General features: G+C 46.8%; 4 protein-coding genes across 4 annotated transcripts; 2 read left to right on the top strand and 2 right to left on the bottom strand.

The window, feature by feature from the left end:
• The first annotated feature begins 23871 nt into the window (after positions 1-23871).
• LOC130486804 (interleukin-1 beta-like) lies at positions 23872-28205 on the top strand. The gene is made up of 6 exons (XM_056860102.1): positions 23872-23980; positions 24820-24868; positions 25479-25692; positions 25993-26163; positions 26329-26465; positions 27987-28205. Exons 1-6 carry the CDS (start codon positions 23934-23936, stop codon positions 28203-28205), a joined length of 837 nt encoding a protein of 278 aa, XP_056716080.1. The 5' UTR covers positions 23872-23933.
• Positions 28206-34150: 5945 nt separating this feature from the next.
• Positions 34151-49033, top strand: CKAP2L (cytoskeleton associated protein 2 like). Its single transcript, XM_056860582.1, has 9 exons — positions 34151-34193; positions 38610-38676; positions 39416-39473; positions 39661-40814; positions 43184-43391; positions 44491-44646; positions 45740-45803; positions 47724-47850; positions 48804-49033. Exons 1-9 carry the CDS (start codon positions 34151-34153, stop codon positions 49027-49029), a joined length of 2103 nt encoding a protein of 700 aa, XP_056716560.1. The 3' UTR covers positions 49030-49033.
• Positions 49034-50767: 1734 nt separating this feature from the next.
• Positions 50768-82163, bottom strand: LOC130487167 (cytosolic purine 5'-nucleotidase-like). Its single transcript, XM_056860583.1, has 18 exons — positions 82033-82163; positions 75847-75920; positions 71549-71666; positions 70534-70629; positions 64842-64933; positions 63362-63419; positions 63050-63143; positions 60949-61002; positions 59841-59924; positions 59221-59262; positions 58580-58687; positions 56841-56907; positions 56475-56645; positions 55649-55700; positions 54557-54617; positions 53066-53242; positions 52353-52454; positions 50768-50830 (listed from the first exon to the last, which is right to left on the bottom strand). The coding sequence occupies exons 1-18, from the start codon at positions 82146-82148 to the stop codon at positions 50777-50779; spliced, it is 1620 nt and encodes a 539-aa protein (XP_056716561.1). The 5' UTR covers positions 82149-82163; the 3' UTR covers positions 50768-50776.
• Positions 82164-114850: 32687 nt separating this feature from the next.
• On the bottom strand, positions 114851-126208 carry SLC20A1 (solute carrier family 20 member 1). The gene is made up of 11 exons (XM_056860290.1): positions 126168-126208; positions 124020-124627; positions 123752-123892; positions 123519-123604; positions 121542-121638; positions 119939-120058; positions 118736-119002; positions 118063-118609; positions 117624-117809; positions 116463-116547; positions 114851-115411 (listed from the first exon to the last, which is right to left on the bottom strand). Exons 2-11 carry the CDS (start codon positions 124372-124374, stop codon positions 115250-115252), a joined length of 2046 nt encoding a protein of 681 aa, XP_056716268.1. The 5' UTR covers positions 124375-124627; positions 126168-126208; the 3' UTR covers positions 114851-115249.
• Positions 126209-142848: the final 16640 nt, after the last annotated feature.

Raw genomic sequence — 142848 nt, 5'->3', positions numbered from 1 at the left:
CCTAAAGAGAAATACACACTTCTAAGCCCATTAACTTCAATGATCTTAGAAGGAAGTATTTCTTCACACAACACATAGTTAAATTGTGGAACTCCCTGCCCCAGGATGTGGTGATGGCTGCCAAATTGGAAGGCTTTAAGAGGGGAGTGGGCGTGTTCATGGAGGAGAGGGCTATTCATGGCTACTAGTAAAAATGGATACTAGTCATGATGCATACCTATTGTCTCCAGGATCAAAGGAGCATGCCTACTATATTAGGTGCTGTGGAACAGAGGCAGGACAATACTGCTGCAGTTGTCTTGTTTGTGGGCTTCCTAGAGGCACCTGGTTGGCCACTGTGTAAACAGACTGCTGGACTTGATGGGCCTTGGTCTGATCCAGCATAGCTTTACTTATGTTCTAAGGATGTAATTCTGTTTGTACCCTACATACAAAGCATCAAGGAGCTCTCCAGGCTACCCTGCATCTTGGCACACCTTAGGGTTGCCAACCTCCAGGTGGTGGCTGGAGATCACCTGCTATTAAAACTGATCTCCAGGTGACAGAAGTTCCCCTGGGAAAAATGGCCACATGGCACTGAAGTCTCTTCCCTCCTCAAACCCCGTCCTCCTCAGGCTCCACCCCCAAAATCTCCAGGTATTTCCCAACCCGGAGTTGGCAACCCTAGAGCACCTGCTAGATGTGGGATTCATTGTATGCATCGGAGGGGGTCTTCTGGAGTCCGCCACAGTCGCATACTTTGTTCTTCAACACATTATTCTCATTTTTGTAGGAACCCTGTCCTTGTCAATTATAGCAGCTACAAACAATGGAAGGACTGGTCCCACATTAGTGTAGCTCCTGCCAAGGAAATTATTTTCAGGATGGTCATCAGAGTCGAGATTAAAACGGAAGCTTCCAAGGAAGTCGCCATGCCAAGTTTGGGCTATGAACTCTCTGCATGGAAGCCAGCAATAAAGGATGGGGAAATGTCTGTTGTTTGATAGGTTGGCATGTCTTTAGTGTGAGGATGCCATTTGGATTCATCATTAAAAGCAGCAACATGTCCTTCTATTGCCTTGAAAGCAGTGCAGAGATGAGGGGGGAGGGGGAGCTGTGACCTTGCTTCCCATGCCAGAGATAAGGTGAAATAAGACCTTTGGCAACAGTGTTTGTTCAGTACAGGAGTTGCGTAGTTGTAACTCCTATGTTGACACAGGGTCTTTCCTCTTCTGTTGCAGGAACACATTTCCCCATCCTCCAGCTGCGTTTTTGGGAAGCTGAGGGTGATCGTGAGGTCTGTGTGGAATATGTATCTGTTTAGAAGTGCCTGTGACCTCTGGAGAGCCGCTGCAGGTCTGAGAGTACTGACTTTGATGGACCACGGGTCTGATTCAGTAGAAGACAGCTTCATGCGTTTACCTCACAGTCGAGAAAGGATATCATTCTGCCCACCCTCCTCTCCATGCCCGCCTGCACCTCTTCATACTAATTTCAGGGCCAAAGGAGATGATTTCAGAGGGTAGCACTGCTGGTCTTCAGTAGAAGAGCTGCTGGATTTGAGTCCAGTAGCACCTTAGAGACCAGCAAGATTTTCAGGGTATAAGCTTTCGAGAGTCAAAGGTCCCTTTGACTACTCTCTTGAAGGGAACTTTGAATCTCGAAAGCTTATACCCCCAAAATTTTTGTTAATTTCTCAGTTGCTACTGGGTTTGAATCTAGGGCCAAAGGAATACCCATGTGTGTCCCACTTATACACGACCCACTTCTTTTCACCAATAGGAACTTAAGCTGAACATGCAAGGTGTTACACCAGCACCTGAGAGGGCGTAACAAAGACTCTTCTAGCCTCTCTCTGGGCTCTTTGCCTGGGCTCTAGGGTTGCCAGCTCCAGGTTGGGAAATACCTAGAGATTTTGGGGGGTGGAGCCTGAGGAGGGTGGGACTTGGAGAGGGGAGGGACTTCAATGCCATAGAGTCCAATTGCCAAAGCGGCCATTTCCTTATCTCTGTCGCTTGGAGATCAGTTGTAATAGCAGGAGATCTCCAGCCACCACTTGGAGGTTGGCATCCCTACTGGGCTCAGCAGCAGCAGCAAAACACTTGCAAAGGCCTTGAATACACTTGCCTTATGCTGAGTGAGATGACTGGTCTATCAAGGTCTGACTGGCAGCTGCTCTCCAGGGTCTCAGACAGAGGTCTTTTACGCCGTCCATTAACTAATCCTTTTAATTGGAGATGCTGGACATTGAATGTGGGACTTGCTTCATGTCAAACAAGCAGATGCTCTACCACTGAGCTACGGCCCTTCCCCAACCAAATAAGCAACTGAACTGGCATATTTCCACAGTGACCAAGGAACTTCAGAGCTGAACAGGGATTTGAAACTGTCTCCCACCGTAGTCCAAGATGCTAACCACTATACTCCATTGGTGTTTCCAATCGCTGAAATACAAAGGAAAGGTTCATTTAGCCAGGTGCTGGCAATAAAGCCTAGGAAGGAGTAAGGACAGGCCTGTTTTTATGAAGACGTATCAGCATTGTTGAATCCTTCTGGAAGCCCACCCTGACAAATGCGAATAAGCAGGTACTAACATTTGAGAGTGTGCAGTCACTTGGAACGAGAAACCGTCTGACAGCCTGGGAAACAGAACTAGCGGGATTTGGCAAGTGCTAAGCAGTTGGCTGCATACAAGACTCTTGGGATTGCACTGAATTTCCAAATTTTCTTCCTTTGTAAATAACATTATTTTGCATGTATGTCCCAGGGCATCCTCCAAGGTCACACAGTACAGCAACAGCACCCAAGCTGAGCAGATCTGTGTCTATTCATTGCCTGGACAGGAGACTGCCTGGTAACTCTCCCCGCTCCACGCATACCCCAAGAACATTGCCTTGGATTCTGTGATGGAAGACAGGCGGAATATAAATGAAGTAAGTAAATAAGAGATGAGCTTTGTGGTATTCTGATACATTTTCCCCCCTCTCTGTGCTGACTGCTCAAGTTTATCTACCTAATTGCAGAGATGTCTCTGCTGAGATTTTCTTTGTTGCTGGCGTATCAGGAAACAAAAGGGGTTCAATAACATAAGATACTAGGAGTTCCATGAATGAGGTTCCTATAGGACTGCCAATACCAGTTTGGGAAATACGTGGAGAGGACAGTGCCCAAGGAGGCTGGACTTTGGAGAGGGGAGGGAGTTCAGCAGGATGGTGATCACTATGGGAGCCATAGCATCTGCCTTCTGAACCTGCATTTCCTCCAGGTGGGTAGCCATGTTAGTCTGTTGTTTTGTGTGTGTGTGTGCTGTCAAGTCGCAGCTGACATATGGCGACCCCATAGGTTTTTCAAGGCAGGAGACCTGAAATGGTCCCAGAGATCCCCTGTCTGCCCTGTTGGGGGCTACACAGGTATCAATGGGGCACACATGGGTTTCCCAAAGGGAGCAAGTAGCACTTTCCAGGGCCATTTCAGATTGGAAAAATGGAATCAGAGGGGGGGATAAGCACCCTCTCCCTGCATGTGAAGAATTGACAGCTCCAGTTTGGGAATTACCTGGAGATTTTTGGGGCGGAGCCTGAGGAGGGTGGGGTTTGGGGAAGGGAGGGACATCAATGCCCTAGAGTCCAATTGACAAAGCAGTCATTTTCTCTAGGTGAACTGATCTCTGTCGGCTGGAGATCAGTTGCAATAGCAGGAGATCTCCAGCTAGTACCTGGAAGTTGGCAACTCTATGCATGTTATGGTCCCAATCTGAATCAGGCCCCACATGCCAAGGAATTGAGTTCCCAGTATAGAGCCTTCAAGAATACATGTGACTGTTAGGTCTAATGGCCAGCCCAGTCATGCCCCAACAAATTTGTATCATACAGTTAGGTCCTCAACCTTCTTCTCCTGTATCTTGTTGTGTGGTGCTCTAGGTTAACTTTGTGGGATATTATCGGATTTATACAAATTGGGAGAAATTAAGAATTTTTGTTGTGTGTGTAACTGCAACATTTGCTTTTGAACCCAACAGTCATCCCAAAAATTTGTTTATCCTCCATGCAAGCTCAGTGTCTGTGGACAATGCTGCCTATAAAAAAATGGCTTCCAGTCCTTATGGTCATTTCTGGCACCATTTGTGTACAATGGCAAAATGCTCAGTTTTAGAATGTATCCTCAAATGAGGCAAGTCCCTCTAATGTTACAGCTCATTCCATTTCTTGGGCATGCAGACTAAATTGGTGCGGCTTGTGGGTCACTGGAAAGGACAACAGTGTGAGGAAAAGTTGAAGGCATCAGGAAAAGAAGAAGACCCAACATCCTATGGATTGACTCAATAAAGGCAACCACGGCCTCAGTTTGCAATACCTGTGCAAGGCTGTTAACAATAGGATGTTTTGATGGTGGTGGTGGTGAAGGAGAAGGGGACGGAGAAGAAGAGCTGGTTTTTATACCCTGCTTTTCTCTACCATAAGGAGTCTCAAAGCGGCTTACAACCACCTTCCCTTCCACCTACACACACAACAGGCACCTTGTGAGGCGGGTGGGACTAAGAGAGTACTGAAAGAACTGTGACTAGCCCAAGGTCACCCAGCAGGTAGAGGAACGCAAATATGTGGAGGAATGCAAATCAAACCTGGTTCTCCAGATTAGAGTCCGTCACTCTTGACCACTACACCATGCTGGTTTCCTGAAGTTGGAAAAGACTTGAAGGCACTTAACACACACACACCCCTTGCGGTTGCCATGTGCTTTTCAAATGACTGGTTGTTTTTTCTGGGTTGTTGTTGTTTTTGGTCCTGCTGCATTTGCACTGAAGTTGCCCATTCCAAAACGACTGCTGTAGCTCCTTTTAGTCTTTGGCAGAGTAGAGGTCACCCTTCCCGAGTGTTTCCTCTGATACTTATCAACTCTGATTGCCTTTTGTGGAGCTGAGTTGTCCCATCAGCGGCATTCTCTCAGATAGCCCCTCATCTGGAATGCCAAGTGCCAGTCTCTTCCTCTATCAGCAAACTCACAGGGCAAAAACACATGGTCGCTTTAGCTTCCTTTATTCCCTGTTTCAGCCAGGATTCAGCCAGGATCGAAAGCATTCGTTTCGCCGAACGTGCGTTCAATCCTGGCTGAATCTTGGCTGAAACAGGGAATAAAGGAAGCTAAAGCGACCATGCATTTTCGCCCACAGTGTTCATTCAGTTCATGAGCAGACCTTTCCTCAAATGACAGTTGGTCAGGTGTCGTTGCTAAAAAGCAGGTCCTCTCATAAATCTCATTCCTTTGGGGAATGAAATTGGCATCAAATTTGGCCTTTTGCAACATTTCGAAATGTTGGTAGCGTCTTGGGCCATAGCACAAAGGAATATCCTTCACAGGCAATGTTTCTTATTTCTTGTGGAGCGCATTGGCCAGCCTAAAGCTAGCAAATCTTCCTCTGCATTCAGGCCATCTAGCAAGATTATTGGAGCTGAAGGCTTTGGGATCAGAAAGAGTTGCCATTTAGGAAATTTCATTCAGGAGTAGGGTCGCCAACCTCCAGGTAGTAGCTGGAGATGTCCTGCTATTACAACTGATCCCCGGCCAATAGAGATCAGTTCACCTGGAGAAAATGGCCCCTTTGGCAATTGGACTCTATGGCATTGAAGTCCCTCCCCTCCCCAAACCCTACCCTCCTCAGGCTTTGCCCCAAAAACCTCCCACTGGTGGCAAAGGGGGACCTGGCAACCCTATTCTTCAGGAACAGCCTTAAAGATCGACTTCTCCATCCTGCTCAGTACCATCGACAGGAAAGAGGAAAAAGCGGGGGGGGGGGAGGGAAAGGAAAAAGCAAAGGTGAGGGAATGGGATGGCCACCCCTGCAAGTTTCTTGTGTTTCCTCACTCCCCACTAGTATAATTTGTCTGATTATTCGTTATAGGATGCCTTCACATTCTTTAGTTATGTTCCTGGGCGATGTGGACAAACCTGTACAAACTGAGCAACAAGAACCAATTTCACAGCAGCTAAGATTTCAATCACGAGCAAGTGGCAAGATCACAAATCCCTAGCATTGAAGCGTTATATTGCCAAAATAAAAAGGCTAGCAGAATAGCAGAAATAAAAGGCTAGTTGGTTAGGCACAGCAGGAAGAGACATTTTAAAAAACATGAGCCCCTCTTATTAGTTTTATGAAAATCTGAATATTATTCGGTATAAATCTTTTGTAGTAGAGTAAGTTATCTCTTATGTATTAGATACTTTGTAATAAAGTATTTATGTAAACAAAATGAAAATAAGGCTAAACTTCTGACAAATAGACCAGTGAAAGAGCCTAAATACTGTTGAAATGCTTCATGAATGGATCTCATGAGTAATTTTTATTGATAAGTTGAAGATCTGGGGTCCTGATTCAAATCTTACAGTAAAGTTAGTCCCCCTATGCAAGCACCAGGTCATTGCTGAAACCTGGCAACCCTAGCCACGGGTCTCATTACACAGGTAAAAAATGAATACCCCTTTCCTCCACCTATTTCCCAGCCTTAAATACTTTCCCCCTATTTGCCTAATTGGGGAATCATACAGACAAGCTGGATGTTTCTCCCTGACAGTCGAATGGCAGTTTGAGAAACATCTCCGATTAGAAGAGGCAGGAAAAATTGTTACCTCCCCTGCCATGTCCTGCAGCGGGTGCCCCCCCACCACATCCTAAATCTACTCTTCTACAGCAGCTGTTTGCTGATAAAAAACCACTCAGGAGGCCCATTCACAAATCTCACCACATCTCTTTTAGTCTGGCCCTTAGAGGACACCAGCCAAAACGGCAGAATTTTTTTTTTTAATTGTCTTTAAGTAAAAATAAAATCAAGGAGCGCTCCAGACACAGCCTTAGATGCATTTAGAAATAGAGCTACCTAGAGGCTAAATTTTAGGATACAATTTCCCACACATTTGCCTTTTACACTTTGGAAATGTGCAGCACTTGTCAGTCCTAAGCCCATCCACCTTTGCGACTGCCCTGCTCACCAAGTCACTGATATCATACAAGTGGAGATCACAGCACCCCTGAGTCCAGGGATGAGCAAGGACTTGAACCCTACACCCAGGAACCCATGAAGCTGCTTTTTGCCGAGACAGATCATTGATCTTTCAAGGTCAGTAATATATAATCTGACTGGCAGCCACTCTCTAGGGTCTCACATGGAGGTCTTTCACATCACCTACTACCTGATTCCTTTATTTAACTAGAGATGCCCAGGACTGCAACTAGGATTTTCTGCATGCAAAAAGAAGTTTTGCCACTGAGCCATGCTGTGCGGGTCCTCCTTTTCTTTCCCTGTATCTAAAGAATGACAAAAAACCCAGATAGCGTCCATAACAAAGCATGTTGTAATGGTAGGAAGGGGGAAATGGTGCCTTCCTGGGAAACTCCCTTAAACCAAGGGTTCCCTGGAAAATACCCTGGAAACTAGCTGCCACCCCTCAGGACCTCCTGAGAACGTCTAGACTGACCCATTGAGTAGGTAGTCTTCCAGCACAGTACTAGAGCAATAACAAAATAACTTATAACCAACCTAATAGCATCTGTAAAGAAGAAGAAGAGTTGGTTTTTATACCCTGATTTTCTCTACTGAGACTCAAACTGGCTTACGATCACCTTCTCTTCCTCTGCCCGCAACGGACATCTTGTGAGGTAAGTGGGGATGAGAGAGTTCGGAGAGAACTATGACTGGCCCAAGGTCACCCTGCAAGCTTCATGTGGAGGAGTGGGGAAACAAACCTGGTTCACCAGATTAGAGTCTGCCACTCTTAACCATTACACCATGCTGGCTCTCTAGCACATGGGGAAGAAATTAAGAGAAATATCCCAGAGTCATAGATGGTACTAAGTGAAGCTCACAAAGTGGCTTGTGGCTGCTGAGCTGTGGCTCAGGTCAACTTTGGGCATAACTCAAATGTGTGTTGAGCATATTTGGGGAAATGTGAGGGCGATCTGGCTGCAGCATCTGTCACCCCATTGATTGCCAGGGTTGATTCAGCTGATAGGGTTGCCAACCTCCAGGTGGTAGCTGGAATCTGCTACTATTACAACTGATCTCCAGCTGATAGAGATCAGTTCACCTGGAGAAAATGGCCGCCTTGGCAATTGGACTCTATGGAATTGAAGTCCCTCCCCTCGCCAAACCCCGCCCTCCTCAGGCTCTGCCCCAAAAATCTCCTGCCGGTTGCAAAGAGGGACCTGGCAACCCTATCGGCTGATCTGGCTGGCTAGGCAGGTGTCCCCTACCTCCATGTGCATCCCTCCATGTGCGCTCAGTGGAAGAGGACGACCATCCCATATTTGGGGCCAGAGATTGGGGAGTTCAGTCTGGCTTCAGAAGTGGGGGTGGTAGGAGACCTATTGGCCCAGACTTTGTTTTGCATGGCCAAGATGGAAAAGGCACTTCTCATTGCAGGTATGCAATAAGTTTCAGTCATTAGAATGGGAAGGGCGCTTTCACACATGCTGAATCATGTACTTTCAAACCACTTTCAAAACATTTTAATGACCGTTTGCAAGTGGATTTTGCCATTTCAGACAGTAAAATCCAGCTTCGAAGTGCGTTGAAAGTGGATTGAAACGGCATGTGTGAAAATGCCCGAAATAAAAGGCTTAGAACATCCTCCCCCCCTTATGTTGTTTATATACATGGTGAAAGAAGATAGCTACACAATTTGCAGGAGGTAATGCACCTACCCTTCCACGCTGCCCCCAGAAGACTGATTTGTTTTCTGAAGATGAAGGTGTGTCTGTTATCGAGAGAGAGAGAGAGAGCACTTTCTCAGAAGAGCCACTTTGAAATGCTCATTTCGTGTTTATAGTCTCCTGTATTAGGGCAGCTTTCTTTCTTTATTACCTTTTTATCCTCTTCTTCCTCATTATCGTTCAAGCAAGAGTGTGCCCTGAGGGGAAAGCAAGGAAGAAACTCAAGCCAGGGAGATGTTATAATTTACTCCTAAGACAACCAACCAACAGCCTGGGGCGCTTTCTACTATTTCAAGTTGGGTCTTTTTGCATTTTAAAGTTGTAAACAGCCTTGGATGCCTTGACAGAAAAGCGATATATAAGTGCATTAAATAAATAAATGTTTTGTCCTCACAATAACCCTGCTTAGGCAGAGAGAGTGACTGGCCCGGAGTCCCTTGTGAGTTTAATGGCTGAAGGGGAAGCGGCACTTGGGTTTTCACAGCCCTTGTCTACCTCTTGAATCACTCTACCATGAAGGATTGGGGGTGAAATTGACTAAGATGGTGTTGTAATAGAAATGTACCAGCTGAGGGCATACGCAGAACTTAGGGTTGCCAACCTCCAGGTACTAGTGGCGATCTCGTGCTATTACAGCTGATCTCCAGCCGATAGAGATCAGTTCCCCTGGAGAAAATGGCCGCTTTGGCCATTGGACTCTATGGCACTGAAGTCCCTCCCCTCCCCAAACCCCGCCCTCCTCAGGCTCCTCCCCAAAACCCTCCCACCAGTGGTGAAGAGGGTCCTGGCAACCCTAACAAAACTGTAAGGGAGGGGAAACAGTTTGGAAATCCAATGCCACCCCTCGACCTCCCCCCTCCAGGTTTCTCTTAACCCTCAGGGGCTTGAACAGGGCCCTCCTTTTCTCTTTTAAGTGAGACTCTTCAGGTCAAAGCTGGGAATTTTTGTGAATGAGCTGCCAAGTTCATCCCCCCACCCTTTAAAAATGGAAGCATAAAAATGGAAGCCCTGATTTGGGTCAAGAATACTGCATTGGTGGAGGGTTTTTTGTAATGCCTATAATCTTCATTAGTATTGGAAATATATGCTTTTATATTCAGTCTGCATATTCACACTTATAAAGATGCTAAGCCCGGGGTATAAGGGTTAGCATCTAGCACAATACCATATTCTGCACACACATATATATAATGGCAATACCCCACGCATAAGGGGTCAAGTATTATTCTTTGGTTCCTATTCACTCCTGCGTGAGCACTGAGTTAGCATAAACTAGCAGCCATTATGAATCAGGTGCTAGTGAGATCATCCTTTCAGGCCTGGTACTGCCAGCCACCTTAACAGGGCCTAAAGCTTTGATTTAAGACACCAAGAATGTTAAGTTTCATTTCTTCGTTCCAGATCATGCAGCCACCTAAATCCCCGCCTCAACCCACACTGATAGGCCTATGCTAATCCAAAGGTGTCCATCATTGGGTCTTTGTGCATCCATGCACTATATTACATATATTGTAACACTCCTGACCAGAGGTTATAAATGTTGTGGCAATCCTTTGTTCTGGTGTGCGAGCTGTCCTGCGCATTTGGGAAGCTCCCACCCAATATGTATTATTAAGCTTAATAAACAAACTGCTTTGAATTATCAACCTCTTCCTGTGTTATGGTTATTGGGACTTAATACTATAACGCAGGCTCTTCAGTTTTAAGCCCATCCCATCATTTACTTATTTATTTACTTCATTTCTCCCCAATTACCCCACTTTTCTCCCTAATGGGGACTTAAAGCAGCTTGCATAATTCTCCCCTCCTCCATTTTAGCCTCACAACGAGGGTTGCCAGCTCCTGATTGGGAAATACCTGGAGATTTGGGGGTGGAATCTGAGGAGGGCAGGGTTTGAGAAGGGGAGGGACTTCAATAGGGTATAAGGCCATAGAGTCCACCTTACAAAGCGGCCATTTTTCCCAGGTGAACGGATCTCTTATCGCCTGGTTGTAATAGCAGGAGATCTCCAGCTACCAACTGGAAGTGGGCAGCCCTACTCCCAACAACCCTGTGGTGTAAGATAAGCTGAGAGTATATGACTGACCCAAACTTTCATGATAGAGATTCAAACTTGGGTCTCCCAGACCCTATTCTGACTCTCTAACCACTATACCACATGCCATTTTTGCAGACCTGAAATGGCCCTGTGAGATTGCTATGGGGGCAGACATACAGGTCCTGACTATTTACCCCAAGAGATCAAGCAGCAGTTCTGGGAGGACTTTTTGGGTCTGGAAGCACAGTGCTGAGGAAGGCCTAAACCCGCCCGCCCCCTCTCTCTTTTTGCCATGGCACTGATCTGAATTTGGAACCGGCGCACATAAGAACATAAGAAAGGCCCTGCTGGATCAGACCAAGGCCCATCAAGTCCAGCAGTCTGTTCACACAGTGGCCAACCAGGGGCCTCTAGGAAGCCCCCAAACATGACGACTGCAGCAGCACCATCCTGCCACTGTTCCACCGCACCCAAAATAATAGGCATGCTCCTCTGATACTAGAGAGAATAGGTATGCCGCATGACCAGTATCCATTCTAACTAACAGCCATGAATACCCCTCTCCTCCATAAATATGTCCACTCCCCTCTTAAAGCCCTCCAAGCTGGCAGCCATCACCACATCCTGGGGCAGGGAGTTCCACAATTTAACTATGCGTTGTGTGAAAAAATACTTCCTTTTATCTGTTTTGAATCTCTCACCCTCCAGCTTTAGCAGATGACCCCGTGCTCTAGTATTATGGGAGAGGGAGAAAAACTTCTCCCTGTCCACTCTGTCCAAACCATGCATAATTTTATAGACCTCTATCATGTCTCCCCTCAGACGCCTTCTTTCCAAGCTAAACAGCCCTAAGCGTCTTAACTGCTCCCCATAGGAGAGTACCTGCTTTTTAAAAGAAAAAAAAGTTCTAGGGAGCTCATTCACAAGTACTCTTGGTATTCGTTCCTCAGCTGCATGTGCCATCTGCCTACTATGAGACACAGTGATTTTCATAATTAATAGTTAGCAAGAAATGATTGTATGAGATGGAAAATAAATGCAGAGATTTTATTTTCTTGCAAATTCCACCCATTAATATTTTTGTTAAGCAGCTTTCACGGGTTTGTAATTCTTAACTGTCTTTTGCAAAAAGTGTTCCCCTGTCATAACAAACTGACAAGTTTTCACAATAGGAAAAACATTGCTTCAAAGGGACAGCTTGAAAAATAAGCTTTATGTATTTTGTGAAATATGTGAGGGTCCTTCTTTGACATAGGCAATCAGATCAAGGAAATAATAATGAAAAGATGTTATTATTTTAACAGAACAGTTGAATGGTAGTGAATATTCTAATATAGATATGTTGGTTTTACATTTACCAGACACATTAGTTATAATTACAGTTAGAAACACAGTGACCACGAGTGAAACAGCCATGCATGAAAGACCTTAGATGTTGCTGGCCTTGCTTGCACCTGTATCATGCCACAACTTCAGCCTAAACATCTGTGAAGTTGCCTTATAACATGTCCAATAGTTATCCCATGAAGTTTATTGTGGTCTACTTTGACTGATAGTAGCCCTTCAGACAAAGGGATTTCCCAACAGCTGATAACTAGAGATGCCAGAGACTTAGGGTTGCCAGGTCCCTCTTCACTATCAGTGGGATATTTTTGAGGTGGCTCCTGAGGAGGGTGGGGTTTGGCAGGGCAGGGACTTACATGCCATAGTATTCAATTGCCAAAGCAGCCATTTTCTCCAGGTGAACTGAGCTCTATCGGCTGGAGATCAGTTGTAATAGCAGGAGATCTTCTGCTATTACCTGGAGGCTGGCAACCCTGCAGAGGCTGCAGCTGGGACTTTTTGCATGTGAAGCATTTACTCTGTCGCTGAGCTATAACCCCTCCCCTAAGATGCACTTTTTTCTCTGTGTTTCCCCTATTCTGGGAGGAAAAGAGGAAGTCGGGCCCTGTTGTGATTCCCTTATGACTAAATCCCACCACTGAGAAATCACCAAATGGAGAAATTGCAGAAAGTCTTCAAAATGCTGACATAAATTCATCAGGAAGTGCCCCGACCATTGTTGGATCACTGGGCATCGATGACCAAATCTTGGAGAGGAACCAGAAAACAACATGTTTTTTAGCGGTGGGGATCACAGTGGGCAGCAAGTTAGCTTGATATTGTTGTGATTTGCTTGGGCTATAACTGCTGGTCTTGTTCCACAACATCATACAGCGGGCTAACTTTGGTTTACCAAGTACCTGGAAGGTGGCAACCCTACTGATTTGGGATGGTTTGGGGGATGCAATGGCAGTGCAGCGCTGTCTGGGCTGGAGAGGGAAAGTGCTGCCCAGGATTCCCCAGGCTGTAGCCCGTTTAAACATCGCACTCGTTCAGCTGGATTAATTACTTTGAGTTCTCTGCCGGCTCTCTCCCCAAGTGCTGCTGAATAAATGGTTCATTATAAACTTTTGCAGCGATGGGTGCATTTGCTTTTCCTTGCTTTAGCAAATTGTGGCAATAAAATTGAAAAATTACCAGCAGTTATTGGGGTCTGCTATAAAAATGTTTTGGAAAGTACCTGAGCCACTCCCAGTAGCTGACTGTCCTTCAGTGTTACTACTCTGAAGATGCCTGCCACAGTTGCTGGCGAAACGTCAGGAAAGAAAATTCCAAGACCACGGTTACACAGCCCGGATAACCTACAAGAACCAAAGAATTACTTATTCATGAGGGTAGGGAGAGCAATCTCCAGAAGTAATTAATTAGATTAAAAAGAAAGGAGCAGGAGGAAAACAGGATTTTTGTGAAGGTTAATTACATCTGAGAAGAATTATATTAGGCTTCGACCATATGAAGCTGCCTTATATTGAATCCAACCATTGGTCAACCTAGGTCAGTAAGGTCTCTTTGGACTGGTAGCTCCTTTCAAAGGCTGAGAATCTTTCACATCGCCTTTTACCTGATCCTTTCACCTGGAGGTGCCAGGGATTGAACTTGGGGCCTTCTGCTTGCACAGCAGATGCCCTACCACAGCCCCTTTGCTGCTTGCTAGGGTTGCCAGGTCCCTCTTCATCACTGGCGGGAGGTTTTGGGGGCAGAGCCTGAGGAGGGCGGGGTTTGGAGAGGGGAGGGACTTCAATGCCATAGAGTCCAATTGCCAAAGTGGCCATTTTCTCCAGGTGATCTCTATCAGCTGGAGATCAGTTGAAATAGCAGAAGATCTCCAGCTAGTACCTGGAGTTTGGCAACCCTATTGCTTCCCTTTGGGCAGGCGGAGTCATATTGTTTAAGGAGACTACAGAACTACATTAAACATCTTCTGAAGCCCCAGTTGTGGTTCTGCTTCCAGCCATGTGAGGACAAGTAATTATTTTACAGCACCAAACAAGTGTGAATGGAACAGAAGTCTCTAGATGGATACCTGGCAGCTAATACTGCTAGCAAATAAAGGCACATTCCATAGTCATCTCCTCATTCACACACCTGTTATGCAGAATACCGCATTCCTACTCAAGCTCACAGCATGACCTTGGGCCAATCACGCCCTCTAGGGTTGCCAGGTCCCTCTTCACCACCAGCAGGAGATTTTTGGGGCGGAGCCTGAGGAGGGCAGGATTTGGGGAAAGGAGGGACTTCAGCACCATAGAGTCCAATTGCCAAAGCAGCCATTTTCTCCAGGCGAACTGATCTCTATCGGCTGGAGATCAGTTGTAATAGCAGGAGGAATTGCGTCAACAGAGGCAGGTTCAGAACCAGCAGACCGATAGGGTCTATGCATCTTTGCAATTTACCCACCTCACAAGTGAAATTAAAAAAATAGTTAACCGCCATTGGCACATTCTCCAGTGTGCCTGGATGTCAGCAAATTCCACTGTTTGGATTAAGAAGGACACAGTCTTTGCGCAACCATTTGGTAAGAACATACCATCTTCCCGACAAAAAACAGGTTAAAGTTCGCGGCCATTTTTAATGTGGCGCATGTGCAATGTGTGAATTCAGCTTGCCGGTTAAGGAAATTAGTTCTACAGCCTCCAAATTTAAATTTCAAATAAAACATTTCAGTAATTGTCTTTCTCAAAACGTGATTTATGCGATCTCATGTCCATGTTCTCTTTTATACATTGGTTCCACTTCTAGACAATTAAAATTACGCATAGCAGAACACAGAACGCGCATACGCGCACGCGTAATGGAGGCTCCTTTAACGGCGCACTTTTTGGAGAAGGGATACTAGAATGATTTGTTATTTTTTGTTTTATGGAAATACTTACCTAAACCTTACTGCAATGAAGACATTAACGTAATTCTACATAGACAAGAAATGAAAATGATATTTTTATTCAAAGCCCTGGCCCCTGCCAGCTTAAACAATGAATTCGATTTGGGATGTTTTCTTTAGATTTCTCTTCAGATTTTTCTTTTAACCTATCCCCTTACAATCAGGTCAGATTCCCTCTTTAATGCACTTATCTGTTCACAGTGAGTGCCTCATGCATAAGAACATAGATGTAATTTTGGCAATTTACAACCTCTTCTGAGGGAAGGAGAACCTGTCGGGTCTTTTTTATGAACACAAGGGTAAGCTTTATTTCTCTGCCCATATGCTTTCTACTAGTATTTTTGGCTGTTTATTGAGCAGGCTGTTTATTAATTATACTTTAATATTATTTCGGAGGCATTTTTGCCCAGAGATATACTTACATTGGAAATGAATTCTTGCAATCTTGTTACACGGCAGTGGTAAGAACAATTCTAACTGACCTTTTTTACAATATGTATTAAATTTTTGTGGACTACATGTATGTTTATATATTTTTACAGAGGCTAATATGCCATATTGTACAGAAGAAAAACTGAAGAAGCTTTGTTTATGCGAAACGACCACCAAACTAGAGGTGTCGTCTTGTTTGTTGCTGTTGAAGAATTATTCACTTTTGATTTTTGATGTTTAAGTGGTGAATCAACCTACAAATTTTGTGTTGGTTAGATTTTCAGGAATTTCAGGAATTTACCTGTTCAACTGTGACTAAACAGAACATTAGATTCTCTTGGACTTCTCTATGGAGTATTATTATTTTTGATTTTGTTAACTTTGAATTTTATGGCAGTACATTGCATATATAAATGAGCTCACGTGCTGTTATTTTGATCTAAAGTACCTGGAGGTTGGCAACACTAATTCTCTCTCTCTCTTTCTCTCTCTCTCTCACACACACACATACTCACACTTTCACTTTCATCTGGTGGTGCCTGAGCAGAAGAGCTCTGACACAAGACAAAATTGCACTTCCCACTTGTGATGACAAAATCTCCACAGTAAGCCATTAGAGGAAGAAGCAGCTGCATGTTGGAAACCTGAACATAATTTTTGACCAAGGGACACTGGGGGAAAAAGGAAGCTCTTTCCCACATACATACATAAAATGGGCCTTCCTGGAAAGTTCCTTAAGACATTTTTACCAGCCTTGGTTAAAGAGAGATTTTTTTTTTAAAGTCTACATTTGCCCCCAAAGATCTAAGAGCAAATTCACATCATGTTTTTCCCTTGAAATAGAAAGTCCAAGTAAGAATTTTTTTACCAGATGTTGACAGATGAGCTTTTTGTGAATGAACCTATCCTGCCATACATCCATGCTTAGGGTTGCCAAGTACTTCTTTGCCACCGGTAGGAGGGTTTTGGGGCAGAACCTGAGGAGGGAGGGTTTGGGGAGAGGATGGACTTCAGTGCCATAGAGTCCAATTGTCAAAGGTTGGCAACCCTATCCATGCTCAATGCATCTTAAAAAATACTTCAGGATGTATTAAGATGGTCTAGAAGTACACTGCCTTTTCACAAGATCTCCTCATTGTGCAATGTGATAGGAAGGGGAAACCTCTAACTTTCATCAGTTTACATCACATTCCTATACTTCAGTTGTGCTGGTTGGAGAGCTCCAGGATACCAATTATTCCACACTGACATAATGGTCCACAGGGTGACAGGTAAGGGCAAACTACCTCTGAATGTCTCTTGACTTGAAAAACCTATGGGTAGGGTTGCCAGCCTCCAGGTACTAGCTGGAGATCTCCTGCTATTACAACTGATCTCCAGCCAACAGAGATCAGTTCACCTGGAGAAAATGACCGCTTTGGCAAATGGCCACTATGGCACTGAAGTCCCTCCCCTCCTCAAACCCCACCCTCCTCAGGCTCCACCCCAAAAACCTCCTGCCGGTGGCGAAGAGGTACCTGGCAACCCTACCTACGGGGTGACCATAAGTCAGCTGTGACTTGACAGGAAAAAAGGGGGTGTGTGGCTCTGCCCAGTGTGAATTTGTGAACCTTAAAAGGAAACTTGACCTCGTCTTCTAAAACAATTCTGTCCTTTACCACAAATGCCATAATATCCCCCAGGATGTCTGACTGTATTTTTTTTCTCTCCCCTTGTTTCGCTTTGAATACACTAAACTATTAAAACACAACAGCTCAGTAAAGCTTTCCCATGTCCCCATCTCTCCAGGTTGCTCAGAGAAAAGTTGATTTATCATCAGAATTTCAAGGGGAAATGGACCGCAACTGCGAAAACCAGGGCTTTGTTGTCGTGTGGGACAGACTGGCCCTTTAACATGCCCATTGGGATGCTGCCCTGGAAGGATGCTGGCAGCCAGGAGAGCACCAAGCTGAGGCTAGGCAGTGCAACAGGACCACTCGACTCAGACCCATCCCACAACAATATTGTGAGTAGGCTTCTCCTGTAACCCAGGAGGTGCTGATGGCTGGGAGAGGTGATGGATGAGCCTGTATCCATCACAGTTGTTGCCACTGGGTTGGCTGGCTGCAGGGCTCTTGTAACAGGCCAGCCTGCCCCTCGTATGGCAAGAGAGAAAAGTCATAAGGGGCACTGAGGTGGGGTAGGGTTGCCAGGCCCCTCTTCGCCACCAGTGGGGGGGTTTTGGAGCGGAGCCTGAAGAGGGCGGGGTTTGGGGAGGCCTTCAACGCCGTAGAGGCCATTTTCTCCAGGTGAACTAATCTCTATCAGCTGGAGATCAGTTGTATGAGCAGGAGATCTCCAGCTAGTTCCTGGAGTTTGGCAACACTAAGGTGGGGCCAGCAGAAAAGAGGGGAAAGCAAGCACACACCCGACGCTGGCAGCTCATCTGCCTCCTCAGTTGTTCAAGGCAAGGGTGACGAGAGGGAACGTGATGGGTTATAAGAGGTGGCAGCGTGGTGTAGTGGTTAGCATATCAAGCTAGGGTTTGGGACACTCAGGTTCAAATCCCTTCTCTGCCATGAAGGTCACTGGGCTACCTTGGGCCTGTCAGTCTCTCTCTCTCTCTCTTTCAGCCTAACCTACCTCACAGGGTGGTTGGGATACAATGGAAGAGGAGGAGGAGCCTACCACACAGCAGGATTGTTAGCATACAATGGAGGAGCAAATGTACTCCTTTGAGCTCATTGGAAGAAAGGTATTTAAAATGTCCTGGATAGATAGTTAGATGTGATAACAAATTATTATTTATTTATTTATTTCGATGTGTATCCTGCCCTCTTTCCCATCCAAGAACTGTGGCCGCCAAGTCCCAAACCTCAGCCCCACAAGTCCCTGGTTCAGGGGCCAAAGGTTAGGAAACAACTGAGAAGGTGTCTTCTCTTCCCCAGGTCAGGCCTGGCCAACCACTTCTTGCCTCAGGGTGAAACAGGAAACCTGGATTGCTTCATATCATTTCTTGCTTTGCTTCTCACTCACTCACCCAAAAACAATCACACACAAACACCTTGATGAATGTGCAGGCTGTGAAAAAGTGCGTTAGGAACTTAGTCCAGACTTTAAAAATTACATTTTTTATTATTGTTATTGTGGAATGGGGTGGTGATGGTAGCTGCATGCTACTACTTAGTTAGGGTTGCCAGGTCCCTCTTCGCCACCGGCGGGAGGTTTTTGGGGCAGAGCCTGAGGGCAGGGTTTGGGGAGGGACTTCAATGCCATAGAGTCCAATGGCCAAAGCAGCCATTTTCTCCAGGTGAACTAGGGTTGCCAGGTCCCCACTTACCTTTGGCGGGAGGTTTCTGTTGCGGGGGGGGGGGTTGCGCGCGCACGCATGCCAACGCGCCGACGCAACACTTCCGGTTGTAAACCGGAAGTGCTGTATGCTGCATTCGGCTGCAGCGGGCGTCCCACTCACCCCAGGGAGGGCAAGGGGAGGGTTCCCGCTGGCACACGCAGCTGCAAACAGGCAGCCCACTCACCCCGGGGAGGGTGAGGGGAGGTTCCCGCTGGAGCGTGCGGGCCTGCACGTGCACGATTGCCCGCCGACCCTCAGCTTGTCAGCGGGCAGAGGGGCACTTTACCGGGGGTTTGCCCACCACCAGCGGGCACCTAGCAACCCTAAGGTGAACTGATCTCTATCGGCTGGAGATCAGTTGTAATAGCAGGAGACCTCCAGCTAGTACCTGGAGGTTGACAACCCTAGTTAGAGGGGACTGTCACCATTTTGTTTAGGGTTGCTTAGACTCACAGCAGTAGATGCCCCACCCATCTCTTCCTAGCTGACCTTCTATGTATGCTTCAAGGAGATTTAAGACTGATGAGATGAGACGTGGGATTTTCCCAAAATGTCACCATGCAACCAGCCTAAAACCCACCAGATTCACTGGACCTGGTCCAGTGCTGGCTTGGCAGGAAAGAAGGGATTTCTCACAATTTCACAACTTCTCATTTATGTTGATTAAAAGGCTTGTTGAGTCAACCGAAATCGTATGCAAAGCAAGGTAGAGTAGGTAATCCAAGGAACAGGAAGCAAATGATGTCACAGCACAGGAAGCTTTCTTATGGTCATGATCACCGCAAAGGGACAAGTGTGTGAACACGTATGTCCAATTGTGTGTCAGTGATCCAGGTTTGCTCAAGGGTTCCTCTACAGGAGGCGGCCTTGAAATTAGCTCAGACTGCAGTCAGCAAAATTGTGAGCGGAAATCGCCGCTTCTCATTCTGAGTCATCACTGGGAACAGGCAAACCCCAGACACCGAAAGCATTCTATTCAATGCCTCAACTAAGATGACATTGTTAATTATATCTCATATAGACAATGTTTTGTGAATGCTGGCGCTGCTGTAGACAGTCCATACACACCAACAGATCCTCCTGCGTGAGTTTCAAAGGAGGCCAAAGATTAGCAGGTATGAGGAAGTCACCTCTGTGGGATACGGACTAAGGGTATTGCCCAACAAAGATTTTTGCAAAACATTAAATGCAGCATTTTCCTTTGCAAACAAAGCAGAAAGCCTATTGTTACTCTGAAATATCATCAGTGCGCTTTTTAAATCCACATCAATATTGTCAGAATTTTCAAAATCAGTGTATATGATCACCAGACCAATTTCCTGAGCAAGGACAACCATAGAATCATAGAGTTGGAAGGGACCACCCGGGTCATCTAGTCCAACCCCCTGCCCAATGCATGAAACTAACAACTACCTCCCACCCACATCCCCAGTGACCCCAACCCTCCCCCCACCATGTGACACACAGGCATGCTCAACTGGTACGGGAGGTCCAGCATTCATGAGGAATTCCATGCTCACCATTCCTGGGGAAGCAAAATGACTTTTCCAGATGATCCCTTAAAAATGCCACAATATCCAGAGTGTGATATTCCTCTGACACAAGGGACAATAGCAGGATGTAAAACATGGATGTTGTGCTGTTTCTCCTCACTCCCGTGTCCCCTCTTGTTTAAAAAAAATCTAGTTGATTCTGGCACAGTAAATGTAAGAGCCAACCACATAGTCACTTGATTTTTACTACTACTACTAATTTTTGGAACAACAACAACAATGATAATGATAATATAAAATGGAAGAGTTCCAGAAAGGTGAAGACATGGGAGGCAATTATCACATCATTAATTATGGAATCCCTAATATCTTGATATAATATACTGGGATCTTATAAGCGTCTCTCATGGAGTTCTAATGGCCTTTTACTGAACAAATGGACAGAGCCAACTGAGTGGTCAGTTCCCATGAATCCACAGATCAATTAAACAGGGTCAGGGGACACCCTGCAAAGTGAATGGACTAACACTATCACATGGTCAAGCAGTATCGAAGCCCGGTAACATTCAAAGAAATTAAGACAAAATGGATTAAGGAGAAATTTAAAGAGCACCAAACAAAACTGTGAAGATGTCCATCCTGCTCAGGTAGAAAACAAATCTCTCCAGTGTCTTGGACATGAACACCTGTCTGATTCTTAGTGAAAGTCACCAATCCTGCACAGCTTCAGTACAGCCAGTAAATTTCCATCTGCACTTTCACAAAAGGATGCTCACAGATCAACATATGACTCAATGGAGCTGAAGTGGGAGTGGAGCTGCCTCTATGGATGGTTACTGCTGTTGCATTATACTGGAAGGGGTAGATGGGTAGGTAGAGAACAAGTAACCAACAACAAGAAAACTAACCAACAAAAAGAAAAAGGGTACACACGTGTGTGTTTTTCTGGACTATGCCACCAATGCTGCTAATCCCATTAGTTAGTCTTTAACCAGCCATTTAAACAGGACAAAATCTTTCAGAGGCTCACAGACTTGAATTTTTGGGTATTCTTCCAAATAGGCAATCATGCACGGTACATTCTTTTCAACTCAGAAGAACAGCAGCCAAAATTCACTGTTTTCACAATATGTGTATTGTTGGTTACTTCCACAACACAACCACATATTTGTTTGGGGTTTTTTTTGGGGGGGGAGGAATTTTGTTTGTGACTCTCCCAAAAAAAATCTCAGAATTGAGCAACAAAGAGGAAGTTGCAAACATGAGTGTTGCTTTCGCCGTAGTTCAGTACATAAGGCAGAGAACGTGGTAGCAGATCACTCACTCCCACAGCAACAGAGGAAGAGAAGTCAGAGATCCATTGTTCTGGAGAGAACTAGCGTGCACTCTTTCTACAGGTAAAGTTTCTGCATTGGGAGGGGAGATCTATCTTGCTTCCAAAACTAAATATATGATTGGGTTATGAAATGCTAGATTATTACGATCAAGATGTCCCTTAACGGGAGGGGCTGTGGCTCAGTGGTAGAGCATCTGCTTGGCATGCAGAAGGTCCCAGGTTCAATCCCTGCATCTCCAGTTAAAGGGGCTAGGCAAATAGGTGATGTGAAAGACCTCTACCTGAGACCCTGGAGAGCCGCTGCTGGTCTGAGTAGACAATACTGACTTTGATGGACCAAGGGTCTGATTCAGTGTAAGGCAGCTTCACGTGTTCATGTGTTCATGTGTGTTCATCTGGTTCAGGAGGACTCAGAAGCCGTGGTCCATTTGGAGAGAAGTGGGATAGGTTTAGAAGAAAGCTGTCCTAGGAATTACAAGTCAGTGCCTGACTGTTCAGAATTAAAATCTGCTGCAAACCATGGAATTTATATATACCAACAAGCCAAAAAAATCCTTAAGTTTGTTTATTACAGACTATTTGCTCAATCTCAGACACACAAAAACAAGCAATTTACGTGCTAATTTTTTGTTGTTGAGTAGGATAGCCCAGGCTAGCCTGATCTTGTCAGATCTCAGAAGCTAAGCCAAGTCAGCCCTGGTCAGTACTTGGATGGGAGACCACCCAGAAATACCAGGGTCGTGAAGCAGAGGCAGGCAGCAGCAAACCACCTCTGAATGTCTCTTGCCTTGAAAACCCTGCCGTTTTCAACTGTGATTTGATGGCAAAAAGGGACTAAAAAAGGATTCTGGGGTATACATAGGGTTGCCAGGTGCCTCCTCTCCTCTGGCGGGAGGCTTTTCTTTGTTATCGCGTGTAAAGCTGCCCTTTACCACTCAAACTAAGAGGTAAAGGCTCCTCACGAGGCAGAACTTCCAGTCGGCGGGCAGAGGGGTAAATGGCCGGGGGGTTGCCCGCCACCAGTGGGCACCTGGAAACCCTAGGTGTACAGTAGCCAGAGCTACTGCGTTTAAGCTGAAGCTTTTAGAGGCTTCTAGAAACTTCACTTGGGACTAAGATCTGGACATAACTCTACAGCTCTCAGGGCATATCCATGGTATAAACTGAAATGGGTTTAACTGTTATTCCTTCCTCCCAGAAGACCTCAGAAACTGCAGTTTGCAGCTGGAATATATTATGCAACAAGCATTTTTCAAATATGGATTGCATGCTTCACTTGGGTTATATGTTCAGGTTTATCACATACTACTGTCAATCTTTGTTTAATCTATTTGTCAAAGATTAGAAAAGAGGGAGGGTTGAGAAAATTAGAAAAGGGTGTTAAGGCAGAAGGTGACTACTCAGGAATGGGAGCCCTGGGGGACCTTTGCACCCTCACTTAGCAAAGGCTGCTGATGAAATAGCTCCCCAGATAATCTCAAATGTCTAAGCAAAGAATAGGAGTGGCTTGTTTTACTTTGCTTTGAGGACTACAAAACTTGCTCTGTCAATTAAAATCTCTAGTTGCCATGAGTCCATGACATCTTTCAGAGTTCATGCTGGTGCTGCACTTTGAATTATGTAGGCTCATTATAGTTCCACTGTTTTCAGTGAGATTGAGACCACCTTTCTAACACAGGAAAGCCCACATCATAAGCATGCAGGTATTGCAGCTGTATCAGTGGCAATTTCTTTTGTCAAACCTTTGTTCACTTAGCACAAAGTGGGTTCTTCTCTCCACGCTGGAACAGCAATGTAAACCATATGGACTTGTCCATAGCTGGATAGCATCAAGATATGGCCTTCTCCATGTGCCAACTCTACACGACGGTCTCAGAGTGATTGGCATGTGAGACAGGGCCTTGTCTGCCAAGGCCCCTATGCTTTGGAACTCCCTTCCACTGGAGACCAGGGTGGTACCTTCACTGATGGCCTTCCAGAAATTAAAAAAAATTATGTTCCAGAGAGCCTTCAAAGAGCGCTAAAATCTCCCTCCCAAACTGGGTTCTTTTATACCAGGTTTTATTTTAGCGTTGTCTTTTTGGTGCTGTGCGTTGTTTTTTTGTTTTATTTTGTCAATTCAAGTTCTGATACTTACTGTGGCTTAAGATCTTAAGTTTAAGCATTTTGTAAGCATCTTGTTTTGGTTGGTTTTGCTTTTTGTTGACTTAGCTTAGCATTAACTGTTTTAAAGACATTTATTTGCCTTTGCTATTGACTTCATGAATGCTTTTCATGTAAAATGATGAGGTATACATTTTATAAATAAATAGTTGTCTGACTTCCCTTCCATTTCTTTCTAGACAAGGATCAACAATGGCCAGAGTCCCAGAATGTCAGGAGGAGATGATGGAGTTCTGCAGGTAACCACAGGGTCACATCTTGGATCCAAATTCATTGTTCAGGGATTTTCTCCATTGCTTCTTGAAACTAGCTATACTACTGCTATTACCTATGTTATCATTCCGTTGATGCATCAGTTGAAGTTGCCTGAGAATGTTAGTTACTTTGAACTATCCCTAACTTTGTAAACCTCCCTTTTGCTGACAAAATATGTGAATGTTACTATGGTGTAGGAACTCTAATGAATATTTACATTTTGAAAGAGTAATACCATATTATTGAGGCACAATCCCGAGAAAGTTAGGGATGCCCCAAACCATGGAATTAAGAACATGGACTACTTGGGTTGCCAGGTCCCTCTTTGCTACTGGCGGGAGGTTTTGGGGGTGGAGCCTGAGGAAGGCAGGGTTTGTGGAAGGGAGGGACTTCAATGCCATGGAGTCCAATTGCCAAAGCGGCCATTTTCTCCAGGTGAACTGATCTCAGTTGGCTGGAGATCAGTTGTAACAGCAGGAGATCTCCAGCTAGTACCTGGAGGTTGGCAACCCTACACACTACAGCAGCAGGCACCTAACCTCTGGACTTCACCTTCTGTCACAAAGCATCAGCATTGTTTTGTATGGTGTTTCTTTGATACTTCTAGCTTAAGAAAGGCTAATGAAGGATTTTGATTCCCAGTTGAGTCTAAAAATCTGGGACAATCCCATGAGCGCCTTCCTGTGCAAATGAGAGCAAAATATAACACACATTCCTTATTGTACATTATAATAAAGACAGATCGTTATTCTAGTTATAATACAACAACAATTATTTTTCCCAAGAGTTATTTGACTTATTTCTTCTTCTTTGTTGGTTACAGCATGAATGAGGAGATGCCATTCTATGAAGACCAGCTTTGCTTGGCAAAGGTAAATAATTTCTTGATTGGTTTTTGCTCAAATCAAGTCCTCATCTGAGAAATGAACTCTTAAGTAGTCACAAACTGCCATCTCCACTATTTCCTTAATGTTCAGCACCATAAACCTTAATGCATGACCAAATAGGACTGCGACTTTCTGATAGGAGAGGATACTTTTTCCCCAGTAAGACATTCCAGGATTTTAACACACAATGGTTGAGTCCTGGGGTAAGGGCATCCAACACATTTTTGCCCTCTGTTTAAGCACAAATTCTGGTGTGGCAGCAAGAAAGTGGCAGCTTTTCTCCTCTCACAACTTGCTTTTGTTCTGCTGATTTTCATCTGACCCACCACTGTGTGCTTATTTTGCCACGGAAACATTTGCAAGATTAGTTTGCTCCATGCTGGGGGGGATCTCATCTTGCAATTAGAAAAATTTTCAGCTCAGCTGCAAAACCTATCTGGATTTCCCCTCCCTGGATCTTAGAACCGTTTTCTTGCCTCTGAGCTGGACTGGTGTGTAGAGGGTGTCATTACTGAGCAATTCTTTTTCCCCTTCGGATCTTCAAGGAAACAGCAGCTTATCAGAAGGATTCAGCTGGTTTCTGTTTTGCCTGCAGAATGCCGCCCAAATTCTGAGACAGTGTGCTTCCTGCTCCCAAGTTCACTGTGCCTGTGAGATGGACATTCAGGTGACGATCACCAAGAGGGTCCCAACCAAGGGCTTCCGGAAAACTGTGGTGATTGTGGTTGCTGTTGAGAAGATGAGGATGAAGGGGAAAGCCAAGGCGTTCACGGATGATGATTTGCTGAACATCGTAAACACCATCTTAGGTACAGTACCAAGTATGGAGTTCTCAACCAGGGTGTGTAAAAATGAGGGAAGGAGGAGTGAATGTCCAAGCAGCTAGCTTGCTTTCTGTTGCCAAGGGGAAATCCATAACCTCATCTTCACTTGAATCGGGGTGGGAGGGTGACAGGGTGTTTTAGCCCCATTATGAACTAAGTAGGCACAGCTACGCTGCTCCTCCTCCATTTCTACTCTCCAGTTTTAGAAGGAGCCAGTTGTAGCCTTTAGGCTACAGTGGGAAATGTGATCATGAATCTAAACCTGGTTCATCTCTTTCTTTTCAGAGCCTGTGCCTTTTGACAAATCTGAATTCACTTATGCAGCAGATTCCGTTTACCGCTACACCCGAGCCGTCTCCTATGATATCCAAGATATTAAGCAGAAGTCACTTGTCCTCAATGAGCCTGCACAACTGGTGGCTGTCTACCTCCAAGGCTCTAACATTAATCATGCAGGTAAGGTCAGGATTCTGCTCCTCTCCCACCCCCAAAAGCTTAGTCAAAAAGTAAAAATTTCAAGTCATTCTTAATTTATCAGAAAAGTGTTTCCTGCCCAACTTAAGGGTAAACAAAAGCATCTCCTTGACTGTGGCACTGAAATCCTTTCCCTATTGTTTTCAGTGAAGCTAAAAATGGCTGTATATCGTCCGAAAGGCACTGTAAAGAATCCGATTGCACTGGGAATCAAAGGGAGCAACCTCTGCTTGTCCTGTGTGCCGAAAGAGGGAGCAGAAGGGCAGCCAGAGCTACAGTTGGAGGTGAGTGACTGCTTATCCTTTGCCGTTAGGATACAGGCTTGAAGAGAAACCAGACAGGTCAACCCACGTTTTGGTGACCAGCAGCTAAGGTTGCGAGGCTGGAATGCCTCAATGGAAGCAGTGTAGCAACTCCCACTGACCTGCTTCCAGCACATGGTACTTGTTTATCTGCCATCCCCCTTTTTGCAGTCCTATTTCTCTGCTCTCTTACATTTCCTACCTGGTATTTCAAGTTGCATACAGAAGAGTTTTATCCTCCAGAAGGGACACCCAGCTTCCTCCCTCATTCAGAACGCCAAGGACAGATGCACTGATCAGCCAATCACTGATTTAGTCTATTGTTTGACTCCTTCCCCATCAATTAAACATTTTTTTAATTTGTTCTAGAGGGAGGGGTAGGGGACATCATGACAAGGAGATAGCTAACAAGTGCTGTGCCTTCATGAGCAAACAGATAGCATGAGTTTTCCATCTGCTGAATCCTGGAGATCAGAATCTACATCTGAACAATGCTGTAGCAAGAGCACTTCTACAGCAGTCTCAGCTATTCAAAATAAGAATATCAAGATCCACTTGCAGACACCCCCCCTCATGTACACCCCAAGTTTGGCTTAGTATATACTGCCTTTCCATATCATTTGTAGGCCCAACTAGATATTACCTGTTGCTGATCAAAATCTTTTCCTCATGCCTCCCAGTAAAGTATAGTTGGTAGCAGACATGAGACATTACCTTACTCCCATGCATGCAGCAGCCATTGACCTGACACAGGGAAATGCCTACTGCAGTACCCTGCATCTATGGCTTCAACTAGACATCACTGGGGAATTGTGGGAAACAGAGGGGAATTAGCAGCAGTCAGCAACATGGTTGACTTTGTCTTGAACTGAGGATCCAGGGATCTGTGTGGCAAAGGAATTCTAATGCTGGAGAAAGATGGTGGTGCACATGCTAAAAAGTGGTGGCAAGACCGTTCAGGAGAAGAAAGTCCTGTGAGGGGCCGTGGCTCAGTGGTAGAGCATCTGCTTGGCATGCAGAAGGTCCCGGGTTAAATCCCCGGCATCTCTTGTTAAAGGGACTAGGCAAGTAGGTGGTGTGAAAGACCTCTGCCTGAGACCCTGGAGAGCCGCTGGGGGTCTGGGTAGTCAATACTGACTTTGATGGGCCAAGGGTCTGATTCAGTATAAGGCAGCTTCATGTGACTGATTAAGTAGCACTGGAATGAAAACTAGTAGAACCAAGAGAGTGTATTAAGAGCTGTATTATGAGTTGCATCCCTGTTCCAACATTCTGTAGAATACAAATCTGGAAACAAGGTGGATGGCTAAGGGGTCATGAAGAGTCGGTGTGGTTTGGTAATTAAAGGGTTGGGCTTTGGTGTGGGTGGGAGTTGTGCAGACAAAGTTTGTGTTGGTTTGGGCCCATGCCTGGACCACCCCCAACCAACCTACACCTGCCACTTTAGTAGTGAGAGTTAATTTTTCCTGTCTCACAAAAGGTCTTGCTTTTTTTCATCTACAGGAAGCAGACATCCTTCGGCACATTGACAGAACCAAGCTGGGCCGCTTCATCTTCAACAGGATCGATGGCGAGAACACCACAAGGTTTGAATCAGCAGCCTTCCCTGGTTGGTTCATCTGCACCTCCACCCAGCCCAACGAAGCTGTTGGTATGACTAACCAGCCTGGGCAAGTCGCAATCGTAGATTATGCTCTCACAAACCAAAAGAATCTGGTTTAAACCAAGTGCTTGTGTGTGCTATGTACACATCTGGTAATCTATGCGCATTTTCAGAGCCTGTACGGCCGGCAGATCCTGACAACGCTTTCCCTGGAGGGGGAATCTCCTAGAATCTAGGGGAAAGCACTTAATAATGAGAGAACTCTTTATAAGAATTTTCCTCAATGGGTCTCAGTATTACAAATGCCAGCCAACTGCCGGCTGGCATGTGTTGAAAATGCTGCCCAGGTTTTATTATTGAAAGTGTGGGGCGGGGGGAGGAAATATTTTACCACTGCGTTGTAAACCATTGTGCCTGTAAATATTTAATAGTTACTATTTTTCTGTTAATTACCAAACACAAGGTTATATACGAGGGTTTATATTTAATGAAAGTATTTATTAATAATTTATGAGTTGTTGCCACACTCTCTCTCAGCTAAGTTTTAATAAATTATTCAGCCTGTTCTGGTGGTCCTCGTTTTCTATTTGCTGTTTGCTTGGTATCCGTGGGAGGCATCACAGCGTGGGCTGGATGAAAATGAAGACAGGCTCGGCAGCAGCCCAGCCTTCAGAAGGGGTGTCGCAGGGGCTTTTTGCAACCACATTACAAGGGCAACCAAACCAAGATCATATGCCAGACAGTCATGTGACAGGCATCCAGACAGTCGTATTGACACAGAGGTATCTTGTCTGGATCAAAAGGAGAAGAACACAAACGCCCTTTATTTGGCCGTTCAGGAGCTTCTATGGCTATTGCTTTGCCATTTCTTTCTCAGTAATGCAGCCATTCCAAAAAAAAAATTCTAACGTTTAACTATACATTTTATTGCTGTTCAGTGACTACAGTAACGCTTGGTTGGTGCTATTTCGAATGTACCTTTTTTTCCTCCCTGGAGGAATTCTTGTGGATTGGAAGGAGGGGGTCTCACTGTGATGCCTTTAAAAAGCCCCTCTCTTGTCCTTCTTGAAGATTCTCACAACTCAGAACCTGGCAATTCTTCACTTAGAAGATGGCAAGGGGCAAACACTCCTGGGAATTTTGCAGAGCGATGCTATGCCCAAAAAGCAGTGAACACATAAAATTGTCTTCTACCAAGTCAGACCATCAGCTGGGTGGCAGCAGTTCTCCAGTCTCTTGGGCAGCTCTCCAGTCTCTTGGGCAGATAATTTCCCCCCCACGCACCCACCTCCTGATTAGATTGTTTAACAGGGGTTGAGCCAGATGTTCTGCATGCAAGGCCTGTGCGCTGCAACTATGCCACATCCTCTCCCTTTGCTTTCAGCATGAGTATGGAGGGAGGTGTAGGGGGACCTGTAAGATAGTAACAACAGGGCTTGAAAGCTACTTTGGTGGTGACGGAAGGAAAGAAAACATACTTTTCCGCCACCATTGCATCCTTGCTGTGTCATCCATCGATGTTGTTTCAAGTGGTAAGAGGCGCATTACACCTTGGCCTCCAAGCAGGAAATAGTAGTAGATCACTATGGCCAATTTGTTAAACTCTTTGTGGGTAAAACTCATTGTATCTGATATACATTAATTACAGAGGCATTGTATGTTCCTGATGCCTTCATCTGTCAGGTTTCCATGGATACTTTTCAGTACTGCAACCTAAGGATGTTAATAGAATAGTTGGGAGATTTGAGACATATCACCTGTAATTGCCTTTCTTTGAAAAAGTGGTGGCTTTTCATCTCCAAGTGCTTTCTAACGAGACAAATTATTATCTAGATCCTTCTCGATCCAGCTTTCAATAGAGGCATGGCACGGAAACTATCTTTGTTGCCCTGATAATCTTAATTGGTCTACTGGCAAGAGGAGAGCACCTCTGTTGGTTCACAACAATCATGGTCTCCTCCTGGACCACCTAACACAATGGGTATTTTATGATGGCCCTAATACTTCCAGGAAGATAAATCTCAATAAGTAGTTTGGGGGCCTTTTGCTTGGCCCTTTGCTTTAAAGAGATCTTCAAAGTTACCTTTGCTCTCTATTCTGTTGAACATTTACATGAAACCGTCAGATATCCAGATTATCTGAAGTAAATTTTTACTAGAGTGCAGATGACTCTTAACTTTATCTCTTTATTTCCTTTGCATGGAGGAAGGTGAATGCACTAACCCAGACTGCATATATAGAGACAGTGAAGGACTAGAAACTGGAAATGCTGTAAACTGGATGTAAGCTACCTAATTACCCTAAACAATTGTACAGGGTGTGAGCTCACGGACACACTGGAGACCATGCAATGAACTTTCTTGTTATTGTTGGCCATTTATTGCATTGTTATATACCAACTCCCTATTGGGAATGATTGGTGTATACATAGTAGGTTGTAATTTAGAGTACCATCTTTTAAGCTAAATCAGTAGTTTATAATTTTATATTGTATATTTTAACATATTATATATTATATTGTATGTATTTTGTTGGAGGCCACCATGAGCCTCACATAGTTGGGAAAGGGTGGGGTATAAATAAAATAAAATAATAAAATAAATATTATTCTCCCTTTGCAATAGCATCTGATAGCAAGCAAGGGAGAGTTGTTTTATACTGCTCGCCACACTGATAAATCCCCCAATCCTATATTTCTCCCCGGTCTCCCCCCCCAAAAAAGAAGAAAAAAGTAGCACACAGAAGTCAACCCTAACATTAAGGAGCTGGTTGACAGTTACTGGGCAGAAACGTCTCACTGAACATTTGCCTGTGAGCTATGCATCCTATGCATATATTACACACATGCCTATATAAATAAGGTTTCCTTGCCTGAAATGATGTTTGTGTGTGTGTGTGTAAAGTGCCATCAAGTCGCAGCTGACTTATGGCGACCCTTTTGGGGGGGTTTTCATGGCAAGAGACTAACAGAGGTGGTTTGCCAGTGCCTTCCTCTGCACAGCAATCCTGGTATTCCTTGGTGGTCGCAATCCTGGTATTCCTTGGTGGTCTCCCATCCAAATACTAACCAGGGCGGACCCTGCTTAGCTTCTGAGATCTGAGAGATCAGGCTAGCCTGGGCAATCCAGGTCAGGGCTAAATGATGTTTTAGGCCCTCATTTTTTACTAATTTACTTGTTATCAGCCTGTTTGCCATCTCAGATCCTCCCAGGGCCTCCTCCTGGTCGAGCCCTCTCTGTAGTCTTGCCTTGTGTAAGAAATGGAAGACCATTCTTTTTAGGCGTGCATTTTAGAGTTCATTTCATAAGGAAAATATTATTTTGAGGGAAAGTTGTATGGCTGTATTTCTGTCAGTTAAAAATGTTGTCTTCTACCTGGGGATCAATTTTTTTTAAGCCACTGTGAGCCATCGTGGTTGGTGACAGGAAAGGCAGCATACACTTCAACAAATAAATCAGAAGGGGCGTCGTATGATGATGTTGTGTATTTTAAGGTTGGTAGGATTCTGTGGACTGCCAAAAAAACAAACCAGTGGGTTATAGATCAAATCAAGCCTGAACTGACGCTAGAAGCTAAAATGACTAAACTGAGGCTGTCGTATTTTGGTCATGTCATGAGGCGACAAGAGTCACTGGAAAAGACAGTCATGCTAGGAAAAGTTGAGGGCAGCAGGAAAAGAGTAAGACCCAACAAGAGATGGATTGACTCAATAAAGGAAGCCACAGCCTTCAATTTGCAAGATCTGAACAAGGCTGTCAAAGATAGGACATTTTGGAGGACTTTCATTCATAGGGTCGCCATGAGTGGGAACCGACGGCACTTAACACACACACACAGGAGATTTATGGTGAAGACCCATCAGTTTAGCTCCTTCTGAATCTTTACAGGCCATCTGATATCTGCTGAAAAACTAACTTACCCCATGGTTCCCTTCTTGCTAGGGTTGCCAACCACCAGGTAGTAGCTGGAGATCTCCTGCTATTTCAACTGATCTCCAGCAGATAGAGATCAGTTCCACCAGAGAAAACGGCCACTTTGGCCATTGGACTCTATGGCATTGAAGTCCTTCCCCTCCCCAAACCCTCCTCAGGCCCCACCCCCAAAACCTCCTGCCGGTTGCAAAGAGGGACCTGGCAACCCTACTTCTTGCAAGCCTCTCCCAACAGACTCACAGTAGGTAGCCGTGTTAGTCTGTCTGCAGTAGTGGAAAAGGGCAAGAGTCCAGTAGCACCTTAAAGACTTTCTGGCAGGGTATGAGCTTTCGTGAGCCACAGCTCACTTCTTCAGATATAATAATTTGACCCCTGCATATAATAATTTGACCCCTGCATACTTTTTGGTGGACTCGAGCCCACTGCATCAGTCTTTGCCCCTGAAGAAATCGGCTCTAGTCCAGGACAGTTGATGCTGGAATAAAATGTCTGCAGTGATGGAAGTGTAGGGAGTCCCTAGCTTGCTGGGGGTAAAGGGAAGATGACTGGGGAAGGCACTGGCAAACCACCCCGTAAACAAAGTCTGCCTAATTCACAGTGGGTAGCCGTGTTAGTCTGTCTGCAGTAGTAGAAAAGGGCAAGAGTCCAGCAGCACCTTAAAGACTAACAAAAATATTTTCTGGCAGGGGATGAGCTTTCGTGAGCCAGCTTAAATCAAACCTATGAGAAGAAGAAGTAGAAAAGGGCAAGAATCCAGTAGCACCTTAAAGACTAACAAAAATATTTTCTGGCAGGGGATGAGCTTTCGTGAGCCACAGGCTCACTTCTTCAGATAAGTCTGCCTAGGAAACGTCGGGATGTGACGTCACCCCATGGGTCAGGAACGACCCGGTGCTTGCCCAGGGGACCTTTACCTTTAATGATGGAAGGCCATTCTTTTTAGAAGCGCATTTTGAGACATAAGGCTTTTGCAACAGCCCTAACGCAACTATGCTTCCAGAAATCAACCGGCAAACACAGCCCGTCTTCAGCCAATTATACACAATCTCGCTCCTCCCACTTTTAAAGTCCTCAGGGTGACTTCTGAACAGGAATGACAAAATCACACTAATGAAATAACAATACAAATACATTGGTTCTTGTAGGTTATCCGGGCTGTGTAACCGTGATCTTGGAATTTTCTTTCCTGACGTTTCGCCAGCAACTGTGGCAGGCATCTTCAGAGGAGTAACACTGAAGGACAGTGTTACATACAAATACATATCAGCCAGGGCAACACACAACCATCAAGTTATAGATGATGACGGGGGGGGGGTGACCCGAACAAATTTAGCGCGATGGCTAAAGACAGCAGTGATGGCTCCTGGCAGACGTCTCCAGGGGAAAAAACATCAACCACAGGAAAGGTCTTCTGTTAGGCAGCCACACTGCCCGACCTTCTGCAGGTAATTCCTAGCAAGCAGTTCTTCCCTGGTGCCACACTCCGACGGGCTTCCGAGCTTGCAAAGTTTAGGAGTTCAGCCAATTTAAATTGCATTTAGATATTCCCCCGAACGACTTTTCAGAGATCTGTCATTTTCATAGGCGGATAGCCATCACTTTTCCAAATGCTAGCTCTCACTTTCCTGTCCTTTCTCAGAAGCCGACAGCTCCTTTTCAACGCGCCTGCTTCGCAAGTCCATCGGCCGCCTCCACGCGGGCCAGCAAACCTTTCAAAGTCCTGCTCCGGTCAATCTGCATGGTTTTGTTTATTTTTCTCCATTGTTTGGTATAAATAATTTATTTAAACTTCCGATAGCAATTATTTAATAACAGCAAAAAAAAGAAAAAAACCGCGTTCCTGTGAAGAGGAGGGGGGGATTAATATGGCTGCAGAGAAACTTCTCCGTATCCACAGCACAAATCCTAAAGACTACATGAGTCCCGCTTGACCCCATGGCAGCAAACTGACGGCGATCTCGCTTCCGCCCCGCCCTTCCGCCAGCAGTTCGTGGCCTCACACGCCCTCTTCCCTACAGCCAATCCTTGCTCGCGAGCCGCAGCCCGCGGCCTCTCGTCCCATTGGCCCGTTTGAACAGAGCCAACCGGCAGAGCAGCGCAACGGCTGCTCTGCCGCCGCCCTGGTCCTGACCATGAAGCCGCCTCTGCATAAGGAGGCCGCGGCCGCCGCTCAAGGTAAGCGGGAGCCATCTCTAGGCGTCAAAGGCATCGGGGTTTCGGATGGTGCCAAGAAGGAGCATGCCTATTATATGCCTTTCCTTCTATCCCTTAGAAGCTCCTTGATCAATTGATCTTGAGCAGCCTATATCTAGTGTTGGAGGGATATAAGGACTGAAACAAATCTTGCCACTGACAATGTAGCCTTGGGGTCCCTGTCGCTTAGTAAAAAAAGGCATTATGTCAGTCACAGAGGCATTGGATTTGTATATTAAAAAGTAAAGGTCCCCTGTGCAAGCACCGGGTCATTCCTGACCCATGGGGTGACGTCACATCCTGACGTTTCCAAGGCAGACTTTGTTTTACGGGGTGGTTTGCCAGTGCCTTCCCCAGTCATCTTCCCTTTACCCCCAGCAAGCTGGGTACTCATTTGACTGACCTCAGAAGGATGGAAGGCTGAGTCAACCTTGAGCCGGCTACCTGAAACCGACTTCCGTCGGGATCGAACTCAGGTCGTGAGCAGAGCTTTTGACTGCAGTACTGCAGCTTAACACTCTGCGCCACGGGGCTCCTTGTATATTAAAAGGGGGGAAATATAGTGCAATCGAAGTTCCTCGTCAAAGCGGCCTTCCAAAAGGGCATGGGCTCATGAGTCAATAGAGCCAGAAGAGCAAGGGCAATATGTTAAAAATGTTAATGACCTTTCAGTAGCTTGAAAATATAACCAATTTATTTAAAATTATTTATTTTTAAAAATTTAAAAATTCAATTATAACAATCTGTATCCACTGTATAATGCCAGTAATGTGTACAATATATGTACTCTGTAATTACTAAAATATATACATTTCTTTCACAACAAATTTAATTGTACCTTTTTTCCACTTATGTATTTTTAAAATTTTGTATCTATTTCTTATAAAAATTAAACGATAGCCTTGTGGGTGGGCCCCTTTGTCTCCTGGCAACCAATATGTTTAGACCCAGTCTGAGTATGGCAGTGGTGGCGAACCTATGGCACGTGAGCCAGAGGGGGCACTCAGAGCCCTCTCTGTGGGCACGCGTGCCATCGCCCCAGCACAGAGTTCGCCTGAGTTCGTTACTAGAAAGCCTCTCCACGCGCGCCTGGGGGCATTTCTCTCATCACCCGCCCCTCTGCCCAGCAGCCCAATGGGAGCGCTTCCTCCCCCCCCGTCACATGCGGCAGGGCGGCTCACATGCCAGGTGGCTCACATGGGGCATGAGGGTGCGGCGCGGACGGCAGCCTGTTGAGTCTGTGGCGAAGGTGATTCCCGTGGTGGGGTTGGAGAGGAGCTAGGTTGGAGGGGAGCCTAGCTCACAGCGTGGCATAGCTGGAGGGGAGCAGAGCGCTCGGGCCACAGCGCGGGCTTTGCGGCGACTCCCACCTTTCAGTGAAATCCCCTACTAAAAGAGGAACACCCACTTACCCAGCATGTAATTAACCTGAGGAACTCCTTGACACAGGATGTGGTGATGGCATCTAGCCTAGATGCCTTTAAGAGGGGATTGGTATTCAGGTTAAATTGCCGTGTTGGCACTTTGCGATAAATAAGTGGGTTTTGGGTTGCAGTTTGGGCACTCGGTCTCTAAAAGGTTCGCCATCACTGGTATATTCAGAATTCTGCCCTGCATTACCATAGAAGGGTTAGCATTCAATCTAGCCAAGCAAAAAGCTCTACAGAGACAAGGAGTTGTCAGATAATATGTATAGGCAGGCAGACCACGTGGAGGGGGTATTCCGAAGAACTGGGATGAACAGACGTGACGAGCACAAAACGTAGTGCTGCTATAATCAAGCTCTTTAATGCGTTTTTTAATTTTGGTAAAAGCTTCAGTTTTCCCAAGATCTAATAACATATCCTGCGAGAAGCCCAACAACGCCAGTTTCTCATCTAAGATTTTTTGCCATGAGGATTTAAAAGGGTAATGCTTCAGAGAAGCTAGGAACCCCCCAGTGCTAAAGCACAGTTTAAGGTGTAGTTTAAAGGCCAACCACACCCTAGCTTCAAGTGACATTTGGCCAAACTCGGAACGAAGAGTAACGCCAGCAACACATCGAGGGGCATGCCTATTATATTAGGTGCTGTAGCAGGATGGTGCTGTTGCCGTCTTCTTGTTTGGGGGCCTCCTAGAGGCCCCTGGTTGGCCACTGTGTGAGCAGACTGCTGGACTCGATGGGCCTTGGTCTGATCCAGCAGGGCCTTTCTTATGTTCTCTTTCGAGCGTGAGCTGAGGGCCTCTCTAGTCGCCTGTTCCCATCCGGATGCGTCTAGAGGCAGCCGGCCGGTGAGATCACCTTCCCCATTTGGGAGAAAGAGCTCACAGGTAGACTACTGTCAGCCGTGGAGCTCTAGGAGCGGCGGGAGCCAAAGGAGGACAGATCCGCGGAGGGTGGAGTGAGCAAGGGGCCGTCTGGCTGGGAAACCGCTCCAACATGATGCAGACCTGAGAGGCGAGCTGTCAGTGTGGCGCTTTGGTGGCATTTGCGACCACAAGATGGCTGCAAAGCATGTTTGGGGAAAGTAGCGTGTCAAGTTGTCGCTGGTGCTTGGTTCTCTCTGGGCAGGATTGTTGCCTGATCAGTGGCGGACTGGCCATTGTGTTAGCTTGCCCAATGGCAAGTGGGCCCTGTGGGCCTCTGATGAGGTGGGCCCCCTTAAACATTAGGCAATATGTTAAAAATGTTAATGACCTTTCAGTAGCTTGAAAATATAACCAATTTATTTAAAATTATTTATTTAAAAAAATTTAAAAATTCAATTATAACAATCTGTATCCACTGTATAATGCCAGTAATATGTACAATATATGTACACTGTAATTACAAAAATATATACATTTCTTTCACAACAAATTTAATTGTACCTTTTTTCCACTTATGTATTTTTAATTTTTTTTATCTATTTCTTATAAAAATTAAACGATAGCCTTGTGGGTGGGCTCCTTTGTCTCCTGGCAACCAATATTTTTAGACCCAGTCCGCCACTGCGCCTGATATCTGACTTAAATATGGTGCTGGCAAGGCAAAATAACTCACCATGCTTGCCCAACCTTTCCTTTAAGCTGGCGGTTACCCATGCCAAATAGCTACCTCTGCTTAATACACCAAACACCCGCCCAGGGTACAGGCCTCTGACATGCTCGGCACATGTCGCTCCTTGGTACTGTAGCAGACCAGTTTAAATGTGTGCGTGTAAAGTCCCACCAATGAATCCTTTGCCTTTTCAACGTCCAGTTTAGAGATGTGAAGGCCTGGGGAAAAATTGAAAGAAAACTGGGTTTTTCCTAAGGACTTCTTAAATTTGAGAGAGAGGAGAAAGAAAGAAAGAAAAAAAAATCTTGTATTAAACATTTTATCTTTTAGAATGAGTAAAATTATTATTAAGGCAAGGTTTTTCCACTGGAAAATAACATTTCAAGAATGCTTTTGTTTAAATCTAAATGGTTTTAGCAACAATTAATGTGCCATAATTTGTTTAATGATAACATATTATTAGTAAAAATAATAATTTAATAATGTATTATCTCCTATTGTGATTTGGGATGAGAGAGTTTATCCAAATAAAACACTTCCTTTTGTTTACTTCAGAAAGTGTTTTCTCTGTCAGCTTCTGTTTTTTTCCTTCCTGCAAAAATTAAAGATACTTGTGCAGTGGTAGCATAGAGTACAGCACTTTCTAAAGTCAGTACAGCACTTTCTAAACTCTTGGGCATGCTTGCAATTCTTACAGAAAACAAAGAATTTATACTTTTAAATGCCATAAATGTGTCAAATTTATAAATGATGTATTTAAGGATTGATAGGAAAGTAAGCACTGAATATATTTCAATTTCCCCCAACATTTTAGGGGTTTTTTTTTCTTTTTAAAAAAGTGTGCCCCCCATGGCTTCAAAATTTTCTGAAATTTTTACATCTTTAGTCCCACTTTAGTTGGGCCTCCGCACTAGCACCACTGAAGGTGTTCCATGTTATCAGCACTAACTGCAGTGCATTCAAGTAGCAACTGTGGCTGTGGACAAACACGCCTTCCAAAACATTTAGCATGCAGCCAAAATAATGGAATCCATCAAGTCACCTTGTTTCAAGGGTTTTGCAAAGGGTTAGAGCAAACTTGCCATATTTGAGGCAGCAACAGTAGGTTTGTTGCTGGTACAGTGGTACCTACTTCGTGAGTCTGATGAAGTGAGTTAGGACACAGAGTCCTAACTGCATCCTTGGGGTCAGTTTTATGGGTCTTGCAACAGGCGTGTGAGAGTGTTGGCCTTGTGACCAAATCTGGTATAAGAAGCTGGAGATCTTGATGACTGTGTCCCCTGGTCAGGTTCCCACAGAATGAGTTCGATAATAGCCTCTTGGTGTCGGCTGCTTGTGCGACTTGCTGGTGATCTTAATGCTCTTTGAATCTCTTGCAGAGGAGAGATGGAGGAGACTGCAAGAATATTTAGCGGCCAAAGGAAAGCAAAAGCAACCCAGTTCCAAGTGAGTGAACGAAATGTACACATGGAGGCTCACAACTATGTGTCCCTCTTCTTGCTCCCCCGCCCCTGGATAAGGCAGCTGGGAGCTGGTGTTAGCAAATCCTGAAAACAGTATATGCCTATGGTGGATGGGAATGTATTCCTTGTGAAGACACAAGTTTGCAGTTTGGGTGTTCCCCTGGACCTTGCCCTACTCCAGTTGTAGCTGGGAGCTCCTCTTATCTACTGAGGCCGAGATACCAATTTCAGCCTTTCCTTGAGAATTCTGACCTGGTCAGTTGCATGTGCTCAGGTGACTTCCAGGTTGCCCAGCTGTACACATGAATGCACGAAGCTGCCTTATACTGAATCAGACCCTTGATCCATCAAGGTCAGTATGTCCACTCAAACTGGCAGCGGTTCTCTAGCATCTCAGGTGGAGGATTTTCACATCATCTACCGCCTGGTCTTTTTAATTGGAAATGCTAGGGATTGAACCTGGGACCTTCTGCGTGCCAAACAGATGCTCTCCTACTGAGCCACGGCCTCTCCCCATACTGTAACATGCTGTAAATGGAAGTGCTTATGAAAAGTTCTCAGAAACCATGGTTCTATGCATGTGTACTCAAGAGTAAGTGTTTGGCCTGTGCCCAAACCAGTGTGTATACATTTGCAGCCTGAGTCAAGTGTGTGGTGTGTTTGAAGTAAATTTTCATAAAATGACTCCTCAAAATATCTTTTTCCATCTTTTTTTCCAACAGGCCATACTTAAAGGACAGGACTAATCAGCAGAACCTGCTTCCTTCCAAATCAGACCCTGTAAGTAGATAAGGATATTCTAGTACTTGAGGTTGGGGATTCCTCCTCATCAAAGGCTACAGGGACATTAAGAATGAAATGGGGGGGGCCTTTTAAAAACAAACATCTTAGTTGTATGTGTTCTCTGAGCATTCCTGTCTATTTTTGTTTTTTAAACTCCTGGCATATACATCTTTTCTGTTTTCAGACTGCCAGATGTAAAGAAAAAATTATCCTGAAGAAGACAAAAGGTGAGCAGAAGAGGGAGGCAAAATATTCAGTCCCTGCTGGCCGGGTTCCGCGGAGCAGATTGTCTGGTGCTCCTGTCTCTCAGAAGCCCCAGAATGTTCCTTTGGAGCTGCTAAGAAAGGGTCCGTTCCATCCTCTTCCCTCAAAGGCCTCTGCTGAAAACCTCTCTGGGAAACGGAGTATCACAATACCCTCCTCCAAGCATGGTTTATGCCAAGGAAGAAAGACTAAAAAGTTGGAGCCGGTCACCAAACCAAAAACTCGAGCGCTCCTGCAGACTGCAAAAAGTTTCAAGCAACCGAACCATCCTGTGGAGAGCTTGCAAGAAAATGCTGATAAAGAGAATTTGGAGAGCCTTGAGAAGAAGGCAGCTCTGAGGTTTGGCCTCCCATCTGGTTCCCAAACAGTGAGAAGGCCAAATGTGGGCTTCGCTTCACAAGGCAGCATGCCTGGGAAAAGGCAAGCACAGACTTCTCAGGCTGTTAAGTCACAAGTCCAGGGTAAGCCCAGAAGGCCTTCAGCTAATCTCAAGGGGGCTGATCTTCAGAAGCGAGTCCTTGGAGTGTCAGGAGTACAGACAGCATTGAAGGTTAGCCAGTCATCTACTAATTCGAGGCCAGAAATTAAAGGCCAGGGTCTGAATCCAAGGGCAACAAAGCAACCTACCATGAATCAACAGGCTGCTGGTGTGCTGGGGCAAGGAAAAAAGAATGTGGCACAGTCAAGGACAGGCAGAGCTCCAGATGCTGTTCAGAGGGGACAACCGAAGGAGCAGCGGGCAACTCCTCACAAGACTCAGCATGTGAGAAGGCATCCGAGCAATTTTCATCCTTTGACAAACCCCTCGGTAAGAGAACTAAGAGGAAAACGGACTCTCTCTTTGGCCGCATGTGAGGACATCAACAAGTGTGGAAGCACAGCAAGAAGGAACCAGAATGGTAAGAAGCTCCAGCAAGCACCCAGGACTCCCAGCTTGAAATCCAGGCCTGTCGTCTCTCCAGATTGCTCAGCAAATAGAGCCATTGACACTCTGAGATGTGGAAGAAGCAAGTCAAGGCAGCTGGGGACAGGAACAGGTCCGGAGGCCAAAACACCGGGTACGCCGGATCGCAGGCAAGTTTGGCCCCAAGCGTGTTTGCATTCACCTGTCTGGTCCAATTTCCTGTCCTGGGGCTTTCCTAGAGATCATCTGAAATCAGACCAGAGCAGCTTCTGGGGTAGAGAGGCGGCTGATGGGAGCACATGTCTGCACCCTGCTCTTTCTTGGGAGGTAGATCCCACAATGTGCCTCTGTCAGACCCTTGTCCCAAGGGTGGTCCAAGTGGACATGAGAGCCAGCATGGTGTAGTGGCTAAGAGCAATGGATCTGGAGAACCGGGTTTGATTCCCCACTCCTCCACATGAGCGGTGGGCTCTAATCTGGTGAACCAGGTTGGTTTCCCCACTCCTCCACATGAAGCCTGCTGGGTGACCTTGGGCTAGTCACATCTCTCTCAGCGCCATCTACCTCACAGGGCTTCTGTTGGGAGGGAAAAGGAAGGTGATTGTAAGCCGGTTTAATTCTTCCTTAAGTGGAAGAGAAAGTCGGCATATAAAAACCAACTCTTCTTCTGAGTTTTGTTTGAGGAATGTTCATGTTCATCAGCAGATGTGACAGCAAAACAGATGAAGGCATAACTATTTGTGCCTCCACTTTCCATGTTACATTTTCTCACCTGATAAAAAGGAGTTTAGCATCTCTTGTGGGGTATAGGGGGGGCGCACATGAGCTGTGCATGACAAAGCAGAAACCAAGTGGCTCTGCCGTGTGTCGTGACACTCAAGAGATTCTCCCCCACCCCGTGTTCTTTATATTGTGTTGCCAGACACCATGAGGAGCCTTCTCTTTTTCAGTTTCCTGTTTGTAAACAGCAAGCTCCTTTTGATTAAAGTTACTGGCAGGTAGTCCTCCCAGGCTGTACCTGGAGGTGGCATCCTTTGCCTTTCAATGTCCCTCTGATGATGCTGCATGACTGCACTAGCCATGCACACAAACAGCGGTGCATGAATGAGGGCCAAGGAAATGCGCTGAGACGGGAAATACCCTCTAGGTGGGCAGCTGGAGCCATGACTTTGCTTGCCATTTAAATGTTGATTGGAGTCCTTGTAAATTGCATTAATGACCCCTGAGTCATATAACCGCATGCACTGATGCGACCCTCCCTCATTTCATACTCACAACAACTTTGATGGAAAGTGACTGGCCAAGGTCACCCAGACAGCTTCAGGGGTTTTTGAATTGGGCCCTCCCTAGCCCAAATACCCTACCCAACCCCCACCCCACCAGCTCTCAAGCATGTAGAACACAAACCTGGTCGTCTGCACACAAAGCCAGCTGGGTGACCTTGGGCTAGACACACTCTCTCAGCCCCACCTAGCTCACAGGGTGTCTTTTTGGGGAGGGGAAGGGAAGGTGATTGAAAGCCGGTTTGAGTCTCCCTTAAGTGGTAGAGAAAGTCGGCATATAGAAACCAACTCTTCTTCGTTTTTATATATTAATTTTTTATTATTTTTAATAAGAAAAACAAAACAAATTATAAAGAACATACAATAACAAAAAACATAAAAAACATAAAAGAACATAAAAATACAAAAAGAGCACATTATACAATAATCAGTATTACACCATTTGATATGAATTATAAAATACACAGTGCTCAAATACCCACCACCCACCTTAACAGTGAATCCCACCCCCAATAGACTCCCGGAGAAGTGTTTTGACAGTATTTAAAATTACATTATACTATTACTATTGTAAAAAAATAATAATACATTTTATCTATAATTCATTAACTATACTTGTAAAGTTCATTTTCGCCAGTTTATCCCAAAAAGCGACGGCCTTTGACCATGTTTTTTTAAACTCTTCCATATCTTTACCATGTACATCCACAATTTCTCTCTCCAGTCCTTAATTGAAGGTTTATTTACTTGCTTCCAGTTTTTGGCTATTATAATTCTTGCTGCCGCAAAACTATATTGACATATGACTCTGTCACCTCTATCCATATTATCTTTAGGTATTCCCAATAAACAAAAGGTGGGGTCTTTTTTATTTTTATATTTATCAGGTTATTAGTTTCCTTTAATATTAATCTCCAAAATCTCTTAAATTTTTTTACAAAACCACCATACATGCATAAACGTGCCTTTTTCAATTCCACACTTCCAACATCAACCAATATCGTCTTTCTTCATTTTACTTAGCAGTACCGGGGTTATATGCCATCTATAAAACATTTTATATAAATTTTCTCTTATTTCATTAGTAATTGTAAATCTGTTTTCCCTTTTCCACAAGTTTTCCCATATTTCCAAATCAATATTATAACCTATAATATAAGGTTATATTATAGCCTATAATGTAAGGTTATATTATAACCTATAATATAAGGTTATAAAACCAACTCTTCTAATGACGTCTCCTTGTTTTTCACTAGGAGGCTGCTAGAACAGTGGCTGAAATCTCACAGGAAATCCTACAAGCGGCCACCAATGACACTGCCCGCTGCAAAGCCACGGAAGAAAAGGGAGACCCTGAACCAGTCCTTCTGGCGTGGTCTGGGGAAAGAGGAGGAAAGGATGGATCGCAGCTTGATGGATAAGATCTCCAGCACATTGACAGAATGCCTGAAGCTTGCTGAGGAGGTGGGCTTTGGATCTTCCATCCAGCATATGGGAAGATCATGGTTGTCAATGGGGGATGTTACTTCTATGTCTACAAGCAGCAAAGCGGAGAAGGCGGTCCAACTGTGTCTTTGCCTGGCCCGACCTTCTCCTAGTGCCACCTGTCTTCTGTAGCAAGCAGGGCTTCAACTGTACCCCACAGTAGGTAGAGAAAGATGTGGGGTGAAGGGACCAATGGGATCAGGGCAGGAGAAGGCAGGGTTGTTTTGCTCCTTTTTCTTTGGTCCTTTCAAAAGCTTATAGTATTTCTAGGGTTGCATCCTGTCAACCAGACTCAGAAAGCTTTGTAACGTTATCCTGTGGCCTCACCTATTACAAGGGGCACTGCCTGCAGATCCCCAGGATATACAGCAAACAGCCAAGATATACAGCAAGCAGCTTCAGTGGCTTGAACTACCTCTGCAAAGAAAAGAGGTTGCAGCTTTTGAAAAACCACTGGAAGTTAACGAAGGTCCAGAACCACATTGCTTTTCTCCCACCTGAATTAGATCTGGACTAGCAATCCTTGGTTCTGGACCAGTTTGCGAGTCCTGTTTTGTAAAGGGGTACTTTCCCAGGCCTTGTAGGCGCATTGTGCAAGGTACAGTCCAGTTCTGGATATAAGTGACCCACTGGTGCCTTCCTGTTCAGGAGTCAGACCTCCCATGAGCAGAGAGCATATTCTGTTGTATCTATTCATGCCTATCCTGCCTTTCCAAGTAAGGTTCAAAACAGTTCTAAAGACAAATACAGGGCTGTAGTGATAATGTTTGATAAGACCCAAGCACCTTACCTGTCACCCAAAGGTGCCAGATGGTACCAGCAAGCCACATTGCTCATGCTGGAGGAGTCTTGCTAACTTGCCCTGTGTGCAGACTTGTTCTGACCCACCCCAAACTGATCTTTTTTCCCACCATTTGGCAACTGCCACCCTACAAGTGGGACATCAGCCACAATGTCTTCAGTTACTGATGGCCAAGGGAGGGCCAGAGTTGGTATTCACAGCCAGGGTCTTTCATTGCTCCCGTCGGCCTTCCTCTTCTGAACTGTGCTGCTCTGAATAATCTCTGTTCTCTCCTAGGGGTTTGCTTCCGAAGAGATCCTAGCCATGCTTTCCCAGATCCCAGAGGCGGAGAAGTTTGCCCAGTTCTGGATCTGCAAAGCAAAACTGCTGGCACGACGTGGCACGTTTGATGTGGCCGGGCTGTACGAAGCGGCTGTTCGTGCTGGGGCTGCAGTGAGTAGCTTTCCGTTAGCCGTCAGCGTCTTGCTTTGTTTTCGGCTCGCCGGGCCGAGTATTCAACAGCTAGGTCTCCATCCTGAGTAAATGTTTTGTTTGGATTAAGCAGGACAACTTGCAAGTTCAGTTTTCTCTCTTTTTAAAAAAAGGACCTTTCCTCTGCCTCATCGGTACATTGCGCAAGCTAAACTGGTGTGTGGGGGGGTCTGGTTGCCACCAATGAGAATTAGGGGTGGCGCAACACAACAGAGCTAACATGGGTCTTGTTCCTAAACCAAAGATCCCTGCAAAGGAGGCGGCTTGTGGGGAAATCTCACTTCCTGAGCACATGGAGATCCTGAAACACAAATGGTGGGAGAGGACCCTGTGTCAGTGGGCCCTCTTTCCCCTGATCCTAGAATGGCATGGGAGATTGGAGATGAAACAGAGCTCTGGTGTTAAAGGCTTCAAGAGAGGCACGGGCAAGCAAAGATTTTCTGGGACTGCACAGGGGATGGGACATGGGGGTGGGAGTTATTGGCCTGCAGTATGCAGCACCCCACCCCATCAGATTCTTGACACAAACTGAGCTGTAGGAATTCTGTTTCTAGTCCTGGCTGATTATAGGAAATGTGGGGGGAAACGGCACACGAGGTAGGTGTCTGAATAGCTACGCAGCCCATGAGAAGATGTTGAAGAAATGGATGGTTTAAAGCCTGGTTCTCGAGTGCTCAGAAGGCAGCTCATAGCACACTGGGAGCTTCCTCTGCCCTCTCCCCCGTTTCTTTGGAATATATGTTCAGTTTATTTGCTTAACATTGTCCCAACAGAGGACATTTGCATAGATGATAAACATGCATGGATCAACCGAGCAATACGGATATGCATGACCTCTCTAGCAGAGCAGCTGGGAACGCAGAGGATTTAATCCCCAGCTCCATTCCTGTTCAGCCTAGAGACCTTCCCTGCTGAGCCTGGGGCCCTTTTGAGACACCCCCCACCCACCCAACCTCTATAGCAAGTGTTCAGTGCTCCGAAGGACCCCCTGTCTTGCACGTGAGATGTGTGTTGAATGCGCTGTGGTTGCTCAGTGTAGCTTTTTGTTTTGTAGCCACTACAGAAATTGAAGGAAGTTGTTGCTGACCTTTTGAAGAATCCAGACAAGACAGCCCAGGGTAAGAAAGATGGAACAGGCAAAAGTGGTTCCCGCGTTTCATGAAAATTAACAGCGACAGCTAGAATCCCATGCACAGCTACTTGGAAGACCGGCTTCTCACTTCGGAAGGGGATAACTGTTTGATTAAGTCGGCTGGCTGCCCATGTTTCGCTCCCAATATTGGGCCCAGTAGTAGTCAGGGTTTTACCTGGGAGGGAGCTCATACCTGCCACCCAACCAAGGACAGAGGAGAAAAGGGCCATCTTTTCTCTCCAGCATGGTGTAGTGGTTAAGAGCGGTGGACTCTGATCTGGAGAACCGGGTTTGGTTCCCCACCCCTCCACATGAGCTGCGGAGGCTAATCTGGTGAACTGGGTTTATTTTCCCACTCCTACACACGAAGCAAGCTGGGTGACCTTGGGCAAGTTACAGCTCTGTTAGAGCTCTCTCAGCCCCACCTACCTCACAGGGTGTCTGTTGGGAGGGGAAGGGAAGGAGATAGTAAGCCAGTTTGAGTCTCCCTTAAGTGGTAGAGAAAGCTGGCATATAAAAACCAACTCTTCTTCTTCCCTTTCCCTAAAGGCTCCCTCCCATGATACACTAGCGTAAGAAGTCCAAGTTGTGCTTTTGGAACTTGGTTAGCAATGTTAGCTGTTGCATCTCAGTTAGCAAATGTGGGTCTCTTGGTGGGACTGTTGCAGCTTCAAGGGATTACAGGATTTGGAAGGAAAATGGGGATAGTGGGAACCCGCCTACTGATCCAGCTAATAAGTTCCAGGAAGCTGCCTCTGCCTCCCCTCCCACTAAAATGAGCACTATTTACCTCAAAAGGAAGTACCATCACCAAGGCGGGGGGGGGCGGGGCTTCTCATAGAATCATAAAACATAGAATCATAGAGTTGGAAGGGGCCATACAGGCCATCTAGTCCAACCCTCTGCGTAATGCAGAATCAGCCTAGAGCATCCCTGACAAGTGCTTGTCTAGCCTCCGCTTAAAGACTGCCAGTGAGGAGGAGCTCACCACCTCCCTACGTAGCTGATTCCTCTGTCGAACAACTCTTACTGTAAAAAATGTTTTCCTAATATCCAGCCGGTACCTTTCCGCCCGCAATTAATCCCATTATTGCGAGTCCGATCCTTTGCTGCCAACAGGAACAGCTCCCTGCCCTCCTCTAAATGACAGCCCTTCAGATACTTAAAAGAGAGCAATAATGTCTCCCATCACCCATTAGGGGCTTGCTGCTATACTTTATTTCATTGTGCATCCCGGCAGGCTGCAGCCAAAGGCAGAGGTGGCAGCAACGTGTCAAACCACAGGTCCTGTGCCCCAACTGGGGCAAGCAAAGGGCCAAGTCAGAACTTTGAATCAGCAAACGTCTCCTGGGGGGGGGGGGGTGCTGATTCCCATCAAACATCCTGAATAAGTGCCCTAAGATGAGGGTTCTCAAGCCGAGCAGTGCTCTACAGGGAGTTGTGGACATTAATGAGGGCTCTAATACTTCTAAATACTGTCTCTGCGATTTCTCTTTAAGCTTTAGTATGTCCTGACTACTCTATGCAAAGAAAGATCATGCCTCAGGAGAGCCAGCGTGGTGTAGTGGTTAAGAGCAGTAGTTTGGAGCAGTGGACCGGGTTTGATTCCCCTCTCCTCCTCATGAGCGGCGGAGGCTCATCTGGTGGACTGGATTTCTTTCCCCACTCCTACACACGAAGCCAGCTGGGTGACCTTGGGCCAGTCACACTCTCTCAGCCCCACCTACCTCAAAGGGTGTCTGTTGTAGGGAAGGGAAGGTGATTGTAAGCCGGTTTGATTCTTCCTTAAGTGGTAGAGAAAGTCGGCATATTAAAAACCAATTCTTCTTCTCTATCCAAACGGTGGAGTCTTTCGACATCCAGCTATATTTCCCCTGCTGCTCTCCTCTTTTGTCTCCCCCCACAGCGGTCCCTGCCCAAGTCAGTCCTGTCCCTGCCAGGGACCGGGTTGAGATGAATCCCCAGAGCACTTTGCAACGCCGGATTTGCAAGCCGGTCTCAGGTGTCAAGCTACAAGTTGTTCCCCTGCTCAGGTAAGGATCCTGGTCTCCCTCTGCCCCTCCCCCGTCTTCTGATCTAACGTTCTTTGAGCTCTGCCGGGCCAGCCTTCCCCACAGGCCAAACTCTTCTGACAACTAGCAGGGGAGCCGTAGCTCGATTGGAATCGTGCCCGCTTTCTTGTTGACACCATTCCTGTGTGGTGACAGCTGCTGGGTGGTTTTAAGCTGGGACAAATGGCTTCGGTAACAGAAAAGTGGGTCATGGCCGTACCCAGGCCCCAGCTTCAGTCGGCGCCTGCAAGCATTTCTTCCACTGCTAGGGCTTGTCCTTCCCCGATTCCAAGCTGACCGAACCCTAGCTGTGTGGCCAGCCAGAAGTGGAATGAACGCAAGGCAAATGTTCTCAATTTCAATAATGCCTCCCAATCTGCAAAAGTGTGGGGGGTGGGGGTGGCAAAGACTCTGTGATACACAACCCTGAACTCCAAAGTACTTTGTTGCTGGTTCCTGTGACCCACAAGAGGTTTGCCTTGAGAAGCAAGCAGCCCTGTCCAGTTATTCTCTTTTTGGCGGGAGAGTGGAACCATTGTTGAGGAGAGAGCAGCCGACTCTTGTTAACCTTCTCTGGTGTAGTGGTTAAGAGTGGTGGTTTTGAGTGGCGGACTCTAATCTGGAGAACCGGGTTTGATTCCCCACTCATGAGCGGCGGAGGCTAATCTGGTGAACTGGATATGATTCCCCACTCCTCATGAGCGGCGGACACTAATCTGGAGAACCGGGTGTGATTCCCCACTCCTCCACATGAAGTCATCTGGGTGACCATGAGCTAGTCGCACCTCTCTTAGAGCTCTCTCAGCTCCACCTCCCTCACAGGGTGTCTGTTGTGGGGAAGGGAAGGGAGGGGGATTGTAAGCCTGTTTGATTCTTCCTTAAGTGGTAGAGAAAGTCGGCATATAAAAACCAACATTTCTTCTTCTTCGTTTCAGAGCAAAAGAGCACCGGACGGGGCCAGAGACAAAGCTCTTGACTCCCGTGCGGCGCTCCCTGCGGATAGAGGGCGCCACTGCCTGCTACCCACAGATGCTGAAGGACCATGACCCGGTGGTGACTTCTCTCGATGAACTTCTGGCCACGGACCATGGCAGCCTCTTTGTGTTCCGTAAAAATGAAGCTTTGCCAGAGGATGTGGAAATGGAGTTCCTGAAGTTGTGACTGTACCCCAAGCCCTGAACATGCCTCCATATTTAGGTGACAGTACAAGGAAATCAAATTTCCCCTCACCCCCTTCCCAGGACCTCACCTCTGTGTTTCTAAAGGCCTGGCAGGGGGTGTTCGCTGTCCCGCTTTCCTGTTACAGCTGTGCAAATAGATTGGAAACAATTATAACTTTCACATTATGGGTATCTTTATTTTTATTGGAAGAAAACTGCACATCTGGCTTTGGGGAGCTGGGGGGGAGTGCCCTTGTTCTACGGCAAGATTTCTTTAGAGGAGGCAGCTTCGTAGAGGAACGAACGAAAAGCCTGTCAGTCTCGAGTGAAGGCGTTTCTGAATTTTCTGTGCCTTGCCCCAACCCTTTCTTGCTGCTCCTCTGTGAGCGCGAAAAAAGAGAAGGGTCCCTTGCGTACTAAAGTGCAACAAGTTTCTCTGCTACTCCAGTAACTTAAAAGAGTCTGCTATCTGTACTTTTCCCTCTGATCCCCCCTGGGCTTGGCTCCTGGGACTCAGCTCACACGGCTCTTCCACTCTTCTCCTTTAAATCTGGCTTCGTCTAACATTAAGGTCTAACTGGGGGCATCTGGAGGGCAGGGGGCGCTGGGGACACGAGCTGCAGGAAAATCCTCCAGCAACTTGCCATGACTTCAGCCTCAAAGGACTCTCGGCCTGGAGCTGCGTTTCCTTTTTGTTCCGTGCTCTTTTCAGACTGTTTCTCACTACTCTGCCCTCCCTGGCAAACTAAGGTGGACACTCTTTATCCTCCTCCGGTCCTAGAAATGGTTCTCTGCTTCTCTTTTATGGGCTTTCTTTGGGCTAAAGTGGCAAGGAGGAGCTTTGCTTGGGCGCCTGGAGACGGAGAGATGGCCACTGTTCCTACATGGCGAACACAATGAAGATTCCTGCTGAGCTCAGCAACAGAGTGGGCTTGAGCACTGATGCTTTTAGGCATGTCCAAAGAACCCCTGGCTGTGCTCTGTGAGGGTGACTGGACTGCCATAGATCCTGTTGGCTGTGCCTGAGGAGTTCCTGCTGCTCCAGGGCTAGTTGTTTCAGTCCTGGTACCATCATGTTGGAATTCCCAGGGGCTTGAGCCTCAGTCTGCCTGGAATGGCTCAGTGGTGTGGGGCATCCTCTGCAGGTGCCAGGAGAGGTTTCTCCCTAGAGCGATGGTGTCCGCCAGGAAGTAGGCTGGCTTTCTTCTCTGCTTTTCAAACACAATGAGAGTGTGCGCAGTGAGAGCAGACAGGAGATGGAGAGGCCTCACGAGCTGCCACCCTCGGTCCGGTCTCCATTCCTCACGGTTAGGTAGGGAAAACTGAGCCACCTTGCTTTCAGTTGCTGAACCGCTCACAGACGGCTGTGCAGAGGGGCTATGACTAAATGTGGAAATAATGAACTAGAGGCGGCACCTTCAGACGAATCAGCGGGGAGGGGCTGAAGGTCTCGATTCTTGGGGGCGGAGCTCACGACAGCTGAAGTGGCGAGTGGGGCAGGGATGCAAACGGCAAGCCCCCTAGAGAGGCCTCCGGCAACTCGCGGGGTGATCGCACCCGAAGCAGCGTGCAGACTTGGTCTCCCTTTCAGAATCAGCTGCTTCACAGGTTAGGTCTTTCTAGCGATTGGCTTGGGAAATACCATCATCTCTTCCATGTTAGGAGCCCCTTCCCACCCTGCCGTCAGCTTCAGTTGAGCAACACTCATCTGTCACGTCAGGATTTCCTTCAGTGTAGATTGAAGGAATTCAGTCGTCATAGTCCTCATCGTTGTTGGTGTCCTGGAATATGTTTTGGAACTTCTGCAGGGGACAGGAAGAACAGAGAGTTCCATGGCCTGCCATCCCATGGGGCTGGGCAATGCAAGAGGAGGGGCTTCCTATTGGGGAGGGGGTGGGGCTTATCGTATATACACGAAAGCTTTACTTTAATGATTCTGCTCAAATGACCAACAGGTCTTAAGTAGGGCCACACTGAAGCACAATGGCCAAAATACTTAATGCCCTTATTCTTTGCAATCTTTACCATCGCCAATTTATTTGTTGTTTTAAAAATGTCAGGAAGGGGGAGTGCCTTCTTTCCATTATCAAATGACTCAGTCTCTGTCTATCAACCTCAAGTAATGGACAATGAAAGAAAAGTGACTTATTGTATCCATACTTCTAGACCCGTGTTGGCGAACCCATGGCACGCGTGCCACTTCCGGCACGTCGAGCCCTCTCTGCCGGCACACGCGGGTAAGTTGAGCAGCTGGGTGGCGGGGGCTTTGAACCGCTCCCCCCTTCCCTGAACCGGAGCGGTTCAAAGCCCTCCCCTTCCCTGAACGGCTCGGTTCGAAGGCCCCCCCTCCCATCCTGCTCCAGGAGGCCAGGTCATCCGAGCTGGTCGACCTGGCCCCTGGGAAAAGCCATCCACTGGAGGCCAGGTCATCCAAGCTGGTAGACCTGGCCCCTGGGAAAAGCCATCTGCTGGAGGCCAGGTCATCCAAGCTGGTAGACCTGGCCCTTGGAAAAAGCCATCCATTGGAGGCCAGGTCATCTGGGCTGGTAGACCTGGCCCCCAGGAAAGAGCACGTGCAAAAGAGAGAAGCAAGTGAGTTGTTTTTTCTAAACTAAAACCTCAGTATTCAGGTTAAATTGCCGTGCTGGCACTTGGCGATAAATAAGTAGGTTTTGGGTTGCTGTTTGGGCACTCGGTCTCTAAAAGGTTCACCATCACTGTTCTAGACCCACAAGGGCAGATCCTATTGGAAAATGGAACTTTACTAAATCTGCCCTTCAACTCAGGTGATGGCAGAGCGTTCAATCTGGCCATCAAGGAGGCTCTCCTATACTTGGGGAAAGTTAGCAATACTCTACCAGTGACTTCGTTTCAACCCTCCCCCCAATGCTCATATCTGAATATTGCTCTGTCCTCTGGAAAACAGCCTTGTGAGGAAAGCTATCAGGGCACTGTATTTTCTGTCCAGCCACCTGCACTCTATCTAGGAACTCAGGGGCAGCTTGGTGTGATGGTTTGAGTGTGGGACAGGACCGAGAAGAACTATGTTCAGATCCCCATTCTGTCATGAAGCTCACTGAGTGCCCCTCAGCCAATCTTGTTCAGCCCAACCTACCTCAAAAGGTTGTTGTGAGCATAAAACGGAGAAGGGGGAGAGTGATGTATGCTACCCTGAGCTCTTGAGAAAGGGTGGGACAAATTTATTTAATTCCACCGTACCCACACAAGTGAAGATCAGTGAAAAGCCTTCAGGAAGAAAGGGAACAAGGTGGCAAAGGGTGGAGCAGGGCAAAGGACAGAAGACTTTGGGTGCTACCTACTCACCTGCTGCTTGCAGAGGCCAAGCGGGTGCATCCGATACCCTGGGGGCAAGCCTGGCTCACTGAACTCTATGCGCATGTGCTCCACAGTTGATTCATGGGGCATCTGGTAGGGGAAGAGATAGGATCATAGAGTTGGAAGGGGCCATACAGGCCATCTAGTCCAACACCCTGATCAATGAAGGATCAGCCTAGAGCATCCCTGACAAGTGTTTGTCCAGCCTCTGCTTAAAGACTGCCAGTGGGGGAGCTCACCACCTCCCTAGGCAGCTGATTCCACTGTCGAATAACTCTTACTGTAAAAAGTTTTCCTGATATCCAGTCTGTACCTTTCCTCCCACAATTTAAACCCATTATTGCGAATCCTATCCTCTGCTGCCAACAGGAACAGCTCCCTGCCTTCCTCTAAGTGACAGCCTTTCAAATACTAAAAGAGAGCAATCATGTCAGTGGGAGCATCGCTGGCGGGATTGCTCCCCCTCTCTATCCTTGCACAGGTGGCCCCCCAAAAGCCTGCACAGGAAGAGACCTCTGGCTCTATCCCTAACTGGAGAGAAGAAACTAGCAGCATCCTCTGTGGGAGAAGCCTGATCTTCTGACAATTTATCCATGAGACCAACATAGTTCTGGCCTTTCCCAAGCTGGAACAACCTCGATGAAGCTCCCCACATATCCATCCCGAATCTACCGCCCTGCCCTTAATTTGCCCCAACGTACCAGAGTGGGTGGTGCCCGGAAGAGATAGCTGAAAGGGTAATACAGGAAGTTAATAAAGGAGGCGGCGTAGAGGTCAGCGTAGCGCATCAGCTGGTTGGCGAACAGGGTCTGGCGGGAGCCGCAGCGGAACAGACTGCCCATCTTCCCGTAGCACATGTCCATCTCGTGAGTGACTTTCTGCAATGGGAGGTGCAACATCTAAGTAAGCCCCCAAACGGGATCCTGCCCTGAGGGATGGAGGTGCTCAGGCTTTCCCTTTCTTGGGACCCATTCAGTAATGAAGGCAGCTATTTTCGAGCATATCCTACTTGTGGGTTTTTTTTCCCCAGGGCAGGGGAATTCTGTTGGCTGAGCTTGGTAGAGATTTCATAGTGGGAGGGAGCACAATATTTCTTTTCTGCCTATGACCTTTGTAACACAGGTAGAACCTCTACACAAATCACCTGAGAGTCTTCTCACATAGCCCAGATATAGAGGTTAAGTCAGCAGAGCCTAGTGGCATGTCGCGGACTGCATCTTTATACTGAAAGGGAAGGACTCGGTGGCAGAGCATCTGCTTGGCATGCAGAAGGTCCCAGGTTCAATCCCCAGCACCTCCAGTTAAAGGGACTAGGCAAGGAGGTGATGTGAAACACCTCTGCCTGAGACCCTGGAGAGCCACTGCCGGTCTGAGTAGGCAATACTGACTTTGATGGACCAGGGTCTGATTCAGTATAAGGCAGCCTCATGTGCGTTCACCCAGGTTCATTCCCTGGCATCTCCAGTCAGGAAGATCAAGTAGTATGAAAATCCTATCAAGCTTGGGATACTCGTCAGACCTATTTCCTGAAAAATCTGTCGCGCTAGCTGGATGATTCAGGTTGTGCCTTCCCTCCCCTGTACTCAAGGGACCACACCTGCTCCAGCAAGGTTGTGTGTTGTATAAACATATACCTATGTACCATTTCTTTCTCTACTCGTGCCAGGGCAGGGGCTGGCTGGGAATCTCTACAGGAGGCAGGAAGTCCTACCACCTAATTATGCTTTCCCTGACGGGCCTGACAGGATGGCATTTTGCATAAGTTGGTTTGTGAGCCGATTGGCGACTCTGCACGTGCAAAGAGGATCCTTGCCTCAAGGTGACCGAGCAAAGCTGACTCTGCTACTCAGTGGGACCCTAGCCAGCCTCATACTAAAGCCAGCTTTCTTATTCTAGTTGTGAAGGCTGCATAAGAGACTTCGTCGCTCTGTTATGCAGCGGTCGCCAGGGTAGGAAGCAATACGGAGAAACGTTTGCACAGCATTGTCTGGAGAAAGTGCTGGCAGGGCCTTATGGCGGGAGTCTCCTTAAGCGGACCACTGTACCTACCGGCACTGGTAGTGCCTAAGTGAGCTCTTGCACCAGGGACAAAGAAAATAAACTCAAACTGAACTCAAGGTCTGCCTGAGGGGTTTGACATGCAATAGGAAACGGCTGTGTTTTTAGGGCTCTAATAAAACGCAGGGCCCTACCTGTATGCGCCTCTTGATGGAACTGATGTCCGGCCGCTCGTTGCTTCCACTGTCCAAGTGTCTGGGAGGAAACATGAATATCATGTACGTTGCGTGCCCTTGGAAGCTTATCTCTCCCCCCACACCCCCCATGGTTCCACATGGCTGCCACCCTTGTCCCCAGATGAGGGAAGAGGCCACCCGGAAGGTATCACTTTCTTCCTCCAGCAAGTCTATGAAGGTGATAACCCTGCTGCTCTTCTCCTGTGCCCCACGTAACAGGCCTTTTCCATGGGGAAGCCAAGCTTAGGAGGAAGAAAATGGAGCCATAGCCACAGCCTGTCTCCCTGTGGCTCCTAATATCTAAACTGGGAATCCCCCATGAGGGGGAAATGGGAAAACGGGGAGGTAATTTTTATTCTAACCACCTGAAAGTAGAAACACTGCAAGTAAATGGTTTCTCTGGAGATAGATTACAAAAGTGTGTTTTCTGTTTAAGTATGACTTCCATCAATATGCCCAAAATTGTTTTGATTACTTCCTGAAAAAGGGGGGTGGCTGGGTGCTATTTCAATACATAGGCATTAAGTGAGGAGTCTACAAAGCTAAAAAGAAGAAGAGTTGGTTTTTATATGCCAATTTTCTCTACCTTTTAAGGAGAATCAATCCGGCTTACAATCGCCTGCCCTTCCTCTCCCCACAAGAGACACCTTGTGAAGTAGGTGAGGCTGAGAGAGTTCTGAGAGAACTGTGACTAGCCCAAGTCACCCAGCTAGCTTCATGTGTAGGGGTGGGGAAACTAACCCCGTTCACCAGATTAGAGTCCGCCACTCATGTGAAGGAGCGGGGAATCAAACCAGATTAGAGTCCACTGCTCTTAACCACTACACCACAATGGCTCTCCAAATCATATAGCAGGCTGAGACTGCCTTACGGAGAATTCTGGGGGACAGGAGGCCGTGTAGCTCCCACCTCCAACCTCTGCAAACCTGTATGTTTTGCAAGACAGCAGGTGCTGGAAGTAACTAGGGGTCAGGTCTGCAAGATCAGACTCTGGGCCATTTAGTGCAAAATCATCCCCGATGCCCACATTCTGGACAATGTCCCACTTACTGGTAAAGTTCAGCCAAGAACACGTCCATACTCCGCAGTTCCTCAAAGAGTTCTGTGAACAGAAGAAAGAAGGCTAAGTCCTCGACAGTAGCCGTTGGTCTGACCTGAGGAAGGGGATGCGAAACATCAGCCCATTTCACTCTCTGTGAGGCGGAGAGGTCTGGCCCCCTGGCTTCATTTCATTCCTGATAAGAGACTGCCCGTCTCCATCCACCAGAACCTCAACTAGAGTACTGTGTTCAGTTTTGGGCACCGCAATTTAAGAAAGATGTAGACAAGCTGAAACGTGTCCAGAGAAGGGCAACAAAGATGGTGAGGGGTCTGGAAACCAAGTCCTATGAGGAAAGGTTGAAGGAGCTGGGTATGTTAAGCCTGAAGAGGAGAAGACTGAGAGGGGATATGATAACCATGTTCAAGTACTTGAAGGGCTGTCATATAGAGGAGGGTGCCGAGTTGTTTTCTGTTGCTCAAGATGGTCGGACCAGAACCAACGGGTTGAAATTAAATCAAAAGAGTTTCCGTCTAGACATTAGGAAGAATTTTCTAACAGTTAGAGCAGTTCCTCAGTGGAACAGGCTTCCTCGGGAGGTGGTAAGCTCTCCTTCCCTGGAGGTTTTTAAGAAGAGGTTAGATGGGCATCTGTCAGCAATACTGATTCTGTGACCTTAGGCAGATGATGAGAGGGAGGGCATCTTGGCCATCTTCTGGTCACTAGGGGTGTGGAGGGGGGAGGTAGTTGTGAATTTCCTGCATTGTGCAGGGGGTTGGACTTGATGGCCCTGGTGGTCCCTTCCAACTCTATGATTCTATGATTTCTAATCCTCACCGCTTTTCTCCGTCCACACTTGCAGCTCCTTGGCCAGTTCGGGCACCACCAGGAAGGTGCGCCAGCCCTGCCTCTTCTTGGATTTGAGGATGTCTCCAAATATGTGATCGCCAATGTAGAGGATGTCCTTGCCTTTCACTCCCAAGAGATCACACACCATGTCTGAAGAGCCTAGGGTGGGAGGACAGAAGTTAGGGACACTCAACCAAGTCTTGTTGGAATCAAATCAGGTTGGGCTCCGCCTCCACTCTTCCCATCAAGCCCATGCCTGGCTCATTGAAAGGGGGTGTCAGATCTCACTATCATGAAGGACAGGCACATTGTCCAATGGTGTATCAGGTATCAGAGGGGGTGCCAGCACTTTACCTCCAGAGTAAACAGCGCAGTGTTGAAGGGGTCCTGTGTAGGTGCCAATCCGCAGCTTCCCTGTGTCCTGCGCAAAAAGAAAGGGAGTGAACTCTGGGCGGAGGATTGGCTAAGGAAGTGGAATGGGACCCTGAAGCAGCTGTTGGCTCTTGCAGTGAGGGGCAGCCAGGGCTCTCCCACCTTTCTGTCCAGCATTTCATGATAGAGCTTTGCACGGAGAAGAAGCGAGCCTCCTGCTGGCACAGCGGCCACTCTGCAATATCATTCTCTTGGAACTGTCCTTTCTAGTATGGCTCCTTCCAGCTCCGACATCTATCAATTTGTAGGTCATTATTTCTGGTTGCACATGCCTATTTATTGCTCTTCTTCCCTGGATTCCCCCACCCCCATTCCTTGTTGCTGCCTCTCTCTTATACTAGGCATATACTTTGATTTTTAGATTGATAGATTATATTGTAGTAATAAGCCACCTTGAAGGCTGAAACATGTAAAGTTTTGTGAATGTTTTGAATTAAATAAATGAAATGAGACAGCTTCCCAAAGGATGTCTGTCAGTCCCCTTTCCTGCTTTATGAGCCTTTTCTAGCATCTACTCTCTAAAACAGGGGTGTCGGCCAGGTCACGCCTCGCTGGCCCAGATTGAGGAAGGGGTGGGGGCTGCCTCAGCTGGCTCAACAGCCGGATAAGAGCTCTCAAGGGGCCGGATTCCGGCCTTAGGTTTGACACCTCTGCTCTAAAAGAACAAAGTCTCAAGAGTGAAAGTCCAGGGCTTTAGCTGCAGTTGGCTAGTAAAGGAAGAACAAGTTTGTATCCAATGGCATCCACTTCAGAAGCAGTCCTCACGGAGCAGGACTTTCTCATTTCTCCCTCCCACTACCGGCTCCTGCTGAAAAGTTTTTTGAAAGGAGAAGAATTGGTGGAAGTCACCAGGCTCTCTTCCGAAGACAGAAGCACCCAAAATCCTTGGAAGAGGGCTCCGTTGATGGATACAAAGCCAAGGAGGGTCATAGAATCATAGAGTTGGAAGGGACCACCAGGGTCATCTAATCCAACCCCCTGCACAATGCAGGAAATTCACAACCACCTCCCCCCCACACACCCCCAGTGACCTCTACTCCATGCCCAGAAGATGGCCAAGATACCTTCCCTCTCATCATCTGCCTAAGGTCATAGAATCAGCATTGCTGACAGATGGCCATCTAGTTTCTGCTTAAAAACCTCCAGGGAAGGAGAGCTCACCACCTCCCGAGGAAGCCTGTTCCACTGAGGAACTGCTCTAACTGTTAGAAAATTCTTCCTAATGTCTAGAGGTGAGCCAAGGCTGTCCACCATCAGAAGCCCAGACTCCACAAGGGGCCTGCCATTGTCTCTGCCCGCCTCCCCTGCCATCACAGTATCCCTCAACCATAAAGATCTACAGATAATCAGTGAACACTGAAGACAGGCAAAACTCAAGATGGCAGTGGGACAGCAGACAGACTTTGCAGTTCAACTAGCTCTTACCAAAAGGCAGTTTTGCAACTGCCAACAGAAGGAATCTCCACTGTCCACTTGTTCCGCCCTCCCAAACTTAGAAGGGTTTCCCCAGCATACCCAGAGACCTTGGCCAACCTGCCTGTCCCAGGTTTTATTGGCTAGGAGCCTGCCTATCGACGTAATCCATTCCAAAGTAGGATTGTACTTCCTCTACTCCTCCTCTTTCTCCGTCCCCGCTTGTGTAGGGCCTAAGCAGCATTTACCGTGTTGACCTGCCGCAGGACGGTCCCCTCAGCAAAGAAGAGTGGCTTGCGAGTGTCGACGACAATCAGATCAAAGTAAGAGCGCCAGGGACGGGGCTGGGGCTCCTCCTGTGGGGACAGGTCAGGGAAGCCAGAAAATGATTTTACAAAGTGCCTGAAAGAGTGCTTAAGATTGAGAATTCTTTCCATTGGAACCACCCTTCTTCCCACCCCTCAATGATCCCACAAGCTGGGGGCCCCCTCCCCCAAGTATGACCCTGACAGCACCACGGCAACGCCTCTCTCCCCCAGGTATGTCCACCATATGAATCTCAGTCATCAGAGCAGAGCTCATGCCATCATCTACAGGAATAAGACAGGAAGGCTCTGCTAGCAGATGGCTCCCACCCTGGTGGTGATGCCTAAGCCCAGTCTGCTATTGCTGGGGAGAACCCCTTTGCCTAGAACCCCAGAACAGATGTCCCTTTGATCCTGAGGCTGCCATGCCACAGTCCTCAAGTGACGTCTGGCCCTTTATGGTTGATCTGCCCACCAAGTCTCTAATGGTCATAAAGCCCTCACGATATACCCTCACTGCAGAAACCACCTGCATAGCAAATGCCTCTCCCCTGAGCTTTTTTCAGGGTAAAACCCTGACTCACCGTGTCATCTTCACTGAAGTCAAACAGGTATGTCATTATTGCCTGCAAAGAGAGAAGCCCAGTGTGGGGTGAACATCTGCAATCTCCTTCTGCACTGGTGGAGCTTATTCGCAAGAAGATGAAGGCGACTTCCCACCCAGCTGTCACAGCCCTGGGTCCCTCTGGCCTCTCTGCCTTGTCATGTCCAATACAGCCAAGGCAAGGTGTGATGTCACCACCCTGCACCTCTTCCCTACCTCACTCCTGCCAGCCAATGCTGCTGCTGCATGACTCGTATAATGTTAATATGGCCAACGAGAAAGATCCAAAAAGGGAAGAGTGAGTGTGTTGAACTCTCAGGATAATGCACACAGATAATGCACACAATGTTGTGTATTTTCTCCATGGGAAGAGAAGGGAGTGGTTCCCATATGAGGTGCCCCTGAAGCTCCCTAACAATGTTTTTTCAAGTTGGGAGTGTGGGGCACAGAGAAGGAAAGGATGCTGTTGGTGACCACCTGGTAAAGGATCTCCCAACGAGATCGAATTCAAAAGGTCAACCCACATGTGAAGTGGAGGAGGCAGACAGATGCAGACACAAACGGATCCATATCACCTGCCCTGGGATGCATCCAACTTACGTCTGTGTAGTTGTAGTCACTGTTGGTGGCAAGGAACACCTTCCCCACTTCCTTCATGCGGCTCAGCAGGAGGGGAACACGAGGCTGCATGAAAGAATGAGAGGGATGAGTATGAGGAGCTGAAGATGGACATTGCTCTTCTACAAGCAACAGCCAGAGTAAACTGTGTCTGGGAAAGAAGAGGGACACCAGAGCTGATCTCATGCTAAGGAGGCATCTTTGGGAGGCTTCAAAAGGATTGCAGTGGCTTCAGATGCCAAGCACGGGAACCAGAAGCCCTGCAGTTGCTCTTCCCATTTTCTTGGGCAAAACCTATCAAAAGACCACACTGAATTGCAGAGACAGCTGTGGTGCAGCTTGAGGGAACAATGCAGACATAACCACTGGAAGAATGAGCTTGATATTGCACCCTGGGGCATTTAGATCAGTGGTCTTCAACCTTTCTAGACCCAGGACCCAATTAAAGTGGGACCCATGTGACAGGAAGAGGGGTGGGGTTATGACCTAACTGCAGAAATGGCCAAGACCACGGACAGCGGGCCAAAGAGCTGGGGACAGGAAACACAAGCCGAGCACTAGGAGGTGTATCATACTGAGCAACAACTCAAAAGCAACAGCCATGAAGCAATGCATCACAGCATGACCTCACCGCACTGTCTTGCTGCTCTTCTCAGCATGCACACGGAGAGAAGCATGAAGCATGGGATGTCACCCTTGTTCTCCACGCAGCAGGCCCTATAAAAAGGCAGCCCTATAGGGATTACATCCCAGTAGGAAGGGATCTGTGGCTCCCAATCGATAAGCTAAAGACCACTGCTCTAGATCAAACCCCAGTTCTAAGGCTTAGCTGGCCTGGTTGGAAGGGAAGAGGTAAGATCCAGCTTGTCTAGCCTTGATCTCTGAGCAGAAGGCCTAGAACTTCCCTCCTGAAGTCCTGGGGGTGTTGTTGTCTGAGGCCAACACAATAACCATGCACTGAGGGGAGAATGTTGTGGGAAGGGAAAGGAGTCACATGACTCCTATTCAGGCTGCTGAGAAGCAGGGGATAGGGTGGGAGAGTGTCCTACATCCAAGCAGTTCCCCAACTCATGGTCCAGGTAAGACTCACATCTTTCACCAGGTACTTCTCCAGGTTCTCCAGCGTCTTTTCCTTGAGGCAGCCCTATGGGAGCAACAAATAGGGCAATCAGTGTTTCTCTTCAAAATCAGGGGCCTTCCCTGCCACAGCCAAAGGCTAGTTTTTTCCAGGACACTGCCCCCTTCCAGCACCATCAAACCCTGCATATGGCACACAATGGAACAGTAACATGCTCAGTTCCGAGGCAGCATTTCACAGGCACACGAACATAGGCAGGTGAGAAATGTCCTGCTGGATCAGACCCTGGGTCCATCCAGTGCTGCTCTCTCTAGCCCAAAGTACCCAGCTAGAAGTTTCCAGGTGGTGGACAGAAGCAGACTGCTGTCAAGTTTGAAGAGGTGTGTAGCAGCAGTGGGTAATGGCCACTGATAGGTCTCTCATCCCCCCAAAAGACATCTATCTTTTGGAAAGTTCATCTGGGTTGGGGGCCATCACCACATTTTGCACTGTGCAAAATATCTTTTTCCAAATTCATTGCACTGAGTAGCCCGATTCCTAGTCCTGAGAAAAGATCCTCCTCCCTGCGTTCCTTGTGTCATTTCATACGCAGAGTCTACACCAGCATCAGATTCAAGCAGTTGGGAAGGGTACCCCAAGGAGGGTACACCAGTGTGGTGTAGTGGTTAGTGCATTGGACTAGGATCTGGAAAGCACAGGTTCAAATCCCCACTCTGCCATGGAAGTTCACTGGGTGACCTAGGAGCAATCACTAATGCTCAGTCTAACCTACCTCACAGGGTTGTTGTGAGGATAAAATGGAAAGGGGGATAATTATGTTGTTAGCTGCTTTGACAATGCATTGGGGAGAAAAGAGGGCTATAAATTTCTAAATAAACGAAGAGACTAGCCCTCTCCTTCCTTTCTTTCAGATGACAACCGAAAATAGTTTTGTCTAAGCTGGCCTTTGAATAGGGAGAATGACTTTTGGAGTTGTTTCGGCTTTATTTTTCTATATTTTTAATTGATCATATTTTAATTAATATTTTATTAACTGCTGTATCCTATGTCACTTTACTCCTTGTTAGCCATTTTGGGCATGTCTGAGTCAGTGGGAAGGATTAGGGTAAAAATATTTTAAATGAATCCAGCACATGTATAAATGTCCCCTTATCAAGTCCCCCTTGATTCTCTTTTTTCTAGACTGAAACACCTCAAAAAACCTCACAGGAAAGGAACTCCTACTTCCTGATCATCTGAGCTGCTCCCTGCAGTACTTGGAAATCTTTTTGGCGACAACCAGAACAGCAGAGCGTGTTTCCACTGTGGGCTTCATTACAGACTCATATAAAGGCATTACTGGCAGTTTTATTATCAGTCCCTTCTAATTCCCAGCAATGAGTTTAGGTTTCCAGCGACCACAACCTCAAGACTTCTTTTCTGGGTAGTTAATTCGGGGAATAAGAACATAAGAAAGGCCCTGCCGGATCAGGCCAAGGCCCATCAAGTCCAGCAGTCTGTTCACACAGTGGCCAACCAGGTGCCTCTAGGATTCACTTCTCGGAGAGAAAGTGTTCATGTATACTTGGGAAAGTAGACGCGAGAACATCTGTTTTTTTTCACATTCCTTTTTACAACGGAATGCGAATGAAGATTATTAACCCTTTATTAAAGAAAATCCCAGGTCGTTCTGAAAAAACTCAACTCGAAAAACTCCTCCCTGACAAAAATCCACAAGTCACAAGTAATGTCACTAAATTCTGTGCTTTTGTATATATAGTTTGTCATGGGTATAATGATAAAAATGCTAAATGAATTTAAATTTTAAATTTCATATTCATATTTTTACTGCATTTTACTGCATTTTATTTTTATTTTAACTTTAACAGATTTATTTATTGACTCTATTGTTACTGGATTTGTACAAGTGGCTAAATGGTTCTACTGATATCATGAATTAGTCCTTTGGTGTTGTCCTATCGAAAATTGCTTTCGTCTTCACTGAAATGTTTTATATACGTGAATATGTATTTTCTGGTCAATGACCGCAATAACAATAAAAGTAGAAGACAGCACTTCATTGTAGCTCCACACTAGACATCCCCGACTGCCTCCCCAGCATCTACCCACTCACTGAGAGATGGATGTAGTCCATGGCTTCTCGGACATCTTGGAACATGCTCCGGAAAGACATGAAGAGGTTGCCGTGTTTGTAGCCTGTATCACAGCTAGAAGAAAACCGGGAACTGGTCAGCGAGAGACACTGGCCTGGCTGCACCCAGGCTGAGATTCCACAGGCCAAGCATTCATATTTTTCCTCTCCCGTGACCAGCACAATCAAATTTTGAAAATGGAATGGATTTCTATAGGCATCCAGGCACCTTTCTAGCCCCAGTGAGGCTCCGGAGCCCTCCACACAACTCAGAGCAAAACTCAGCATACTTACTTCACATATCGGGAGCAGTTGGTAAAGAAATCCACCAGGCAGGCAAAGAGGTAGGTCTCTGCAGAGACACAAGGAAGGAGAGGTCACTGAGGGCAAACCCAGGGAACAGCCCCATGGGGGTACGAATTAAAGGGCGAGGAAGTGCTCTGACCCACCTGCCCGCCACTTCCATTAGACTAGAATCCCTTCTCCTTCAACTCAGGACCAATTAGATGAGAGGGACTGCCTGAACATTCATCCCCAAATGGGGTAACAGTAGCCAGGAGGGGGCATTGCTTGAGGTTAGTAAAATGGCACACGGGCAAGGGTTGGTCTCCCCCACCTTTTGCAATTCCGCCTCAATCTGAATGCCCCTCCCACAGCTGCTATTTAGCAGTCAAAAAATGCTCTTGTTCCATCTGGAACCTCAGAGATAACGGGGTGGGTGGGGATGAAAGAAATGCACTCTGCCCATGCTCCTGAGCAACCACTCCATGACTCTTCTTTCCTATATTCTAGCACTGAGCCCTGGTGTTGAAAATAGGCTTCTCAGATTAAATTACATTTGTGGGGGGGGGGGGAGACAGGGAAGGGCTGTGGCTCAGTGGCAGAGCATCTGCTTGGCATACAGAAGGTTCCAGGCTCAATCCTCGGCATCTCCAGTTAAAGGGACTAGGCAAGTAGGTGATGTGAAAGACCCCTGCCTGAGACCCTGGAGAGCAGCTGCCAGTCTGAGTAGACAATACTGACTTTGATGGACCAAGGGTCTAATTCAGTATAAGGCAGCTTCATGTGTGTGGCAGCAGTGAGGGGTCAAGCTTGTTCACTGGACTGTAACCATATACAAAATAAGGAACCTCCAATTAATGCAGACAAGTGCAGAGGGAGAATTGAAACCATTGCAAGGGAGGAGGCTTTCATTGAGCAGTGCCAGCTTTGGAGAACAGCCTCTATCAGCAGCAGATAGAGGAGGCCAAGCAAGTAGTTAATTTTTGCATCAAATTACTGAGACTTCTTTCAGATATTATGCATGCTAGAGTTGTCGCTTGTTTTGTTGTAACCACTTAAGCAATTTGATTTTGTTAGTCACCTTAAGCATGCCAATGAGAAGGAGGAAATTTTAAAAAAGAAAAAGAAAAGAAAAAAGAGTTCCTTCAGAAAAGACCTCCTTTCTTTCAACCAATGATTTCCTAGCTGTTTGCCCCAAAAAACAGCAATGAGATGCCCTGTGGAGACTTGGATCTTTTGCCAGCTTATGTTTCGTGCTCTGATTGGAGTTTCCTTTCTTAACCTAGATTTCAGGGAGCTCCGTGGGAAGGAGCCCCATGCCAGGTGTAGGGAAGGCGTCTGTAGTTGAGCGCACACACACACACACTCAGAGGTGCTCGCAGGGCCCCACATTTGTGGTGCCGGGGAGTGTCCGGACTGCCTGGACTTGGTTCATCCCACAGGTCCCTTTTGCACATCCCTACCTCACCCCACAGGTCCCTTTTGGACATACCTGTCAGGTTAAATAAAGTGTTCAGGATATGGAAGCGCTTCATGTCATCCCTCTGGATGAACTTGTTTGGGTAAAAATTCCAGATTTCAGCCCTGGAAGCAGACAAAGTGACAGACATGAGGAAGGGAACGCAGGGCAAGGAGCGGGGGGGGGGGGGCTTAGGCTGAGCTGCCACCTTCTAGCCCAGACCTCTGTTCTTGCCTCCCCATTTGCTTAGTTCCAACCTATCTGTGACAAGCCCTGGACCTGTTCCCTGCCCCTTCCCACCATGTCCCTGCTAAGCTGCTGACATACCCAGAACAAAACCCATCTTCTCCCTGGCTCAGGCTGCAGAGAGCCATCCATAGGCTTGGAAGGGTGGCTGTTCTTAGTCACCATGGCAAGCTTGGGCCCACCTGGCAGCTCTAACTTAGCAGCAGGGCTTCCAACCTCCAGGTGGTGGCTGGAGATCTCCCACTATTACAAATGATTCCCAGGTGACAGTGATCGGATCACCTGGAAAAAAAGGGCCGCTTTGGAAGGAGGACTCAATGGCATTATACCCCATTGAGGTCCCCCCTTCCCAAAACTCTACCCCTCCTCAGGCTCCACCCTCAAAGTCTCCAGGTACCTCCCAATGCAGAGCTGGCAACCCTCCTTAGCAGCCTCATCTCTCCAGCATTGCAGCGCTTCCCAGCCACGACAGTGAGACTCCCCCATCAGGCTGCCAAGCAAAGGTTGCCAGCTCCAGGTTGGGGAATTCCTGGAGATTTGAGGGTGGAGCCTGGAGAGCCTGCAGAGGGCAGGGTATAAAGGCATGGAGTCCACCCTCCAAAGCAGCCATTTTCTCCAGGGGAGCTGGAGGTCAGTTGTAATTCCAGGAGATCTCCAGACCCCACCTGGAGGTTGGCAAACTTATGCAAAGCCCCTCTGGTTAACTCCTTTCTGCCCAGAAAGCTTTTGACCCTGATGGTCCCTTCCAACTCTATGATTCTATGACCTCTGCCACTGCCTTTCCCATGCTACATCTGCACCAGCTAGGGTTGCCAACCTCCAGGTACTAGCAGGAGGTCTTCTGCTATTACGACTGATCTCCAGAAAATAGAGATCAGTTCACCTGGAGAAAATGGCTGCTTTGGCCATTGGACTCTATGGCATTGGAGTCTCTCCCCTCCCCAAACCCCACCCTCCTCAGCCTCCACCCCAAAAATCTCCCGACAGTGGCAAAGAGGGACCTGGCAACCCTAGCAACGGCGCCCATTTCTGACTTGTTTCAGAAGAGCCAGGTGCAGGCAAGCCAAGTCTCCAGGCGGAGCAGGCCACACGGGCCCAGAAAAAGGGATGACTTTCCATATGCCCTTGCCTGGAATGTCCCCTCGGGGCCGGGAGCAATCAGGGGGGAGAGTGTGCCCATATTTCCCTAAATCTCCTGCATGTTTTCCTGTCCCCTGGTGGCCCTGCAGCTCAGCTACAAAGCCGGCTTCTCAGCTGCGCCTGCAGCTGCCCAGTCACTCAGTCCCTTGGGCAGCACACAAGAGCCGGTAACAATAGCTCTGTCCCTTGTGGGAAGAAACGCAACCCGGGCTCCGGCTGCTAAAAATAACTGTGGGTTGGGGAGCTGCCGGGGCATCCCACCGGGCGGAAAAGGCACTGAGGAACAGACTGGATCAGGAACATGGGGCAGAGCAGGGCTAGCATGGAAGGTATGTGTCCAACATCTCTGCTTTCCCTTCCTCTGGGTGTAGTGGTTAAGAGTGGTGGACTCTAACCTGGCGAACCGGGTTTGATTCTCCACTCCTACACGTGAGCGGCGGACACTAATCTGGTGAACCGGGGTGGTTTCCCCACTCCTACACATGAAGCCAGCTGTGTGACCTTGAGCTAGTCACAGTTCTCTTAGAGCTCTCTCAGCCCCACCTACCTCACCGGGTGTCTGTTGTGGGGAGGGGAAGGTGACTGTAAGCTGGTTTGATTCTCTCTTAAGTGGTAGAGAAAGTCAGCATATAAAAACCAACTCTTCTTCTTCTCTCTGCCTTCTCTTCCTCTGGTGCCTTTTGATCCAAAGCCCTTCCCAGGTTTTAGGTATACCCTTGCCTGAGAGCAGAGTAAAGGTGTACCAGGCTCTGGACCAAGACTCTCACTTGTCCTCAAACCCTGCCCAATTTGAGTCATCCTTTATCTATTTATTAAAAACAATTATAACCCCCACCTCCGCTCGAGGTGGCTCCCCAAATTAAGCAAGATAAAAATTGTAAAAAAGACAAAATCTTTGGAAGTTAACAACCATTGAAAAACCCACCCTATAAAACCCAGAGAGATAAAGGTAAAGGTCCCCTGTGCAAGCACCAGATCATTACTGACCCACGGGGTGACGTCACATCCCGACGTTTACTAGGCAGACTATGTTTATGGGGTGGTTTGCCAGTGCCTTCCCCAATCGCCTAGACTTTACCCCCAGCAAGCTGGGGACTCATTTTACCAACCTTGGAAGGATGGAAGGCTGAGTCAACTTTGAGCTGGCTACCTGAAACCGACTTCTGTCAGGATCGAACTCAGGTCATGAGCAGAGCTTTTACTGCAGTAAAACAGCTTACCTCTCTGCGCCACAATAAGCCCATAAAAAACCCAGAGCCTAAAACATGCGGCAGCCTAAATGGTCCTCTCAGCCGTTCCCAGGCTAGAAGCAGTTGACAGAAACAAAGGTCAGACACCTTTCTTATGCTGAAGAGAGAAGGGTCTGGATAATCTGTTCTATGAATGCCATCTCTCCTCCCCATCTAACTGTGCTTTAACTGTAAAAATCACAGCATTAGGAGTGAATACTGGGTCTTCCCTGAGTCTCCCCCTAGCCAGAGACCTTGAGCCGAAATGGCAGGAGGCACTCCAGAAAGGCCAGCCGTTGCTCCTGGCCAAGCCGTGGCAGAAGGAATGCTAGGCTTTCGGACAATAAAGATGGCATTTCTTACATCAGAGACAACCTGGTCATTGGCAGGCTACAGCCCTCTTAGCAGGATTTAGCATCATGACAGCAGCTGGGAACTATCCCCCACTCCCCCCCCCAGCCCACACCTCCTGCTCAAGCTATTCTCAGCCTGCCACTAAAACAGCCGTCCTCGAAGCCACGATCACCTCTGTGGGAAAATGAAGCCTCCGTCTGGGCCGAGGCCGTGGCTTTCAGATGGCCCAGCTTCGTGCTTGGAGAGGGGCATCCTTTACGAACGCTGCTGAAGCAGGAGCCGTTCGACAGAGGGAACCTCTCAGACGGCAGACGGCAGCTTCCTGATATAAAGCAAGTCTCGTAACCGCCGCCACCCATACCAAACAGACACACCTCGTGCACTGGGTTTTTGTGCAAAGGACACATTTCAAACCAATTAAACTAAAATATAGGTACCATTGCTGTAAAGGTTTGGCTCATGAGCATGATGTAGTGTGTACCATACTTAGCAACAACCCAAGAGCAACAGCCATGAAGCCGTCCACCACAGCATGACCTCACCGCATTGTCTTGCTGCTCTGGTGGCGTAGTGGTTAAGAGCAGGGGTTTGGAGAGGTGGAGTCTGATCTGGAGAACCGGGTTTGATTCCCCCCTCCTCTACATGAGAGGCGGAGGCTTTGTTTCCCCACTCATGAACACACATGAACACATGAAGCTGCCTTCTACTGAATCAGACCCTCAGTCCATCAAAGTCAGTATTGTCTACTCAGACCGGCAGTGGCTCTCCAGGGTCTCAGGCAGGGGTCTTTCACATCACCTCCTTGCCTAGTTCCTTTAACTGGAGATGCCGGGGATTGAACCTGGGATCTTCTGCATGCCAAGCAGGTGCTCTACCACTGAGCCACAGCCCCTGCCCTGAGCCACAGCCCCTCCCCTCCCACTCCTAGACCTTGGGCTAGTCACAGCTCTCTTCGAGCTCTCTCAGCCCCACCTACCTCACAGGGTGTCTGTTGTGGGGAGGGAAAGGGAAGGTGATTGTAAGCCGGTTTGATTCTCCCTTAAGTGGTAGAGAAAGTCGGCATGTAAAAACCAACCCTCCTCCTTCTTCTCAGCGTGCACACAGAGAGAAGCACGAAGCATGGGTTGGCACCCTTGCTCTCCATGCAGCAGGTCCTATAAAAAGGCAGCCCTATAGGGATTACATCCCAGTAGGAAGGGATCAGTGGCTCCCAATCGATAGGTTAAAGACCACCGCTCTAGATCCAACCCCAGTTCTAAGGCCTCTATTGGCTTAGCTGGCCTGGATGGAATGGAAGGGGTAAGATCCAGCTTGTCAAGCTGGTTGGCCACTGTGTGAACAGACTGCTGGACTTGATGGGTCTTGGTCTGATCCAGCAGGGCCTTTCTTATGTTCTTATGAGCCTTGATCTTTCAGCAGAAGGCCTAGAACTTCCCTCCTGATGTCCTGGGGGTGGTGTCGTCCAAGGCCAACACAATAACAATGCCCTGAGGGGAGAATGCTGCCCTCAGGGGCACAGGCAGGAGGGCTAGACTAGGCAGTGGGACACCTCCGCTCAATCCCCTGACCAGCCACAGTTCTCACTGGGTGACCTTGGCCCAGTTACTCTCAGACAGACCTACTGCACAGAGTCGTTGTGACGACAGAATTGAAGAGTGTGAACCCGTCTACACTGCCCTCAGCTCCTCTGAGGACGGCAGAATAAAACTGACATGTAGATAAACCCCCATCAGGGGACCGTGTGGCTGGGCGGGCAACACAGGCTGCTGGAGACACCTGCCAGCTGCTGGGTTCGAGTGTTCACAGCAACTACCGCCTTTTGCTGTTTTGGCAGAGGAAAGGCAGGAGCGACCAATCACGGATGGCCTGCAAGCAGGTGGGAGCGGCCAATCTCCTGCCGTCTGCTCCTGTTCCCTTAAGGTGCCCTTTCTCCAGGCCCAAGAGCAGCTGCTTCAAAGATGCAAACAGTTCAGCAACAGTCTGCTCAGCCAGCAGATCAGTAGAAATGCCTCCCCAGTAGGGTTGCCAGCTCTGGATTGGGAAATACCTGGAGATTTTGGGGGATGGAGCCTGGGGAGGGCAGGGTTTGGGGAGGGACCTCAGCTGGGTATAATGCCATAGAGTCTGCCCTCCAAAACAGCCATTTTCTTGAGGAGAACTGATCTCTGTAGTTGTAATTCTAGGAGATCTCTAGATCCCACCGGGCAGTTGGCAACCCTACTTCCCAGTGACCTCTGATAACTCTCAAGCAGCAGAGATCTCAGGGATGCACAGGATGTCGTGGGGAGGGGAAGAGAAGGTGATTGTAAGCCGGTTTGAGTCTCCCTTAAGTGGTAGAGAAAGTCGGCATATAAAAACCAACTCTTCTTCTTCTTCTTTATGGGCTGTGGTTCAGTGGTAGAGCATTTGCTTGGCATGCAAAAGGTCCCAGCTTCAATCCCTGGAATCTCCAGTTAAAAGGAATAGGCAAGTAGGTGATGTGGAAGACCCCTGCCTGAGACCCTGGAGAGCCGCTGCCGGTCTGAGTAGACAATACTGACTTTGATGGACCAAGCATCTGATTCAGTATAAGGCAGCTTCATGTGTTCATGTGGCTTGGCTTATCCAGAGAAACAACCGCATAAAGAAACAGCTTCTGCTATTGATCTTCAGGGTCACACAATTATTCTGTGGGAACCTCAAAAGCCCATGCTTGGGGAATGCGGGGGGGGGGGGCAAATGAGACATTTCTGCTTGCAGTTGCAGAGAGGACTTACCCTTTGAGGAAGCGGAAGCCATGTGCACACACTAGGAGGTTCCCATGGGAGTCCACCTTCAGCAAATTCCCATACAAGGCATCAAATACCAGGCCCCTGAGGAAGGAAAGAGAAGGGCCTGTGAGAAGAGTCTCAAGGCAGTAGACCCAAGCCTCCCAGGGCCACGGATGTCTATAGGAATGGACTAGCTGTTTAACTTATTGGGTAAGTTACTGGTGGGCCACTGCCCTGGAGGTGTGTGGCAGCCAGAAACAAGCACAGCCAAGCCCAACCCTACCAGCAGTGCATGGTACGGAGAGAGTGGACAGGGAGAAGCTTTTCTTCCTCCCTCATAATACTAGAACCATGGGGTCATCTGCTGAAGCTGGAGGGTGAGAGATTCAAAACAGATAAAAGGAAATATTTCTTTATACAATGCACAGTTAAATGGTGGAACTTCCTGCCCCAGGATGTGGAAATGGCTGCTAACTTGGAAGGCTTTAAGAGGGGAGTGGACATGTTCATGGAGGAGAGGGCTATCCATGGCTACTAGTCAAAGTGAATACTAGTCATGATGCATACCTATTCTCTCCAGGATCAGAGGAGCATGCCTATTATGTTAGGTGCTGTGGAACACAGGCAGGATAATGCTGCTGCAGTTGTCTTGTTTGTGGGCTTCCTAGAGGCACCTGGTTGGCCACTGTGCGAACAGACTGCTGGACTTGATGGACCTTGGTCTGATCCAGCATGGCTTTTCTTATGTTCTTATGATCTTCAACAGCATCAATGATAGGTGTCAGCTCACCCATTGCCTCCTCCCACGCTGTCACTGAAGGCAACAGGTCAGCCGATGCCCATCACTGGTGCTGTTGACCAAGTCTGAGTTGAGCGGCCCCTGCAGTGTTGGCTCACAGCACTGCTGGGAATGCTCAGCTTGGCTTGTTCCTAGGACATTTAAATGTCCCAGACTACATGATGCTTCTTTGACAGACAGGTCTGGAAATGTCACTGCTGCCTGAATTGGGTTCTCCCTTACCTGGTAGGGAAAGTGGGATCATATTTATACTCCAGGATCTCGTGGGGGTATCCGATGGAAACCAATCGCTCCAGCAGCAGTTCGAAAGCCAGCTCTTCATAGTCTGGGGACTTGTACACTGCAAAGGCAAAGAACGAGGCTGTCACATGGGCCTTCTGTGCAGGGGTGTCTGCTTTCTCATCACCACATGGGCATTGTTCTCCAGGCACAAAGGAAACGCAGATACGCTCTTATGCTGGCTGTCAAATATTGCTGCATTGCCTTTCTGTGTCCCCCATGAGACCCCTCATCCCCCCCATGAGGTTAATCTCTTTTTCTGTCACTACAAAACAGCTCCCAAAAATTCAAATACAAAATTCAGAAAATTTATTTATTTTATTTAATTTCAATCCCACCCTCCCCGGCCAAAGCTGGGCTCATGGCAACTAACAACAATAAAACATAACAATTATTAGTGATAAAATAACTATTATTATTAAAACATCATTAAATAATCAAATTCTAAAATTAGTCAATTACGGTAAATAAGCAAGTGTTGCCCTATGGGGCAGTAGCCAGAGACGCTCAGAAACCAGCATCCCCCTGAATAAAATAATAGTACCATAGGAGAGAATCAGGAAGGCCAGATCAGATAAAACTTTAGCTATCTTCAACTATAAGCCTCATTAGAAAGATCATTCCACCAGGCTGGAGGCACTGCCAAAAAAAGCCCTAGTTCTAGTTGAGGACAGTCGGATAGTCTTAGGACCAGGGACCACCAGTAAATTGCTATTTGCAGATCTTAATGCTCTCTGGGGGGGCGTACCAGTAGAGGCGGTCCAGCAGGTTTGATGGTCCCAGACCACGTAAGGCTTTACAGGTTAAAACCAGCACCTTGAACCTGATCTGAAGCTCCGTCTAGAGCCAGCGCAGTTGGTAGAGCACTGGCTGAATATGAGCCTGCAGCAGAGTCCCAGTAAGGACCCTGGCTGCAGCATTTTGTACCAGTTGGAGTTTCCAGGTCAGTTTTGAAGGCAGCCATATGCAGAGCGAGTTACAGTAATCTAGTCTAGAGGTGACCATTGTATGGATCACCGTGGCCAGATCAGGGTGGGAGAGGTAGGGCGGAGATGGGAAAAGGCCACCATGGCCACGGCTGTAACCTGAGCCTCCACTGATAAGGAGGCAGCAAGGATCACACCCAGGCTCTTGATGGCTGGCACACAAAAAGCACACAAATCAAACAATTCGTGTAAAATTAAAATGTGGTCAGACAGTTATGTTTTGCATATGAAAGCCAGAAGCGTCTGGGAGAAAATAAGTAGAGCATTAAGGGGATGATTTTACACTTCCTTGTCAGTATCTGGTGCTCAGAGATATACTGCTCCTGACCAGGAAGGTTCCATCACAGCAGTCCCAGCCTCCACCCTTTCTTGGTGCAGAGTTTCTTCTGCTTTAATAAGGAAAAAATGTTTTGTGTCTGTGCCACATGTCATTCCCACTAACAGTTTTCGTGACTGTTACTTTTTATTTTTTAAAAAGCTCATTGTTTACACACTCTTGTTGCTTCATTTTATTACCTCCTTCCTTTGAGGAGCTCTGGGAAGTATGCACGGCTCTCTCCACCCATTCTGCCCTCACACCAACCCTGTAAGGTAGGCTGGACTAAGAAAATGACTGGTCCAAATATATCTAGCAAGCTTTGTGGCTGAATGAAGGTTCAAATTCAGGGGGGCCGAGAAACTCTAACCAGTATTTCACACTGAATTCAGTACATTTCATCCCTTTTTAAATCATCACTGTCATCTAAGTGAACAGCAATGGCATTCTAAGCAGAGTTACAACTTTCCAAGTCCATTTACTTAATAAAGTTAATCTCTGTTGGCTTACAGCACCATCCTGAAGGATTATAAGCAGTCCATTAGAATCCAACAGTCTGTCATTCCAGAAGTGGAAAAGTAGCAAGATAAAATATCAGAATATGCAGTGATGGCAAAACTAACTAATTTGGTGAAAGGAAAATCAATGGAAGAGTTCCAGAAGAATTAGGCATCTTTGATTATGCAAAACTTAAACTATAACTAAGTAAAGTGGGATTGTGGTACACTGGAGTTTATTTGGGGGGGAAATAATGGGGGGGAATAATAATAATAACTGGAGTAGCAATATCAGATGATTTACTTAAAGGATATATGATTCAATTTTTATGGAAAGGTAAATAGAGATCTTTAGCTATTGAAGATTAAGCGAATAGGTAAGAATGATTAATACTATTGGCATAGTTTAAGATTAAGCAGTGTATTGTAAGATAGTTGAAAAGCCATTGTTTTTCTCCATTGCCTTTTTTTGTAAATCATTATTACTAATTTTGTAAGCTTGTAAAGATAAATTTAAAAGGATACCTCTGGAAGGTGGATTATACTGTATGCATGGGAACGATTGAGTTTGTCATGTGTGGTTTTGTTTAAATTTCAATTTAAAAAAATATTTAAAAAAAGAAGAAGACTCCAACAGGCTGTCAAATATTGACCTGACCATAGTTACAGGGGCTCTGATAACCTTCGGAACGAGATTGTTGTGGGGATGCCTTTGAAAAGTTCTCAGAAACATTAACTAGTCCATAATACTGTTGTGCAGTTTTTGCCCAAGTACCAGGATATTATTACTACAATTCTGATGCAACTGCATTGACTGCCGCTTGTTCCCAGCACAAAAGTGTTGCTTTTGATCTTCTCTAAAAAATAAAAAAGCATATTTGTTTTCCAGAAAAGAAATCATAACCGCAAATAACTGAAACACTGAGAGAGAGTTTCTCACAAAATAATTTGTACATGTAAACCAATAAACAAGTATACCTAACCAAATCATACAAAATACAAAAGTAAGCTTATGGCGGTGGAAAGTGCGGTCAAGATATACAGTGACCCCATAGGGTTTTGAAGGCAAGAGATGAACACAGCAAGAGATGAATGTTTTGCCATTGTCTTGCCTCTGCATAGCAACCCTGGACTTCCTCGGTGGTCTCCCATCCAAGTACTATCCAGAGCCAACACTGCTTAGCTTCCGAGATCTAACAAGATCAGGCTAGCCTGGGCTAACCAGGTCAGGGCAAAACTAACCATATAGCCATTATGTAAATTTAAAGGGGAAAAATACTTTTAAAGTGCTTGACAACTCCCATTTCCTAGTAATAATCTCCAACCAAGAAGAATTCACCTTCAAAGTAAACCTAACAATATCAACATTTTTATTAATAACAAGGACTGATAAAAAATTTTCAATGAACGTAGCAGACTGTGAGTAACTGAAAGAGTACAAGACCAGAATATCTGAAGGACAATCTTCTCCAGCATGAGCCAACTTGACACTGAGATCACCTGAGGAGGCCAGCCCTGCTTCGTGAGTGATCACTATCACAGGCTGGGTGGAGGAGAAAATTACAGGGCCTTTTTGGTGGCAGCACCAAGATTATGGAATGAAGCATGACTGGCTCCCTCAACTCAGCTTATGGAATTCACTCCCACAGGATATGGTGATGGCCACTACCTTAGATGGCTTTAGAAAGAGAGGCAAATTCATGGGGGAGAAGTCTACTGATGGCCATTAGCTATGAGGCCAAGTTCAGAGACAACCTATCTCTGAAAGCCAGTTCCTGGGGAACACACAACAGAGGGCACCTTTGGCTTCTGTGCCCTATTTGTGGTCCTTCTGGAGACTGGTCGGCCACTATGGGAAACAGGCGCTGGATTAGCCTGACCCTTGGTCTAGTTGGTTCTCAAATTTGCCACACACGGATCAGATGGGCCACACTAAGTCATGAGATCAATGTATGGTTGCTTCAAATTTAATTGCAGAACCAGAGCAAGGGTCACAGATTCATCGAGTTGGAAGGGGCCACACAGGCTATCTAGACCAAACCCCTGCTCCATACAGGATCAGCCTAGAGCATCCCTGACAAGTGCTTGTCCAGCCTCTGCTTAAAGACTGCCAGTGAGGGGGAGCACACCCCCTCCAAGTAGTTCATTCCACTGTCGAACACCTCTTACTGTAAAAACGTTTTCCTAATATCCAGCTGGTACCTTTCCGCCCACAATTCAAACCCATTATTGCAAGTCCTACTCTCTGCTGCCAACAGGAACAGATCCCTGCCCTCCTCTAAGGGTCCAACAGTTTCCAGAGGGGAACCGCCCATGTGATAAAACTGCTCTCTCACAAGGAAAAGAGATGCAGACCACAGAGATCTCTGCCTATCCTAGAAACAAACACCCTTCCCTTCAAGCTGCTGTGGGACGACATCAAGGTCTCTGCCATTTACTTACTTGCTAGTGTATAGTCCATATCGAAGCCGAAGCATTTGATCTTCTCCAACGCCAGGCTTCGGTTCACAAAGATCCTGAAAAGCAGATGGCACGGTGAGGTAAGTACATGAAAGGGACAAGCCAGTCCTGTTCTACAGTCGCTCGCCTCCCTCATCAGGGGTTCATCATCAGTGACGCAACTCCTCTTTGGCATCAACGCAGCCCCAACTTCATGGTCTTTTCTAAGAAGGGCCTCCTTCCTTGCCTCTTTTCTGTGCCTCATTGCATTTCTCCCACACACACACACACACACTTCTATGCTACTGGCACTACAGGCTGGAGCATCAGTGCTTTCGCTGATGTTCAGAGAGAGTTGGCTTGCCGGATACTGGACAGAGGAGGGGCAAACAGACAGGCTGTGTAATATTATCATTGCTCCAGGGCAGGCTGTGTCAACAGGTTTCCCATTACCAGGGATTTATGAACTACGAAATAAAGCCCTTCCGCCCTCCAGTTCCCCCAACCGAGTGAATGCAACCTCCGCTAACAGGTTCTTGGAGGCGAAGATCCAGAGACTCGGACTGGGCTTAAAAAGTCCGTTCTGATACGTCAACCAGCCACTGACTTTCCGCCGCCCACACGCAAAACACAACAACAGGCAAACTCTTCTGCCAAAACCTGCTGGCCGGAGCACGATGGGTGACCACAGAAAGCTCTGCCACAAGCATCCGAAGCATTTTCTAATTATGTTTTATGATACCAAGAATCACGATCGGGAGCCTGCAACCGCCCGACTTATGCTTGCAGAAAGACACAAACAATGTTCTTGCTGCTCCTCTCTTCTCCCCCGCCCCTCCGCCCCTTGCTGTCTCCTCTGCAAAAGAAATTGAGGCAATGGGTTGTTCGTTCCAGCGGCTCCACAGCTGTTCCCCAGTGGAGTCTGTAGGAATGCAGCCCTGGATTTCAGAAGGAACTAGGAGATCCTGACAAGGGGAGACAAATGCATGCACGGTGAGCTCTCCCCCCCACCCCCGCATACCGAACCAGTGCCACATACACACATCCAGAGGCCAGAGGCCGAGTGCAACACATCTGGAAGCAGTTTAGGAACCCCTCCAGGCCTCTTTCAGTCACAGAAACCACAGGAACTGCACATATCTGGCAAATTCTGCTGGTTTTCCCTGCTCAGGGAGTTCTCCTGATCCAAACTCCTGCCTGTCATTGCTAGAGAACATTTGTAAGGCCTTCCTGCTAACCTAGCAACTCTGGCCTCAAATAGAGGGAGGAGAGAGGACTGTTGGCAGTGGTGAAGGGACCCCATCTCCCCAAAACCCCACAGCAGAGGGGCAGCTCACTACACAGAGGAAACTAACCCCAGAAGCAACCAAAGCAACCTACAGCTTGAGTGAGCGTTTCCACCGATGGAATAATGTCCGCTTGTAGAGCATGACTTCCTCAACCCTGCAGCCTAAAGATCCCCTCGCACACCAATGGTTGCTCCTTGGGCTCCCTTGTTTCCCAGCAGTGTTCTCAGGGTCATTTGGGGCTGCAACAGGAGGGGGGAAGTGAGAAAGTTGGGCTCCATGGGCAGAAGATGTTTCATCTGGAGAAAAGCTGAGGTGAATCCAGGGCTATTGTGTGGCAGTCATAGAGGGCACATGTTCCTTTGGCACCTCAGATTAGAGATGGAGAGATCAAGTGAGCGCGCAATTTATCTCCTGGCATTCTTATGCTATGAAACAGCAGCCTTACAATGTCTTAGACACCACCACCACCCGCATATTCCTCTTCTCCTAAGAAACCTCACACTGGGTATCGCCAGAAAGCCAGCACCTGAGTTAATTTGCCTCCAAAAGCTCCTTGGGAGGGGCTGTGGCTCAGTGGCAGAGCATCTGCTTGGCATGCAGAAGGTCCCAGGTTCAATCCCTGGCACCTCCAGTTAAAGGGACTAGGCAAGGAGGTGATGTGAAAGACCTCTGCCTGAGACCCTGGAGAGCCGCTGCTGGTCTGAGTAGACAATACTGACATTGATGGACCGAGGGTCTGATTCAGTATAAGGCAGCTTAATGTGTTCATGTGTCCCCTCACTGGTCCTAAGATCCAGCTGTATGCCAAAACTGTCCTGGCCAAGACTGTACTGGCTGCCACCCCAAAGGAGACCTGGGAGGTGGAAGGGGCTCACACAGAAGACTAAAGGTGGGGAAATGCTGATCTCAGACAATACGTCAGGTTATTTCACCATCACCTGCAATCCTCTGGACTGGGCAAAGATTTTGTTATCTTTGCTATCAGCATTTGACAACTGCCTCACGGCCACCTTCACAAACGCAGCTGATGAAACACCACCCGCCTCCCCTCGCACAGCCTCCGATTGGTCTCTTTGCAGGGCAGTGGCTTTCCTCGCTCAGGAATCCCCTCCCTCCCGTCCAATGCCTGGGCCCACAATGAGAACAGAGGGCCAGAATGGGGTATTTCCAGAAGCCACCCTGGTAGGCTGAGCTGTAGGGAGGAGGCGACCTGGCTGAAGCCAGATGAGTTGTTCCTTTACATCTGGAAAAGCACAAACGGTTTTGTTCTAGATGGTGGGAGCGCGGCCTCCAACACTGACTTTGGGATTGGCTTTCCATGTGTTGATGTTCAATGACCCAAGTTTTGCAGAAATCCCTGAAAGGGCTAGATCATCATCAAGTGGACCTTTTCAACTCACTGGCTCCCCCAGATTGTGCAAGGCTGCAGTGCCGATAAGACAGTTACAGCTCTAAAAAGAGGCCGCCCACGTAGCCAAAAGAAAAGAAAATGAAGGGGAGAAAAAAGTAATGATTGGTGTGTCAGACTAAAACTAGAGAAAGCCAGGTTCAAGTCCCAATTCAGCCATAAAATTCACTGGTGCCCTTGGGCCAGTCGCACTCTTTCTCAGTTTAGCCTACTTCACTGGGTTGCTGTGAGGATAAAATGGAAGGAATAAGGACCCATGAACAATGCTCTGAGCTTCTTGGACAAAGGATGGGATAAAAATGAGACAGACAGGAGAAGAACGTCAGTCGTTTGAAAATTGGGGAACTGAGCTACCCAATGACCTCACCAAGCCAATCCCTTCATTGCCAGCACCATACCCACATGCCATCTCTGGAAAGGTTATAATTTCCACGCATTCCTGAGCTTTGGGCTAGAACTGGGACAAACCAAGATCGCAACAGCTGTCATTCTGGAAAGTCTTTGGGAAAGGGTGGTGGTGGCCAAGAAACATCTATTTTATTATTCACGGAATGGTTCCTTAAAGGCATGGAGGGGCAGGTGTGGCTCTCCAAAAGTGGTACCAGAGGCTCACAAAAGAGCTCTGCAGATTATTTAAGTCTCGACAAAAATGGCTGAGCTTAAAAACCAGCTGGAGGAGGATGCAGCAGAAACACACACTAACACAGCCACGGAGAGGTGTTTCCTCGGGAGGTGGTAAGCGCTCCTTCCCTGGAGGTTTTTAAGAAGAGGTTAGATGGCCATCTGTCAGCAATGCTGATTCTGTGACCTTAGGCAGATGATGAGAGGGAGGGCATCTTGGTCACTATGTGTGTGTGTGTGGGGGGGTAGTTGTGAATTTCCTGCATTGTGCAGGGGGTTGGACTTGATGACCCTGGTGGTCCATTCTGATTCTATGATTCTATACTGGTCATATTGTGCCCAAGTCCTGGGCAATGCAGCACACCCAGCATGAGAACATTCAAACCAGCACACTGCTGGAGAACTGAGAGATGCAAGGATAAACGGGCAGATGACCGATTATCGCGAATCTATCGAGCATCCAAGGATGCAGCCAGAGAAGCATGAAAAGCCCCAGGCAGGCTGTTCTGAGCCCTCAACAGGGGGCAAGTGGTAGCTGAGGAAAGCAACACAGGCAGCATCTGCTAAGCTACCGGGGTTCCCTGGTGGCCCCCAACCAGATCTGAAGCCAGTCCTCACAGAGCATAAATGAGGCTGAAGCGGGCTCCCAGTTCCTACGTTCTGGTTGGCAGTTCTAAGGTGCAGACGCAGCCTGGAAAGAGAAACCAGGAACCAACTCCACGTTCACTGAACACACCAGAAAAGACCGCTGAACAGTGAGCACGTTAGCCAAGGGATTTGCCAGACATTCTGCTAGCCAAGGGCTAGGAAGACCCTGATCACCCAGCTCAAGGCCGCCCATAGGGCGCTGGCTTTGCATATCCAGGTGGGCTTGCAGGAAAAGCAGAGAAACAAATCGAAATATAGAGGGAAGGGGGTCCTGTAGAGGCTGACTCAGCTCTTTCTCCTGGGCTTTGCAACCTCCCCTTCTGCTCTGTGGCTGGCCTGGAATACTTGGCCAGCCAGGACTGATGGCTCCTGATCAACAGTCCCATTTCTGACGGCTATTCCTGGCCAGCCGCATGCCGTTGCCGGGCAGTTTTCTCTAAAACTCCCTGCCACTTTTATTTGTGTGCCCTTCTCATCCTTTTTGAGTCTATACGTGGAGGTCCTTAGCACCTGAGACTGTCCCAGGGCAATCTGCAAACCCCTGAGAGGCAAGGAAGGAATAGAAGAGGCACTTCCCATTTAAGCCGGCAAAGAAGAGGCTGAAGGAGTCAATTGCCAGTTATTAGAGCAGAAAACTGGCTTTTGATATAGAAATTGGCCTCTGAGTGGAAGAAATGAACAAGGCTCCCTTCTGGGACCAAGCAAGGGACCTCCTGTGCCCCAGCAGCATTCAATGAGGAGGGAGCGATGGCAGGGGAGTAGGATAACACTCAGGGAAGGATTTCTCAGGTGATGGGCCCAGATGCATCCCCCAGGGGCTGAGCCATTGCTGTAAGTTGGAAAGCAGGCTAGGGGTAACCGGCAGGGCCAGTGTGGGTGCTACAGAACAGCCTAAAGGCTGTAGCCTTTTTGCTCTTCTCCGCTTCCATATTTCAAGCTCAGAGTCAGCCCACCTTTGGCACCCAGCCGGGGACACTCCACTAGGCCCAGCCTTCCCATTGCCAGGCACTCCTATGTAGCAGCCTCGGGGAAGGAGGTGAGGGGTCCAAGGGTCCATTCCCCCCACCCCACCTGTCGCTGGCTCCAGGCTGGTCAGTGCCTCCCTTCAACTTTCCCCTCCTTCCGCTGCCTGCTACGCCCCCTCTCTCTCAATGGCTTTGTTTGCTGGAGGCTTCTCCCACCTCTGGTTCCAGGAGATAACCTCTATCCAGAGATCCCGACTGCAGGGGGGCTGCTGGCTCTTTGGCGGGTGCTTCCCATCCTATGGATGGGGCTGTGGGGCAGAGTGGGGCCGGGAGCGAGGGCTGCAAGCGCCTTCCCCCTGTGCTAGCCCCATGCATAAGGGCCACCCTTCACCTTAACCGCTGGATGCAGGCTGAACAGCTTACATAAGAACATAAGAAAGGCCCTGATGGATCAGACCGAGGCCCATCAAGTCCAGCAGCCTGTTCCCACAGAGGCCAACCAGGTGCCTCTAGGAAGCCACTAACAGATGACTGCAATCTAATCCCTTATTTATACTTCGTATTAATTTTTATATTAGGTATTGAATTAATAATGTTGGACAGGACAAGAACAGGTTAATTAAAATAATACTGGGATTAGCTCCGTTAGCAAAAGTCTATAAAATTCATTTTTAGATGGAAGAGGGAGAAGGGGAAGTCATTTTATTGTTAAATTAGAGATATGACTTGTTTGTTTTTTAATATTTCTATTATATTTTTTTTGTTGACATATTAAATGAAGAAAATAAAAAAAAATTATTAAAAAAAAAAACCAAGACGAGTGCAGCAGCACCATCCTGCCTGTGTTCCACCGCACCCAAAATAATAGGCATGCTCCTCTGATACTAGAGAGAATAGGTATGCACCATGACTAGTATCCATTCTTACTAACAGCCATGAATAGCCCTCTCCTCCATGAACATGTCCTCTCCCCTCTTAAAGCCCTCCAAGCTGGCAACCATCCCCACATCCTGGGGCAGGGCGTTCCACAAGCTAACGATGCGCCGCGCGAAGGAACGCTTCGTTCCGAGTCTCTCCCCCTCCAGCTTCAGCAGGCGACCCGCGTCCTAGTGCTGATGGGCGAGGGGGCTGCGGCAGCCACGCCTGCGGCCCGGAGGGGGCGCCCTAACCCCGCCGCTCGGGGGTGCGCGGGGGGGGGGCCGAGAGACCCCCAGCGCTGCGGGAGGGGCCGGGCAGCCGGGCAGCCCCCTCCCCTTACCGGTGCTGGCAGTCCCGCTTGACGGCGGCGCGGTGCTCGGCGCGCCCCGTCTCCTTGGGCTGGCGCGGCGCGGCGGGCTCGAGGGTCGGGCCGGGCTCCTTGGCGATGCTGCCCATGTCGCGGCTGGCGCTGGCTGCGGACGAGGAGAGGCGGCCGGGCTGCTGGAGAGGGGAGCCCCCGGCCCTGCCCAGCCGACGGCCCCCTCCCCTGCTCCCAGCCCCGGGCTGGGCTTCCCATCTCCGCCTCCTCCTCCGCCTCCCGCGGGCCGGCCCACCGCTGAGCCCCGGCCAACTTGGAGGGCTGCCCCTGCCCGGGGCTTGGCTCCTCCTGGCCGCGGCGAGGGGGGCTCCAGCCTCGCCGGCATCCCCGACTTGGTGGAGGCGGAGCCGCTCCGATGGTGTTTTGCGCAGCGGTCGCGCAGGGGGGGGGGATATTTGGACTTGCTTTGGATTCGCCACTCTTAGATGCACATTTTCCCATCCAAATTCTCAAAACGGGGGCCATGGTTGCAGGGGCGTTAGCGGCGCGTCCCAGGCCGAATTGCCTCGCGTTTTTGGTTTTTGGTTTTAAATTTTGCACGCTTTAGAGCACTGGTTCCCAACCTTTTTTCGACCAGGGACCACTAGGACTTTTTGGTTCGGTGCAGGGACCCCAAGGTTCAAAATAAAAATTCAGAGAATTTGAAAATAAACTTTAATCATAACTGTTAGTTAAACATTAAACTTAGAATACTATTTGAATATATAGTTTTATAATGGAGAACTTTTAATTGAAAATATTAATTTATTATGGGTTTATAACTTTGTTTCGCGGACCTTAATTTAGTTCTCACGGACCCCTGGGGGTCCACGGACCCCTGGTTGGGAACCAGTGCTTTAGAGAAAACTGCCTGGCAACGGCGTGGGGGGGATGGACCCTTGGACCCCTCACCTCCTTCCCCGAGGCTGCTACCTAGGAGTGCCTGGCAATGGGAAGGCTGGGCCTAGCGGAGTGTCCCTGGCTGGGTGCCAAAGGTGGGCTGACTCTGAGCTTGGAATATGGAAGCGGAGAAGAGCAAAAGGGCTACAGCCCTTAGGCTGTCCTGTGGCCCCCACACTGGCCCTGCCGGTTACCCCTAGCCTGCTTTCCAACTCACAGCAATGGCTCGGCCCCTGGGGGATGCATCTGGGCCCATCACCTGAGAAATCCTTCCCTGAGTGTTATCCTACTGCCCTGCCATCGCTCCCTCCTCATTGAATGCTGCTGGGGCACAGGAGGTCCCTTGCTTGGTCCCAGAAGGGAGCCTTGTTCATTTCTTCCACTCAGAGGCCAATTTCCATATCAAAAGCCAGTTTTCTGCTCTAATAACTGGCAATTGACTCTGTCGGCCTCTTCTTTGCCAGCTTAAATGGGAAGTGCCTCTTCTGTTCCTTCCTTGCCTCTCAGGGGTTTGCAGGGTGCCCTGGGACAGTCTCAGGTGCTAAGGACCCCCACGTATAGACTCAAAAAGGATGAGAAGGACACACAAATAAAAGTGGCAGGGAGTTTTAGAGAAAACTGCCCAGCAACGGCGTGCAACTGGCCAGGAATAGCCGTCAGAAATGGGACTGTTGTTCAGGAGCCATCAGTCCTGGCTGGCCAAGTATTCCACGCCAGCCACAGAGCAGAAGGGGAGGTTGCAAAGCCCAGGAGAAAGAGCTGAGTCAGCCTCTACAGGACCCCCTTCCCTCTATATTTCGATTTGTTTCTCTACTTTTCCTGCAAGCCCACCTGGATATGCAAATTCAAAAGCCTTTATTGGCATAACAATCCTGGATATGCAAAGCCAGCGCCCAATGGGCGGCCTTGAGCTGGGTGATCAGGGTCTTCCTAGCCCTTGGCTAGCAGAATGACTGACAAATCCCTTGGCTAACGTGCTCACTGTTTTGCACGCTGAATTTTGCACGTCATTCCGGAAGTGGCTGCTTCGCATTACTAAAGAGCCCATTTAATGCGACCTTTGGTGTTCGCCGTGAAGAATACCCCTCAAGGAACAATGCAAAACAAGAGGCGGGTTAGCTATGCAAACAGGAACAAAGGAGCGGGCGAGTGGGGGGGGAGTGGAACTTCTCTTTTTGCATTGGGACCGTGAAAAGGTATTTTTAAAGTCGCATTTAAAAAAAGAGCTTTGAGCATCAAAATTGACCATGCAAAAATGGCCTCAACAATAAGCCCACGTGCAGAGTTTTGAGAATTCGGACGGGGAAAATGTGCATCTGGAGAGCGGCAAATCCAAGGCAAAACCTCCCATGCATAAATGTCCTAGGATTGGGACTGATCTTCGGATCCTAACTGTTGCATGGGAGGAGGACTCCCCGGTGGACGCCCCGGCTGGTAGCCGCACCAAACCTCTCTCTCCAAAAGCAAAAAAGGCTGGAGAAAAAGAACCTCTAATACAGTAGTCAGACTTGGGGCAGAACTAGGGTTGCAACCTCCACGTACTAGCTGGAGATCTGCTTTTACAACTGATCTCCAGCCGACAGAGATCAGTTCCCCTGGAGAAAATGGCTGCTTTGGCCATTGGACTCCCTCCCCTCCCCAAACCCCACCCTCCTCAGGCTCCACCCCAAAAACCTCCAGCTGGTGGCGAAGAGGGACCTGGCAACCCTAGGCAGAGGTCTCTCTGCTTCAGGCTGTCAGGCAGCAAAGTGTTACTTGCAGGAGGTCAGGGCCCTTGCAGAGGCTCACTTAAGAACAGTGGCGGACTGGGTCTAAAAATATTGGTTGCCAGGAGAAAAAGGGGGGCCCACCCACAACTATAAGGCTATCACTTAATTTTTGTTAATTTTTTTAACATATTGTCTAATGTTTAAGGGCCCCCCACTTCATCAGGAGCCCACTTGCCATTGGGCAAGCTAACACAATGGCCAGTCCGCCACTGTTTAAGAACATAAGAAAGGCCCTGCAACAAGACGACTGCAGCATCATTGTCCTGCCTATGTCCCAAAGCACCTAATATAATTGGCATGTCCATCTGATCCTGGAAAGAATAGGTATGCATCATGACTAGCATCCATTTTTACTAGTAGCCATGTTTTTACTAGTAACTTGGTCTTGACTGCAGAGGAATTTCTTCCTCTCCTGAAAAAAATCTGACCAACTATGTCCAAAAGACAGCCTGGGGTACTGTAGAGTCACTAAGATCGGGGAGTCTCATTCCAATCTCTCTCAACCTAACCTACCTCACAGGGTTGTTCTGAGGGTGACGACAGAGAAGTAGAGAGCAACGTTGTAAATTGCTTTGGGTCCCCAACGGAGAGAAAAACAGGTTATAAATACCAAAATAAATGTAGTTCAAGGAATGGCACATTACACATTTGCAAGTCATTCGATTCAGACTATATATACTCAAGAGTCCTCTAAAAGCCCCATTGAGAAATTGTTGTTCTATGCTCACAAAAACATTCTCATGCACCCCTACCTCCTTGAGCAACATGCAGGGGGCGCTACAAGGTTTAGTTTCCTTTGGCCAAGACAGACTTGCCTTGTGATGTCTGTCCGCTTCTGTACAAAAATGTAGAGCATGTTGGGAAGGGAAGCAACCCTCCTGAGAACAGACAGTAACGCTGCTGATCCTGCATCAGATTCCCACAGGGCCATTCTTCCACTCTGCAGAGCTGTGCTCCAGTGTTAGTTCACTCCAGCCCCCAGACATTCCTCTCTTCCTCCGACTCTTGCCCCACACCGCCTGCAGAGCCCCAGTCTCAGAGCCCAGCAGCTGTAGCAATCTGCAGTTTGTCACAGAAACCGGCCACCTGACTGGAATTTTTATTAAGAAATTGGGGGCAGGAAACTAAATCCGTGCGAAGCATTCTTAAAGCTACAATTATACAAGAAGAAACTTTGCTTAGGATAAAACGGCATGGCTTCTGCGAAATCTTGCTTGGTCAACCTTTTGGAATTCTTTGAGAATGTCAACAAATATGCCATGATCTTCAGACTTACAAAAAGCTTTCAACAACACTCCTCACCAAACATGCCTGAGAAAACTTAGCAGTCACAGGATAAGAGGAGAGCACCGGTCCTCTTACAGATTGGTAGCTGGTCAAAGAACCAGGAAGCTAAGGGCAAGAGTGAAGTCAGACAGTCTTGCAATAGAGGGGATCTGAGTGGGAACTGTGTTCTTTAATGTGCATAACGGAGATGGAAAGAGGGACAAAGCAGTGAAGTGGAAAGATGAAAACCCAAATAGGTTGTGGGGAGCTTTCGAAGAATCTCTCCAAGCTGGGAGAGTAGGCAACCAGGTGGCACGTGAGATCAGCATAAGTAAGGGCAGATTGAAGTACAAGTTCATATATACCTTGGTGGGTGAGGTTACCCAGGAAAGAATTTTTGGGGTTAGCCCAATGAAAATGGCAGCTCAGTGCAGTGGCTTTAAGGCAGATTCTCTCTGAGAAATGACTATTCAAAATGAGTATTAATAATATTCAAAGAAAAAAGCCAGCATCAGAATGCTCTGATATAATAAATCGATGGTGTGGCTGCATTTGGACTATTTTGTACTGTTGTGGTCGCTTTATCTCAGGAAGAGTGTCAGAGAAGGGTAATTCAAATGATGGACAGGTTGGTGTGCCTAACCCATTTGTGGTTTGGGGGCTTAGAAAAAAATATAACTAAGGGGAAATAAGAGCCCCGTGGCACAGAGTGGTAAGCTGCAGTACTGCAGTCAAAAGCTCTGCTCATGACCTGAGTTCGATCCCGACAGGAGTCGGTTTCAGGTAGCTGGCTCAAGGTTGACTCAGCCTTCCATCCTTCTGAGGTAAGTAAAATGAGTACCCAGCTTGCTGGAGGTAAAGTGTAGATGACTGGGGAAGGCACTGGCAAACCACCCCGTAAACATAGTCTGCCTAGTAAATGTTGAGATGTGACATCACCCCGTGGGTCAGGAATGACCCGGTGCTTGCACAGAGGGACTATCTTTAAGGGGAAATATTATACATATAAGATTATGCATGGGGCAGAGAAAATAGACAGGGAGAAAAAATAATACTAAGATTAGGGGTCAGAAACTGATGAAATTGATTCAGGACAGACAAAAGGAAATCCATATTTACACACAACGCAATTAATTTGTGGAACTGATTGCCACATAACGTAGTGACAGCCACTAACCTAGATGTCTTGAACAGAAGATAAGGCAAATTCATACAGGTGAGTCTATCAGGAGCTATTGGCCATGATAGTTTAGAAGCAGTATATACTTCTGAATCCCATTTGCCGAAGGCATACTGCAGAAGAAGATTGTTTCCTTCATATCTGGCTTGTGAGCTTCTCAAAAACCTCTGACTTGCTACTCCTAGGAAAAAAGGATGGTGGTTTATATGTACCCCTTGATCTCTGATGTTCTGATGGAGCCATCCTTTGGGGACTGTCTATATGCATCTATACGTGGGAGAAACGCTCATTGCAAAGGGTCATTACACTCAAGCGTGATCACTACAGAATCATTTAGTGCACCATCCTTGGGTTCCTCCACTTTTCCCACAACCCTCCTCTTGATTCAGGTACACTAAGAAATGGAGGCCTAACTGTCATGCTGGCAGAGAATGGGACACTATTATTAACAATTATACGAGCAGATAAAATTGCTCCCTAACTTCACTACCTGAAACAGTTTTTGTTCTCACGTCAAAAGGAATGGAGCAAGTTAAGGTCTGGACAACATGAAGAGACTTTGCAGCCCTCGCTAAGGACTAAAACTTTCCCCCAGCCTCTCTAGAAGAGAGACCACACCAAGGGGGAACCAGCTCTGCCTCCTCCCAATTTATGTAAAAGCAAAGGTAAGTAGGTTGGCCTATGATGGTGTTAGATCCCTACTGCTTTCTAAAGATACTTTTTTTTTTTGCCGTGATGTAGATGATGTTATAAATTTAGTGGGTAATGTCACAACCTTGCAGCGCTGTCGCTATATTTATGGCTGCATCTGTAGATGTGGTTGGGATAATCCAGCCCAAGCTGGGCCCATTGGCTATGCATAGGGTTGCCAATTCTGGTTTGAGAAATTTCTGGAGATTTGGGGGGTGCTCACTGGGAGGAGTGGAGTTTGGGGAGGGAACTCAGCAGGGGTGTGGCATCACAGGATAATGCTGCTGCAGCCGTCTTGTTTGGGGGCTTCTGTGTGAACAGACTGCTGGACTTGATGGGCCTTGGTCTGATCCAGCAGGGCTTTTCTTATGTTCTCTCTAGAACTTCCATTCCCCCCCCCCCCTCTAAAGCTGCCGTTTCCTCCAGGGAAGCTGATCTCTGTCGTCTGGAGATCAGTTGTAATTCCAAGCCCCACGTGGAGGTTGGTAACCCTAGCAGTGCACAAGGGGCTGAAGCCATGCCCTCATTTCTGAATTCTGACTATTGATGCAAACTTGTGAGTAGTCGTTATTGACATCCTTATGCACATTCAAAGTTTAACAGCATCTCAATGAGCTGGGCAGTCAGAGAGAAACATTCAGTCCAACAACTACTTAATGCCGTTCGCCTTAATGTTGCTCAGTGTTTTAAAGCTGGCCTTTCCATTCTTTGGGATGCCGGCAGTCTCCACCAGCGCATACTCAGGTTTCCCAAGGGCCCTTGTTCCCTTGGCCCTCTGCCCACCTGGCTGACCTCACACCGCCGGGGTTCTTATCACTACTGTTTGGACAGCAAATAGTGAGTCAGCACCAGCTAGAAAGCAAAGAGTAGGGGGGTTGGAAACCGTGTGGAGTTGGGACACACAGATCTTGTGGAGGGGGAGGACTGGAAGGGCTGGTGTCGGTGACTGTTAGGAAAATTCTTTTATCAGAGGTTATGAATCGCATGATTATGGCTGGTGAAAGTCAATTAAAGCTCACGCACACAATGAATAGACAAAGTCCTTTGTCTTAGCAAAAACAAAACTTTACTCACTATAAAATAGGGTAGTGTAAACTTGAGTTTAAAACACTAAATCCTTACTACATCTCTAGTTTCCTAAACATGCCAGAAAAGAAACTGGCAGGAATCTAAACTTAAGCACATGGCATCTCTAAAATACAGAGTTGCCCCATCCTCTCTGGTTGAGATCTAAAAGGTAACTGCTTCTGCTCTTTCTTCTTACACAAAGAAAGAGCTGTAACATACAGATTTTTGGGTATGTGACCAACAACATGTTTACAACTGATCCTCACTGACCAATAGCTCATTGACACATTGGAGATTACATCACCTTCTTGAACTGGTCAGCATCAATACAATCAATTTTAACCCTTGTCTGTCTGACATGTAACAAAGCTCGCTATCTATTCCCCAACAGTGACTACTTGGGGAAGCGTTGCCCCACTTAACACCATCAGCCCTGACTCGGCATGACCAGAAGCCAAGCAGGACTGTACCACATGCTTTCCTGAAAATGTGGACTGGCTCTGAGTGAGGCAAGAGTAGGGAAAAGGTCCGGCCACATCCTTTCCAAGAGGTGAGCAGGGCTGAGATCAGGTGCTGGAAAAACAGGGAAGCAGGGCCAGCCCTCAGAGTGAAAATGGTGCAGAAGTGGTTAGATATTTAAAGCAGCACTCATTGTCCCCTAGGGTTGCCAAGCTCCAGGTGGGAGATGGAGATCCCCCGGAATTACAACTGATCTCCAGACTACAGAGATAGCTTATTTATTTGTTATTTATCTAAAACATTTATTCCACTTCTCCTGGAGTAAATGGCTGCTTTAGAAAGTGGACTGCTGCATACGTATTCTCTCTAGTATCAGAGGAGCATGCCTATTATATTGGGTGCGGTGGAACACAGGCAGGATGGTGCTGCTGCAGTCGTCTTGTTTGTGGGCTTCCTAGAGGCACCTGGTTGGCCACTGTGTGAACAGACTGCTGGACTTGATGGGCCTTGGTCTGGTCCAGCAGGGCCTTTCTTATGTTCTTATGGACTGTATGGCATTATACCTTACTGAGGTTCCTCTCCTCCTTCCCAGGTTCTACCCTCAAATCTCCAGGAATTTCCAAACCCAGAGTTGGCAACCTTACTGTCCCCTCCTTGCTTTCATGCCCCTCCCCATCTTCTTCTCTCATCCCAATCCCTGGCCCTGGGAGTTCAGTCCAGGCTAAATTTGTGTTGCACAAGCTGAGTCATTTCTGGGCAGGGTCCCTAAGGGAACTGGCATCGGCGCCAGCTAATGCCAGGCAGTGCTTAGTGGTCACATCCCTTGAGTGACTGCAGAGAGGCCCAGGAGAGATGGAGGTCCAGAAAACACCCCTTGGAGCCAAACTCTGGAGCTTTGCGGTTGCTCCCGTCCCTATCTTCCTTTGCATCAAGCTTAACCTGACAGAATGTTATCCCAGGAACACATGAAGCTGCCTTATACTGAATCAGACCCCTGGTCCATCAAAGTCAGTATTGGCAACTCAGACTGACAGCGGCTCTCCAGGGTCTCAAGCAGAGGTCTTCAAATCACCTACTACTTTATCCTTCCAGCTGGAGATGCTGAGGATTGGACCCAGGACTTTTCGCATGCCAACCAAATGCTCTACCACAACTAGACTGCAGAAGGATTGTTCAGGATTCTCCAGTAATAAATCTGGCCCAGCGTCATGTATCACACCGTAGCCAACCAGTTGCCCTGAAGGATCAACAAACAGGGCATAGAGGCTGAGGCCTTCCCTTGATGCTGCCTCCTGGCACTGGTGTTTAGAGGTTTGTTGCCTCTGGATGTGGAGGTTCCCTTTCGTCACCATGGCTAGCAGACACTGACAGACCTGCCTTCCATGAATCTGATCTGTCTAACCCTCTTCTAAAGCCATCTGTGTTCTGGGTCGTCACTACATCCACTGGCTGTACATCCCACAATTTAATTACTAATTGAGCAAAGAAGTACTTCCTTTTGCCTGTCCTGAATCTAAAGGGCAGAGTTCTCCACTGGGAAAGAAGAAGAGTTGGTTTTTTATATGCCGATTTTCTCTGCCTTTTAAGGAGAATCAAAGTGGCTTACAATCACCTTCCCTTCCCCTCCCCACTACAGATACCTTGTGGGGCTGAGAGAGTTCTGAGAGAATTGTGACTAGCCCAAGGTCACCCAGTTCTGGCTTCATGTGTAGGAGTGGGGAAACCAACCCAGTTCACCAGATAAGAATCCGCCGCTCATGCGTAGGAGTGGGGAAACCAGCCCGGTTCACCAGATGAGAATCTGCCACCACTCACGTGTAGGAGTGGGGAAACCAACCCAGTTCTCCAGACTGCTCCTAACCACTACACGTGAACTCCCTTCCTTCACAATGGTATCTGTAGCCTACAGTTTCAAATGGGTCATGGCTGATGAGAGGAGGAAAATCCCCCAGTAGGGTCTTGGTGCTAGGAGCTCTAGTGATGAGGATCTCTGGATCGACTCCACCTGAGCTAGCAGGGTTTGGGGCTGGTGGATGACAGTGACAAGCCACTCCAGGGCCACTGCTTAGGATGGACCCAATCACCCATGCACTAGCGTGTGACACATTTGAATGGCTGATTTCCTTCCAGCTCCTCCCTCAGTGGTAGTGCACAGACCATCAACCAGTCGTTTGCATCTCTGACAGCCACCATTTCAGTCAGCCCCTTCCCTGCTGTTGCTATCCCTCTCTGAACAGTCCTGCACTCCAATTAACTTTTGCCAGCCAATTGCAGTCAGGAAGCCAATTGCAGTCAGGAAGCCAATTGCAGTCAGGAAGCCAACTGCAGTCAGGAATTCAATTGCTCTGACCACCACAGGCACTGAGGCTTCTCTGAAGAGGCCCTGTTAGATGTCTGTGAACCATGAGGTTTTCTGACCCCTATACTGGTAAGAGCACTACAGAACTGAGAACTGCACTATCTGGCTTTTCTCCAGGTAATGTTGCATCAGAAGTATCACCTGCAACCTCATATCAATGCCATGATCCTTGAAAGGGAACACCGCCCAAAAGAAGGGCCAATGCTCTCTTCACACACGAGTGCTCCATGTACTTCAGAGCTGTGACTTGATGCCGGTGGTGACCTGTGGCGACTCATTTTGCTCACTGGGCATTAAGAGCAGTGGCCCAATACACCTTTGGTTCTGGTAGCACTCCCAAGCTATTGACTTAGACCCAATAATGATGGAGGCTATGGCCAATGTAGCAAAAAGCCTGTCCCCAGTCATCACCCCCTTGACCCTATGCTCTCCTGGCAGGATTCAGACTGATTGTTTGTGATGAGATCTGAAGCCCTTTGAATAGCAATTCTCTCCAGCTCCATGCAGCCAGCAAAAGAAGGGGCAGTTCTAAATAGAAGACATTCTGTCCCCTCTACGCCATACGTGACAAAATCCACCTCTCCACTCAAAGGCACATAATCTCAAAATTTGGTTTGAAAGTTTGTCAACATCTTTCATGTATACTGCCTAGATTATATATTTCTGAAGTAAAAATATAATAATAATATAAATAGTAATGAATGCTTTCAACCTATTTGAAGTAAATATTGAGATTATTCAGAAACTAAGGTATGTAGAGAGAAATAATAACAATCATAGATATTACAGGAATAATCAAACTAGGGTACGTATTTCATTTACTGGCTTAATTGTTTCTCATATGATATATTTAGACAAGCTATTTTTGAATACTATTTTATATAATTGGGTCCTTGACATGAATTTGTTAGACAGTCATATCTATAGTAGTCATATCAGCATGGTATGTATTATCTGTATTATTTATTGTCATATTCTCTTTTCTCATTTTCTCTATGCCTATTATGTAAAATAAATAAATACTATTATTATGTTTTAAAGGCACATGTGGGAGGAATGGGTTGGTGATATTAGCTTGACAAGCAGCAATGCTGATTGCTTGGCCTACCTAATTCCTTCCAAGAGCCACACCTGGCGCATCACAAGAAGCTGCTCCCATTATGCTCAGGAAGCGTATGAATTATTAAAGAGCCTTCATTTCAGCAGGTGGCCAGGTTTTGACTTTAAGCCATGGATGTGCCTTTAGTAATGTGGCTTCTACCAAAAAAAAAAAAAATCTGTCAAATATAAAACTAGTGGTTCCCAGCAGGGCACCCATGGGCACTATGGCACCCACCAGTATGTTTCCTGGTGCCCACCTGCTTGTTCCCCAAAGTAGAGAGCCAGTCCTATTCTACCTCACTGAAATAGGAGAGGTTTCAGAAGAACCCAGGAGACATCCCCTTCGTGTCTGCAGGGAGTATCCATTTGGAAACAGCTGCCTCCGCCGTTGGCTCACAGCTCCCCAAATTCTGTCAATGGCCCCAAGCACCCCATGGCAGCTATTTTGCAGTGGCCCATCCTCCAGCATGGTTTAGTGGTTAAGAGTGGTGGTTTGGAGCGGTGGAGTCTGCTCTGGAGAACCGGGTTTGATTCCCCACTCCTCCACATGAGTGGCAGACGCTAATCTGGCGAACCAGGTTGGTTTCCCCACTCCTACACGTGAAGCCAGATGGGTGACCTTGGGCTAGTCACACTCTCTCAGCCCCACCTACCTTACAGGGTGTCTGTTGGGATTGTAAGCCACTTTGATTCTCCCTTAAGTGGTAGAGAAACTCGGCATATAACAACCAACCTTCTTCTTCTCCCTGTTCTCAAAATTCCAGAATTGCCCTTGGGATCAACGCTTTATTTTATTTTACTTCGTTTCTACCCCTCCCCCTTTTCTCCCAACGGGGACCCAAAGATCAGCAGGTGCCTGGGAAGCAGCATCTAAATGTTCCCGGATTGTCAAACCAATATAGCAGCAACTCCCCCCAGCCCCACCAACCCCCAGCATCACCTCTCTAATACTTCAGCCTCTTATAATCATACCTGCCCTGCTTAGATGTCCTTCTCTCAAATCCCCACCATAACTCACTCCGTATCGGTGAGACTCCAATAGCTCAGACTGGTCCCTCACCAGGCAGTGAAGAAAAGCAAAATGAATGAGGGACCTATTATGACCAATGTGCAGGGCTGAGGCTGGCCAGCAGGTGCTGCGCTCACCCTCTTTTTCCAGTAGAAAAGAGCAAGAGTCCAGTAGCACTTTAAAGACTAGCAGCATTTCCTCCAGGGTATGAGCTTTCATGAGCCACAGCTCACTTCTTCAGGTAAGTGAGCTGTGGCTCAAGAACGCTCATACCCTGCCAGAAATGTTGTTAGTCTTCAAGGTGCGGCTGGACTCTTGCTCTTTTCTACTGCTATTGACAGACTAACACGGCTACCCATCTATCTCTTTTTCCAGACCCTGAAAAGAACAGAGGGGAAATGTTGAGGGCAGGATTGTTGAGGGCAGGGTTGAGCCAAGTGTCACCAGAACCACTGGGGAGAGGGATAGAGTCAGAGGAGGGAAGTGGCCTGTACCGGCAGCTTCCATGGAGAACTTTGATCGCAAGAATGCTGGAGTTCGTTGCTCGTTCTTCCTGGGCAGCGGTGGAAGCTATGGGATCAATCTGAAAGTGAGGTTACAGAACCTGGTGGGGCTACGGACCATCAAAGAAACCTGCCCCAGACTCAGATTCGGGGCCTTCAGTTAGTAAATCAGGGCCTGGAGTAGAAATGCCGGATGCCGCCACCTACTGCTGTGCCCAGGAGGACTTGCTCTGTTGCAGGTAAATGAACAAATGGGTGGTGCTGGCCAGGGGGCGGGGGTAGGCTTCTCAATTTCCTGGGGGGAACACAGGGGTTGAACCTGGTCCAGGCCCATACTTAGTAATCCATCTTAAATTATTTCGATATGAAATTACTTATATTTCCAATAACCATATGCCTTCAACAATTAATCATGTTAAGTTGCTACATAGACAAGCAGGACTGACTGAACTTGAGAACCAGACAGCCTGAGCAGCTTCATGAATCATGAAGCCGGATTTACGTATAAGCTAAACAAGCTATAGCTTAGGGCCCCACTCTCTTGGGGGTGCCCCGCAAAATTAAAGGAAATAATAATTGGTTCTTGTAGGTTATCCGGGCTGTGTGACCGTGGTCTTGGTATTTTCTTTCCTGACGTTTCGCCAGCAGCTGTGGCAGGCATCTTCAGAGGAGTAACACTGAAGGACAGTGTCCTTCAGTGTTACTCCTCTGAAGATGCCTGCCACAGCTGCGGGCGAAACGTCAGGAAAGAAAATACCAAGACCACGGTCACACAGCCCGAATAACCTACAAGAACCAATGAACTCAGACCGTGAAAGCCTTCGACAATATTTTGAAATAATAATTATTTCACTATTAATATACTTCTTCTTAATTGTATTTCAGTTCAACAATTACTTTGATAAAATACATATTTTGTTACACAAAAAACAGCAACAATTTGTTGTTGACAAAGGACAGCTGGACATATAAAGGGCTCCATTACCTTCAATAGCTTAGGGCTTCATCAAACCTAAATCCGGCCCTGTTCATGATGCTACCTGGCAGATGGGGCAGGGGCATTGCCCCTGCTAGGAAATCCCAGAGGGTCCACTGCCCCCCCCCTCCGTAGTTTACACCCCTGGTGCTGGGGGACCAAGAGGCTCCTTGAAAAAGGGCTGAGCCATCCCGCTTGATCATTGCAAGCACTATCATGGACTTGCCAGCTGCACATGCAAAAGAAAAGGCAAGGGGAAGAATAGACCACAAGAGAAACATTCCCCTGGGGTGCAGCAACCCTAGTATCAGGCACCTGCAGAATACGGTTAGAATACCTAATAAAAGCTTTTACATGGATTTTGTTACCTGCAGAATGATGTCATTGAAGAGATTCTCCAGCAGAGGGAGCTCTCTGCCCATCATAAGGGGACATGTCTTAAAGGAAACTGGAAAACATCTGCAATTTTCCCCTCCCTTGAAACTTGATTCTAATGAATAGCTCAATCTCGTTAGATTTTGGGAAGCTAAGCACGGTCAGCCACAGGTAGTACTTGGACGAGAGACCAACAAGGAAGGTTGGGGTTGCTACACAGAGGAAGGTCATGGCAAACCACATCTGATCATCTCTTGCCTTGAAATTTCCATGGTCCTGGGGTCGCCACAAGTCAGTGGCGACTGGACAGCACACAATTATTTAAACTGGTTTGGAACAACTTGTCAGGCCAGTGACCCGTTCTGGTTTAATCCATCCTGCTTCAGACCAGGTGACTGTTGGCTGGCTGTCAATCATCTTCAGTGCCATAAAACTTCATGATCTTTTGGCTCTGATATTTTTCTGGGGCTCCATGCAGTGGGTTTCTTTCTTGGGGTGGGGGATAAATTGGTACTTTAAATCAGTACTGAGATATAAGTTTGCACAGATTTCCACCAATTTCCTGCTCAGGACTTAAGAGTGTGAGGGTCTGTATGCCTTTGCCTTGTATGTTTCCCCCCCCCCCCTGGACTCGTAAAAGCAGTCCAAGCCTCTTGCCTTTCCTTGGTTCAGGCGCAGCGTCTGACAGGCCCCAGGTTGGAATGTCTCTTCCCTCTTCCCACGTCCCTCCCTTGCTCTCACTGACTCCCTTCCACCAGCTATGGCCTTGGTGGGTAGATAGTACTAACAAGCCCTGAGTTCTTTGATGTTTTGTACCATGCACAATTATCTCGTAGCTTCCCATAACATACGTTTGACATCTGCTTCCCTGTAGGGGTTATAATTCTGTCTTTGTGAAACCGTATTCACTTGCAACTTTACCAGTGTAAGGCCTGTACTACCTGAAGCTTCCAATAAAGTTCCTTGTTTCTGCATGACAGTCTGAGCAAGTGATTTTATGGAGTTTGCACAGGAAGGTTGGGAACCCTCACAAAGAGCCCTGAAAAAGGTGCCAGTACTCAGTACTGGTGAGTACCATCACAAAAAAGCCCTTCTCCCATCTCTGTGTGTGTCTTTCTGCCAATGGAAGATAGTGCTTTGTGTATCTAACAAACTAGCCTCTGGCTCACCATGGCTTCTGCCAAACTGTATTTGTCTTCAAGAAGCTACAAGATTATTTGCTGTTATGGCAGTAATAAGCTAACACAAGCTCCCTCTGGAATTTATCACTGTGAAAAGCTGGGCATCTGAATGTGTCTGGGGGCAATGAGGCTTACTCAGCTCTACTTCATTAGCTCTTCACAACTTGCTCAGTTTTTCTGGGAGTTTAAAAATAATCATCGATATCATTCATGTGACTCAAGTATTCCGAAACTTGCATAGAAGAGGATTTGGGAGACAGCAGGGGGGGTACAGACCACAGAGGTAATGTAAATATGCTATTCCTGGGAACTGACCCCACCCCACCCCCAGGACATGAGAGGCTCTCCTTCCAGCACCATCCTGAACTCAACACTATGTGCTTCCATAAGCGGTGGGACACTCCCTGCAGTATTACTTTGGATCAGAGAGCACTGGTGCCTCACAATATATACAAACAGTGCCTATAGTGGAAGGAAGTACACACCTGCGAGAAGACAGCACACCCACTATTCCTGCTGTCTGGATTCTCGGAGAAAGAACCGCCTGCCCATTTCTCCCCACCTCCAACTACACTCCTAGTTCTTTCTGCAGAATCGGTTGCTACTCTCCCATACAGACACCCTTGTAGGCAAACAGCCCCGTTCCATCCATGGCCCTTTACATTCACTTTAGCACTCACTCTTATCACTCACTCTTATCACTCTCCCTACTTTCTGCCAGTGCTCCAGGCAGGGTGGAGTGGACAGCATGCCCTGGAGGCACAGCTGCTCTTGCACAGGGTCCCAAAAGAACACAACCTGGCACCACCCCAGAAAAATTTTTGGAAGGGGCTTCAAGGGAATATCCTCCTCTAAGGGAAGACGCCTGAGGCACATCCAGTCTCTGCCTCCTGAGGGCCCTTCTGGGAAAGAAGCTGCTTTTCTCGCTGAGCCACGTGTTCCACGATGTTATGGTTCTTACCTACCAAAATCTGCTTTGCTGCAATTTTAACCTTCTTTGCTCCTTGCCATTCTCCGAGGATGCTGCCAAACAGTTGCCTTTCGGATAGTCCAAAAAGGCTTTCGTCACATTTCTTTCAGCCATTGATGGCACATACCGAGATCTCTCTTGTCTTCGAGATCGGTTCTGAATCCTGTGAAGCCGAAGCTTTCGGAGGGGCTGACAACCCCTTCCCCCAGCCCTTCAAAGGGCTGTGTTTGTTTCCTAAGCACCCTGGATTGCACCCTTGCCCATTTGGGTGGCCTTGTTAGACACGGCCTGATGATACCGATCTCATTCTCTCAAAGCCCTGCAGGGCAATTTTATCCAGGCTGGATGCTAATTGACAATTACAAAGAGGTTTGACAAAAAAATTAAAAGCTTAATTGGCTTATGTAACCAGAATACAGAAAATAGAACAGTATCGAAATATCAACTAAACTTTCCGAATGAAATCCAAAAGGAAGGCTACGAAATCGGGACAAATCCCAGTGCAAGCTGAGAATTGATAGAAGAAGCGAAACCATGAAATATCTTTCACGACACAAAGAATTCATGAGAGTCGTCCGGTCACAGAATACCTTAACCAGGTCAAAACAAGCAAGCAACTGAGGCCGAGACCCTCTCGCACAAACCAAAGGCGGCAAGACTTTTTCTCAGATTTGGACTCCGAAAGCAGCTGAGTGAAACAGGGCATTTTTTTTTGCTGTGGTGGGGAAAGGATACATGGCCCATTTTCTACAGTTTTTTTGATCTAAATCACACAAACAGCTTATTAGCGCCCAGAGGGCCTGCTTTCATACAGGATTGATAGTGCACTTTAGCAATCACTTGCAACTGGAGTTTCCGGTGTGAAACAGGAGAATCCACTTGCAAACAATTGTTAAAGTGCATTGAAAGTACATTGTCTAGCTGTGGGGAAACAAACAGATAAAGGTGTCTTATCATATTTGCATTTTTCCTCTGCTGAGCTAATCGCAACTTTGGGGAGGTAACTGGGAAAATGGCTCTTTCACCAGTACTGATCAAAAAGGAAGAAACCCCCCCCCCCCACACACACACACACACAGAGCTCTTAAGTTTTTAAAAATTAGTTTTCTGCATCATGCCTGTTTCAGCCCCACATCTCACTTGCCAAGGAGCAGGGCTGCATAATGGAAACACCAATGCAGGAGGGTAGACTCTACCATTTTTGCTTTCGCACCCCAGCAACAGAATGAAGGGCACCTCTTACAGGCCACTTTAGTACAGTCAAAGCCCTTCACATACATCTTGTCGGTAATCCTTAGCAACAATCCTACAAGGCAGTTTTGCGGATGGAGAGGGAGTACGGTTGAGGCCTCACCTGGGGCCAATTTACATGCCCAGGTGTCCCCCCCCCCACAGACTTCCAACATATGTGTTCTGGGAATCCCCTGCTGGGCACTTAATTTTCAGGTGTGTCTGGGCCCAATGAAGATTGGGACTGCAGAGTGAAGGGGGCTGCCTCCCCCTCGCCAGTGCTGTTTTCGCAATGCAAAATAGCCCCTGGGAACCACTATTTGCCCATTGGGGGAACGTCTGCATAGTGCTAGCTACATTGCAAATGTTGACTCCCCAGAGCAATTTCAAATTAGGGAAATGGGGGAGGGGGGTGTATCGTAAGATACGTGCCATGTTCCTAGGGTTGCCAACCTCCAGGTACTAGCTGGAGATCTCCTTCTATTACAACTGATCTCCAGCTGACAGAGATCAGTTCACCTGGAGAAAATGGCCATTGGACTCTATGGCATTGAAGTCCCTCCTCTCCCCAAACCCCGCCCTCCTCAGGCTCTGCCCCAAAAACCTCCCACCGGTGGCGAAGAGAGACCTGGCAACCCTAGTCCTGATCCAAATTGGATTCGCACATGTCTGGGAATTTCCCGTGCACATCTGGATAGAAGCCCTTGCAGCAGTCACACTGGGGACATGAGGACTTCGTAACTTGTAAACTGGCCCTCAGAAAGAGGGGTGTGCCTAACACCAACCCACTGAACTCATAGCCTAGAGGAGACTTGAACCGGGGAATTTCTTGGCTTGCCATTTGTATTTTTGGCTAATGTATAACATAGGTTCCTTATTAAGATAAGATTGTGTCAATAAATAAGAACCAGCATCTTAAAATGTCACACTTTTTTAAAAAAGGAGCATGTGCCCCATTCTTTTGCACTAAAGAAGAGTTTGGTTTTTATATGCTGACTTTCTCTACCACTTAAGGCAGAATCAAACCGGCTCACAATCACCTTACCCTTCCCCTCCCCACAACAGACACCCTGTGAGGTAGGTGGGGCCGAGAGAGCTCGAAGAGAGCTGTGACTAGCCCAAGGTCACCCAGCTGGCTTCGTGTGTAGGAGTGGGGAAACCAACCCAGTTCACCAGATTAGCCTCCGCCACTCATGTGGAGGAGAGGGGAATCAAGATCTGAGTACACCGCTCCAAGCCACCGCTCTTAACCACTACACCACGCTGGCACCAAAATGTGACTGTGGCAAATGCCTGCTCTCCCCCCACACCCACCCTCTCATGTTCTGGCACCAAGGGTCCCTCCACAAAACTAGGCACAAGAGGCCTTTGGCCAAGAGGCCGTACTGCAACCCAGTTATCTCTTCTCTGTTGTTCCTTTTCAGCAGCATTCGTGCAGCCAGCGGCTGCCTTGCAACATCCTGGCAGTTCTCCAGTCATGTTCCCCCTTCATGAAGGCCTTGACTCTCCAGAGGTTGCCCTAACCAAGCAGCAGCAGGAACGAAGCCAGCCACCAGCATTGCGGCACAGAGTAACCAACCGTTGTATCGGATGAGGCAACACAGCAGCAGGGTCACAAAGGCTGTTTGGCTCCCAGGCAGAGGCCCACATTCAAGCCCTTAGCCAGGGGTGGCACTGCCCACGCAGCAAATCCCCTTGGTGCCACCTTGTGCAATATAGCCTCATGGCCTGAGTTACACAAGTGTCCTGCGGCTTTCCTCACTGAAGTCAGCTATGTTCACTGAGCTTCTGGAAACACACATTCTTTTTTTTTTTTAATAATTTTTTTTTATTATTTTCACAATTTTATACTGATAGGTAACTTTTCCGCAACACATTCATTTTAAATGTAAGATAAAGAAAAATTTAACATTGTCGTTGAAAAGCATTTCATCCATTAATAAAATGATAATAAAATAAAAGACTTCCCCCTCAACTTCCTTCACCTTGCTATAAATTTATATACTCTTTTGTATTGAAATTATAATCCAAAAATATACATCCAACTTAAAACTAAATTAATTCTGAGTTATCTGGGTCATTACAGTTGTTACATATTAGTTGTTAATTTAATATATAGTAAAAAAAATGTTTTTACAAAAAGCTTCCTTAAGCAAAAGGATTAGATCAATAATAACACAATTCACTAGTTATCATTTACTTTCTTATTTAACCCTCCGTATCTCTCTATCACCCATAAACTGCATGTTTCCTTTTAACTTTATTCTTATGAGCTTTCCAACACTTCTGTTATTTTTAGGATCCAGTCTTTTTTGTTCGTGTGTCAAGGCCAACTTCTTTCCCTCCTCTTGTTCTTGTTGTTGGTCAGGGTGAAGGCCAACTAGATCTTTTTCGTGGTTTTCCAAAATAAATTGATAGTAAATTTGACCTTTTTATAGGTAAAAATAAGTCCCTGTGGAAAGATCCAACAAAATCTTATTCCATTCTTCTTCAACGTCCCAGTAAAATCTTTGTAGATGTTTCTCTTCATCATCAAATGTTGCGGAATGTCCTTGAGGTGGAAACACACATTCTTCTACGCTCACCGTATCAATAGGGTTGCCAGCTCCAGGTTAGGAAATACCTGGAGATTTTGGGAGTGGCGCCTGAGGAGGGAGTGGTCTGGAGAGGAGGGGGACTTCAATGTCATAGAGTCCAACTGCCGAAGCGGCCATGTTCTCCAGGGGAATTGATCTTGGTTGCCTGGGGATCAGTTGTAATAGCAGGAGATCTCCAGCCACCACCTGGAGGTTGGCAACCCTAGTGCAGCAGTCTGCCTGTGCAATCCTAAACGGAGCGCTATCCTTCTAAGCCCATTGACTTATACGCTATTCTTACTCAGCATTTTATAAGCTCCCTGAAACACCCACCACCCCACCCACCTCTTTCTCTAACTCATCCCCATTTGCTGGAGAAGGATCCAATCACTAGGGTTGCCAGGTCTCTCTTCACAACCAACGGGAGGTTTTTGGGGCAGAGCCTGAGAAGGACGGGGTTTGGGGAGGGGAGGGACTTCAATGCCATAGTCCAATTGCCAAAGCAGCCATTTTCTACAGGTGAACTGATCTCTATTGGCTGGAGATCAGCTGTAACAGCAGGATATCTCCAGCTAGTACCTGGAGGATGGCAACCCTACCAATCACCCGGGTCCAGCTGGCACAGAGCACAATGCTTATCATGCAGCCTCAAGTCCCACCCCTTAAAAGGCCAGTTGCATCATGAGTCAATCATGGAAGCCACATCTCCTTCCCTGAATCCTCATGACGGGCTCCTCTGGGTTTGGGGCAGGAATGGAGCCAGGGATTGCCAACCTCTAGGTACTAGCAGGAGAGCTCCTGTTATTCCAACTGATCTCCAGTCGACAGAGATCAGTTCACCTGGAGAAAATGGCCGCTTTGGCAATTGGACTCTGTGGCATTGAAGCCCCTCCCCAAACCCCGCCCTCCTCAGGCTCCGCCCCAAAACTCCCCAGGTATTTCCCAACCTGGAGCTGGCAACCCTAAATGGGGCCCTTGGACAAAAGTTGAAGCACAAGAGCCAAGGGGTCAGTCTGGGGCCTTGATGGACTAGCTAGGGTTGCCAGGGTCCCTCTTCACCATCGGTTGGAGGTTTTTGGGGTGGAACCTGAGGAGGGCAGAGTTTGGGGAGAGGAGGGACTTCAATGCCATAGAGTCCAATTGCCAAAGTGGCCATTTTCTCCAGTGGAACAGATATCTGTTGGCTGGAGATCAGTAATAGCAGATCTCCAGCTAGTACCTGGAGGCTGGCAACCCTAGGACTAGCCCAGGGTATATCAGATAAGCCTATGACATTTTGGCCATTTATGCTGGGCTGTTTCCCTTGTGGTCACCCTGCCGACTGCTTTGGGTTTTTTTTTTTTATTATGCATGCCTTTTCCGACAGTCAGAAGTCGCCTCACCCTCCCTGCGCATTTTGCTTGTTTTCCAGATGCTGTTTTAGCCAGAATCTGGAAAATGTGGGCAAAATGCAGGGAAACACACAAGGAATGCCAGGCGACCTATGACCGGTGGGAAAGGCATGCATAATCAAAAAGAAGCCCTGAAGCAGTCGGTGAGGGTGACAGCAGGGTAACAGCCCTGCATAAGTGACCTTTGTGTACTTTGGGGGGGGGTCCCCCTGCTTATTTATTTATACTGTGTTTTATTTCAATTGTAAGAGTATTTTTGTAAACTACTTTGGGCACCCTTCGGAGAGAAAAGCAGGATAGGAAATGCTATAAATAAACAAACTCCAGGGAAAGAGCAAGGTTCTCAGAACCCTACCACCCCAGTAACTCAGCCCCTAGAGACTGGGTCAGAAGGCTAGTGAATGGATCTCAGTGGGATATGCATGGGGGGGGGGGCTTAGCAATTTGGCAGCGAGCCCCCCCTCCCCATGGTGCCTGGAAAGTGGATCTGGAGCTCTTGGGAAATGCGGAGGTAAAGCTTTACAGTCTATACCCCGCTGGCGGGTCTGGTTAAATCCTTAAAATTAGATGTTTGACGAATGCACTATGGAAATGATGCACTCCTGGAAGACCACCAATCTCCCAACTCTTTGCTCTCAGCCATAAGTAGACATCCCTTCCACTCCAGAGCACTTGGCAAGAAAGATAGCAGCAGCGAAGGAGGTGTAGCCTGGCTGGTGTGGGAAGTCCCGTGAGACTCTCCTGCCTGTTCTCCTCTGATAAGTGTTACATCAACAGATCTTGCTTCTGCCTTTCATCTTTTGCAGACACCCTAAACCAGGCCACCCACAGCTACTGAGAGTTGGCGGGGTGGGGAGAGGCACACTTGCTTTTCCATGAAAGAAGGGTTGAGGTAGGTGTAAAAGGTTTCTTTCCCCCCACGTTCACAGCCTTTGCTAAACCCCCACCTATCCCCACCCCCACTGATCCCAAGTCGTGAACTGCTAAGCAAGATTGCAGCATGTGGTCTTTTCCAGTCTTCCAAAACAAGACTGCAAGCCGGGAGCACATGAGGCAGCCCTGGCACGTGATTGGCAGGTCGCAGCTTCAAGAAACCTCATGACCCACACCCAGGCCCCAATTTCCCAGTAAAGGGGAGATAACGTTCCTGGAGCTTCATGGAAACGCTCTAGAATCTCTCCTTGATTAGACAGGACTCGTGAAGCACTTTGCACCTTAAAAAAAGTTTAAAAATAACACTAGTAATATTGGAAGAAAATGGTAAAGTGGGGAAAAGGATGATTATACAAGATATTTATTATTTTCTACAAACTTGCTATTAATAGGAAATTTCCAAGTCTTAACAGTTTACCATACAATCCTATGCTTGGGTATATGAACAAAGTCCTTTACAATGGAGTATCTTCAAGACTTTCACTCTTGACACAGCCTGCTGAGATGAGCAGAGCCGGTGGTCTTCTGCTCCCTGATGCTGGAGAGGTGTTCCCTGATTTCGGCTGTAACCAGTCTTCTATAATCCAGGTGTTAATCTGACCTGGCTGACAAAAGACACCGCTCATCCAAATTCAACATGCAATCACCAGTTATGAAATCCTGGGATGTTCTGGCAGTTAGTTTACTTTGGGTTCCATCTGATAATCTGTGGGTCTTATCCTAACTATTGAAACAGATGGAAGTTGCTTGCAGGGTTGTACTTTCCAAACTTGTTTTTCTCTTTGGGCTCATAGAATCTTGGGTCTATTTTGAGACTTTGTCTCTGCACAGCTGGCCATCAAAAACATGTTTTCCCTGTTTATAAGGTTGTTTTTTTTCATATATCAAACATTGTGAAATGTGATATTAAAATGGTAAACATTGACAACCTTGCAGAAGTTTGTATTTCAGCTGACTTCGTTGTTTCCACTCAGCTCTGCGTTCTGCATGGGGGGCGTGAAATGTACCCACAGAAAAGCATAGAGATGTTCCTCCTTTGAGACTTTACAGTTAGACTCTGCAATCCGGAATAAAACTGGAATCCTAGGAGTGTAATTTTTAATTTTATTTTAAAAAATAATTGGGGGGGGGATAATGTTCAGAATGACACTCTTTCACATGGTATCTAGTCCTGTTTCTCACCTGATGCCCCTGGCCTAAAACTCACACAAACAACGCAATTCCTCACACCATTAACTCTAGAATACTGATGTATGAAGCAGAAAGTGAGGGCATTATGCAAAATAAACCAATTACACAAGTTATTGATTTGCTCTGATCAAAATCCAGTATGGAGGGGCTGAGTCTAGAGGACACGTGTGTCAAGTCCCTAATCCTATTCTCGGCATTCAGCCATCTCAATCCAGGTAGACAAGAGAGAAGAGCTTTTTATATGCCAACTTTCTCTACCACTTAAGGCAGAATCAAACCAGACTTACAATCACCTTCCCTTCCCCACAACAGACACCCTGTGAAGTAGGTGGGGCTGAGAGTGTGTGACCAGCCCAAGGCCACCCAGCTGGCTTCATGTGGAGGAGTGGGGAAACAAATCCAGTTCACCAGATTAGCGTCTGCCGCTCATGTGGAGGAGTGGGGAATCAAACCCGGTTCTCCAGATCAGACTCCACCGCTCCAAACCACTACACCACGCTGGCAAGTTGGGGGACATCATCTTCTCCAGCTCTCAGGCCTGTCTGGAGCTGGTCTCTGCTGCCTACCCGCAGGCCTGCAACCAAGTAGCTGGAGCCCAGCAAAGCAAGCTAGCAGAACCATTGCCTGCTTCAGCACAGCTCCTTCTCAAGGACCGGCACTCTCATCGCTGCCCTGGCTCCAGTAACCAAAGAAAGAGCTTATGAAACCAGCCCTCTGCTAAGGCTTAGGTCCACAGCTTAGGATCCTCTTCTCAGGTTTCTGCAGCTCCTGAGTTGTTGTTTTTTTAACATCTGAAATGAAGGCTAAATCATTTGAGCTGGTTTTGCCCTTTCACCCTATTTCACAGGCAGACGGATGGAGAGATCTTTCCCTTTACTAGGAAAGAGGTGTTTTTGCCACTTATGACACAACAGAAGTTTCAAGGAGTTATTTGCACCTTGAACCGAAAGCTTCTCCAGGAGTTACTTTCTCACTCTCTCACACACAAATGGTCCGATAAAGAAAAGCAATTACAGACACAGGGTGGTTCTGTACCATGGTGTGTGGGTTTTTTTTGGGGGGGGGGGTTGCCATGCTGCATTTATTCATGTTTCTAGTTGCCAGTTTTCAATGCTGACTTCTGTTTTTAATTGGTTTTCATTGTAGTGTTTGTGTTTACAATCCAGCTTGAAAACTAACTCTGTCAAAAGGCATTCAAGAAATTAAGTAAATCAGTCAGGAGGAGGGAAAGCCAGAGGACCTGCTTTCACTGGCGCTTTAAGACTGCAGCTACGACGCCTACTTGCAGTACCATAACTTCAACACCCCTCTCCCTCAGACATCCTGCGCTCATCCAGAGTGAAAGGGCTTCTCAGGACACCCGAGAGCCTGTCTCAGACAGTGGAAAGAGGACTGATCTCCTACCGCTGCTTCAGCCACAAAGCGATGCCAAATTCTTTTTTACGCTCCTGCAAAACTAGTCATGACCAGCTTTGTAACTGGAATGGGAACCTCAAGTCAAGAGCTCCCTTGTGCCACCGTGTATGTTACGAACCCATATAGCAACACTAGATGGTTTAAGAGGCCCTGCTCATCCTCCCCAAGAGTCCTTGCAGACTGCCTCCGGAAATGCTGTTCATCCTGTTAATGTGCACACATATCTTCCCCCACTACGCCGTAATACAGACTGAAAAATCAGATTTGCCCCCGCTCCTGCTATATGAAAAATCACCTTGACAATAAACACTCCTGTGCTGGACAGACACAAGAACTGTCCTGTATATTTATAGTCAAATGCTTAAGGGTACGCATTGATCTGGTGTACAAGTGAGGGGGAGTTAGTTGCTAAGTGGATTGCTCTGGCATATAAGAAATGAGTTTGTGACGTCCACGGGAGTGCAGCAGCTGCCAGTGACCTTGGAGTGATTCAGAAGGAGCCAGCCAGAGAACCCTCAGGCAGGCCAGATAGAAAGTGGCAGCCAAATAGAACCTGGCACTACCCAACGATACACCAACTTGCTGCAATGCTGACTCACACTGCACTGCTCCATAGTGGCACCAGGCCATAATCTGAGACTTTTCTTACTTAGGAAGCTTATAGGTACTTCACGGGGTACCATGTTAGGATGAGAAGCAGGCTGATGTCTTCACTAGGTTCTCCAGGCACTAAACCAGGGCTGGGGAACCCTTTTTCTGCCAAGGGCCATTTGGATCTTTATAAAATCATTTGCGGGCCATACAAAATTATCAACTTAAAAATTAGCCTGCTATATTTGCTCATTTAGCCACGAGGCACGACCAGAGATGGCTCTGAGTGTCTGCCACATAGAGCGACTTGTTTTTGAGCTCTCCCATCCCTAGCTGGGCCCAAGAGATTCAGGCAAGGCAGCAAACACAAGACAGAGTGAGCAACAAGTCGCTCGGGGCTTGTAGGCAAAGGAGACCAGTAACACCCCGATCCGGCACTTTCCCACCCTACGCTTCTTTTGCAGGAGTTAAGAGGGTAAAGAACCAGAAGGGAGAGGGGGTACCGACCAAGCCCCAAGCAGGCAGCTGCCCAGATTACCCCCCCCCCATCGTGGGCAAGCAGGCAAGCATCCAACCGGTGGTGCACTCGCCCACCTAGTGGCACAGGATGATCTGTTGCACCAGCAGGGCGTAGCCGTCCAGCAGCAAGCTGGAGTTGCTCCTGCTCCGCATGGTTAGGGCCGGATTCTACAGCCGGCTCTTGCTACCTCTGCCTGCAGGGATGAAATGAGGACACACTGGCTAAGAACTCCCCCCCCCCTGCATTCTGGCCCTGCCCCCTTTAACCCCTCCATTGTCGCCACTTCCGCCCCCAGCCCTCTTGTAGTACAGAGGGAATGTTTCTCCACGGCCCGGGTGGGAGAGGGTTAACACAGTTTCTTGGGTGGTCCTAGCAGCTCCATAGCTAATGACTCTTGTGCAAGGGGGAAAGAAGGTTCCTTTTCTCGGCAAACAAACTCACATCCGGCAAAACAAACTCACATCCGCCTTGAATAGAGGCGGGAGGGGGCGGATCGCCAGTCTTAGATCCGTCTGAGCTAGAGATCTGCCAGGACACACGAAGGGCCAGACCAAATGATTTTGTGGGCCTTATACGGCCTCCGAGCCTGACGTTCCCCACCCTTGCACTTAACCTTTCTGATCATCCATCCTACAGCATCAACTTAACTGTGTCTCAAAACTCAGATTTGCAACAAAAGCAATGGGAAGTTAAGCAACTGACTACTGCATGTCCAGGTCCAGATGGAAATTTCCAGTGACAACCAGAGCGTGAGGAAATACCCAGAAAAGGACTCTGAGCTAGTTCTGGAGCAGAAACCATGCATATTACTTATGTTTCCCTGACTCCTTGCAGCTGTAGCCCTGCCAGCCTATTCTGCTCAGAGAGGATGTGTTCCCTTTTCCTCATGCACTTGCACATGCCCACACACACCCCTCCCTCCAACAAGATTCATTCAAGTCCACCTGGAAAACCTACCCATGAAATTTCAACTGCCATACCCTGCCCCATCCCACCTCTAGATGTTTGTAGGTTCTTAGTTTAGGGGTGGGGGCAGGAATTATAAAAGGGGGTAAGCCTGGAGAGATTTTTATGGACAAAGGGAAATTTTTCTCCCTCTCTCATGGTACAAGAATGCAACAAGACCAAAGGAAATCAATTGGCCACAGGCTCAGGGCACAAAAGGAAATCATGGCAGGACCCAGCTCCAGCTAAGAACACAACTTCTCCCCAGCTAGCAGCTGTCATAGCCAAGACCATCAACAGGATAGCAAGCAGAAAGCATCTAATATGGCTGGCTTTGCTTGAGAAGGCTTCCCCATGAGACACACACCAGTTTTTGCATTATATTTTAATTGCTGCAAGCCAACCTATGAACCAGTTTTCATCCGATCAATGGAATATAACAAATACCACTTCATACGATGCGTAACTAACTTGCACAATTCACTGCCGCAAGATACAATAGCCCCTATTTAGATTTTAGAACAGACTTAATAAAATTTTTGGAAGGGAAATGATTAGCCAGAAAACTAACGAGGCCTTCTGTGTGCAGGGGCAGCACATGTTTGCATACTAGATGCTGGGTCAAGCGAGAGGGGGAAGTCATTACCTCCAGGCAGCTTCTGGTTGGCTGCTGCTGGAGAATGGTGGACTGAACTGACCCCTCCGCATAATCCAGCAGAGTAGTTCTCATGGTCCTCCTCCTACTCAGATGCCAACACCTGCACTCCCCTACTGAGGAAGGGGAAAAAATCCTTCTGCATCCTTCCCAGGAGGCCTTATATACAGAGCAGAAATGTTCTGCTCCTTGGGACAAAATGCCAGAGAGCTTGTCTGGATAAGCTTGAAGAAGCCCCTGGGAAACAAGCCTTGCCTGGATCTGGGGCAGGAAATTCTCAAGGCAATAGCGGCCCGCCGCATTACTTAGCACTTTAGAACTCCTGATGCCGCCCACCAGCTCAAGGCTCCAAATAGCCTGACATGGGCGGAAGAGGAATTAGAATAATGACATAATTATAGGCTGCAGGTTACAGATTGGCACACACTTTAAGCTTGCTGCAGACACCAGGTTGTACTGTGAAACAAGTCAGCTTTTGATGGCTGCATCATTTCCACTATGCAATTAAACTGTTCATTCACAAGGTTACTAGAAGGGATCAGAGGGGATTGAAAAGTTTGGGGAGCATTCAGCAGTTCCCAGCTAGCCCTGCTGCGAGTAGGCACCTGAACCAGAGCCCCTCATGACAGCATATCAGCTCAGACCTGGAAATCAAAGATTAAGGAAGGTTTAGACAGATTTATTTTGATTGTAATATTTATGTTCCCACCATTTTCAGCTAGTAACGGAACCTTGTGAAGTCCTCAAACTGAAGCATAGAGGGCGGTCCTAGGTCCGGGTACAGGAAATTTTGAATCCTGCCTCCCTGAGCATGGGAAGGAAACCACCCGCTGCTGAAGATGTCCTTCAACCTCAGAGTGAGAAGTGTTGAGGCACAGAAGACAGTATGGATGGGGGTCGGGTGAGCAATGATGTGGAGGTAGCCCATGCAGCATGTACCCACCTTTGGTTACTGCACCAAGCTGTTACAGCAGCAGAGCTAGTTAGGCTTTGCTGAAAGAAAAATATGTTACTGAAATAGTTTTTTAAATGTAGCCATTGAGACTCGATCCTGGATGTTGAAAGGTCCATTAACCAAATCTATGCAAATTTGCTTTAATTACTACTTTATTATCAAAAGTTAGGTCTGTTTAATAAAGCTCTGCATGTAATCTTTAACCACCAGAGACTTATCACCTCCAAACGACAAGCACCTCAAGAAAAGCAGCCAGTGAGTGAGCGCCCCCACAGGGACTCCTTGCTCCTCCTGCCGCTGTGGACTTGTTGATTTTACTTTTGGAGTTGATGAAGAGGGAAGATATAAAAGAATCTTGAAGCAGATCAAGGGAAAGGTAAGAAAAATGTGACAACGCCTCTGCAGACTCGCCTGTTCAAGCCCTGATTGTAGTTTTAAGTCGTATCCCTGGCACAGACCCCCACCCCCATAGAAAGCAAAGTCAAAACTGATTTAATTAACACTTACACCATAGAGAATGTTTGTGAAAGAACAGGAAAAAAATGAGTAGACATTACCACTTGTGGTTTAGGACACCATCCTGTTAAATAGAATCCCTACTATGGCATGTATCTTCCTTCCAGGGAGAACCTTGAAACATGATCTAGGTGGCTAATCATAGGTTTTGAAGGTCAAATCAACTGGTGGAAATGGTCCTAACAATACCAGGACAAAGTATTTCAGGGTATCAGAGGCTTGCAACCATGATGATTGACAATGACAATAGCAGCTTTGCAATTAGGACACAAAAAACCAAGGAACAATAGGAATTACAACTGTCAGAGCCAGAACGCTTCTGTGCCAAATCAAGAAATTTAACTTAAAACACCAGAGTGGTTGGAAGTGTGACTGGAAATGGTGAGATGAGCTGCCATCGTTACTGATCATGAAGTTCAAGAATGCCTGAAGGAGAAAGCAGACGGCCATTCAATCATCCATTTGTTTGCTACAGTACTGTCAGGTTTCACACAAGTCAGTGCTATGTAAATGATGCAGATGTGTCTGTCCTCCCCCAATACTTGTATCAGCTGTTTGGAAAAAGACTAAATTCTAAGCTCAACTTTATCCAAAATAAAGTTTGTTCTCCTTCACACTGTGCGTAGGAATCTCAAGCCAACCACTTAGTGTAGTCAAAAAGGCCCACATCAGAACAGGATGTGACATCTCTAGCAAAAAAGGAACCAAAGTCGAACGGAGAGCACTGCCGGGGAAACTCCTTGCCAGCTTTGCTTAAGACAGAATTGTCTCTGACAGGAGGATGTGACAAAGCAGAGGAATACCTCAGAAGTCCTACAGTCATAGACTTGTTGCAAAATGTTTGATGAACTATGGTATGTACAACACAAAACAAAGCTACTATCAGTTTCCACCCACTTTCCCCTCAGTTTGTAACAGATATCTCTAAAGTTGTTGCGTAACAAGAACTTTTAACCCTTTAAGTAGCAAGGGTCAAAGTCCTGCATCTAAGATACCTGTTAGGCCTTTTCTTCCACGTTAAGATATTAATAATTACTTGCAACTGCATAACGTGCTATATTAATTGATGTAAACACAAAGATATTTCATTGGCTGTTTTGAATACTGCAGTTGTGGTAAAAATGGGAAGAAAATGAATAGTGATCAAATTATCGGGAGAAATAGAGGCCCTTAAATCCACAAGCCCTTCCCCTAACACTTCTCAATTTTAGCCCCTCCCACTGGCCCAGATAACATTTGCTTACAGTGATCTTCTCCCCCACCCTCCTTTTCCTCACTATGCCTGTGAGATGTGAGATCTAGAGATGGAAATCTCTCTAGCACTGGCTGGGCTCATCCTTAGATTCCCAATTAAGGGTATCAACTTAGACACAGGGTGGATGCCACAGGACAACATAATGCACTATTGTTTTCACTACTCCAGTTCCCTTTGCAAGAATAATTTCTGCACAGCTTCCCTCCCAACTGACAAAACATTTATAGGACACTTGGCTTGTTCAGGGCTGGAACCTACTCTTCAAATGAATTTTCAGGAATTTGTCCATTCCTTTAATTCCACATTTGGAATCTTAAAAGCAGCCAGGTTTCAGCCCTTTTGTCTCCGCTCTGCTCCATCCCAGCAGCATTGCCACCCCAAGTAGAGAATTGTTAGCTTCTGTGGCCATTTTAGTTAGGCTCTCCCAAACTCTCCCCTGCTAGAATTCAAGAATCCACACGTCTTCCCTGGAGGCCAGGGTTCTTGTGGGGCCTAACATTACCTCAGATATACATGGAATAGAGGGGAAGTCAAAAGTTTTGAGGCATTTTACCCTTGGTAGGCAAGTACCCTCAGATAGCATATGGAGTTGAACTGAGGCTGCTGGGACTCTTGGGTGTGGCAAAAAACTGACCAGACCAAACATACAGAGAGCAAGCATAGTATGGTGTAATGCTTAGAGCCAAACTAGGATCTGGGAAGCCCAGGTTTATATCCCCACTCTGCCATGGGACCTTGCTGGGTGACCGTTGGCCAGTCAGACACTCTCAGCCTAACCTACCACAAAGGATAAATCGGAGGAGAGAATGTTGTAAGCTCCCAATGGGGAGAGAAAGGCAGTATATAAAGCAGCAGGCTAGAGACTATCTAAAGTCATAAATGGGCAGATCTGTAAAGTGGAAACCAAGAATCATTCAGTCCAGACCATCCACAGGCAGGTGCACAGTCCGAGATATGGCAGAATGGTCCTGACAGGGGCAATCATAGAGTGGAGGAGGGCATGTCATACCCAAGAGCATTCTAAAACAACAGCTAACAGAGCCTACCAAAAGCTATAACTCCCCTCCCCCTGGTAATTTAAGCATTGGCAGTAACCAAGTTTTCATATTGATACATTTGGTTTTGATTTGAATTCAACCTACAATGTCCATAAACCATAAGGAAGTTACATTTATCCAGGAGGGGAAAGATATGCCGAGTAAAAGCATCCATTTAACAAATGGCATCCCTCAAGTTTTGAACAGCAAACAGGCATATCTGCCTAAATTTTTCTAGTCTTCCAGATGAAAAATGGTTATGGTGGGGAAAAGAAGCTAAGGCAGAGATGCTCTCAGTGAGATTGGGGGAGGGACTACTCTGAGTAGAATAAGGATTTGGCTACAGGAGCACCAGCCTCACTCACCAAGGTTGCTATGGAGTAGCATCAGGAAGCTGACCTTAGAACAGCCATCTGCTACTGATCCTTCTAAACTAAAATGTGCACCAGCTTTCCTAGCCAGGCTTTTTTTTGCGGGGGGGGGGGGGGGGAGGCCCTAGCAAACACATCCTAGGGAATATACAGACCTCTGTCCACAAGGCACCACAAAACAGGCCTATATTCTTTTTGAAGAAAACTCCAGAAACCTTGCATACTGACTCCAAACACCTGCCTCAGCCTTTTGAGAGAATTGTTCATTTTCAAAGTGTATTAGTCTCTATCCTATTAATGTTTCTTCCTCAGTGCCAAGCAGTATTCTTACATCAGTTTTTTTAAAGAAAACCTGATATCAGCTATTTACCAAAATCTCCTACAATGCTAATGTTCTACTAAAATGTAATTATGTAGGCACCCTTTTAGTCCTTATAAGCAAGAACCTATTCCTCAATGAGGTACCATACAGCCTGTCTGCCCTCCATTTCTACTTCTGTACGTTTCATTTCTCATCTATACCCTTTCCTTTTTTTGCCACTCACTTTAGTTTTGCAAAACAAGCGTGGCCAAAACAACCACTGTCGCCCTCAGTTGGTGACAGTCCATTTCATCCTCAGCTGTCAATAAAGCTACATCCCACTGCTAATACTGGACTTACAAATGGCTGCTTCATTCTATCAAACAAGCCATTTGAATACACTCTGCTCTTATGTAACAAGATGTGAACTGCTTGTTGTGCACACTTCAGCTATCTTCCAGAGCTGCTGAAGGCAATTCTTGGCCTAGGTCTCAGTTCTTGGCCTAGGTCAAATGCCATACTAGTTGCATTTGACACAGGCACATTTTGCCATTCATGTCACAGGCAATATTCAAAATGGCGAATTCTAAATGTATACCAATCCTCAGCAGTGTTCCACTACTGCTCAAGTGTGGTCTTTAGCAGCAGCCAGGCCTCCAAAAATAAATAAAAACCCCACACATCTTAGTACACTAACGTTTTTTTACATGCATGCAGCACTCTCGCTATCCCCTATCCTTCCTCCCACCTTCCCTCAACTGTTTGAGGACAGAAATCATAGTATCACAACTATCACACAGCTAACATTAATTGCAGTTTGCTTTAACAAGATTGTACAGTATCTGAAATGACCAAATTATGAATGCTGCCAGTATGGGCGTGGGTGCTACAGCAGATTTACCTCAAAAGGCATTGTTGCAGGTAACCAAGAACAATTACCTCGAGACTCAATTTGTTTCTGCTTGCATCAGATTTTGTTGGTCAACTGTGAAGAAGTTTTTACCTAATTCCTATGAAGACTGGCACATATCCATTTCTACCCCTTTCAGGAACAGCAGGAGCAAGGATTCAACTGCAACAGCAGTCAGTGCTTTACAAAAACTCACTTCAGTTTATTTAAAAAGGCTTTATTTATAAAAGTGGCCCCTCACACACGTTTCTGCTAGGCTACCCCTCCCTCGTCATTGTGCTTGACAGATTTGAAATTCAGTTCAAAGAATAAATTTGAGAATGATACGTCTTGACAACATTAATCAAATGAAGTTAAAGCTCAATACAAAAGAGTATAGAAATGTATACACACAGTTCACAGCCCAAGAGAAGTGGGACTTGTGACAGCTATTTGACATAGCTAGTTCCAAGACAAGGTAGCACATGTAAAGCAGGTACAGCACAAAAGATACCCGGCCTTCTTGCACTTGGTAGTCACCCTAACACTGTTTCAGCACTTGGCAAGGATATGAAGACAGGAGCTTGTGCAGCAAGCTACAGGTTTTTCAGCACATCTGTTTCATACTCCTAAGATGGGGTACTTGAACAGCGCCATGAGAGCAGCACTGATGAGGCCAGAAATAGGGACTGTGACAAACCAGGCCATGAAGATATTGCGGAACAGGCGCCAGTCCACAGCCTTCTTGGAGCGTAGCCAGCCCACGGAAACCACAGATCCCACCTACAGCAAGGGACAAAGCAAAGGACTTAGAAGGCCTCAGCCTCCACTGAGTTGGCAACAAAGACACTATTAACATTCCACAAGAACTCTCCCCACTTTACAACTCAACATTTCAGGTTCATGTAGCTAGAGTCCAAATCTTGCTTCATTACCAGCCATGTAAACGTATGCATTTTCAAGCAGCAAAATACCTCTGGAGGGCAGTGGCAACTTTGTTCATTACAAATTTCACCATCATCTACTGAACTATTCAAAGATAGAGAAATTCTAGAGATCACCAGCACCTCTTCCTTACCTTTGAGGACCTATGGCTCGCCCCACCTGCCTGCTCCTCATTATCTGCACATAAGATTGCTTCCAATTGTTTTGATCTTTAAATTTTCTCTAACTGTTCCATTCTACAACACCTCCATCAGCTGAGGTAATTATGCTGTAGCCCCCTACCTAGTCCAACTATGTACCCTCTCAAATGTAAACCTCTCCATTCTTAGCTGCTATCTCCCTGCTATTACCTCTTCTCTGCCACTTAATCTGTTTAACTGTCCTCTGGCTCCTTCCCTTCAGTACTCAAACACTAGTTTCTCAGATTCTCAAAAAGCCACTCTTACCCACCCTTCCTTTCCAGCCTATTTCCCCTTCTCCCCAACTTGTGGGGCATGCACTCTTAATCCAGTTGCCTCAGCTTTCTCTTCAATGCTGCTCTTGATCCCAATCTAATCAGTCTTCCACCTCTTTGTTCCACTGAGAAAACCGCTCATCAACTTGGCTAAAAAACCTGCACAATTAAATAAGCTCATGTTGTGGCTATAGGAAAGTTACCATCACTCACCTTAGCCTACCTCACAGGGTTGCTGTGAGAAAAACAAGACAGCCTCCTAGATGCCCCTCTAAGCTTCTTAGAGAAACAGCCGGATAGAAAATGAATCATGTCTCATGCCCTAGTGATAAAGCCTCTTCTTGGCAGGCCCATTATTTAACAAGAACAAGAAGCATGTCTACTACGCTCCATGACAGCTAGTCATTAGCTTTGCACACAATCCCTTTTACTTACTTTGCAGTGAGTTGTGCTGATAGGCAAGCCAATGTTGGAGGCAATGACCACAGTCAAAGCAGATGCCAATTCAATGCTGAAGCCACTGTTAAAAAAAAAAAGCAGTTTAGACACCTTTGACATTCAACACAAGAATATGGTGTGCTAAGAACTCCAAGTCTCATTAACTAGCTTAGACATTTTCAGTCTCTTACCCTGAAGATACTGTAACTGGAAGTCAGAAGCTTCCTGCCAATATAAACCTGTATAGGTACAGTAAATACCCCATTTACTAATAAAGGGCTTAAAACACTAGAGCTATGGAATTTTTTTATGCCAAGCATCTTCGGTACTCAGGCTATGAAAACCAGCAAGCTAATTTTTTAGCACCAACTGCAGTATCTAGATGCATCCAAAGGATGTTGGATGTACCCCGCCCTGAGCCTGGCTCGCTGGGGACGAGGGCGGGCTATAAATTTGGGGGGGAAAACCATACTAAGGGGGCTAAAAAAAGCTTTTTGGAGGCAAGCTTGTGGATGAATGCACCAGTGCTACTGCTCTCCTACACACATACACACACACCATATCTGCATGCTATGCACACATTTTCACGTTCCTTCCCAAAAACAGGAGCTATCAGACACCATTGAAAGGTTATTGCTGCAAAGATCTACATAATCTACGTAAGGAAACAGGTTATGGCAAAGCTGGAAAACCCTCAGAAAGTATCAATATAAGGCAGGAGAAAACAGAAAAATCAAAGAATGTGATAAAGTAAAATCCAGTCCACAATGGGATAAATGGTAGATTTAGGCAAAGAAACTGAAAGAAAACATCTCTAAGCAATCTGCAGAGGCAAGGTAAGCAGTTACTTCAAATAATTCAGGTACAAAATGTATGCCTTATAACAGATAGTTCCACTGAATCCTTCAAATTAGATTTGACAGCACTCATGGTTCTTGATTACCTAGTTATCTAATAGAATACGAACAAATGCAAAGACATTAAGATACCACACATTGTCAAAGCAAACAAACATTTCAACTCTGATCTTTTCTGCCAATTTTGGCCAGTTCAAATGCATCTCAATCCAAGCCCACCTCAACAAGTAACAAAGCCTACTCGTGTTCTACAAAATATTTTCCTGTAAAATAGCTGTTCATGGCACACTTGCTAGCTTACCTAGATGGTGTTATAGGAGTCAGATCCTTTCCCATGGTCTGAATTACTCTTCTCCCCCAGATCCACAAGCCAGTGCAGATCCCAACACCTCCATATAGCAACAGCCAAATTGGAGTTGCCACCTTCGAAGCCACATCTCCCGTTTGGTAAACAAGGTACAAAGCAACCAAGGGGCCGATAGCATTGCTGCCAAACAGAAAAAACACATCCCAGTCAGCTGATAGAATGGAAAGAAAACATCACTGGAGAAGCAAACATTTTCCTTGTAAGACTTGGATTTATTACGTTTTGGGTGTCACTAACTAGACGGGAACAATTTTGTTAGAAGCTATCAACCCTAGTCAGGCTACGCTTCGTGTCTCAAGTACTTTACCTGCAGGCAGGCTGATATTCAGTACATAGTTACTGAAACAGAAAACAATATCCACCAACAACTAACCTCACATCGTTTCCTCCATGTGCAAAGGAGCCAAAACAAGCTGTCAGGATCTGCAGAAACTGGAAGAGCAGGGACACTTCTGGCTTGTCTTGGTCATGCCACTCATCCAGAGAACCGCTACTCCCTTTCCTGTCGCCAATACCCATCTCTGCCTTTCTCAAATCCACATCAGTTGGGTGGGCATCTGCCACAGCATTACAGTAGCTGGTGTAACTGTCCATTCGGATCCTCTTCTTGGAGTCTGCCCCAGGCCATGTCAACTTCTCCATCTCCTCCCCTTTTAGCTCAGGTTCTTTAGGACGGAATGAATCCAGGGGCATGCCACAGATAGCCATTGTATAAGAGGTGTAACTATTGTTGCGCCGCAGAGGCTTGTCTCCGGAGTCTCCCATGCAATCACCCACTTTAGCCAGGTGAAGCTTATGAAGCAGCTCCTTGTAGATGCCAGAATCCTTATGCACTGTGTGATAATGCCCACTGGAGGTCATCTGATTGCTGACTGCTTGGTTGAACTGAACAAGGTGCCCATTGGGAAGCTGCATAGCTCCTGAAAGAACAGGCATTCTAACTAAGGTAAATTAGAACTAGCATGTGCCTTACAGAAGCACAATCGAGGTACAGTAAGCCCTATAGTCAGACAGACATACCAAAAACTGCTTTCCCCCCAACTCACCACTATCAATGCTTGTTTCCTTCATCTCTACTCTGGGGAGCCTCTCACGCTCTGGAACTTCCTCCAAGTCTCCCAGATTGAATGAGACCATCCTTTCCATCCTTTCCTCCACAGCTGCTCTACGTGGCACAGCAGATACTTCAGCCGCAGGGCTTCTATCATCAGCACCAAGTCGGTTATCCATGGCTGCCTTAATTTCATCCTGTTCTTTCAGACTATTCTTCTTCTTCATTAAGGGGCTCTCAGAAGGACTCGCTTTGATCTCCTCTGTAGAAAAAAAATGTAATAGTAGGCCATCATTAATTAGGAACACATTTGTCTCTTGCACAGTCTAAGGGCAGCTTCTAGTGCTACAACCAAAGAGCAACTTATGCTTCCTATATGTGAGAAGTGGGAGTCTGCACATCTCCCCTACTGCACGACAAGCGAAATCTATGTGCACAGAGTGATGCACAAAACCCTGCCTCTGTTCCCTGTAGGATGGGCTATATTCCACTTATATTTAGTTTTAGATTAACACCAAGAACAGAGCACAAGGGACAAAGGCAACAGGACAGAACATGGGAGCCAATGATGCACTGTAGTTGATGATTTGCACTTCTAAAGCAGCACCTTGAAACACTGCCAGAAAAACTGACAAGCTTTAGGGGAACAGGAAGAGCACTGCAGAGCCACAGCCATTTCTAACTATTAATGTAAATGACACAAGTCAGGAAACAACATTCCAAGCACTACAAATGCACAAGCCTAAGAGTGCCAAAACTACAGTGTAAAAACCACTAGCAGTATCTGACTCACTGCTCTGCAGATACTGGTTGTTTATATGGGGGTTGTGATGCACTCTACAAGCAGCTAATTCAAACATTGCAGTGCACAGGCACTAGGTTGCAGATGACAAACTCCCCAAATATGCATTGATTCCCATTTGGTCAAAGGAAGCCATGCATGTCCCCTTTTGCATTTTATTACATTACACACAGCAATTAAAGCTGCATTATCGGTCAATCACGTGAATCTTTGCTTTTAACTACATAATGCATGAAGTCGCTAGGCACCACTTTTGAGGCACCCTCAAAAGTACACCTTTATTACCTTTCTAGGGAGCTTGAATCAGAAATCAACAGACTAGTAATTACTTGGCCATAAAAAAGTATGATACCTAAAAGAAGAATGCTATATATTCATGAACTTGAAAGTACTTACGTTCAATTTTCTTCTTCATTCTTGGACAGACAAAGAACCAAACGACGAGAGCACAGATAACAGCACTCCCCGTTGAAATGAGGATGATGCCCCAGAGGGGAATTTTGTCAAAGCCCAGCACTAGGAAATAAAACAATGAATCTTGAAAACCTCAAGCCCCTTCCAAGTATAATTTGCAAGAGCTCTTCAAACAGATATCACGTTTAAACTTTCAAGGCATGCCAAGAACTGTCATGCCTATTTCTTTATATTCCCAGCAAATAAATGTGAATGTAACCAGTAGTTAAAGCCTGTTATTACATTTACTCTCATCCAAATTTAAATCACTTTCACATGTCTCGAAGTTCTCCTTTAGATTACTGAATTACATTATTGCCTTTGGTTATACTTCCTACAGCCTTCTGCAGTGTCCAGCTTTTTAACAGCAAGAACTCCTTGGATCCTGCCCGCTTAAAAACAGCTAAGGGGACAGCAACCAAAATTCAATTATACAAACTTCGGAGAAATCTCTTCAGAAACTGGACAGAAAACATAACTTTTGCTTATGTGAACACTGCTAGATTATTCTAAACATCTGTTCTTTTGATTTTTAACTGGCACAGCTAAAAACTTAACTGCATCAAAGATTGCAGAAGTTTTGAAACAGCTTCATATCACCCACATACCACCACTCCCAGAACAAAAATAAAGTAGCTGCCGAGGAGGACTGAAGTGTTTAAGATTTCTCAAATTACTTCATGTACAGAAGAGACTGGAAGTCAGCATCTACTTGTTCTGGTTGAATGTTCTAGAAACTGACAGCAGATGCTTCTACTTTGGATGTAATCAGCTTCTACCTAAGCTCCCTTTTAGATCTTTGCTATGCAACCTGTATTGCAATACTTCCTCCACTAGCTTGCCTTCCAGTAAGTCTCTTAACAATGTTCTCATTTTATGCCAAAAAACTAATGTCTTAAAATGAAATAAAAGATAGCCTTTCCTCCCACCCTTACCAACAGGTTAACATTTCAATTAGGAGATTCCCAGAAGATTCCAACACAGAAGTAAGAATTCCTCTTCAAAGCACTTGTTGCCAGCTCTTCTTATGGGGAATGGGGCAGGTAGTAATGTTCTTTGGGAATAAAAGCAGATCAAGGCATCTGGAGGTCATAGTGAGAAACCTATCGCGAAGTCTTCTGCCCTGCTATCAGCCTGAACTTGATTTGCAGAGCATAAGGAAGTCTCAAACTTTAGCACCAGATAGGTTAACCCCAGGTTTTGGCAATGGGTAGAGAAGAGGAAGTGAGAGGTAAGGTCATTAAGGAGGCAGGTTAGGGGATTTCTGACACAGTGGCAGCTAGGCCGAGAGTATCTGTAGTTCCTGTGAAGACTAAGAAGAAAGGTCTGTAGTAATTTAGAGAACAAGCAGGCCTCTTGAGTGGGATAGCTATCTAGGTTTGAACTCAGCATACACTAGCCTGCAGCCTTCTGTAACTGGCCCAGGCCAGCTGCCTTCTAGGAGAATTCAGTCCTGTAAAGCAAAAGGGGTAAAATTCTGTGTTTGATTGAGAATTTAATAAATAATTATAAAAAGTAAAGTACAAGCATTTTAGTATGTACTTACAAGGTGCACCACTGTACATGATTGAAAAAAGATTGATTCCAATTGTGCAGGCATAGAAGATGGGCAACGCTCGTAATCCATTTGGAACAGGATCAGCCTACAAAAAACAATGTTTTGCTACGTGAACTTTGTTGCAGTACAATAAATAACCTGTACTAATCCACAAAATGCATCCCTGATCGCTCAACATTATGAGTAATTCACACTGTATACAGCTTTGTTGCTGTCCTGGCTGGACTCTGAGATGTCGTTTGGCTATGCATCATGAGTACAAAGGATTTCCCACCAAAACAGGGCTACAGTGTAGCCACAAGAAAAAAATAATAATCTAGTGTTTAATTTGCCTGATATAAAACCCTCTGCAGCACATTCAATTTTTTGCTGGCAGTTAAAGAAAATCAAGTTGTGGCAACAAGGCGTGGAAATAAGACTCTCCCTCCCCCCACCCAATGTTGAAGCCTATATAAAGCTGTTGTAATTTTAGCTACCCTGGCTTGCAGTTTATTCATAAGGCCAATTCAAGATGCTGATATTAATCTTAGAAGTCCTCAACAGTTTAGATCACAAGTACCTGAAGGACCACCTCCACTCTATTAACTAAAGAAGAGATCAACAATGAGTTCTCTCTTGTAAGAACCAGCAGTCATTGAAGTTAGTGGTCAGAACCCATTGGAGCACTCTCAGCCATCATCCCTGGATTACAGTTTGCTTCCCCTGAATTATGGCGCTGCTTCTCCAAGCTTTTCAAAGGGGGAGAGAAAACATTCCTCTTTTGGAAGGCATTAGGGACAGTCCATTATTTTCCTCACCCTGCTCTATTTGTGTGCTTTACTAATTGTAGGTGTAAGGTTTTTTTAAAAATCATCCTTATGTAGGATACATAATAGATTAATACCCAGAAAATAGAGATGGGTGTCTACAACAATAAAAAAACAAAACAAAAGGACATGTAACTCTTTTTTATTCTAGCATGTAATAAAAATTGTCCACTATTCACAAAACGTTTATACATTGTACATTATATCTCTGCATCCTTTAGTATTAAGTTAATAAGGCCACATTTCAAATACTATTAAATCAGCCTTTTATAGAAGGGCTTTTTGTTTTTGTTTTATTCCAGTAAGCAGCACTAACTATCTTAGGAGCGGAACATGGAGATGATACTAATGCAATAAGGTATAGTTCTGTTATCACCTAAGGCATCTGGAGAAAATGGAAAGGCATTAACTTAGAATATTTTCAGAACTTTATATTTCTGTCAATGCAAATAAATATAAACAGTCAAACAGAAGATAAAGAACTCACACTAAAACTGCAAAGCCAAACAGCATAGTAAGTAAGCTTATAATTGAAGTGAGGAAAAAATGAACATGAGGAACAGGGCAGGGGGAAAGATCAAATATGATCAGAGCACGTTTTGTAAACCTTCTCGCAAACGGCCAAGACTACAAACAACTCTATCCAACTTCTATAAAAGGAAAGTTTCAAGATGCTTGGCAAATGCCCATACAGCTCTAAATCTAATCTAGATTTGCATGAAGAGAAAAGTCACAATGCCTTGGATCCTATGCAGTGCCAATAGTTATACTGCATGAACAGTGGGTTTCCGTCACTCCTCGCCCACTGCAATCCCCACCCTAGAAATTGTGCCCTCTTGGGTCAGTAGAGCCAAGGAACATCATGGGGCCAAAGTGGAAGACTGGAGTGGTAAATCTGCATACATCACCCTTCCCTGATTCCACAAGCATTAGTGCCCTAATGCAAGCAGAAAGGGCACTCAGGATCTGTCAACATGTAGGCAGGCTGTCTTTTATGCAGTATAGCTTGTAATCTACTATCAGAAGCCCGTTATGATCAATTTTGATTTAGAAATCATTTCTTAAGTATCAAGGTTAATTAAGTGTGCCAGGAGCACACTCAAGTTCACCCCCACATATCTCCTATGCATACATTGCATTTGGCTGAAACGATGCTTACCTTACTAAGAATGAACATACGGACAACGAAGAAGAGGACAGCAGACATGATGCCAGAAAGAAGAGGAGATATGAACCAGGACAACACTAGAAAAATGAAAGTTCGTTTATTTAACATTTGCTCATACTACAGTGTGATCACAACATTCCTTCCTCCACTGACCTGTTACATTATTTTATGGTCTATAAACCTACACTTCAATTTAACTGCAGACCAATAAAGTTCTTGCTTACCTACTTTAAGCAGCTCTGACCACTTAACTCCTTCCTGTCCTTTGGCAACCAGTGAGAAGCCAATCGTTGCCCCAACAATACAATGGGTACCAGAAATTGGAAGTTTCAAAAATGAAGCCACTAGTTGCCACACAGCTGAACCTAAAATAGTAAAAGCAAAGTGACTAAGTGAATAATTGTTACATAAAGTTAATTCACAACAACTCCAACAAAGACAAATGCTTTTAAGAGCAATACTAGCGAGCCACTTAACTAACCCTTTACTCACCAAACATGGCACTGATGGAGCCAGCCATCAACAGCTCTTGGGTAGAATTGTACATTTCAACATCGATCAGCCCTTTCCGGATGGTCTCGCTCACTTTGGCTCCCAGAAGAACAGAGCCCACTGTCTCAAAGATAGACGCCAGGATACAAGCTTGCCGTAGAGTCACCACCCCAGAGCCCACTGCTGTTCCAAATGAATTTGCTACATCATTGGCACCAACAGAGAATGCCAGAATAAAAGCGATGATGAATCCCAATATCAACATCCAAAGGAAAGCCACCAAAGGGCCAGAGGCCTTATTTCCTACTGCACTTGTTACAAACTCCATAATTGTTGTTGCTTCCACTGTAGCCATGATACTAATTTTGGTGGTTTCTAACTATTAGTTACTTTGATATGTAAACAAAAAAAAGTGAGGTATGAAAGTACTATAATAAATATTGTTACAAAATTAAATACTGTGGTGTAGGTTGTTTACAGTCAGAAAGCTATTGCTATACGATACGTATGGCAGTCTCTTTGCTCAAGTTTCTTTGGCTCTGTAGAGTTACAAACGCAGACCCAAACTCCATTTTGCTGAACTCAGGAGCAAACACAGGCTCTTCATCCTGGAAACAAAAGTAACCAAAATTCAGTCCAAAACGCCTGAAGTCACCTTCCACCAATACCCCATCTCAAAGCACGGAACCACTTAACAGTCTTGTTTAAAGGGTTCTAAAACAACCACTTTCTCAGGACAATAGATCATCTCCTTAAACCAGGTATGCGTTTTCCCCTACCGGCAGACTTCACCAGTGCAGCCACAGAAAAAGGAGCAGCAGGCAAAGAGCTAAATCCTTCGGTCCTTTCTCCTCTTGAGAGCTATAGGACAGCAGCGATCTGGTCTCTCCCTTTCCCCGCCCCTATGCCAGATGCAGTACCGACAAACCCATGCTCAGCAGGCCGGAGGGACCAAGGACTTTTGTCTTACCACTTGGGCCGCATAAAAAAAAACCTTCCCTGACCCCTCCCGGCATGTTCTGGGGGCCTGGTGCCTTGAACGGCGGAGAAAAACCCCTACGTACGCCTGCCCCCATGCCTTTCTCAGTGCGGCGGACGAGACACGAGGCTCCATAGCCCTTGTCCACCCAAGGCCCGGAGTCCCTCCAAGGGCAACCATGACCGCCTCCCCCGCCCCGGACTGGCTCTGTAGGCGGCGCCGCCGCCGCCCACCCCTTGTACTGGATCACTTAGTCCGCTGGGCCGGGCGACAGGCTACTGTCTGGCCGAAAACGCGTGCCGGCTTATGAGCCAGCAAGGCCCAAATAAACGGCCAAAAAACCAAGCCAGTGGGTTGTAGATCAAATCAAGCCTGAACTGACCCTAGAGGCTAAAATGACTACCCTGAGGCTGTCGTATTTTGGTCACATTACGAGAAGACAGGAGTCACTGGAAAAGACAGTCATGCTGGGAAAAGTGGAGGGCAGCAGGGAAAGAGGAAGACCCAACCAGAGATGGAGTGACTCAATAAAGGAAGCCAGCGCCCTCAATTTGCAAGACCTGAGCAAGGCTGTCGAAGATGGGACATTTTGGAGGACTTTCATTCATAGGGTCGCCCATGAGTCGGAAGCGACTTGACAACACACACAAGGGCCCAAGATGCGGGCGGGAGGTGCCGTCGCGCCACACGCATGGCGCTCTTCCGACCCTGAGGGGGGGGAAAAGGACCGCCTAGGACCCCCCCCCAACCGCCGCCACGAGGGACGGAGAGGGCCAGGCGCGAGACCACCGCGAGGGACGCCGGGAGGGAGCGAACCAACGGCCTTTTCTCACGCCCCCCCCCCAGCCTTTGTGGCGGCCGGCCCGGCAAGGAGAGTCCCTCAGGCCGGCCGGCCCGCCACGAGGGAGGGAGGGAGGGAGGGAGGAGGATGCGATCGAGCGGGCCTGAGGAAAAGGAAAGGGGGGGATGCCGAACAAGTAGCCGCACGGAGGCTCTGGTGAGAGGAAGGGGGCCCGCCCCTTCCCTGAGAGAGCGAGCGCGCGCGCGGGGTTCCCAACGGTCGCCTGCCTTCCCGCCAGATGCAACAGCCGTTCCGGCGCGGGAACAGAGACAAGAGCCGGCGCCGATGAGGGGAACGGGCCCGCCCATCCCCCACACGCCGCACTCACCGACAGGGCCCGGCAGCTCGCGTCGTGAGGTGAGGGCGACGGTGATATTAATAATTAAAATAAAAAAAGCCCGCCCGACACCCTTTTCCCTCACAACGATGGTACCTCAGGGGGCGCGCGATTGTAGCGCCTATTTATAGCCGGCAGACACCACGTGCTCCGCGAGGGACGTTACGTCGGCGGCCACGCCCCCTGACGCCTTGCGAAGGGGAGCTGGAGTGGGCGTGGCACTCCCTCGCCCCGCCCCCTCCCGTCCTTTTCTCTGAGGAAGCGGCCAGAACGGGTCTGGTTGTAGGCGCCCTATTCCGGATCGAGGCGGAAGGCTCCCACGGTACTGTGGGTATGGCTTTGCTTCTGGCTGCGGAAGGGCAACGAGGGTTAGGGGTTTCTGGCTGTGGCGGCCTCGACCGGCGAACTCGCCGTCACAATTCAAGCCTGGTTCGCCCACAAAGGGAAATAAGGGGATAGAGACTTGAAAAAGAAGGAAAGGCTTGGAAAGGAGGTGGTTAAGGGGAGGCACGATAAGAGGTCTGTAAAATTATGCATGGTACGGGTCTTCTGCTGAAGCTGGAGGGTGAGAGATTCAAAACTTCAAAAATAAAAGGAAGTATTTCTTCACGCAACGCACAGTTAAATTGTGGAACTCCCTGCCCCAGGATGTGGTGATGGCTGCCAACTTGGAAGGCTTTAAGAGGGGAGTGGACATGTTCATGGAGGAGAGGGGTGTTCATGGCTACTAGTAAAAATGGATACTGGTCATGGTGCATACCTATTCTCTCCAGGATCAGCTGAGCATGCCTATTATGTTAGGTGCTCTGGAACACAGGCAGGATAATGCTACTGCACTCATCTTGTCTGTGGGCTTCCTAGAGGCACCTGGTTTGGCCGCTGTGTGAACAGACTGCTGGACTTGATGGACCTTGGTCTGACCCAGTATGGCCTTTCTTATGTAGCACATCCAGTCCCCCCTACCCACGTCTCAACTGGCCACGACAGCCAAACCAGGACCTACACCCTCAGGAAGCAGTTTGTTGCCTTCATCTCCTTTCCACAGATAATCCCAACAGCCGAATTACGCCCCAAGGAAACACCCGCCCAGGCCAACCACCCCAATCCCAAAATCTCCACAGCTCGTCTCCCACTCCCATGGTGCTGCTGCAGTCGTCTTGTTTGGGGGCTTCCTAGAGGCACCTGGTTGGCCACTGTGCGAGCAGACGGCTGGACTTGATGGGCCTCAGTCTGATCCAGCAGGGCCTTTCTTATGTTCTTATGAGTAGACGGGTCCATGGAGGAGAGGGGTCTTCATGGCTACTAGTCAAAATGGATACTAGTCATGGTATACTAGTCTCCAGGATCAGAGGAGCATGGTATACTAGTCTCCAGGATCAGAGGAGCATGCCTATTATCTTGGGTGCTGTGGAACACAGGCAGGATGGTGCTGCTGCAGTCGTCTTGTTTGTGGGCTTCCCAGAGGCAACTGGTTGGTCGCTGTGTGAACAGACTGCTGGACTTGATGGACCTTGGTCTGATCCAGCATGGCCTTCCTTATGTTCTTAAGAGATTGACTGGACTCTAAGGCTCCTTGCAAGTAGGAAGTTAGTGTAGTAAGTAGAGAGGGCCGTTCTCCCTGCTTTGCTGGTTTTCTGTTAGTAAGGAGATTTTTCTGTTAAGGCTGCCCAAAGTTATACCACAGCATGGTACAAGCTTTCAAGGTCACCAGATTCTGAGTAGACCTGCTTGGGATTGTTATAGTATGATAAATGGGCACAGAGTTGTAGTCCATTCTACTGCCTCAGCACTCTGCCACTTCTTTCCTGCTTTGCTTTTCCAGGCCACTGTGCCAGATCCCGTAGCTTAGCTACAAAACCAGCATTTGTGCTATCAAAAATTCTACACACAAGAAAATTAGTCCCTGTATGGAAAAAGAGAAGAATGCACGTACTCCTCCACCCCCCAAGCAGAAAACAGAGATTGGGGTAGCTAATGCAGCAGTGACTTAACTGGGTACTTAGGTATGGATTCTACTCAGTTCACCCATCAAATATTGAAAATTAACAGCCTGGTATTAGAGTATGGTCAAATATTGTCAACTATTTCTTGGCAATATTCTTGCCAGACCATCCACATCCATTGCTAGCCAAACATACCCAGGTTGTGATGTTTTGCGCATTTCTATAGAAGTCTGTGGAACACTGTGGGTCTTGTGTCTGAGCATATCTGTATCTGATTGAGGTCTCATGCTACTGCTTGTCTGAATCAAGAGCCAGCTCCCACCAGCACCCACAACAAACTAAACCCAGTTTAATTTCAGTTCTGTGTAAGAGATTGGGTGCATGTTGTTTTAATGGCCACAGTATCTCTTGTAATTATGTGCGACACACAGGGTCATGGTGTGGGCACTGGAAGAGTACCCAGCTGCTGCTGCTCCTACATTTCCCCACTCATGTTTGTCACATTCTGCCTGCTGTCCATTGCACCCGCTAGACTCTACTCATTGCTGTCTCTTGGCTCTTTCCAAGCAGCCTTCCCGCAGGTACAATAACAAGGAGGTTCCCTGTTCCTGCTGTAACGTGGGCCACATGTAAGGCCTCGGCAAGACAGCAGCAGCAATTACCAGAGCACACCCAGCTGGTCCTCTGCACTGTTGTCTATTCTCTTGTCAGAGCCTTTGGACCATATTTGATGGAAACCAAATGTAGTTTGTAGCCATTCCAAGACTATAGTGGTGGGAATGTTCCACCGATCACTACTGTCAGTCATGAATCTTTCAAAGGTAGAAGAATCCTGCTGGCAACCACTGTAGTTCTTTTCAGAACTTCTTTCCCTCCTGCAGTTGGATAAAAGCTTTTACTCATTCCATAGCAGTGCCTTATGGCACCTTATGAACAAACATAATTTTCTTCCAGAATAAACTTTCATGGACTAGAGCCCTTTCTTTCAGATGCTATAGCTGTATATTGCTGTAGTCTACAAAAGGCTTATACTGGAATAAAATGTTAACCTTTACAGTTCCACAAGGTTCCTGGTGTGTGTGTGTTTTAATGCTGCAACAGAACTACCCTTCTGGAATTTCCCCTCTAAGAGACTGAAGTGTATGGGTTCCATTATGTCTATTCTGTTCCATTTCCATCTTAAAATAATATTGCTAGCCAGACCTTCGCTCCTCCAATGACAGGCTTTCTGGATTATTGTCTCCGCAGGGTGGGGCTCAAATCTGTTTCTCCTGAGCTACTAGACAATTTGTTTACTGTCATGACATCCATTCTTGTTTGTCTGGCTGTCTTTGCAAAGTCCTTGCTCCTATTATGAGGCATTGTGCCCACAGTGGGGCTTGAATCCTCCTTCAGGGAGCCGAGCACGGGCACTTGCTGCCCAGCTCTCCCCATTGGGGTTTGGATGTGGCTGGCTAAGTGGTATGACTAGAACTGAGTCATCACTGCATGTCCCTGCTGTTTTTCTTGACAAAAGCCTTGCTGCCTTTGCCTAGACCGCCAGGCACAAATTTCTTCTAACTTGGTGAGCATTTGGTATACAGATGAAGGCACTGTGGGAGCTTTCAGGCAGTGAAGTTGTGCATTGTGCAGTAGGGAATGTGTTATGGTTTTAATTATGTCATCAGAGTATTCCTTCTGTTGCTACTTGCTAATAGGTGTCTTTCACACATGGGCAATATGGGGTTTAGTCAGGAGGAATATGATTGATGGGTAGCCATGTCGTTGCTAAGGTCTGTGTGTGAGTGGCTGGCAGTGCTGCTATGTGAACTCTTTCCCCCCGTTTTTCTCTGTAATTATTCTTTTGACATTGCTGCTGGAGAAGCACAGGATACCAACTAATTGTGCTGTTGGAAGCTTAGAGTGGCAGCCACCTTAGGCTGGATCAAATAACCTGTTTGCTTTGAGATGTCGTTAGGCTCTTTGTTATTCTAATAAAATATCTTTTATTAGTTGTTCCTGGACTGCCTGGATGTTTGTGAGTTCCGCTTCGCTCTCAGAACTCTTGTCTAACCAATGGCTTTCTTTGCTACATCAATCCAAAATGCAGAGAGGGATGGCGGACAAGAACACGGGCCCTCCTCTGTCCTGGAGAGAGGGGGTGCCCTAGCTTCCTCACACTGTTGTATTTCCCACAATGTTACCTACAAATCTATGTATAAAAAGATTTGACCACTGGTGGCAGACTAACCTGATTTGCACTTTGGATTATTTTGTTCTGTCTGTTGTGGGTAAACCTCCATAGTAACAGTGTTACCACATAATGCCATGTCGTGTAACTGTTGGCATGTGAGGACTGTTTCCAGTCAGGTGTGTTTGGATATACAGCACGCATTTCCCACATGCAGAGAAATACCATATTTTTGTTTGGGGGGTGGGGATGTCAGCCCTGAAACTTCAGAGCGTCAAGAAAAGATATACCAGGCTCAAGAAACAAAAAAAACCCCTAAATTTCGGAAAATCACAAAATGTTCGCATTCAGGCTTTTAAAGTCAAGTGATACTTCCATTGATGCCATTAAATGTAATTACTTAAGAGTTTCACTCTGTAAATGTGAAAAGATCTAACTTCCACCCTGTTACAGCGTGGACTAGGATATGGGAGACCCAGGTTCAAATCTTCATTCCACAATGGTAGCTCACTGGGTGACCCTGACCCAGTCAGTCTCTCGGCCTAACCCACCTCACAGGGTGGTGGTTGTGAGGATAAAATAGAGGCGGGAAGAACAATGTTTTCATCTGCTTTGTTTCCACATTTGGAAGGAAAGCAGAGCATTAATATCTGAATACATACCTTTGATTGTCTCTTTCTGCCAGGGGACAGCATTGGCGTCACCCTCTCCTACGGTTTGCTTCTCCAAGGACATACAGTTCCCACAGTGAATGAGGTTGGCAAAAATAGAAAAGGGCTTCAGGGACCTCCTTATGCACAGTGTTATGATGGTTTTGTGATCACAAGAGGAGATACTGCATGGGGGCTATCACGTAGATCTCTGGCTGAGGCAGTTCATCCTGAAACTGGGCTTCAGCAGTCTCTGAAGCAAGCTCACAGTAGTGGGATTATATGTGCATAAAGTCCCTCCCAATCTCAGATAGGAGCTTGTACTTTGAGGAGAGGGGGGTTGACATCAAAGACCTCCCAGCAGGTTTGAGAAAACCTGTTGCCCACAATCCAACTATTTGCAGTTTAAAAATTCGCTTCAAGGTGAGCAGGATCTCAAATGCACTCCACCCCCTTTTCCCCTTGTTGTGCAATGTGTTTTACAGAGGGATTCAAAAGGCATTTTAATCCTTCAGCACTCCTTGTGAAAAGAGACATTTTTCAACTGAAGACAAAAGATTGAATGCTGCATTGAAAACTCACTCTGTGAGTCACCTCCATTCAGAGAAACACTTCAAACAGAACAAGGCTAGAGAGAGCTCTCACTTGTACAAGTGGGGAAGGTCGTCTACTCAGGAAGCTTTAAAGATATAAATCTCCCCTCCCACAAAGGTTATAGAGAAACAGTTTTTCCCCCCAGCTCCCTAATTCAAGGCCCCAGTAGAAAGAAGTCCTTCTGAGTGGTGACTTTTGTAGTTTATGGGCTATCAGTTCAACTCAAGGAGGGGCATATTTAGTCATAACTGGTCTTCAGAAGCAGCAGCCATTAAAGAGGAGCCCCTCCTCTTTATAATACATACTCATTGTTTCTACCTTCAACTCTCTCAGCACAGGGAGACATTTAGAAAAGACACGGATACCCTCGCTGGTTCCAATCAGGGTCCAAATGCCCATCCTATACTGTTTTTAACCAAGGAGGGGGCATGGCTCAGTGGGACAGTACCTCTTTAACATGCAGAAGATCTCTAACTCCATTGCACATTTTCATTGTGATCCTGAGGTACTTTTCTGGATGATGAAGGGGCTCTTGAAGACAGGGCATTGATGTGACAATCTTGAATCTTTGGTTGTCCACCATGATATGGTTGCTAAACTGCAGTCAGAGAAGTAACTTTTTTTCCCCATCAGATGTGCACCTTCAGATGCAATCTTACTTGTGCCTAATCAGATTTTTCCCAAGATTTCCTCCACTTGTGTTCTTTGGCATAATTCCATCTGCTTCATTTCCTCCAATTCCCTGGTATACCAGGGAACCAGTGTGGTTAGTCAGTAGGAGAGGACATCCAGGAACAGTCATCTCAACCACTCACACTATTTCCATGTTCCAGAATTCAGCCATAGTGTCCACAGAACTGATGGCCATTTTAACTTGTAGTTTCCTGAGTCTAAGTCCATCAGCGTCTGAGAGTGGACCAAGTGATCTGGTCCCTCATCCTGGCAGTTCTAGATCATCTGGAGCTCACCTGATAGTGACCATGATGAGACATGGTCACTATGGGACAAGAAGGTAGTAGACATTAAGAGGAGGGAGCGCATCAAACTATTAGTTTTTGTCCCCTGTTCTGATTATTCTTTCAGCCAGAAGGACTGATAGCTATGCCAGAGATCCACTGACCCTGAAAGAGCTATTGCTGAATACAGGTCAGTTCACAAGTTTGACTGTTGACTGTCCAGGATCATTCCTGGATGAGAAAGCTGATCTGGCATGCATCAGAGATCAGCTTGTAGTAACGTAGGAGGAGTTGACCTCTTCCAGCTTCCTCTCGTATTCTCTGGGTGGCATCAGCCTAGGCATGATGGACAGAGAGGTTGAGTGTCTGTGGTGTATTGGGCCTGCATCATCATAGAATCATAGAGTTGGAAAGGACCACCAGGGTCATCCTCACCAGGTGCTTTGACACTTAGATTTCAAGACTGTTTACCTGACACTGGGTACACAGGACAGAATAGTGATTTTGTAAGTGTACCACTAATCCTGCTACCTCCCTCTCAGTGCTGGTAACAAGGTCCAAGGTTTTACTCCAGTTTTCACAGTGCAGGTCTAGTTTTCATGACAACATTGGGGCTTCCCCAAAACAACTTAATCCAGCACATTTGGTGGGTTATAATCTGTCTTCTATATGATGACAGAGCTGAATGTTTTGTTCGTGGGAAATATCTTTCAATGCTCTTGTCATTAATTGAATATTATCTGATGAGATGTAGACCAACGAGCACTCAGAAACTTTGCAGGAGTGGGAAATCCACTGAAGTAGTCTACCCTGGAAACTTATGGATTGCTGATAGGAGAATGTCTGGCTGGCATGGCTGTTGCTTCTCTCAGAGCCTTGTCAATTCTGTGAGATGACCTCTAAGATGACCTCAGCAGTTGACATGATCACTTCTGGATACCTTCTTCCTTCCCGTAGAGCTCAGTCAGATTTATGGTATACCAAGAAGCCTTAGGCAATGAAGTGAGGTGGCAGACTGTGAAGAGCACAGGTGGAAGAAATTCAACAGAACACACGTCTTACTTGACCTTTACCGTCATTATGCCTGTGTAAAGACATCCTGCTGTGCTGTGTTGGGTTGTAAGTGGGTTTCCCAGCCTTGCCACTGATGATATGAACTTGGAACATTGTGTAGTTCACTGTGATTCTTTTGTGAGGCATTTAGCAGACAAAATTGCTTGTATCCACTATGACTTGGGACTCTACAAATTCTCAGCTTGACAATCAGAGCTCAGTCTGATTGTGCTTGCTTGGATGAATTTCAATTACTGCAACCCAAGTATGTGGACAAGCTGCTTGGTGAGTTTTGTACTACCTGCCCTTCATTGTTTGACCCCTGCCCTTCATTGTTTATTACATCTAGCCAGCGGGGATTGTCCTGTTTATTCCAGGGAGTAATAAATACTTCAACTACAAGAGTGAGTAGTGTCCACTGCCTTGAAAGCAGTCATGAAAACTCTCCTTTAAAAGCTGTATTGGACCCAATACTATTGATCAGGCAGCAGATGTCCACCCTCTGAGCAAGATGCTTGAATAAGTAGTAGCCAACCAATTCCAGACTTTTGTGGATAACCTAAACCTGTAGCAGTAGCAATGATATCACTCCTTGCTGAGTTTGCAAGTTGACTAAGTTCACACACTTTTTCAACTGTAAATTAATTCTGTTGCTCAGCTCTACCTTCATCTTGGACAGTTAGTTGAAACCGTTACAGGAAAAGAGTAAGTTAATTGCTTTTTAATTGAAGTTAAGAGTTGAGATTGGCCTTATCTTGCTATATCAGACGTATCTCATGTGCACCTGCTTATTTGCATTTATGTTTGCTTATCTCATATTTAGTTATAACCAATCAGATATCTAAATATAACCACATGATTGTCACAGATCAGCTTTAGAGAAAGATAAGATTGATATTTTTCTATAAATATCCACTCGTGACAAGCAAAAAAAATACTTTCTATAATATGATTAAGCAATGCTAGGAACTTTAAGAATTCTAGCACATGGGTTCTCAACAAGGGGGGAATTCCCCCCGGGGGGGGGATTTTAGGGTTCTGGGGGGAATTGGGGCTACTATTCAGCAAAGTGTGATGTCCTGTAGATTATGTACAATCTGTAAAATTGTAGTTTGTTTTTAATTTAATCTGTTGCATTCAATACAGTTTATGACTATTTTGGGAAGGGGGGAATTATATTATGAACAATGGTGAAAGGGGGGAATGGAGCAAAAAAGGTTGAGAATTACTGTTCTAGCAGTTATCTTTACTGTAATAGTAGGGTTAACTTTTTCACACATATTTTTTTTGTCTTGCTCAGTGAAAAAATATTTTCTGAATAAAAGATAAATGTTTATACAGGTCTTCTGTCTGGTCTGCTGGTTAATAGTTCAGATACACCAGAGGTGTCAAACATGAGGCCCATTATCCAGCCCATGAGCCCTTATCCAGCCCACGAGCCAGCCAAGGTAGCCACCCCTCCAGTCCCAATCTGGGCTGGTAAGGCATGGCCCAGCCAACTGACATTTATGTCGTATCCAGCCCTCCTAATAAATGAGTTTGAGACCACTGCCCTACACTTTTGTATTATCAGAGTTAACAGTTGTAAATCACCTTTAATATGATAAATCCTGATGACCTCTGCTGCTAAACAGTTATGCACAGGCAAAGCCTGTTTCAGTCTGGCTTCTGGCACAGGCAGAAAGTGCCTTGAACATTTTGATGGCTAGATTCCACTGATCTGAAACCTCCTCTGTCAGCTCAGGTAGACTTAAGCAGGAACCTCGCTGAATACAGCTTGAGAAAGGCTAACCTCACCCATCTCGTCAGCCAGTCCTTGGTGCAGGCCACATCAGAACCTTCATCAGGTATCAAATCTATTGGTTTAGGCATCAGGATTCCTGGACAAAAATATGGCCTTGTCCATGTACAGCAGTATTTAAACCATGGCCAAAATACAGATTTATATAAAGCCATTGACACTTGGTGTTTGATTTCCAAAATAATGCCTAAACTGGACCAGATGGGAGCAGTGGTGATGGATTTTGTGTGTGGGGGGGGGGAGAGAGACAGGCTTACATGTCTGTCAGACTGTAGAGTTTGATTTGGCCCAAGCTGAAGAGAGCCAAGGTCAGCTTGTCACCAGACCAGACAGTGGGAGCAAGATCCTGTTTTCTTCCCTACAGCGGTTGGGTAGCAAGTCATTGTGGCTTTGGCATGCCAGGAAACGTGGGAAGGCCATGAGTGATGCTTGGGGCCTTCTGAGATGATGAAGGAAAATAGATTTTATTCTTCCATCTCTTAGGTTGAAATTTTCAGCCCTCATGGAGTCCTTGCTCATCGTTGCTTTTGAAAAACAGGGAGAGCAGATTGGCTAAACCGGTATCTAAACTGAAATGAAATGTCTGGCTTTCTTATTTCTGTTCCCCCCCCCTTTTAATCTTACACCAAATGGTTTCAAGCAAGTATACTCCTGTTCCTTTGGGTGGATTCACACAACCACATCCTTTGATTGCAAGATGGGGTCCTGGTGGGCATAATTATGAAAATTAAACAACCAGTGTTATCATGGCACTTGCAAAGTGGACTTTGCAGTCTCAGCCACATAGAACTGGGCTGTGGAAAGAGTCCAACGACCTTGTAGACCTCAGCATTTCAGCAAACCTGAAAGTCAGGGCCTGCCACCAGCTTCTCTGGGCATCTGACCTCTGACCCTTTGGAAAGCACTGATAGGTCTCTTTCCCACTTCCTGTTTTTGTTTCCTAAAGGTTCAGCATCTAGCTTGGGGCCTCATCAGATCTTCTGTTTCACAGTTTTTATACATATGTTTAAAGGGGAGGGGCTGTGGCTCAATGGCAGAGCATCTACTTGGCATTCAGAAGGTCCTAGGTTCAATCCCTGGCATCTCCAGTTAAAGGGACTAGGCAAGTAGGTGATGTGAAAGACCTCAACCTGAGACCCTGGAGAGCAGCTTGCCTGTCTGAATAGACAATACTGACTTTGATGGACCAAGGGTCTGATTGAGTATAAGGCAGCTTCATCTGTGTTCATGTGTGTGCTTTAAGATCAAGGCCATAACCAGATGTATAGAGTGGCAGTGCTGCTTGTCCTCATTTATGTAAAGTCTACCCACCTAGAAGGAACCTTGCCTCATTTGTAAAAATGAAAGCAATAGAATTGTTAGTAAAGGGATAGTAGGTAGCATGTGACATCTATCAAGAAGCACCTTTCACAGTCACTTCTGGGGTCCAAAATGAAGACTGCAGGGTCCCTGAAACAGCACAACATAGCTTGAGTAAGCCATAAGCTTTGCTGAATCCAAGCTGTGAGGCCAACTGCTGTCAACATGAGTTTGTGGACCAGCTTGGGTTCAGGGCCCTTCACTGTTTTGGTACAGCTCCCAGGAGGTCAGTCATCAGAGCATGGGGTAGCTGTCTGAGCCCCAAGAGGCTGGAGCAGTAGACTATCCTTGGAAAAGCTGTTTCACCAAGGACTCATGAAAGGTTCTTTGTCTAGAAGCTGTAGGTGTTTGGCTAGATGCTGCTTTCCTCTCCAGAGAGAAGCCAAATGTGGTCTCAGGAAAGGACACTGGAAACATTTACCAGACAGGAACTGGAAATCCAGAGTGGGACTGTTGCATTCAGGGCTTATAGGGTTTTGTTCTGTGACCAGGCAGAGCTCTGATTAGGGCCAGACCACAGGGTACAACTGAAGTTCTCAAAGGAAGGGAGCAGGGGCCCCAAGGCACATGCTCAAGTATAGAAACCCTGCTGTGTGATTCCACGTGGTTTGAGCTTGTTTACTCAATGGTAGGTGGAGGGAATGCCGAGAAGCCTCCTTTTTACAATGACATCTGTTTCAGGGCTGATCCCAGCCATGGAAAGAAGGGGTGGGGGGACACCTACTCACAGCTTCCATTCTGTAGGCAGGTCACAAATGGCTGTTTTTGCCAGCTTTATGCCTCTGCTGCCACACCATGTCCTCCATTCAGTGTTTGTTATTACTATTAATTTGATGTTTGTGTTGAAGAGTATCCAAGCGTGGGTCTCAAAAGGAGACGTTGTTCTTTTTATGGGTTCATCATGCAATGCCGTCACATGGCCTGCATAGCCAGCTCCCAGCGTTGCTACTGCCTGAAGGTGCGGACTAAGTGAGACAGAGATAGGGTGGTAGAAAAGAGCAAGAGTCCAGTAGCACCTTAAAGACTAACAAAATTTCTGGCAGCGTATGAGCTTTCGTGAGCCACTGCTGACATCTTCAGATACTGTGGCTCATGAAAGCTCATACACTTTCCATCTGACCCAATTGCCAAATGCCCATGGACCCTACTCATCCCCCCTCAAGTTCAGCTTTTGATGTTTCTATAAGCCTTGTGAACTTGGTTTGGTTTGTGCAACCCCCCTCCCTTGCAAGATGCTTTCATCAGCTGGTGTTCATGGAGCAACAAGGGACTTTTTTTTCTCTCTGTGAGAGAGACCAAGAGGGGAAGACATAAGTGTCTGTTCATAGGTTCTTGGGAACCGCTCAATCTGCAGTTAAAAGCCGGCAACATGGTCCTGTTAGACCATCTTGCCACCTTGTAACTCACCAGCTGGTTATGTGTGGAAGGTGCTTCTCCATTGCTATTGAATCTATTGTGAGGCAATCAAAGCGGAATTCTCTTTATCAACATTACTACCACTCCTGGATATAAGAACCTCCCAAAGTTAGTGATTGTGGAACCACAGTGCTTCAGAAGTTAGTGAAGCAATTTTCCTGCTTCCAAGAATCCTGTCTCCTTTAATCTTCTGGGTAGAGAGTTACACACCTTCTAAGCCACACAGATGCTGTCTGGGTTTTTTCCTGTTTGGGTGGCTGCACTGGTGTGGCATGGATACTGGACTCCAGAAGTTCATCCTCTACTACTCTCTTCTCCCTCCCCCTGGGAACACACGAGCCTTTAACATCCTGTCCCTGCTCCTAGGCCAGGATCTCCTCTCTTCCTTTCCTGCCGATGCACCCAAAGATTCCTTATTTCTGTGTTGGTACCTGATGGTTCCTGTTGGTGACATCACAACCAGACCCATTCATACAGAACACACTCTGCTGTGGTGTGAGATCAGGAACGTGGTCCCATTGGCTGGGGCCATGAACCCTAGACCAAAAGGTTCCATACATCTGCTTGAATATATTTGCATTAAAGGGACAGTCAGAGTCTTCGCAGATCTTTTGCCACATTCGCATAATTTGCAGGGAACCAACACAGGGAGAATATCTCTAAACTCCTGGGCATGCTGGCAAAAGGCACCAGTGCTGCAACTGGGTCTGTATAGCAACTCACTGTGTGTGCTCCTGTACTTACACATTGAGTAGAAGATGGTCTGTCCAGAATCCCATGTGGGCAAGCTCTGGCCCTCCACAGTGGCCTCACTGTTCATCAGGGAAAACCAGACCAGCACAACCTCCCCCCTCTTTCATTCCTATGAGGGGGTAGCCCAGCCATTTGGTTTGGTGCATTCTACAAGCCCACACCCCTAAAAATCAGAAGAAATTGCTGTGCATTGCATCAGTTCTATGGGGCTATTCTTTCTCCATAGGGCAACATGCCTGGCCTGAAGGATAAGGGATATTTCAATTCTGTCCTCAGCCAAGAGGAGTCTGCATATACCCAGGCACATAGCTAAACAAGTCTGGTTGCATAACATGGGCAAGCCTCCAGTGCTTGAGAGCAACAGTCCTTCCAAGGTGAACCAGGCCCTACCAGGCAGACAAAAGATTCAGGCAGTCCAAAGTTATGCAATGCACAGCAATTTCTTCTGATTTTTAGGTGTGTGGGCTGGTAGAATGCACCAAACCAAATGGCTGGGCTACCCCCTCACCCAAGATGGTGGATTTATATGAGACCAGAGGGCTCTGGATTGTCAGTTGCAAAATAATGGAAGCCTGTTGGCCTCCAACCACCTTGGAGACTTGGAAGCTGCTGTTTGGGATGTATCCTGCAAGGTATTGTCACACCCATATTATTTAATATTTCTGTAAATCCACTGAGTGAGATCATCCAGAGACTTGTTGATGACAACCAGCTTTACATCTCTTTATATAAGCCTCCAGAAGCTCTCTGTGCTGAGCCAGTGCCTGGATATTGTGGTCAAACAGCTGAGGAGGACAAACTGAAGCTGGATCTAGATAAGAGCACTGATGCTTGTTGGTGTATTGGAATGGATTATGCTGCCTACCTTGGATAGGGTGAGTCTGTCTTTGGCTGACTCTGTTAAAAGCTTAGGAGTTCTGCTGGACAGTGTTGCTAGACAAACAAGTTATTTTGCTTGCCAAGAATCCTTCCCCCCCTTCCCAATCTTCACTTAGGTTGTAAGTTATCTTCCTTTCTGTACTCAGCCAGTCCAGCCACACTGAATCATGCCAAGAAACCTCAAGACTATTGTAATGCACTTTACATGGAGATGCCCTTGAAGACAGCTCAGCAGCTACAGTTGTTTCAAACTGCATCAACCTGCTGGCTAATTGCATGCCCGAAGGACCCTCTCTTCTCGTATAAACCTGTGTGTCAACTTCGCTCATTCTGGTAGGGTCTTCTATCTATGTCCATCAGTAGAGTTGTAGAAACTCCCACTGCTGCATCTATCCCTGTGTCATAGAACAGCCTTCTGGGAGTAGTTGAGAAGATGCCTTGCTTTTAATTATTTTAATTAATTTAGGAAGCTGTGCCAAGAACAAATCATTCAGGAGACCATTTGAGGACCTTTTACAGTGCCATCCTAAGCAGAGTTACACCCTTCTGAGTCTGCTGAAGTCAGTGGCTTTAGAAGGGTATAACTCTGCTTAGGCAGGCACTATTAGTTATTAGGAAAGCTGTTTTTCTGTTTTCCTCTGGCTATTGTGGAATGTGTATTTTTTTAAAAGATGATCTAATGTGATTTGTTACTTTAATTCTTTTCTCTGTATTCCGCCTTTAATTGGTACCAAGGGAATGCTGTATGGACTAGCTAGATTGACCTAGCTAGAAGGTAGGCAGCATAATCCCTTCCAATACATCAACAAGCATCAGTGCCATCTTATCTGGATTCAGCTTCGGTTCATCCACCCTCAGCTGTCTGACCACAGCATCCAGGCACTGGCTCACCACAGAGAGCTATATGGATTAGCTAAGCAGAAGCCAGCTGTTTCATCCTTCCAGTGGTTCAGAGAGGACAGAAATTGTGTGCTGCAGCCAATTTAGCAAGGAGTGTGAACAGTGCCACGTGACAGCAAATAAGCAGTCAACAGGTGAGTCACACAGGTATGACAACATTAATTCTGCCCTCGCCAAGGTTAGGCCATGCCTCTGGCGACCCACACATAAACAAGGGCCGGGGTCAAGTCTGAATGATGACAGAGCAATTTGTTCTTTCCTTGGATATTACAACAGCTGTGTGGCACAACAGTTCCTATCGACTCCCATCTTCTAATCTGGAATTTGTTACAGCTTATGTTACTTGGAGCTAGGAGAGAGGACAATGGTAGTTTTACGTTTCTGATGACTCAGGTGAGCCTGAAGAGATCCAGCAGCTTAGTGGTTGAAGGTAGAGAGGGGGGAAAAAACACTTTTTGATTATCCCTAAGACCAATCGCACCCATTTTGTAACTGGCCGCATCTATTTCTTCCTGACAGTCTGTGTTTGTATCTCCTATTGAAGTTTGCCTATTAGCTATACCTATTTTGGATAAAATTTCTGGGAACTGGATCTTACTGAATGTTGCAACTGGGAACATTGTAGCATTTCGGAACGTATAGGTGCTGTGGCAATAAGAATGCTGCTTTTAACTCTCAACACAAAACAACCTATCTCCAAACCAGGGTATTGTGGGCCATAAGGGAATATATACATTGAAGTCAAGGACAAAGGCTTTTCCATCTTCCTTGGAAAACAGCTCCTATATCTCTGAAAACTGGGAGAGATTTAGAATGTGCAATGGTACCTGGAAGACTACCAGGCACATTCATATTTCCTTTCATTGTTTATACAGCAAACACCTGAACATGAACTGTGAGCTGTAGGTGCTGCTAACACACACTTGCAATTTTGGCCCAAGAATAGGAGCAGGGGTCTATCAGATTCCAAGGCTTGTACCCATGCCCTTCCTCACAACCACAGCTACAGCTTCTGCCTTAGGCATGAAGCATTGTGCTCACACTGTGTCATCCCATTCTGGGGTGCTGAGGGTTGAGCTTGCCTGCTCAGGAAGGACTTAAACCAGGGCTCCGCAACGTATGGCTCTGGAGCTAAATGTGGCTTAGTATTGAACCAAGTATGGCTCTTTCAAAAAGAGAGTGTAATCCTTACATTACGGTATATTGGAAGGGTAGGTGGGAATTGCAGGCAAAGATTTTTAAGGGACTAAAGACCTTCATAGAGATGTTTTACAGAAAGGGAAATGATAGAAATGAACAGTGGCATCTGCAAATTTATGCCACTGCACTAAAACAATTGTGAGATCTCGTGAGTACCACTTCCTAATAAAGGACTTGCAGCAACTAGTGTTTGGGTTGCAGAATCTTTATGGCCAATTGGCATATCAATTATCAATAATATTAAGATGTATAGTTGCAGTTATGCAAATAGGCTTTCTTATCCTGGCTGTTGATTTTCTGCTCTGAATTTGGAAGTAGTTTGGCTTTTTCATTATAAAAGGTTGCTGGCCCCTGACTTAAATGCTGGGATCTGGGCTATTTTTAAAAAAGTTTTCTTATATGCCAGGCTGTCTTAAGGATCTGAGAGGTTGAAGAGCAGATTGGACATTTCTGTCTGGGAAGCCATATGGTCCTCTCCTGTCCAGTGGGAGCCTGGGAAATGTCCAAGCAGGAGTTGGTCTTTTGCCGCATGAACTAATTAAAATGTAAGGTGTAAAATATTCTTATGTCTCAAATTAAAGCTATGCCAGAAAATAAAGTAGCCAGGTGCCAATTGGCCACAAGGGGGAAAGTAACTCGCAGGGTGCCAGCACATGACCCCTCTTCCCTGCAGTTTTCACTGAGTAACGGGCCAAGAGTTAAGTGTTCCAAGTGGCTCTCCCAGTTTTTCCTCCGCTCCTTGACTGGCTTTTCTTCCACAGTGCAAATATAAAATAAAAATAACTCAGCCTGGAATAACTGGCCCCGTGGCTGACACCTTCACCCCTCACACTGCAAAGGGTGCTGTTTTTAACACACACATATTGACACACTAGATGATGCACCAAACACTGAATTGATCAAAGATGCAACCTGACAAACTAAGCTGTGGCATGTTCATTAAAAGGACGTTAATGATGCTGTGGACTTAGCAAGCTGAGGAAACACTTGCAGTGATT

The sequence above is a fragment of the Euleptes europaea genome, chromosome 14, assembly GCF_029931775.1.
Source record: "Euleptes europaea isolate rEulEur1 chromosome 14, rEulEur1.hap1, whole genome shotgun sequence".
In the NCBI taxonomy this organism is placed as follows: Eukaryota; Metazoa; Chordata; class Lepidosauria; order Squamata; family Sphaerodactylidae; genus Euleptes; species Euleptes europaea.
The sequence above is the reverse complement of the archived record's forward strand: the minus strand, read 5'-3'. Positions and strand labels throughout refer to the sequence as shown.

Excerpts from the sequence above, each read along its gene's own strand:
- LOC130486804 (XM_056860102.1), top strand. The coding sequence starts at position 23,934 with ATGGCCAGAGTCCCAGAATGTCAGGAGGAGATGATGGAGTTCTGCAG. Across the intron at positions 23,981-24,819 it reads GAGATGATGGAGTTCTGCAG|CATGAATGAGGAGATGCCAT; the intron begins GTAACCACAGGG and ends TGTTGGTTACAG. Across the intron at positions 25,693-25,992 it reads CATCGTAAACACCATCTTAG|AGCCTGTGCCTTTTGACAAA; the intron begins GTACAGTACCAA and ends CTTTCTTTTCAG.
- CKAP2L (XM_056860582.1), top strand. The coding sequence starts at position 34,151 with ATGAAGCCGCCTCTGCATAAGGAGGCCGCGGCCGCCGCTCAAG. Across the intron at positions 45,804-47,723 it reads TCCAGACAAGACAGCCCAGG|CGGTCCCTGCCCAAGTCAGT; the intron begins GTAAGAAAGATG and ends CTCCCCCCACAG. Across the intron at positions 47,851-48,803 it reads CAAGTTGTTCCCCTGCTCAG|AGCAAAAGAGCACCGGACGG; the intron begins GTAAGGATCCTG and ends TCTTCGTTTCAG.
- LOC130487167 (XM_056860583.1), bottom strand. The coding sequence starts at position 82,148 with ATGGGCAGCATCGCCAAGGAGCCCGGCCCGACCCTCGAGCCCGCCGCG. Across the intron at positions 59,263-59,840 it reads GTGACTACAACTACACAGAC|GCAATAATGACATACCTGTT; the intron begins GTAAGTTGGATG and ends CTCTCTTTGCAG. Across the intron at positions 55,701-56,474 it reads AGTGTGGACGGAGAAAAGCG|AACTCTTTGAGGAACTGCGG; the intron begins GTGAGGATTAGA and ends TTCTGTTCACAG.
- SLC20A1 (XM_056860290.1), bottom strand. The coding sequence starts at position 124,374 with ATGGCTACAGTGGAAGCAACAACAATTATGGAGTTTGTAACAAGTGCA. Across the intron at positions 120,059-121,541 it reads CATGTACAGTGGTGCACCTT|TGCTGGGCTTTGACAAAATT; the intron begins GTAAGTACATAC and ends TTTATTTCCTAG. Across the intron at positions 115,412-116,462 it reads TCAGCACAACTCACTGCAAA|GTGGGATCTGTGGTTTCCGT; the intron begins GTAAGTAAAAGG and ends CCCTTGCTGTAG.